At 36.8% G+C, this 142,108-nt stretch overlaps 1 protein-coding gene across 1 annotated transcript; it reads left to right on the top strand.

Annotated features, from left to right (window-relative positions):
• Nucleotides 1–61,648: 61,648 nt before the first annotated feature.
• LOC131052834 (2-oxoadipate dioxygenase/decarboxylase, chloroplastic/amyloplastic) lies at nt 61,649–135,341 on the top strand. The gene is made up of 7 exons (XM_057987460.2): nt 61,649–62,022; nt 92,479–92,628; nt 92,770–92,985; nt 93,390–93,511; nt 132,207–132,370; nt 132,590–132,744; nt 134,849–135,341. The coding sequence occupies exons 1-7, from the start codon at nt 61,780–61,782 to the stop codon at nt 134,945–134,947; spliced, it is 1,149 nt and encodes a 382-aa protein (XP_057843443.2). The 5' UTR covers nt 61,649–61,779; the 3' UTR covers nt 134,948–135,341.
• Nucleotides 135,342–142,108: the final 6,767 nt, after the last annotated feature.

Below are 142,108 nucleotides of genomic sequence, written 5' to 3'. Positions count from 1 at the left end.
CTAGGGAGAGATTAGATGAAGAACAAGGGTAAAGTAGATTATGTTGACTTTCACACTATATCTCTTAAATTAGAGATTAAGATGACATTGAAGTGAGGGTAAGACAAGATGGAGAAGTGCTAAGCATGTGCTTTTTCATTCAAATAATTATATGCCACAATTTGTAGTAAATTGAAGTATCTTGAAACCCAAAATAGTTATAGTTCATATAAGAAAACTCTTCTTCAAGGAATTATGCATATGTAGGACAGACAAGGTTCAATCTTAGACATATCACTTATGAAGACAATCTATATTTTTAAATAGTTAGAAAACAAATGAAATAAAAATATATATTGGCTTCATTAAAACTTCACTGTTCTTGTATAGAACCATGTTGTTACTAGAACTTATTGATTGAGGACTTTTTTGCTATATATATATATTGAACATTAATTGTGTGATGATGTCTTGTAATTGTATGTTAATGATGTTACAAATTATTTCATGAAGTCCACCTTATTGACCTATTGGCATTTTTTCCATAATCTAAAGTATCTTTTGATTACATAGAGGTGACCTAATTTGGTTGAATCATAATATGGTACCCTAGCGACGTGCCTTTACAATATAAAGATAGGCTCAACTTTGGCCCATATTTTGGGTGTCTTACACACTTTCATGACACATCATTATAGTTACCTTAGAACAACTACAATACGAAATTGAATATCACACATGCACATGTGTATAATAAGTTATAATATCATCATTATAGGGTAGTCTAACATTTTTTTGTATTTTTTAGATATTATCTCTCATACCAATAGACATGTGACAATTTACCTAGCATGACTCATTCTTTTAGCACTATATATGGATCTGCTCAAAAACTATTTTCCCTACCAAGACATGATCTATTACATTCTTTATAGCTTAATCTCACATGTTATCCCCAAACACTTGAATTACCATTTGGTTATACCATCAAGGATTTAGATCATCATTTTCAATATTTACATTGACATCCAAGGCTTGCATCCTTCTATCAAAGCAATTCCCTTTCTTTTTTTATACCATAGTACTATCCTTTCACTTACACTAGTTAGGGTTTTGGTCAAGGCACTACAAGTCACTCTTATACAGGTCATTGACTCTTTTAAAACCTTACATGTTTTCACATGGTATTTGGATTCTAAGATTCAATTTATTAGTATTAGTATATTAATATTGTTGGGACTAGTTTTTAACATTGTTTACATTTAACTATCGTCTATTTATTTTACTTTTCTTAGGGTGTTTTATATTTGATTCCGTTAGATTTTAGATGATGTCTAAGATTTCTACTAGTTCCTTTCATCCATTTGAATGACTGTTCAAAAATAAAAAAAATCATAAATTACATTCTTGGACCTTATTGATATACATTTAAAAAGTAAAAAAAGTAAAATATCAAATAGGTTGGCTTAGATTAAGTTTCATTGATATATGTGCTATTATAACATGTTATAACTTTTAATATTATAACCATCGATGATAGTATACATTTTCTTAGTTAGAACCTACCATATACAAAATTTTAATATGTACTCTGGCCTTTATTTTAAGTTATACTTGAAGCCATGTGTTATGGTATATGCATGAAAATGAGGGACTAAAAGGGGGTTGAAAGTGGCCACTTTTTTTTTAAAACAAATTAGTAAAATCTAATCTTGGATGAAAAATTGAAGATAGCCACAATCAAAATTTGAAGATGTGACAAGAACAAGAGCTATGATGCCCAAAATCTACTTACTAAACTATTATTTTTTTAAATAGTGGATATTAAGAGGTTCAAATAGGGAAGTACATAAAGTGCTCCTATTTTTGTTAGAAAATACAACATAGCACTAGTGTGCTCCCACTAAAATGTTGAACTTCTTTTAAGCATTTTAAAAATCACTTCAATGGGAAATTAGGTAACGTCATGTAATTTGTGCCTAATTTTTCTAATATTATGTTAATCAATACATCATTTTTTTATTATTAATTTTCAAAGTGGAAACGTCCTAAAAAATAGAAAATTGAGCTTGCTCCCACCTTTTTTTTAGAAACTCATTGAAAATTATTATTTTTTAAATATGTACATAATAGAGTGCCTAATGTAAAAATATAATTTCTTTCAAATTTGGATGAATGGATAAAAATGACACTAAAAATATTATGCATAGATTCTTGGAAAAAAATTGACAAAATAAATTCAAGATAAAAAACTTAATATATTCAAATGTAGAAAAAATTATATGGTTAGAGGGGTAAGAGAGAGCTTGATGTTTTTGTGGTATTTTTTAGGTTAACATTAATGATTTTTTATCTTCTTATTGTGACTGTGATGGAGGCAATTTTGATATTCATGAAGATGATTTAAGGTGTTGAAGCGCCTCTCAACTAGTAGTTCTAGCTCTTGTAAGTGTGCAACTCAATATTCTTCTTCATAAATGACATGCAGTGATATCTTAGTGAGGGGATTTTGACCTTGATTGGTAAGATAGTTTAAGAGCTAGAGACTATTGAATATGGAGTCATATTGATGGGCTGTGTGGATACTAGTAATAGAGAGATGTTGCAATGAATGTAATGATAGGCTCTTCCTTGGTGTCCAAATCGACCTTTTCTATTTATTCCACTAGGAGTGTATATTTTTCTTGGTGATGTGCAAGTCAACTTCCTTATCATTTGATGCTTTATGAAGGTTTTCACTAGAGGATGTGTTCTAATTTGTTTTTAATTTTTCCTTGTCCAATGTACCTCATTGAGGTTTTCACTTGGAGACTTCTTATTATTTCTTAATTTTTCACTTTTATGACTAAGGGAGTTGACTTGTTCTCCAAACTATGCAATATCATTTAATTTGATGTCAAATTTTGATTTATGGTTTCCGAGTAGTATATGCTCTTGTATCTCCATTAATTCCATGTTTGCCTCATTATTTTTACATATGTTAGGTGTTTAGGTCTTTGTTGGTCCCAATCTATTAGCTTAGGATAGACAAGAGGGAGATCAATGGGAGTGGATTGTGTGATTTTGCATTTATTTTGGAAGAGTGTAGTGATGTGGGCAAAGAAATCGTCATGGGTGCCCTTGTTGGTGCTTTTAAAAAGAAAAATATTTTTGTACTTTTGTAAGGAGAATATCAATTTTGGGGGTTATACTCTCAAGTGAACCATATCAGAGTCGTTGACTCTTAATGTTATTTTGAGGAAATACGAGTTTCATAATTTTACTTGCACAATTAGGCCAAGACCTTTTCCTTTATATCCAATATTTTAATAGATGTATAGACCTTTAGGATATATTTTGTTGGTAGATCAAGTGTATCTTCATCTTCTTTTAAGGGCGTGATATGGTGTCTTCTACATTATTTTCCCTGTCTAAAAGTCCCCAATTTTGAAATATTCTTCCCCAATTTTGAAATGTTCTTTCTTGACATTGAAGGGTAACTAGAGGTCCAAACTTGAAGTGCTTAGGTTGACTATGGGCCTTTGGAGAAGGTGGAAATTGTCCTAAATAAAGTGAATCACGTAGTTCATATTATCCACATCCTTTTCCGATAATCTTAGCCTTGATCCCAGTAATGGTGGTTTTTGAGGTGGATGTTGATATGCATGTTGAAGGATTGATGTAAGAAAATGGAGGTGAAACCACATCATTTCTTAGGTGATGTTGGGAGAGTTTCTATGTTCCTTCCAAAAGTTTATAATATTGGAAGGGTTGGGGATCAACACGAATAGTAATTTTGATGTCATTGTATGGGAAATTTATGCATTGGTGGTATATGGAGGGGATAGTTTTCATGGTGTAAATTAATGGTATACTAAGAAGGATGTTATAAGGGAGATCAAGGTCTAAGACATGACATGTAGTATCCATTGTAATGAGGCCAACATGGAGTGGTAACTTGATAATCCCTTTTGATTCACTTTCAATGCCATCATAGGATTTAATAGTAATATTCTTCTCTGGGTCTATGACTCCATCAATATATCCAAATTGATTTATTAATTTTAATGTGCATATGTTTAAGTTGTATCCACCATATATATAAGGACATGCTTGACTTTATATTTATGGATGGAGTCAATGTGAAATGCTTTATTATGTGATGGATTGGGAGATGAGAAAACTTTATTTGTGAAAACATGTTGGTGTTGTGAATATAAGAGCCTTACCATAGCTTGGAATTGTTCTACATTTATGGAATTAGGGACACACGACTCTTGCAAAGCTCGTTCAAGGATTTCCTTAAGGATGAGTGAAGTTTTTAAAAGGTATAAGATGGATATCTATGTGGGGTTTTTTCTAAGGTGATCTAGAATACTAAATTGGGTGGATGGTTTGTTGGATGAAGATGACATTGCTTCAATAGTGACTCTACCTTTGCATGTAGTTATGACACAATTGGGGCTTTTAATTGTTATAGTAGTGACATGACTAGTGTTGGTGTTTTCTCCTGCAACCCTCAATCCTAAGAATTTCATTACATCTCGGGTCGAGGATAAAACCTTCAATGTGGTCTATATACTATCAACAGACTAAGGAGAGGGAATTCCAATAGTAACAAGGCTCTTACAACCTTCTTCACTTCGAGCTCCATCATGCTCAGGAGGGTGTTCCTACTTTGGGCCTACGTAAAAAATGAACTTGCAACACTTCTACCTACAAGCCTACGAAAGATGGAATGTTCATAAATACATAAGGACATTACATGCGTTGCTCTAGACTTGAGCTTAAATACCATTTGCTCTGCCTCTGAGAATATCTGAGAACACACAAAACAAAAAACTTTAAGAGAAAAAAGAAAGGATTAGAGGGAAGATTGCTTAAAGAGACGTTTCTAAAACAAATCCTAGACCATAACAAGCCAGTGTCTATCCAGGGCACAAAGTCAATTCTTAGGTCACAAATGTAAATCCTAACAGTAAGTGGCTTCAAATTTGGGATCTCTTTAAACATCAATGCCTTACATTAATGTAGCTCCTTCTGTTATTACATAAACCATTCTTGTTAATCCATAAACTATTTCCTAGATTCACAGTGATTTGCATATAGACTTTAGTTCCTTCCTTGAAGGAAACCCATATACACAGTCACACATTGACATAAAATTATATCATGATAAATCAAAAAATCCTTAATATTTCAATTCATATGAAATCCAAAAATACAAATGGAGACAGTTTTGTAATAATTCAACAGTCTACTCATATACTAATTGAAATTACTGAAAATTTTGTACATTCATTCCCTCAGGAATTTTCCTCCAGCGAAATTCCAACCTCAATTCTATTACATTATCACCTTAATAAAGGTGAGAGTCCAGTGAAATTTTGTGCATTCATTCCCTCAAGAATTTTGTATAGCATTGGTATTCCTTTTATAACATAAGGAATGCACAAGCTACAAGTTGTTTACATGTGTCCAACTTATTCATCTAATCAACCTTTTTCTTTTCGAGAGCTACCAAATGGATCCGATCATCTATATTTTTTCCTAATGTGCAACGGTCTGGATGGCCATGTGTGGTAGCCTTCATGACCAGTATCAGAGAGCATCAAAGGGGACTTACCACCATACAACAATGTCACCACCGACCATGGGTGGTTATAGATGCAAAAGATACCAACTCGAGCAACTTCTACTACTCGTCCTAGTAGGGAGAACTTTGAGAGTGTGGGTTTGCGGTGCTACCAATCCAATTCCTTAGTGTTTGCATCGCCCATTGTCACCCCACACTTTTGCATCCAAAGGGAAAATTTTGCCACCAGAGGAAATCTAGTCACATGCAAACTGTAAAATAGTATTGCATTTGCACATTAATCACCTTGTTCCTTTTTGGTAGTCTAGTGCATTTTCAAGCCCCCTTTGTTGTATGTTGGATTTATTATAGGTCTCCTTTCAGGACTTCAACATCTTTTCTGTGATACGATCCATTTCTTACAAGGCCTTAACATAACTATAGACATCTATGAATTTATAAATCTCCATCCCATTCACTCATATACACTAATGACTTATTCATCCTCATGTTGATATGTATATAACAACATTCCCATCGTCCTTACAAGCATAGCTATATAAAACCCATCACAACTCTAGCTTCACACAAATGATCACGATGACAAAAATCATCTTTCCGTGATTTTATTCCTTCGAAAGCGTGTGAACAATCCTGTGCATCTCTGCGATTCTGACATCTATTTGAGTGAAAAACTCAAACGCCAACATTTTTGGCATGCTGACTAACTCGGGCCATACTAATGGTCATGATAAATTCATATGATAGGTTTTCCAACCAGTAGATCATCAACCTCACCACTTTTGAACACAACTCGGGTTTCGCTGAAGATATCCTGAATATCTCGCTAGGTTGACAATTCTCATTCCTTTTCAGTCATTACTTAACACATTTCTTCCTCTTACTTGGGAATCGGTGAAGCCAAGTATGGGCATCTCACCTAGTGCCGCACTGCCAACTAAACCTTTACTTAGCATACAACACATGTCTTTTCTCCTTTTACTCAGGGGCTCGGTGAGATTAATTAGGGCACTTCACCGAGTACCGAGTTGCTAACTCAGACATCACACAACACACATTCTCTCATCTGCTGGGACTCGCTGAAGTGGAAAAGGCATTCCCACTGAGACCCGAGTGGTCCCACACATCCACAACTGCATAACACAGAGCTTGCCCAATCAACAAAGCAAGACCCAATGAAGGTGAAATATTCAATTTTTGCCATATGACTCGGGACTCGACCAAAATGGAAAACATATTCAGCCAAGTGTGGAGTTCCTTCCCAAGGGACACCATGGAAAAGTCAAGTATGCTTAATGGGATTAGAAGACTCGATACCCACCTCTGGCACCAGTTGTCAAGGATTTATTTTCTCACTAGTTTGATTTTTAAAAAGATTCTATTGGAGTTTTATGAGTTTTAAGGGGGCCAAAATTTGAGGTTTAACAACTAGGACATTATTGAATTCTCCTTATAACAAAATCATATGATGGAGTGCTATGGATGTTGGTGTATGTATATGGTATCACTTTGTTGGATATGGAGGCTTTACCTCCACTACGTTTAGGCAAAGTTCCCTATATATACCTAGTTGATTATCATATAAATCAAGGGTTTTAGATAATTGATTTCTATCTTGCCTCAATTAATGACATCCTAGATGTGTTTGAGTTTCATGCATTTAGAGGTGTTATGCCCTTTGGCCCTATGATATTCACAAAGGTCATTGTCTTTATACTATGAAAGTTTGGGTTGATTTTAATTTAATTTATCTCATCATTGGATATTTAGCAAGTTTAGCTTGGATGAGTTATTGTAAAATGACCTCTATAGGCTCCCTATGGAGTGTATTTTTATTTTGGATTTGTAATGGTGGGAAAATTAGACTAGGGTTTCACAAGTTATACTTTGTAAACTATGAAATAACCTAACTTTCACCTTTATTACATTAAAAGGAGGATAAATACAATAGATCCAACCTCATTTCTATTAAGAATATGTTTGAATGCTAACTGTAGTCCTTATTCCCCTTTTTTCGAGTTGAAAATGTAATTAGAATTGTATAGTTTGAATTTAGGGCAAATACTTGAGAATTTAAAGCAAATTGATGAAAACAGACTGCTACAGATACCCAACAGAGCTAAAGTCAAATATCTTAGTAAAAGAATAGAGTCAAAACCTGTTCCCAAAAGTTTGGACTAACTTTTTAGGACTAGGTAGTATAGATTTGCCCCAGTACTTTGAATTTCACTCCATCAAAAGCTGAAACTGTTCGTCATTGTCAACTTTGTTGATATCCTTGAGTACAACTCCTAAGTCAATTTATTGCACGCAAAAAGAGAGGGAAAATGTTATGGATATGGCTTTGCCTTAGGTCAAACCCTAGTTTAGGAATTAACCTTGAAATTGAAATAGTATTTGAAATGAAAATTAAAGCAAGATGCTTTCCTTTTGAGGGAAAGGCTAGATCTGAAATGAAATGTTTGTAATTGAAATTTATACCTTGATGAAGTTTTGTTTGGATCATCATGGAAGGGTTTTAGGATGTCGTGTAGGATGTCTTCACAAAAGGTTGATCATGGATGCCATCTTGAATGGTTTAACTTGAATTCACTTCTTCTCCAGTACTCAATAAATGTTTAGTTGCTTTCTCACTTGAATTTGTTAGAGTGCAATTGAGATCTTGATTGAGGTTAGGTTTCAAATGAGAGGGGCATACCTTCTTTTATACTTGACCGCAATTAATTGAATTTTCAAAGTAGGCCAACATGAGATTAAATTTATTGCTCATATGAGATGACCATTATGAGGACCAAAAATGGATCCTCATTGAGAGGACCAAAAATGGGTCCTCACTGAGAGGACGAGGGTGCCCAATGCCCCGATCCTGACAATTAGGACTCAAACCTGGGGGGAAGGCGGGGAAGAAGGTGGAAATGTAGGATTGTAGGTGGTGTGAGAAAAATCTGAATAGACATCAAGCATTAGAAGCCGAAGCACCAAGCTGAGGTCTAGGAAAGGATGAAATTGAATGAAAATACAATTATGTTGCTATATTTAGCCCTCGCTTTAGCGGGAGTATGAGAGTAAGCATACTCAGGGTAAATTACAAAGTTGCATTGAAAACATTTCACCAAGATATCAAAGAGACAAGATGCACCAAGCCCCTAAGGACTTTAGGATCTTACTACTCTAATATCAAGATACAAGGGAGAACACATGAAAGGGAAATAGAGAGCAATCATGACTATAATTGCCTAGTAATATTTGCTTACTATGAGTCATGAAAAATAAAAATACCAAATTACAAAGCAATAGTATCAGTTTACAAAGTAACTTGAGTATCAAAACATGTCATGGTGTGTGCATAAAGTGTAACATAAATTGGAGTGTATGCTTCCATGTTAAAGCGATTGCATACACTTTATCTAGGGCAACTGCTTTAAGGTAGCATGCATCCAAAAGATAAGCACATTACCACAATGTGATGCCCCAAAAAAGGAAAAATCAAAGAATAATGGTTAAAAAAATATATAGGAAAAAGAACATAAGGGATCCACTAACTCCGGGGTCAATATGAGCTTAAGATAAATAATTTATATCAAGAATATTTGTATTGAATTGACCTCATCCTCCAAAGGTAGTGTAACTACGAATACAATGGAAGTAGAGAACAAAAGAGAACAAACAAAATCTTTTCAAGTCAACATGGAAGAGGCCAAAAAGATATCTCAATGCTTTGCATCATCCCCAAGTAGACAACACAAGGTACATTGATGAACAATAGCACATGTATGACATAACATAGATACAACATATAGAATAATTGAGATACAAATAGAGGAACACCACAATAGATTTGGCCTCTTTATTACCTTTCTTTAACAAAGTAACAAGGGTCATCTAAAGAGAACCAAGCATAACACAAAACATGTCAAGCAATACATCACAAGGGAAGCACATTACAGACAAACAAACACACAAAAAATAAAATCTATGGCATGAATGAAGATAGGCAAGCAAATCATCGGCTTCCCAATCTTGCTTAACATCATCTAGGGATGGTGGGCAAGATGCAAGAGGAGCCACTTCAAGCACAACATATGGAGCTACTGTGAATTTCAAACAAGGACCATGCTCTAATGATGAATCACTTTGTTTGTCACTAGGAGCTAGGGTTAATTCTTTTGAAAAATGTGAAGGTAATTCATGATTAATATAGAGAAGCTCATACATATCATCAGAATCATTAGAATCAACATTTTTAGAATGAATAATGTTATCATCATTTAGAGTAATAAAAATAGGTTCTCTAACATGAAAAGAAGCCAACCATGATTTTTCTTAAGCATTTTTTATTTAGGTGATTTAAGTTGAACTTTCTCCCTAGGGTTAGGCAAGGGTTGGAAAAATGGGACCAAGTCAACATTTGGTGACTTTAGGGAGGAAATGGTTTGGAAAGAAAGCTCATGAGCCTTGACACAATTTCTTCGTCGATGTTCTCTTGCACAATGATTCCTTTTAGTATTAGTCAAGACTTTTGAAGATTGAGGATCAATGGACGTAGGCTTCTTTTATTCCCTTATAGGGGGATGAATGGAAGAGACCCCAATAGGTTGAGAGAGACTTGATGCTAAGCGCTTTCCTTTATAAAAAGTAGGAGGCAAGACTGAGGCATATATAGGAGAAATAGGAGTAAGAAGAATACTGGGTCCATTATGAGGAGGAGGAATATCCATGGGTGTAGGGTCTCTAGGTTTACTTAAGGCCATGATCATCTCATTTTTCCTTTTTTGATAAGATAAGAAAAGGATATCATTTCAAGGCTTAAGAGGTTCAAGTTGTTTAGGCCAAAACTAATCAAGAGTGAAATTTTCACTCTTTGTAGTGGTTTGGTAAAGGCTATGATTAATTGTTATAATAGTGCCATTATGAGGGAATTTCAAACATTTATGAAATGTAGAAGGGATTAGCTTTCATGGAAGAGAGACAAGGATGTTCCAAATTTAGACGAAATTGATCTGATGTAAGAATAATAGCAAAGGTGACATCTAAGCCCTTAGTACCAACTTGAATAGGAAGGGTGATGGAACCAATAATAGGGCAAGAGAAACCATCATACACATCAACCATAACATCAGATTTATCATATGTTTTTAATTAAGAAAGAAACAAGAACTAGGGTGTTGACCCTTAAAACAACAACCGTCAGCCTTCAGGCAATAAGAGAACTACAAACCAAGGGAGCAAGCCCCGAAAGAATAAAGTCAGAAGGGCAAAAAAGAAAAAAATTTCAAACCACCAACAACCCAAACCCAACTCAAGGAGGGGGAGAGACACTTGATCCTTGACAAGAAGGGGTTTGGGAGAGGGGGGAGGACTTCCCCTTTCACCTACGACAAACCATAGGCCAAGTGATACTGTCATTAAGACTGTCAGGAGAAATATCAAGCGGGAAGGGCCTTGTAGGATTACAATCACTAGCACCAGTAGAGTGTTGTTGCAAGACAAGAACAGATTGTTGTACAACAACAACAAGAAGCTACTGCAGAGGAACAACATCGGGAGCGGGATGCATAGGAGAAGAATGGAGTTTTAAAAAAGGGGAAATAGGAGTTGAATCCTTGGGGATGAAAGAAGTCACTGTAGTAGCATCTGCAGTAGCATGAACAATAGTAAGATGCACATCATCCTGAAAGTAAGAGATTTATCATATGTTACTTGATGCAATTGTTTAATATACAGACGTTCTTCTAATCACATTCGCCATACACACTGGATCAATGAGAATCCCTTGTGAGAGTTTGTCTTTTATCTTTGCAATAATATATAATGGGCCATTAGGTGGAATACTAGTCTCACTAGGATCAAAAGTAATACAAAATTCCTTTGGAGGTGTAGGTTTATCAGCAAGATACACAAAATTATTAGATTCTATACCAAGGTCATTAGGAGAAAAATTAAGAGATTCATACTAAAGAACGTTGGTAGAATGAGAAGGCAACAAATTGGTAAAAATTTGGAGGTTTTGATTAGGAGGAGATATAGATTTATTCATTTTGTCATTGCCACTAGCTATAAATATAGTATTGTTATCAATAAAGTATTGGATCTTATTTCTCAACTGGTAACATTTCTCAGTATCATGGCTAGGTTGACAGTGATATTGACAAAAAAGCTTTAGGATCATGGTAAGATGGCAATGGTTTAGAAATGCTAATTGGTTTGATAGGAGGAATTTACAACACATTAGCATTTATCAACCTCAACATTATATTATGGAAAGATTCAAAAGGAGCAATTAATTGTTTTCTAAAGTATTTGGATAAAGGGGACACACTTGATGTTGTGGATGCCACTTGAGTGTTGATGTTGTCACTTATCTTGATGAAACCTTTGTTGGGTTTGAACTTCATAAACGTTTGTGGAGCACTCTCGTTCTTATCAACCAAAGCCATTGAGGGTATGATTCAAATTGATGCACTTGACCTTGATAATTATGAATCATTTCACACAATTGTGCAAAAGAAGTAAACTCAAAAAATAGAAGCTTATCTCTAATGTCTTTTTGTAAATTAGTGATAAAAGGTCTTTTAACACCATGATTAGACACTGCATAAACATTTGTGAATGCAAATATTTATATCTACCAATAAAATTAGTCAGTTTTTGTTTAACTCCTTGCTTACAATGAATCAAATCAGTCAGAGTAATCTTAGGACCAATGTTATTTTGAAATTATTGAATGAAAGCATTAGTCAGTTGTTGAAATGAAGTAATAGAATAAGGAGACAAATAATAATACCATAGTAAGACTTTATCTCTAAAGGTTATAGTAAAAAATTTAGCCATAAGTCTTTGGCCATGAGAAAAATCACTCCACAAAGTTTGAAATGTCTTCACATGAGTCAAGGGGTCACCTTTTCCATTGTACAATGCCAATTGAGGAACTTCCATATGATTAGGGGTAACCACATGAAAAATGTAATCAAATAGTGGGCTCACTACATCAAATGTGTGAACATTGAACTCAGATTGAGTTATGGAAGCCAATTGGTGTTGTAAGGATGTAAGAAATTGGGCTAGGTTATTGATGGTTGCTTTAGTGGATGGATTGAAATTGGACATATTAGATTGTGATGGAGGAGCAATATTGTTGTATGTAGGTGGAGGTTAAGAATAAGGAGGGGGAACATTATGGTATGTTGGTATGGGAGATGGTTGTGAAATAAATGGAAGATTCACAGTAGGAGGTATGTAAGATTATTGAAAGTCAACACTCAAAAGGGCCCCACAAAGTGACATAGCAACTTAGAAACATAACTCTTGGGATATAATGAATAAAATTTATAACATGGAATTAAATAAATAAATTAAATAGTTGCTAGAACTTTCATGATTTTTCTAATCATTTCTTGGTTATATGGGTCTTGTGAAAATGCTTGTAGTCTTGGTGAATGTTTGGGTTGTTCTCCATTTTTTGAATTTGGTGATGTGGGTTGATTTGTGATGTTATCTATTTGAAGCATTCCCCAAACTTTATTCTTTGACTCCTTTAATTTCTTAGATTGATACCTTGTAAGTGACATGCAAAGGTAAACTTGTGCTTGATTTTGTTGATTTTGGATATTGTTTCATGTTCAAAATGGGATTTTTGATTTTGATGTTGGACTAAGGGGTGAAAATGTTTGATAATTTATATGAACAGTCTAATTTTCTAAATTTTAGACTTAGAAGAGATTGGATAGATGTGTGAAGATGATGGTTGATTTAGATTTGGGAGATTGTTTCAATGTTAAGAGAGATTAGATTTGAGATTTTAAATAAAGATCAAAATAAGTCAAATAAATCTATATCCTTGATGATTAGGTATGATTTTGGATTTATCATTTATTAATTGGGGTAGACAAATTTCCAAGCGAAATTGGATGAGGATTTTTGAGTATGCTAACTTAGAAATCATCAATGTCCTAGGCTAGTTTGTCCAAACTTGATAAGACTAACTTAATATACTAATTAAGATAGGAAAGTTTTTTATTACGAAAAAAGAAGGTTTTGAAGGGACCCAAAACCCTTTACATCAAAATTACATAAGACAAATCATTTAAATCTCAAACAGAATAAAACCTTCAAATAAAACCCCACAGGACGGAGAGACAACAGATACAAACAAAAAAGACCACCCAGCCCGCCAAGACAATAAAAGGCCAACAAACAACCAACACCGACACAACAACATAAACATAAAATCAACCCAAATTTTTAAGATTCTCAGCAACATCAACACTCAGTTGATGCATCTTCTTGGCAACATTCTTCAATTCTAGAATATCTTGGGGCACTTTAGTGACTCTCTTTTTCAGGCTAGCACGAGTACGTTTACCTAGAGGACCTGACTCTTTAGCACCAACAACCACTTCCTTATCCATATCCACAACAGTCCTTTCCATAGGAGATTTCTCTAACTTGCTAACCATTATAGACATAGTTTCAGCAGATACCTTAATAATATTATGACTGCTCTCCATGATGCCCCAGAGGGTAGCCTCACATTTGGAAATTCTAGCCTGAACATCCACAAATTTCTTATCACAGATCTCCTTCACTTTCTGGGTGGCTTCCATGTTTTTAGCAATACAATCAGTCATAACTTGATGTTCGCTTTCAATCCATAGAGCACCCGTCGAAGCTCCCTCAACCACCTCCTTACCAGTACTAACATGATGAGCACAAAAAACAACATGCCACTTGTCCCCATCAGTCACATTAGCCTGCATAACTTCCATCTTGGAAGATAAATACTGCTACTTGAGATTAATGTTCTTAATCTCATAAAACACCCACCTGAAATGATAGAAAAACCTCTAGAGATTCGTTCAATATTCAGCACATCAAATGGGATCTTTTATTTAGGATGAAAGCCTTGTGTAAAATCCACCAACTCATGGGAATTGTGTTTCGAGCCATGGAAGGAAGAAGACACCTCAACATTCTGAGTCTGATCCTAGGAGTCCTGATCACCAAAGTTGTCTGAAACCCTCAAAGTGGTGTTTCAAGATTTCCCCTTAGGTCGTTTACTTGAACCCTCTCCACCGACATTAGGGGACCCCTTACTAACACCCAAAGCAACCAACTTAAGTCCAGTTTTAGCCTTTTTGTTGGTGTGGGGGAGGAAATCCCCATCATTGCTATCAATATCCCAACCCTCTGACTCTGAATCCTCACTATCATCAGTCTCTTTAGTAGTAATGGGAGAGGGATTTCTAGGGTTTTCAGAAGCCCTAACCTTCAAATGCTTGTAGATAAGAGAAATTAATCCTTGGTGCAAAACCAGATTAACATGGGGATTTTCCTTAAAATTAGAAATACTAGCATTCAACGAAGACAACAAATAAAACGGAAAAGAAATATTCTCATTGTGGCAAAAATGGTTAAGGAGCACAAAATGATACCCGTAGATTTTGGTGAACCTACCATCCAAAGTGAAAAACTCCATAACCGCCCTCAAGAGCCCCCTCCAAATGGCCTTAATCTGATGTGAATTAAGATAGGAAAGTTATTAAGAACTATAAAATATAAATATAAGAGGATGATGGATATATATACTTTTAATAGAATTGATTTTTGTTAATGGTTTGGATTTTTTGATTGAAATTTGGATGGAAGATTATCGCTAAAATGTCGTGAGTTTGTTTATACTTTAAATCCAAAATGAAGGTTATTCTTGATGGACATTTTAGAAAAAAATGGTCGAAGATTAAAAATATTGTTTATGGTTGAAAAATAGAGGTTTGAGAAGAAAAATGGGTGTTTATGAAAGTTGATGGAGTTTTGATCTAAGTCCAATTTAAATGGTATTTGGTGGAAAATTTAAGTGAGGTAGATGAATTTTTTTTTGATCGAAAATATTGGATTTTATTATGAAAATAAAAGGAAATTTACATCTTCAAAAAAGAAATATCTTTCAAAAACCTGCCCACCAACCTCCCAGAACATTCCCAAATACAAAAACCGCCCTCCCAAAACCACTATATGAACTAGTCCAAAATTCCTAACAGTAGCACATTATTATAGACAGACAAAATAGTATGAAGCCAAAATAGAACAGTTTGAACAGAGAAACGAGAATGAACTCCCAAAGACCAACAACAACAAAAAATCAAACACTACTCGAAGGGGCAACTAAAGTTAGTCTTCTACCTACCAATGTCATCTTCATGCGCCTGGGCCTCGGCCTCAACCTTCGGCCAATCTCTACCTCGTCCCCTACTTCCGCTCGTGCCCTCCGAATTACCTCTTCCAACTCCATAATCTAAGTGAACACTTTTAGCGCTTCCCACCCTCTCCTCACTTCCTCTCTGTATAAAGCCTTCACCTCCTCCCGTCGCCTAAGAAATGGGATAAGCCTGCCCCTCAAAGCTTGATGATCCTCTAGCCTCTCAAAGACATTGGAGCCTATGCTTAGAACTTCCTACTCAAACAATGATTCCATGTTTATCATATACTCCTTTGGTACGATTACCTTCATGACCGTTCAAACCTATGCACACGAGGATTCAAACTCCAAACCCCATGCCATGATAAGTGAATAAATGTTAGCTTGGGTCCGATAGCAGTGACCAATTACACCCAAATATTCTCACAGGACCAGCTGCACACTCCGAATCAACAAAGGGTCCCTCGAACAAAATATATTCTTTAGCCTCCGCTCCGAAACTGGACCTCGAAAGGCAGTAAGAAGTTTTGAAGTCTTCAGAGTAAAATTTGCCTCCATTGCAAACAATGCAAGTTGTCAAACTCAAAAATCATCGAAAAAACATTGCTTGCAGACCAAGACACTTCATGAGTACGCAAAGAACTGACTCCCTCTTTCCCACTCTTTACATAAATGCAATACTTACAGGCACCGCCACCACTGCAAAAGTTATCGACATTAATTGCCAACTTCAAACGAGCTAGCCTAACTCTCGGGAGGAGAACAAGATGTCCACATCACACATAATTATGATTATAGTTGATTGAATTTTGATTTATTGTTTTGGAGATGAGTTGTTTGTAAGATGTTTGGGTTAGTTTTATGGTTAAACTAGATTTGTCTAAAGTTACCACAATGAAAATTTTGGTCTACGATGTGTAAAAGTTTAGATTCTGGAATTTAATTTTTAAATTTTTGTAAAAAAATGCAAGTACTGAACCATAGGTTGAAAGCGATAAAAAAGTGTACACACTAAAGTTACTGGTGAAATTGCTAAAACAACATATGGATTGAGGTGATAAAAAATTGAAGATGTTGAATGACTAAGAAAAAGTTCTCATTGATAGTTCAAAGGTGATAAACTAAGAAGCCTAATTGTGCTTTTTGATTTTGCAAAATATTTTTACACATAAAGACAAAATGGCCGACTTGAACTTTCATGATTATAAGGTTGAGTGAATTTTACCGATATAATACAATAAAATATGCCAAGCGTTGTAGAAAATTTCCTAAATTATTCATGATAATTATTGTGGGTTCATGAGCCAAGGATAATACTTTCCACTAGTAAATGGATATCTAGAGATCACTTCCCCATAGAAAAGTGTGATATCTCCTACCAATGGTTGCCAAAAGCCTTTACTTTGGTTAAATCGATATCATCACATTAAAGTACATTGTAACTTTGGGTATGATATGCATGCCTTGCACTGCAATAATTAAAGGCTTAAAGGTATTATCAAGGATTTACAAGCTAAAAAGGGACTCCTCAATATAGCACAAGAGTATGTGAGGTTCAATCTATGATCTCTAGCTTATTTATAAGTGAGAATTAAGAGCTAGACAAAATCTTAGATTAGTGCTTCACCCATCCTAAATCACTAGGGGCTTCAAGGATTTTCCAAACACAATGTAGCTAGATTAAGATGTATGTTTCATTCTCTTCCTTTTGATACCTTGCTACAAAATGTATGGTTGGTGTCATCCCTTGGGGTGATGATATCTCCAAGAATGCCTCCTAACTGGAGAGGTTGTAAGTATAACGTGTGTTTGATCACCAAAGATCAAATAAAGTGGAATGAGAGAGCATTACACAAACTAGTATGCCTTATACTTTACTTTAAAACAAAAAAGAAAAATTAGTATTTTTTGATCCCCAAGATTGCACTAGGTATAAGGTCCGAGAGTATACACCAACACACTTTCACAAACATGACAAATAAGTATCATATCCACTACTCTACTTTAAAGCCTAAATTAGTGCAAAAAAATAGTTTTCAACAATTGAACTTGCACCAAATATGTTAGTAGTTTCATTTCTCATCTTCAATAGTTGTAGTACAATTGCATAACTAGTTAGTGATAAAAAAGGGTTACCTAAAATAAAAATAAAAAAAACAAAAACATAAATTACAAGAATAATGAAAACATTAAATGACAAAGAGCAAGAGCTAAAATGATTAAATAAAAAATAGAGAAATATAATTAGATTGATACTAGATAAATAGAGGTACTAATTTGCAAGGCGGAAGAAGTGGTTTGTGAAGATGCTAATACACATGACATAGGTGTTGATCCAAAGATCCTACAAAACATAGTAATTTTTTTTTGCAAAAAACAACAATCCAAGAAATGCAAAAGAGTAGTTAAACACGTGTTAGTTATAAATCAAATAAAAATAGATCATAAACATAAAATAAAACACAAAAAATGAAAAACAATTTTAAAAGATTGGCTAAATGCATAGAGTTGGAAGTGCTAATCCACAAAGTGGAAGCACTAAGATACAAAGTGTTGGATATTGTTGGAAGCATAAAGTTGTATGGTTGTCATTGATGTCAAACTTGATTATCCGAATGGATGTTGGTCTGGATATGCTCTTGGTTGTTGCAGATTGTGTTTTGTGTTGTGGTTAATGTTTTTGGTGTTGGTTGTGGCAAATTGTATTCAAGATGGTCCGTAAAGCTTTTGATGCCCTCCAGATATGTTGTTGATTATGTTGCGGTTTAGTGGATCATATTCTTTTAGTCCGGATATGTGTTGGAAGACATGTTGAGATGTTGTCTTGGGTCTCACCATGGCATGTGGAGATCCGCATTGAGTATTTTGCATCGAAAGAGGTTATGTGGTCGACTGGTTGTTATTTCTACAAGTTACAACTTTGGAGAATGTCTTAGCGTGTGCAGATCATTGTATCAATCATGAAATGATGTATTGCAATATATTTTTCTTTCCCCTTTCTCCCAGAGTGGAACGATTTGAGTATTTTAGGTTTGGGTGGCTTATTTTGTTTTGGCTGACCCTTAATTAGGATTTCAATGTTGTATCTCATATTTAAGATGTACAGCAGGATGAATTGTTGTGTGATGAAAAGTAGACTATGTGAGAAGTGTATGTGAATGGTTTGCAAGTACATTTGAGTTTGTAGTTGTGTGAAAGTCAGTTTGTGATGAGCTTTGAAGGTGATGTATTCTGCAAGACAATGTGATGTGATAGTAAAGATTATCAAAGATGTTTGCCATGATGTTGGTCGCTTGATCTAATTGTTCAAGGACATTTTCATGTTCAGGAGAATCCTTCTCAATTTTAATTCAATTATTTCATTCATTGCTAACTGATAGTGGGTCCTTTGGCAACAATTTGTATCTTGTCCTAAAGAAGTGATCTTTAGTTGAGCAAGTCTTCTTTGTATCGTGCCTAAGGTTATGCGCTTTATCTTTGCAAGTCATTCAAGTGTTGGTGCTCCTTGGTAGTAAGCCTAAAAGGTTGTAATCATTGTTATTCATATTGTGAGTTAGATTCTCGGTGTGGTTTTTTCCTGTTTGGGTTTTCCATGTAAATTTGGTGTTCATGTGTTGATAGGTGATGCTTATGTGCTGGTGATTAATGTGTTATTGATAAGTAAGTTAATGTTGTTTATTAATAATCTATTTTGAAGTTTCAAACTGATTCAACTCCCCTTTCAGTCCTACCGAGTGTTCAATAATTGGTATTAGAGTGTTGGTTCCTCTTTGGAAAGCTTAATTGTTTGAGGTAGGTCTAGATATGGCACAAGTCCTTTATTTTAAAGCACTGATGTTTGATGGAACAAAATTTACTTATTAGAAGGAAAGAATGGGGTCTTACTTGGAAGCATTGCATATTGGTATTCAAACATGCTATAAATGACCCTAGAGTGGACTATCAACTCTGGATGAAATTAAGGCTCACGATATAAATGCAAAAGCTAGAACAATACTTATTAGTTATCTAAGTGATGAAGTATTTGACAAGGTTAAAGGATTGAAAGAAGGTAAGGAAATCTAGAACAAGTTGTGTTATGCATATGAAGGTGATTTGAAGACCCAATAAGCAAGAATTTTGAACTTGAAGTAGAAATTTGAAGGTTTTAGAATGGGTGATGATGAAAGTGTTGAGAGATATATACATGGAGCAAATGATACCGTGGAGGCTATCCAAGTTGTTGGTGGAGTGCTAGAAGAAAGTGATGTCATTAGAAAGATCTGTTTACATTGATCAAACCCTACAAACCAAAGAAGTGTGATATTGAAGAATGTCATGATCTGAATAACTACTCAATTGATCAACTTATTAGAACATTGTCTGCCTATGAAATTGGAGAGATGGAAGATATTAAATCTTATCAGAGAGAAGCTGCAGTTAAAGTTTCAAGGATATCAGGAGATGAACTGGAAACAAGTGAGAACTTGGATGAGATTGAGGCAAACTTTTTAAGAAGACTAAAGAGAGGAACTAGAGAGTACAAAAGTAAGCTGCCCTTGAAATGCTTTAATTATGGAAGAATTGGTCTTTATGCTTCTAAATCTAGATATATAGAAAACTACAAAAAAAATGATGATGATGAAAAGAAAAGTAGATATAGAAGATTTGATTTTAAGAAAAGAACAAAAGATAATAAAAAAGGGAAAAAGATTTTTTTTTCCTATGGAGGCACATTTATTAGAAGAACAAAATTGTGAAGAATTGAATGAAGAATCTTAGTTCCTGGCTATAGAAGAGAATAATCATGATAGGTTTGAAAGACTGGAAGAGAAGATTGCATTGTATGCTGAAGTTAAACCAAGATTGTGGATTATTGATTATGTTCAAATCACATGATCAGAGACAAAGACAAGTTTATAAATCTCAAGAAGTATGATGGTAGATCAGTGAAATTTGTAGGAGATGAAGAAGATTCACCAATTGATGGAATATGAAGTATCTCAATTGATGGTAAGCATAAAAGTGATGATATTTATTATGTAGAAGGTTTGAGACATGGTTTGTTGAGTGTTAGTCAGATGTGCAATAGAGGTTATGAAGTTGTGTTCACCAATACTGGATGTATGATTAGAAAAGGAAAACTTGAAAAGTTGGTAGTGAAAGGTATTAAGACAAGTGGAAATTTTTATTACATAAAGAACATAAGTGGAAACAAATGTTATCAAGTCAGAGCAATGAATGCCACTTATGGAACAAAAGGATGAGACATGTTAACTTTGATAACATGATGAATATCAATAACTCTAAGGTAGTGAGAGATTTACCAAATATTATCAACCCTATTGACATTGTGTGTAGGGAATGTCAATTAGGGAAGTAGACAAATAGAAGTTTCAGGAAAATGAGTATTCTACATCATATCCGTTGGAGAATTCATACAGATTTGTGTGGCCCTATAAGGACAAGAAGACTTAGTGGAGAAATGTGTTTTATGTTACTCATTGATGATTATTCTAGGATGACATGGATTACATTTTTTAGATAAAAATATGAATTTTTTGAAAGATTTAAAGTTTTCAAGTCAATGGTAGCAAATCAAGTTGATGCTAGAATCAAGTGCTTGAAATTTTATAGAGGTGGATAATTTACTTCAAATGAATTTGACAATTTTTGTGAGAAATATGGCATTGGGAGACATCTTTCTGCTCCGACAACTCTTTAGCAAAATGGTGTGGTAGAAAGGAAGAATAAGATTGTTATTGAAATGGCTAGAACTATGATGAAGGATGCTAACTTGGCTAATGTGTATTGAAAAGGAGATGTGCATAATGTTGTTTACATTCTTAACAACATTCATATACGAGTAAATCATACTAAGACACCTTATGAGTTATGGAATAGAATACCATCTCTTGTAAAATATTTTAAATACTTTGGGAGTAAGTTCTATATTAGGATAGATGAGAATGACCTTAGAAAGTTTGATGCCAAAGAAGATGAAGGAATATTCTTAGGATATGCTATGAATAGAAAATCTTAACAATGTTACAATAAGAGATTAAACAAGATAGTGGAGAGTACAAATGTGAAAGTATGTGAGGTATGGGATCCGATTGTCCCTGAACTTCTTCAAGGGACCAAATTTTAGATCATTCTTGTTGCTATAGAGGAAAAGAAAGATCCAGAAGGAAACAATGAGGAAAATTTAGATGAAACGAAAGAAGATAAAGAAGAACTAGAGCAAGCAATCAAGACCTTGAAATATGTGCAGATGAATCATTTAGAAGATTAGATAATTGGAGACAAGAACAAAGGTGTTCAAACAAGGAGTGTTATAGATGTAAATGAACAAACTAATTGTTGATTTATTTCACTCATTGAGCCTAAATCATATTAAGAAGCGATTAGAGAAGAAAGTTGGGTAAAAGCAATGGAAGAAGAATTGAATCAAATACAGAAGAATTAGAGTTGGGAGCTAGCACCTAGACCAGTGGACAAAAATGTGATAGGAACTAAGTTGGTGTTCTAGAACAAATTGAATGAACAAGGACAAATCACAAGGAACAAGACAAATTTGGTATGTAAAAGCTATTCTCAAGTATAAGGTACTGATTTTGAAGAAAAAAATTGCTCCAATTTCTAGGATGAAAGCTATTAGAATGTTTCTTGCTTTTTCTACATACAAGAACTTTAGAGTATATCAAATGGATGTAAAGTAAGCATTTATGAATGGAGAAGTGGAAGAAGAATTATACATTGAGAAATTAGATGGATTTAGATTTTCAAAAGATTCGAACATGGTTTGCAGAATAAAGAAGGCATTGTATGGAGTCAAACAAGCACCTAGAGCGTGTTATGCGAGATTGGACATATATTTATTACATCAAAATTTCAAGAAAGGAATTGCAAACAACAATCTTTATTATAAGGTTGAAGCATTAAGTTGTCGATTGTCGTGGTTTATGTTGATCAAATTATTTTTGGAGCAAGCGATGACTTGTGTAAAGAATTTGAAGAAGAGATGCAGAAAGAATTTGAGATGTCTATGTTTGGAGAGATGTCATTTTTTCTTGGTCTTCAAGTTTCTTAGTTGGATGATGGAATCTTTATTTCTTAAGCTAAGTATATTAAATAGATGTTAAAGAAGTTTGATATGGAAAATGGTAAACCTGTTACTACCCCTTTAGCTGTTGGATGCAAATTAGGCAAAAATGACACATCACTGGTGTTATAGTTATCTTGTATTAGCTAATAATTATTTATTTAATTATTAGTCTATTATACTCTACGCTTAAGCTAAACTTAGGCATTTAATAATATTGTAGGTATTTAATAATTATTCTAATTATTAAATACTCTTTATCTCTTCAGGGTTGCACATCTTTAGGGTTTCTAATTCTCCTGTCATAAGGATTGTATTGGAACTTTATTTTTCATTCCTTCTCTGAATGATAATTTTTTTTTTCAGAGCCTTTATTGTGTTTTTGTCTCCAATCGTCTCTTGTGACAGGTATTTTGCTAACAGGTGTTCTTGGGATCTCTGAAGTTGTATTTTATCAACTTCTTCATGGTATCAGAGCCTAAATTTGCTGCTGCTTGTTCCTGATTTTTCAGAAGATTTTTTGGAGGAGGGTTTCAAGCTTTTTCAGAGTTTTTTTTATTGGATTTGGGGTAGCTATTTTGTTTTTGATCATTTTGGGCTCAAATGAACCTCACTGTTGAACTCAAAATGCCTAGAAAACCCCATTTCCACATAAAATTTGTCAAATTTTGACAAATTTGGGTTCTGGACATTTTTGGCACAAATTTCGAGAAATTCATTTGAAAAATCATTAAAAAAAATTTGGAGCAATTTGGGCCAAAAAAGACCTCATTGTTGGCTTCTGAAGGGAATTTCCAGTCATTTTGATATATAATTTGACCTATTTCGATGACAAGGGCATCTGGGCCATGATTTTTTCATTGGCATGTTTTACAAGGCAGAAAAATCCATACGGCTGTACCTGCAAATGCATCACAAAATTTTCTTAAAAAATAAAAAATAATTTTTTTTAACCTTCTTTATGCTCTACAAGAGGGTCTTTTTTTCTTTTGGCTATAACTTGGGCAAACAGAGTCGATTTTTTGAAAACGAATAGGCGCCGAAAAGCTCTTTTCAACCTCTACTCGGATCTGGAGGTTTAAACTTTTGATTTTTCTTTTTTGATGACGTTTTTTGCTGTCCAAGCCTGAGGTTCTTTTTTGCACTCTAGGAGACATAACTTGAGCATTCGAACTCCGTTTTTCAAAAAAATTATATTGTTGGAAAGTTTGTTCTGTGTACTTTCCAGTCATATGAGTTTTATTTCAAGATTTTGCTCCAGGTATATTTTATTTAGTTTTTTGCTTTTCAACACTCTGGTAAATATCTTGGATTTTTCAGGTCCTGGGATCTCTTTCTCTGAGTAGGATGTCTCATTTTTTGTTGTTCTTTCTGTTTCCAGTCTTCTGTGTCTTCTTATCATTGTAGCATTTTATTTATGCAAACACACTGAGATAAAGTGCCATCATACAATGTTTACTTGGGATCTTGCACATCTTGTGCCTTATAATACATGCACTACTTATAAAGTGCCATGGGGGGGGGGGGTTGATGTTTGCCTTTTGTTTGCCATCTACCTTTGTTCAGTGAGTGTTCCTTCCATGACATTCGCCTCATGATGTGTCAAGTGAGTGTTCCTTCCATGACACTATGTATTTTTTCTCTGCACCTTCGATGTTTCTGGTTCTTCGTCATGCAGTTCTTGTTGGCCGTTCTTTTTAGTGTACCTGTCCCTCTCCCTTTTCCACTTTATGGGGAGGTTTGTCCTATTGTTTTAATGCTTCCTTGGTTCTATTGATCAGCTCTTCAAACTTTGGTGTCTCATGCCATCTATATCTTCGAGTTTAGTTGTTTGCCTTTGTTTGCCATATGATTCGAGTAGTGTCATTTGAGGGCACTCATGCAGATTACAGTCTTCTCTACCTGGTCATGTTCTATTCCAGTGGAGGTTCTTCAGATCAGCAGTTACTCTTCGACAATGTTTTCAGTTATTTCATGCTTCAATGGTGTTCTTCATGATCTTCTCTTGTTCCTATCTTTTTGGAACATTCTTGTTTGGAGGCTTCTTCGGTCATTCACTTGCTTTTTCCATCTCTTTTTGCAGTAGAGTTTTTTCCCCACGTGGTTTTCTCTATTTTTCCAATTCATAGAGATTTGGTTATGATTGGGTACCTCATTAGGCCTTGTTTTCGGGACCCAATCTTTTTTTTGCTTCATGCATTTAGTTTTTTAGCTACTCCCTAAGTTCATCTTAAGGGGGGGTGTTAGAGTTATGTTGTATTAGCTAATAATTATTTATTTAATTATTAGTCTATTATACTCCACACTTAAGCTAAACTTAGGCATTTAATAATATTGTAGGTATTTAATAATTATTCTAATTATTAAATACTCTTTATCTCTTTAGGGTTGCACATCTTTAGGGTTTCTAATTCTCTTGTCATAAGGATTGTATTGTAACTTTATTTTTTATTCCCTCTCTGAATGCTAATTTTTTTTTTCAGAGCCTTTGTTGTGGTTTTGTCTCCAATCTTCTCTTGTGATAGGTATTTTGCTAACAGGTGTTCTTGGGATCTCTGAAGTTGTATTTTCTCAACTTTTTCAACTGGATGTTGAACATAAGAAGTAAATATCTATGATTGGAAGACTGTTATATCTTACTGCTTCTAGACTATATATTATGTAGCTTGTATGTTTGGTTTCAATTTTTCAAGCTAGTATGAAGCAAACTCGTGATCAAGCAGTGAAGAGGAATTTTAGATATCTGAAAGGAACTTAGGACTTTAGCCTATGGTACAAGAAATATGGATATTTCATGTTGAAATAATATGTAGATGTTGTTTGGGTTGGAAGTATTGATGACAAAAAAGTAATAGTGGTGGCGCATTCTTTTTGGGAGATAGACTGGCCTCATTGATAAGAAACAAGAATCAATGCCATTATCCATTGTAGAGGTTGAATAAATTGTTGCAACATCTTGTTGTACTAAAGTTATGTTGATGAAGCAAACTCTTAAGGATATCAAAGTGGTATACGATGAAGCTATTCCTATTATGTGTGATAATACCAGTGCTATAAACATTTGAAAAAATCTGGTTATGCATTTAAGAAGTAAACATATCTCAATCCGTTATCATTTCTTTAGAGACAAGGTTGTAGAGAAAGAAGTTAGACTAGAATACATTTCTACAACAAAGTAGGTAGAATTTTTTTTTTACTAAAGGTATAAGTTAGGGTTTATTGCCCCTCCTTTTTCTAACTAGATGCATTTTTAGTGGTGCATATTTACAAGGGGAGACTTAGTGCTTATCCTTGTATCCTAGATTGATGTTGTTGTTGCTCTTAGGGGGAGTAGTGGTGTGAGTTGGTCAGTATGTTTTACAATGCCCTTTGTCATTATTGTCAAAGTGGGAGAGAGTTGGTATGATATTGGAGAGATTTGTTGTGAGATTGGAGAGATAGTTGTTGTGAGATTATTATGATCAAATGTCGTATTGGTATTTCCATCAATGACAAAGGGGCATATTCTTGAAAGCATAAGCTTGTATGGTTGTTATTGATGTCAAAATTGGTTATCTTAATGGATTTTGGTTTGGATATACTCTTGGTTGTTGCAGATTTTGTTTTGTGTCGCAGTTAATATTTTTGGTGTTGGTTGTGGTATCTTGTATTCAGGATGGTTTGGAAAGCTTTTGGTGCCCTCTGAATATGTTGTTGATTGTGTTGTAGTTTAGTGGATCATATTATTTTGGTTTAGATATGTGCTGGAAGATGTGTTGAGATGTTGTCTTGTGTCTCACCATGCGTGTCGAGATCCACATTGAGTATTTTGCATCGAAAGAGGTTATGTGGTCGACTGGTTCTTATTTCTAAATGTTATGACTTTGGATAATGTGTTAGTGTGTGTGAATCATTATATCAATCATGGAAGGATGTATTGCAATATATTTTGGCTCCCTCTTTCTCCCAGAGTGGACCGATTTGAGTATTTTAGGTTTGGGTGGCTTATTTTGTGTAATATTATTTTTTCTATTTTGGCTGACCCTTAAATAGGATTTCAATGTTGTATCTCATATTTAAGATGTGTGGATGGGTGAATTGTTGTGTGATGAAAAGTGGACTATGTGAGAAGTGTATGCAAATGATTTGCAAGCAGATTTGAGTTTGTAGCTGTGTGAAAGTCAATTTGAGATGGACTTTGAAGGTGATGTATTTTGCAAGACAGTGTGTTGTGACAATGAAGATGATCAAAGATGTTTCTTATAATGTTGGTCAGTTGATCTAGTATTTCAAGGATAATTTCATGTTTAGGAGAATCCTTCTCAATTTTAATTCAGCTATTTCTTTTATTGTTGACTAAGAGTGAGTCCTTCGGTAGTAGTTTGTATCTTGTCTGGAAGAAGTGATCTTTAGTTGAGCAAGTCTTCTTTGTATCTTGCCTAAGGTTGTGCGCCTTAGCTTTTCAAGTCCTTCAAGTGTTGGTGCTCCTTGGTAGTAAGCCAAAAATATTGTAATCATTGTTATTCATATGTGAGTTAGATTCTCACCATGGTTTTTCCCTATTTGGGTTTTCCACGTAAATTTGGTGTTCATGTATTGATGGTTGATGCTTATGTGCTGGTGATTAATATGTTGTTGTTAAGTAATTTAATATTGTTTATTAATAATATATTTTTAAGTTTCGAATTGATTCACCCCCCTCTCAGTCGTGTCGGGTGTTCAAAACAAAGATGCTAAACTGGTCACATAATCATCGATCTTGTAATGTAGGCACTAAAAGAAAAGTTGTATAGGAACTTTTTGTTGTGACATAAAATATCAAGACAAAATCTTAAACAAGGGTTAGTTATAGGGATACAAGCCAATTGGGATGCCAAAATAAAGATGATGAAAATGGGAAAGACATAAGATAGAAGATAAAATACAATGAAAATAATATTTCTTCGATCCTTTACATTTTCTTAACTCAATATTGACTTGAAGTAGATGCACCCATGTCTACATTATTTTCTCTTTAAGTTATACAATGTGGATTTCTCTTTCAATAATATAACCTTCGCAAGATGAGGAGATTAAGATGTTTTCAACAACATAAGTATACCATGAAAGGATTGTTGAAATGAATAGGCAAAGACCCCAATTTATAGAATTTGGATGGTTAAATGGAGGGCCAATATGCACTATGAAATGGAGGGTAAAAATTGAGTGGGTAGATGGAGGATTATCTTTATGAAAAGTGTCACAAGGTAGAGGCTTAAGAAAAGGAACTTGTCATGGGGAAGAGGGCTCGGTGTGCTCACACATGTGTGAGTATACATTGATAAGAACAATGAATTGTCAAGTGGAAACATAGGTGGGAAATGTAAGAGGGAGTAGACTTCAAAATGTGACAAATGAAGAAAAAGGAAAAGTGTAGGGTGACCACATGGGGAAGAGGACCTCACACATGTATGAGCATCCAATAGAAAAGGATGCCAAAGGATAATTCGAAAGATGACAATGGCAAGTGCATGGAAGAATTAAAGAGGAAATGAAGGAAACATGTCTTATGACTACAAGTTTGAGGATTTAGGGGACTTATTGGAAAAAATGTTAATGGGGATTAAGATAGGTTTAGTTAATTAATCAGTCAAGGATTAACTAATTAATTGGGTTTAAGAGAACTTAGAAATGGGGGTTAAGGTTACGTTGAATAAATTATTTAACCATAGAAAAAGAAAATATAATAAATTAAATAAAATTTAATTAACAATGAGAATTTAATATATTATGATAACAATAATTAATTAATTAAATATTAATTTGATTAATTATATAAGGTGGTCAAATTTGGGTTATCTCAACATCGTACAATCATATTTCAAACTTGTCTTATTGTGTGGGTTCTTAGATAAGATGATTCAATTGTTTTTTTGTCACTATCATCTTTTTCTCTTGCACGATACTCTTCCTCAACATGTGGGAGGGTGGAAAACTAACCTACATTGATCTCATCTCAATAAATAGGAGTTATTTTGTGTCAATAGTGAAAATCATAACAAAAAAAAAAGAAAGATATCAACTAATTTTGATTTTAGAAATGTCAACTATTCCTTAATGATAAGCATGTGCATATATTGTGTACATGAAGCTACCATATTAGATCAAGAATATTTTGAAGAGACAATATGATAGAGCCACCAATGAAATTCAATCCTCTATAATTACATGCAAAACTAAAAATAAGCCTTCCGCAAGAGAGTAGCAAGAGAAAAATAATGTATGATTATAGGCATATTAAATTATTTTGATATTGGGCATACACTGCAATATTTACATATGGTGTTTTGGTTATATAAGCAAAGTTCATAGGTAGGACTAGACAAGATTGTGTCATGTACCTTAATCAAGTTACCAATGGACTCAATCTTGTAGGATCACATGTGTTAGAGTTATCTTTTATTAGCTAATAATTATTTATTTAATTATTAGTCTATTATACTCTATGCTTAAGCTAAACTTAGGAATCTTATTATTCTTTAGGGTTTTCTCCTTTAGGGTTTCGAGTATCCTTTTATAAGGATTCTCTCTTTGTATTTGCATAGCAACTGTAATGATTGAATTGCATTCTTGTTGCATAATCAATATGACTCCTCTTTTTTGGATCTCTGAATTCTGGCCTCCATAGCTTTTTTGCTTCCCTCCTTCTGTGATAGGTTTGCATGTAGGTGATCATTGGGAGCTATAGAGTTGATTTTTCCTCAACTCCAATATGGTATCAAAGCTCCAGATCTGCATGCCCATGTTCTCTTCATGAGAGATTTTGGGCCTTGTTCTTCAGATTTGTGTATTTGGGGGTTTGTGCAATTGCTTTTTTTTTTCCATTTTGGGAGGTAGCTGATTTTTTGGTACATTTTGGTGCCAAAAGGACCTCATAGTTGGATTTAGAAGACTGATTCCATGAATTTTGATATATAATTTGCCTATTTTTGGTGATAGGGGCATCTAGGGCATGTTTTTGTATTGGCATGTTTTTCGAGGCATAGAAATCCGTATGGCTGTACCTGCAAATGCGTTAGAAATTTTTTTCATTTTTTTTTAACCCTCTTTATGCCCTAAAAGAAGGGTTTTTTTTAATTTTGGCCGTAAATGGGGGCATAGAGAAGCATTTCTCGACAAATTTTATATCATCGGAAAACTCTTTCCGAGCTCTATCCAAATCTGGAGGTTTGAACTTTTGATTTTTCTTTTTTGATGGTGTTTTTTGTTGTCAAAGCCAGAGGTTCATTTTTGCACTCAGGGAGACATAACTTGAGCATCCAAACTCTATTTTTTGAAAACTTTATATCATTGGAAAGCTTGTTCTATTTACTTTCCAGTCCTATGAGTTTTGTTTACAGATTCTGCTTCAGGTATATTTTATTTAGTTTTTTGCTTTTCAACACTCTGGTGAATATCTTGGATGTTTCAAGTCCTGGGATCTCTTTTTTTGAGTAGGATGTCTCATGTTTGACTGTTTATTTCTATTTCCAGTCTTTTGTCTCTTCTGATCATTGCAGCATTTTATTTATGCAAACACACTGAGATAAAGTGCCATCATACATTGTATACTTGGGATCTTGCACATCTTGTGCCTTATTGTACATGCACTACTTATAAAGTGTCATGGGCGGTTGATGTTTGCCTTTTGTTTGTCATCTACCTTTGTCAAGTGAGTGTTCCTTCCACGACATTAGCCTCATGATGTGTGTTAAGTGAGTGTTCCTTCCACGATACTATGTACTTTCTTTGCACCTTCGATGTTCCTGATTCTTCATCATGCAGTTCTTATTGGCCATTCTTTCAGTGTACCTATCCCTCTCCCTTTTCAACATTATGGGGAGGTTTGTTCTATTGTTCTAATGCTTCTTTGGTTCGATTGATCAAATCTTTAGGCTTTGGTATTTCATGCCATCCGTGTCTTTGAGTTTAGTCGTTTGCCTGTGTTTGCCATCTGATTCGAGTAGTGTCATTTGAGGGAACTCATGTAGAATACAGTCTTCTCTACCTGGTCATGTTCTATTTCAGTGGAGGTTCTTCAGATCAGCAGTTACTCTTCGACAATGTTCACAGCTATTTCATGTTTCAGTGGTGTTCTTCATGCTTTTTTTGTTCCTATCTTCTGGAACACTCTTGTTTGGAGGCTTCTTCATCCTTTACTTGAGCTTTCATCTCTTCTTGGAGAGGAGTTTTGTTCCACAGGGTTTTCTCCTTTTTCTCCACCTTACAGAGATTTTGTTGTACTTGGGTACCTCATCAGGCCTAGTTGTCGGGACCCATTGTTGGTTTCATGCATTTTTTACATGTTTTTTTAGTCTTTAGTTGTTTTTTAGCTACTCCCTAAGTTCATCTTAAGGAGGGGTGTTAGAGTTATCTTTTATTAGTTAATAATTATTTATGTAATTATTAGTCTATTATACTCTATGCTTAAGCTAAACTTAGGAATCTTATAATTCTTTAGGGTTTTCTCCTTTAGGGTTTCGAGTATCCTTTTATAAGGATTCTCTCTTTGTATTTTCATAACAAGTGTAATTATTGAATTTAATTATTGTTGCACTATCAATAGGACTCCTCTTTTCTGGATCTCTGAATTCTGGCCTCCATAGATTTTTTGCTTCTCTCCTTCTATGACAGGTTTGCATGCAGGTGATCTTTGGGAGCTATAGAGTTGATTTTTCCTCAACTCCAATAGCATGCAACATTGAAAAGATGTCATCCACGAGAAAGTAAAAGAGAAAAATCATTTATAATTATGGGCACAATGGATTAGATAGATATTTGACATTACATCATAAAATATACATATGATGTATTGCCTATATAAGAAAAGTTGATGGGTAGGAATAGACAAGATTGTGAGATTTGTCTTAGTCCTATAAAATGAGAAAACTAACATGATACATATTAAATGACCTAGGATTGAATAATTAAATTCCAAGAGAAGACATGATAAGATTACATGACACCTAAGACTTCTAGAAATATTCCTAGGACCTAGGTAAACTGAACATGTGAATACAACCTACTAGTAGCTCACTAGCTAGAAAAAATATCTTATTCAAACCAAAACCCCTTAAGTGCAACTTAGGGAGTAATAGATAAATGAAAATGGTGCAAACATGATGATTATGATTATTGGTCCCAACTATTAGGCTAATATGTTTAGTTACCCATTTACAATAGAATCTCTCACAAATGGAGAAAGGGAGAAAACCTAGTGGATCAAACCTCATCTCCAAAATAGAATATATACAAACATAAACAAGTGATTAAAGAGTGATTAATGAAGGAACCAATGATACGCCAAGGAATACAACCATCACAAATATATAACCAATTATCCTTCCATAGGAAAGAAAGGAGAGACTATGTAGCCCCCCAATAATGTGTGACCATTTCCTGTAGAAATGGTAAATGCTTGAAGATAAAAAATGATACAATGCCTACAAACAATATTTATCCCTTTGGCAAGAAGATAGAACAAGTATAAATGTATGAATTCTTCCCATTATGGATGGGAATTATGGAGAATAGAAATGGAACCAAGTAACTAAGATCTAATCCCACTCTCATGTACACATAGTGGACTACGAATGAGCCTAGCGAGATATCTCACTTTGAATACTTCTTGTAGGGAAGAGAGTGTCAAGGAATATGTCTTAGGGTTTCTATTCCTTTGATGTAATGAAGAGTAGATATATAAAATATGATGTCACAATCAACTATGCGAGGAGATGAGAAATAAAGCACACACAAACTGAAAATGCAGATTCTATCTAAACTGAAATTGAGATATTGAAAGAAGGACTGAAAAATAGACTCAGAGGTGCACTTGCTGCTGATATTTGATGCAGATTGGGCAGGACCAGGGTGCTGGGCGTCCCGGTCCCTATCTTGATAGGAATCTGAAACTTTGGATCTAGGGTCTTGAGGGCTTGAGATGTAGATCTGGCATAGAAAGTTGTAAAACCCTGAGGACCAAGGCGCCACACCTTGGTCCTATCCCAAGGCGTCACTCCCTGGTTTTTGTATTCTAAGATCAAATTCTGGCATCAAGACTGTATCTGTGTCTTTCGTCGGTCCCAAAAATCATGCGTCTGCTGAATTCCTGTACTTACACCTACAAGTTGAAAAAGAGTGCCTAGGTGGCTATATAGGGTTTTGCCTTAGTCAAACTCCTTTTTTTGGTGGTTTCCACCTCCACAAATAGCTGATATTGTACTAAAAATGTGTGTGCAAGTATCTTGTGTGTATGCAAGATCCTAAATGAGAGTGATAAAGAATCTAGAGCTCTACCCTACGCTTTGGAGAGAAAACCCTAAATACTTGTAAATGTAAATGCAAATACTTCAAATCACAAATGAACTAAGAGATCTAAAGTATGAAGGAAAATCTGAAAATGAAGCTCATGCAAAGACATGAAAATAACATGAAACCATACCAAATCCTAAGGGAGAGGTACAAGCCAATCAACAGTCGATGATCTCCTATTATTCTTCAATACCTTGAAATATCCTAAAGGATGTTGAAAATGTTTGATGTAGACTCGATGAATGAATGATTTGCTATTGTATACTTCATATAACCTGCACTTTCACTTCATAAGAGGCTCCTTCAATCGCTAGATCTTAGATCCTTCAAGTGAGGAAAGAAAGGCTTTATGTAGGAGACCCTAACTTTGTTTTGAGTCATAGGCCGACCTAGAAATAACATTTCTTTCCAATCTCTTGGATTTGAATATTAAAATACCACCAAAACATGCTCCCAAAATTCGAGGAGAAAAAGTCGAGACTAGGTAGGTAGCTACTTGGTCCAAACACACATTCCGATCAACTTTTCTCCAAATTTTCGGGGAAGCAAGATATTGTGATTTTAGAGAAAATTCCAAGAGTATATGGGAATTTGAGATGTCTAGATATGCAAAATCAGGCCTTGAAGGTTGAAATAGGAGACAATTAGGGTATTTGATGAAATGATTTATTGGAAGAATAAAATAAAAGGCACACTTAATGTAAAAAGGGCCCAATTTTATGATGTGTAGAGATATGAAAGAAGGCCTTAAATTTAATTAAATTAATGCTTAAGGAGGAATTAAAATGCAAGATGAAAACACACTAAGGTGGGTGCTAGCCTAGGCATGGAATTGTACCACCCAATTAAGGGTGTACAATTTATGACGCTACATGAATTAGTAGGAAGAAGAATCCATCTGTATGAAGATTGTGTCTCTGAAATCTGCTCATGTGTCGTCATGTCCTTGGTAGATGATGGTGTCACAATCCAATCAAGTACATGACCAATCATAATGGTGAAAAAATAGGAGATCTCAAGTGTTAAATGACATTGAACAAGATCCAAAGATAACGATGATTGGATAACAATTGTGTAATGACTATCATCAAAGAGGAGAGATAACCCCTCAAACTTGTCCTCCAAAGTTGAAATGCTAGACTCCACAAAAACCTATGAAATACTTTTCAAGTAATAATCCCACTAAAATAATATAAAAGAATGTGATTTATCTCCAGCAAGGAATTACTAAAAGCTCTCAAGGAATCAACAACAAAATATGGATGTTTGATCTCAATTGGATAAGTGAGAGCAATAACAATAAATAGGTTTCTTTATTATCATGACAATCAAGTGTTTTATTATATTCAACCTCCACTAATGTATCATCATCAAAGGGTAGGTTATCAACATCATCAAGTGGAATGATGCAATTTGATGTAGAGTCATTTGAGAATGAATGAATATATGGATCTCCATATATCTCCCAAATCTTGGTCCAAATTGGGCATGGGCACTTAATTCTTGAAATTTAATTATAGGTCTTTCTGAAGATGCTTGCATTGGTATTTGTACCAATTAGTCCTACAATGTGACCATTTTTATTACCTAAATCTAATTTATTCCACCAAGTTTCTCTGAAGATGAGGAAAAAGATTGAGCCACCTACAATGTGTTAGGATGCCTCTTTGCCAAGAATCATAATTGTTCTTAGTCATAACAATTACAAAAGGATAAGTTGTGGAATCCATTATTACAATAATGATACACTCAAATGATCAATTTAGAGATTAATTCATGAAATAAGGTTGAAATGAAGTAATTTGATCAAAACAACACCTTCCCAAGAACCGACATGTCCAAGTAATCCTCTAGAATACAAATATGATAAAAATTGAACAACATGTACTTGGAGTTGAATCCATTAAAAGTGCATGGATGGCTTGAAAGAGATCCTGAATAACTTTCCAACAATGTAAAAATAACAAAGTTGAAGATTGTGGGAAAAAGTTATGAGTTTGGGAGCCAAAAAATAAGATTTGAATTCAATTAACAATTTAATTGCACCTATACAAAAATCAACAAAAATGGCCTAAAACACTATGAAGTGCTTAGAACCAACTTTTCATTGATATATCATTTTTGAAAAGTGGACTTTTTGGCTAAAATTTATCACAATTTTCTCAATCTTGGTAAAATAACTAAAATAGAAAAAAATAGGCCCCTAGATGCTAAGCCCTAGGTGGAGCATATGACCTTGGTGCAAAAATTTCAAGAATAAAAGTTCATTTAGGGAAATAGTGGCAATGCTTGGGCAGTGGATACTACACATCACCATTGACTAGGCACAAGACTACAAATTTAAGCCTTGAGTGTTATAGTCATAAAGGGTTCCGACCAAGGTTTGATCATGAGATAATTAAAAGTATATTTTTTAATCAATTATAAGGATGGTGACGCAGGTTGATGAAATGATTATTTAGAGTTTGTATGCTGAGTGTGCAAGAGAATATGCCACCTAAGTAGAGAATATTTTTTAATTTTATACTAATTGTATTGTTGATGCTAATGACAAGTTTGTATGGTATCGATTCACACAACAATGAAATTGCAAAAACAACTTTGATGGCCATGGACAAAAATCTTATATTTTGATGATTTGACAATCGATCTTAGGGTTTTGGGCCTTTTAAACATGATGGCAAGGTTTGTTTTGGCTTAAAGTGCTTTCAAATTCTAGCCACTTGTTGGATTTGGTGACCACCCAGCTTGAAACACTTTTAGGTCTGGCCCCATATGACAGATTTGGATGAAACATAAACCAAAACTCACTTTTTTAGATACCCTAAATTTATCAACGAGGTCTGATTAACACCAAGTTACACTAAAACAATCAAGATTGATTACCTCCCAAATTTGAGAAGAGGCTTGTAAATATGAAGTTTTGACACCATGATAGAGTCACCATTGGACTTGATTCTTCAGGATCACCTACAAAGCCAAAAAGATGCCTTCAACAAGAGAGAAATAATTTCTGAATATGGGCACAATGGATTATATTAATATTGGATATTACATGAAAAAAATGTGCATATGATGTCTTGCTTGTACATGCAAAGTTGATAGATAGGAATAGACAAGATTATGACACGTACCTTAATCCTATACAATGAGAAAACTAACATGATTTAGATATAAAATGACCTAGGACTTGAGAATTAAATGCCAAGAGAAGACATGATAAGATCAAATGACACCTATGAACTCTAGAAATATTCCTAGGACCTAAGTAGACTTCGTATGTGAAAGGACCTACTAGTGAGCTAGTTAGGTAAAATACATTATTAACAACAACATAATGAAAAATTAACTTGGTGTAGTATCGTACAAAATATAATGCCATCACTTGAAGTGCATTACTTGAAAAATTGAATACACACCTTAATCAACCTATTATTGATTAAAAATATGTCCATAATAAGTGATTAAAAATGGGATGTGAATCCCAGAGTCATAACTTTTTCATTTTTTTGATCTCTTGTTACGTATATCAACAAGGGGATCGACTTAGTTTTACCTATTTTCGCTACAAGCTCAATCTGGTAGAGCTTTTATGTTTTTACAAACAAAAAGGTACATTTTTGTTTTATTGTGTTACATTCATGAACATTTAAAAGGAAAGAGAAAAAATATTACACTATCATATTTCATTATGAAGATGCATATGAAATAGACAGAGAACAATTCTAAGAAAAGTAATCTTAATTAATATGAATGTACGATGTCTCACACAAATCGTGAGACTAGCTGGTATGACGCGGATAAGAAAAACACTATACATTTGTGGATGCAAAATATTGAAGTAAATGTAGATAAAGAAGGGTGACTCGTCATTGCCTAAATGATGAGCCCTCTTTGAGTTGCCCTGTAGCATATGTAGTCTATTGCCTAGCTTGCATCCGGTTTGTTGCCACCTTGCTGCCCCTGAGTATCTGCATTTGAGAAAATGTGTTAGAGCAATGAAGAGTCATCATTCTTTATATGCACATGCATCTAAAAACATACAATCTATCCCTCATGTGCATCACAACAACTAGTATGTTGTATAGGTCCCAAAAAACAAATATCATATCAAATCATCAAGGAGAAATCATATATGCATTGTTTTTGTCTAGCTTGTTTGCTTCATGTGCAGATACAGGAAAAGTAAATAATAACATGTGGAGTAAAATGTGGCTCCCACTAGGGTTGAGCCCAACATGCTCTTATGAAAAGATATTGAATAAAGTAAAGTTACAGTATTGTCAAAGCCATTCAAAGATCCATCCATGAAGCAATGTGCATAAGAGAACAAGAGGGAGAGATCAATGCCCTTTCAGTCATCATAGAACAATGAGTATGATGACAAGAGTTACTCACACATGCATAGTACAATAATTCAAAAGTGGCGATAGGGTATGAGATTAGGTATCACAGTGTACCAAATTACAAGGTCGACAATAATGATTATCTAAAATAACACTACAAGAAAGAATAGAACACAATATAATCAACATTGTAAAGTCAACATGGCCTACAGTGGGCTCAATGAAGGCTATCAACACCATATAATAGTGAGAAGGTAGTGACCAAACTCAACATCAAATGCAAAGAGAGGAGTCTAGGCAAATAATTTGACAAGTATGACAATTATACTATCAAGTTGCTACAAGATATCAAAGCATGGGCATTACCAAATACACCATGAACTTTAGAGAAACATTTAGAGCAGTCATCAATAGACATATAAGGTCAAGGATAGTCAAAATTAACACAAGATATCCTTCAAAGATGTCAAATGTGTGACCTTTAAGAGTAATACCCAGTCATAGTCATGACAAACACTGTCACAATTAGAGCAACATCAAATATGTCACAAAATCATGCAAAGACAGAAACAATAATGTATTACAATACTTTTTGTGAAATAAATGTTGTTGCAATATAAACCAATGAAAGCAACCTTACATTGCATGGGTTAGATCTCTCAAATGATGCAATAACAATGCTAGGAAACAATGATATGGAGTAGCCATAACTCTCCACACAAATAATCCTCATCAAAGATACACCCCTTTATTTGGAAGTCATATTCAAATTTGCAAGCCCTAGAGACAACTCAGTCTTTAATGCATGAATAGCTAAGAAGATTGATGGTGATACAAAAGTACAAATCTTGTAATGAAGATCTATAAAAACATACGAGAATATGACAAATATAGTCCTTAACAAAGCTATAGTACTGTCAAAGGCATTCCTCACCACAAAAGGCTTAACAAAGATAAAAGGTTTAAGTGTTCATATTGCAGCTCTAGACAAAGGCAAAGCAAATGACATGTGTGTAGTCTTAAATGAGAGTGAATCTCAATGTATAGTCGAAAGGTAGAGATACAAAGTAATATCCCTCTCAAGTAAAGCTAGAGGATCTCATAAATAGCCTAATGTTTATAGTGTTATGTATATAAAATGAACATAATAACTATTACTGTTCCAAAGGCACATTGTGCAGTCACATGAAGAAATGACAATAATCTCAAAGCAGTTGAGGTTTCACAATGTTGCAATAGTCTACTCACACAGAAAGGCACAAGGATAATATTAAAGCATCCACTAAAGCTATAATCCCTAATTATAAAGAAGACATAAGTAGCAATGAGTGACTAACCACATTAAAAGGTTTACCAAACACAAAGATAGATACTTAATAAGCCTATAACATTGTGGAAACATAGATAGTGAAACAACATTGAAGAGATCATTATGAATAAAGACTCCATGACAAAGGTCTTCTGCAAAAGGACTACACACAATAGTATGCCCTAACACAATAAAGTGGTCTAAGTGCATGATATACAGTCCACTGTCGAGGACCACTGTCAAGACACAATTCTAACTATCAAAAAGACAAACCTTAAAGACAACCATGTCAATTCCATGAGGATAGCCCTCATTTGCTACCAAGATCTTAAAATACAATCCTTTTATGGGACATTGATTCATAGAAACTCTTCACAATTATATAGCAGTAATAAGGAGAAATAGATACAATCACATTCTAAAGTTGCATGTCCCAGGGCAACTTTCAGAAAATGCAATAATAGTGGCAGTGAAAGGAAGGTTATTACAGTAATATTTGCACTCAAACAAGAGAAACTAAAAGAGCAGTCTAGTTTCATTATTTGTTATTCACAATCTTCAATAACAGTTCTCTATCATAGGAAAATCCTTAGTATACTTTGGCAGAGCACCAAGGATACTTATTAATTGTAGCCATGGAGCTATCAAAAGGTCAAGGAGCACTTTCATTACAGTCTAGCAACCATTCTCAGGGTTCATGAAGCAGTCCTTCAAAGTCTAGCATAGCTCTAAAAAAGATCAAGGATCATTGACATAGCACAGTAAACAAAGGCATCCATAATTAAATGCATACAAAAGAACATCATGACTATAGCCATACCAATGAAGTCACAACTATTAAGCTAAGCCTGTATGCAATGATAGGCAATAAGAACATCTAGAACAAATAATAATGATGTTCACAAAAACACAGTCATTAGGAAATTACACTTCCCTTAAAGGTTATAACATTATTAAAAGCTTTTGCAGTCCCAGCCATGAAGTATTAACTTCAAAACAATCATCAAGGAATAATATGCCAAAATGAAGACATTTTGTAGTGATGCTAGAAAATGTAGTCATTATAATAGCCTCAGATACCAAAATGGAAGCATCTTGAAGGGTTGGGGTAGGTTTGAGAATCAACCAACTTTGGTACAAGGTCATACCAACATATAGAGTAGAAATTCATGCATCTCAGGACAACTATTTCCAAGAAATATGGTGCAAACCCTCAAAGATGCGTGGATAAATATAGAAAAAAAACACCTAGAATGTGTAAAGAATAGTAACAGATTTACAAGAAATGGATGCACTATCTCAACATGAAGAAAGTACAGCACACATGAATAATATTTTGTGCAATCACAGAGAGATAATCTTACCTCATGCTTTTATCTGTAAAAATCTTCATCAAATATCCAGAAACTACAACAAATGGAGTGCTTCTCAAGCTGAAACCCCAGTCCTCATGGCGATAGTATGCTCAGAGAAGTCACATAAGATACAAATGATGAAAAGATGAAGTATTTTCATCTGTTATCTTTTGTTAGGGTTTGAAACCCTAAAGATATCTGATAGGGTAAAAGGATTTTGCCTTTATTTTTGCAAAAAATTGATATTACTTATGAAGGCTGTGGTTTTCTTTTATTTATTTAAGTGTTTTGAACACTTTTAGGTTCATAAGTTTCTTTTAGATTTTTGTAATCACTCTTATTTTGTATTCTTAACAAATTGTAAAACTTTGTTAAAGTGATAGTATAAATCACTTTAATAAAGGTTATTCACTAGATGCAAAATAAGATGCATCGAGTCAAGGAGATAGGCAAAAATAAGGGTTGGTTAAGTCTTAGTGTTTAGCTTGCATCTAGGGCCCCATTGGAGTTCTTTACAAACATGTGGAGGTAAATTAGGTGATTTGGCCACCTAATTGGCAGCTTGACTTCAATTAGAGAGTCCAAGTGGGTGAAGGATGGGTTAAGGAGTATTTTGAGGAGGTTAAATACTTGATTCTTGCAGTTTTATCCCCTTTTTGGAGGGATTTTCAGTTACATTCGACCTCTTGGAGTGTTTACAAAATCACAACTCCTTATGCAAAGTTAAGGGAGTTCTCTTTCAAATAGGTGCATGATTTGAGGAAGGGCTTGGAGAACTGACAACTCATCCCTTTTGGAGCCAAAATTTGAATTTGAATTTCAGAAAGACATTTTGCATAAGTCATTCTTTCTCACTCATTTTTCTCTAGTTATGAGTTTGTACCTGTGTAGCAACAGATATTCATGCTCTTGTAACACATTTCTTATGTTTTTTCTAGATTTGTAATGCATAAAACTCCTTATTTTCTGTAAAAGAAGCTAAGTTCCTTCTTGGTACTTTGGTCTAAGTGTTATGTTTGTAAGCATTTTGATTAAAATTTTGTGATTCTTTTATAGAATCCTTCATTTTGTCTAAGTTTCTTTAGATGCATAGTACAAAGTACATGTTATAGTGCAGGTCTTTGATTGTGTATGTGATCCTACTGCATCAAAATTGTGAGAACATCATTGTTCTCCTTTTTGTGAACATCAGAAAGCTAACCTTTTATGAGAATAAATTTTACAAACATGTGTTTGAGTTGTGAGTCAAAAAAACTTCATTATCTGAATTTCTTGTGAGTTTCTAAGCAGTTTGCAGGTTTTATCTATTGGTGTATCACCTTAGCTTTAGCAATAATTTTTCAGTTTATGCATATATCCTTCCATCTCTTTTCCTAAGTTAGTAAATCAGTTACATTTAGGTGATAAAAAAGGAATCTGGTCTATAATTTGAAGGTTTACTCTCACAATAGGATACCCACAATCTGAGAGTAGTCCCATGTTTCACGGGATTGCAGGTATTTCATATTTGCATCCGGTGCAAACCCTGGTGACAACACTTAGTTAGTACTCTTTGACAACCCCACATAATGTATTAATTTTTTTGTCTCATGATTATATAGATTGAGGGGACCAAGTCAATTACTACTCCTCAATAACCCTAACTTAATATAATGCATTCTTTCTGCTCACATTTTCTTCTTGGTTCATGAGGGCCAATTTGGTCACAACTCAATGAATCCTTCCCTTGTGAATTATTTTCACTTGAAAGTTGATACAAAAAGGTAAGCAATGCTAAAATAATTATGATGCAAGTTTGTAATTATATTTTTGAATAAAATATGTGTATACACATAAAATTGGCTATGAGCAATTAAATAAATATTTTATATTTATTTAATGTTTATTCTTCTATCAAATATTTAATTTGAAAAGATTAATTTATTTAATTCATTTCCGTGTCTTTCTATTAATTAATTTAATTGAAATATTTTATTAATTAAATCATCTATTCTATTCCTCTAAATAATTAAATATCTAATATTTAATTATTCTTCTAATCAATTAATTGAATATCTAAATATTTAATTATCTCCTCCAAACAATTAAATATCTAATATTTAATGGTTATTCTCCTATCCTATAGTCTCAAATATTAAATAATTTCTTAAATTATTTAATCTTTCTTATTTAACTCACCCTCCATCTCCACTTCATCTTCCCTTTGCCAACTCATCCATCATGTGGCTAAGGAAATTAATATTTCTTAAATATTAATTCATCATTTATTTTCAACCTCCAATTTTTATGAAATATTGTGTACATACACATATTTCATAACCTCCTTCTATATTCTCTCCAACACCCCCCCTACATCTTAGGAAGGACTTGAGTCCACTTGTCCTTTCATACCTAAATTTTCTCCAGCCATCCCTAGATTCCCTCAGTCAGCAACCCAATCAAGGTGAGATGAGTGACACCTGTCTTCTCCTTCCCCCTTTCTATCAACCTTCACCTTTGCTCACAACCATCTGAATTTGTAGATCTGATCATGACTGTTGATCTGAGCCACATCATCTTATCCTCTCAAGGTCTATAAAATCAAGAGCTTCAGTTGAGAGGGAGTTAGTCTTCAAGTTAGACTTCAAGTGAATTTGCAAGCCAAATCATTTGTAAGACATGCATCCGTGAGTTTTAATCTTGAAGCAAATAGCAATTAGCATTTTAGTATAATCATTTTAGCATAATCATGTAGTATTGCATAGCATAACATTTGTGAACTATTAGTTATCAGTCCATTCTTCATAAGCCATCTTGGAAGCTATCAGTGCTTGCCTGAGAGCACACCATTTGCAACGAGGAACAATGGAGTTAGGAAACAATGAGACATAAACCATGAAGGTAATATTAGTATTTTTATTTCATATGTATTTCATGTAGTTTCATTGGTTGAGCTTGGATTTCCTGTAGCATTTCCATTGGTATTTTGTGAAACTAACTTGTTGTAGGTAGCATTCTGAGGATGGAATTCAAGTCGACACATTTTGGCGCCCACCATGGGGCTCATGGACCTCACATATACCTTTAAATATCTCACAAAAAGTAAAATTAACACATTTGTAATGCAGATTCACGCATGTGTGAATTCTGACAATGCTTTTATTCAATAGGTTAGTGCATTTACATCTCAGGTTAACACATTTGAATTGCAGGTTAACGCATATGCCATGTAGGTTAGTGCATTTGTCTGAAAAATCTATGCATTTGCATTACATATTAACGCTTTTGTCCTCTAGGTTAGCGCACTTGTTAAAGAAATCACGCTTTTGAGTCCATAGAGCAGCGCTTTTGTAGTGCATGTTAGCGCTTTTTTCTCTACAGATTAGGACTTTTGAGGTGAAAGATAGCGCATGTGTTAGAATAGCGCTTTTGTTTGTGACTAACAAAATTTTCTTGCAGGTCCGAATGTCCAAGAACTTAAATTTTTCAAACTACTGACATGTATGTGCAGGATTGTGTTTAAGGCAAATTTTATGCATTTCCTCACCTAGTTAATTAAGAGCCTTATTTTGGAAGTAATATATAATGTCTTGCTCATTTAGTCTAACTAAGGGGATAAATTGACAACATGCAACTTGCATTTTGAGTAACTTCTCTAAAATAGTTGCACATAGACTTTTAAAAAGGCTAAAATAAACACCATGCTTGTTGGAGCAACGTCTCCAAATAGAGGATAGATCACATTGCCATGAAAAGTTAAAAATAACACTTATATTCCGTGTCTCAAAAGTGGTAGGTATATGCTCTCCTCTTAATTGGGTGATCAAAAAGTCAAACCCACTCTTTTATGCTTTCTTTACTTTCAAAAAAATTGAATCCTTTAGAGGGCCTGCCTTCCCGAGTTTCCTTGAGGGGGCCAGTGAGTGGGGAATGACCTAAAGTGGAAACAGGCTAATACCAAGTCCTTCCAATCCACTCTAAATAAATTGTGTTTGTGACGAAAGTCCCAAACAACATGTGCTGATAAGTTCATACCGACACCATGTTTCCCCATAAACCCTATGGAGCGCAACCTCTGTAGGTTGGGAACCTTCTGTATTTACAGAGTTGAAAGTGCCGCATTTATGGCCACATGACCGGAAGCCTTTACTAAAAACCACTTGTACTAGTTGCCAAAATCCTTCTAGTTGTTGGCGCAGGAGGTCAGACCTTTGAAGCAGCTCACACACATACGGTTCTTGGTAGAGATATGAAGTTTTCCATGGGGAGTTTTCATGGAAATTGGTGCTTGGTTGCCCCAGAGAAGTGAGTGCCGAGGGTGGAGCTAGTGGGGTCAAGCATCTAAATATCTGCTTTGAATAGCGTAGCCTCGAGGGAAACCCCATGTGAGATTCAACAACTATTGTCTTAGCCTGCCATAAGATTTGTACTTGCTTGTGTATTTTGTTTATTAAACATTGTGTCTTCTATGTTTGTTACATGTTCCAAATGGTCAAAAATTGAAGAGAATTATCATCTACGCGTGAGCAAAAATCCAACAAATTGCTGAAAAAAAAAATGATCAAAAGGGCAATACAAAGGCTTTCTAACATTTGAACACCAGATCAAACTAAAGTGTCAAAATGTCAATATCGAAATACTTCTTGAGTAGATTTGTCTCTAAACCATCACGTATTTTCAAACTAGCTCAACAACTAGGTCACTAATCCAACAGGGTATTCCCAAAAGGTTTCTATAAGCATAAGCATTCAACAAGCTATTGATTCAAACATCTTAAGTGCAAAAAAATCAACATCATTGTCAAGTCTCTCATTAGGATAATCAAATCCTCTATCACGAAGCTTGATCAATCTATATTATGTTCATAATCTTGGATATATCTGTCCTATTTTGAACCTAGGTTATATCAAAATCAGAATTGCACCAACATTGAAATCAAACAAACTTGTAAACTATTAGATGCTTATATGACTTTTAAGTATCACCTTAAGAAAAGAAAACCCAGTTATAAAGCTACTCAGAAAAGAATAATATTCTTGTATATCAATTGCAAGATCTTATTAAAACATAGGACATTCCTACACCATTTTCGTCACCACTTAAGAGGCTGCAGTATAGAGTTTGACGGAGAAATTTTGCAAGGACGTGCTTTTCAACAAAGAGACGCTTTATCACAACGAACAAACAATAGCGGTAAAATCAACAAAGCATATCTTCCTAAACCAATAATCACCTATTGACTTTGTCCTTTGGAAATTTCATTTATTTTGAAATAATCACATGCCAGTTTGGACTAGAGCTCAATACGAACAACTGAGAAAACAACAAATGGAGGAAGAAGCCAATCCTACATTCCAAACTTTTGGGTATACCATTGTTGACAAAGAAGCAATCAATAGCACCATTAAAGACCTTGATCAAGATTTGAAATTTGATAGGCTAATGGAAAAATTATTGGCAAAGCAAAAAGAGAAATATCTCTTGATGTTGGCAAAATTTGGAGCTAAATTACCACAAGACTTTAACATATAAAGCTTGAAACAAGATGTGGAGGCAAGTAACACCCAAAACACAAATGATCCAAATAACGAAGATATGAACAAAGAAAGTCATGAAGAAACAAGAAAAGAAAGGGATGACACAAGAAAAGAGCGCAGTGATAAAATAACTTATGAAGAAACAAGGAGAAACTATGTGGATAATCCATTGTTAAACCTTACTCGGCAAATGCAAACTCTACAACAACAGATACAAGATATGCAAAATGGAACAAGCTCCAAAAAGTATTCATCGGAAGATATATGCCCATATCCTTTCGATAAAAAAATGAATATGGTACCATTTCCGCAACATTGCGAGATTCCTAAATATTACAAATACGATGGAAAATCTGATCCTCGGGATCACATTAGGGAGTTTTGTACTATGAGCATGGAATTTACCCACGATGAAACTTACCTTATGCGTCTTTTTCCCAGGAGTTTAAATGGACAATCAATGGAGTGGTTTTCAAGATTACCATCCAGAATCAAATCTTTTGAAGAACTTGTGAATGGATTTATTTCACAATACTCCTACAATATAAGGAATGAGATAACAATGTTGGATCTATGTAATGTTAAACAAAAGAATGGTGAATCTTTTATGATCTTCTTACAACGATGGAAACACATGTTTAATAGGTATCCCCGAGATGTACTTGATCAAGAAAAAATGGACATATTCATTGATAATCTTATCGGTGAAATTAGTTATCAACTAAGAATGCAATGTCCTCCCTCCTTTGCCAAAATGATCGAGAATGGTCTGAAAATAGAGAATGCAATGGTAAAGAAAGGAGAGCTAAAACTTTACAACAATTCCTACAACAACAACAACAACAACAATGACAAACCCAAGTTCTGGTCAAAGAATAGGAATGTCAGGAATGGAGGAAATGACGATAATAGTGCCACAAAACAACAACAACCAATTTTTAATCTATCAAGTCAAATCCCAAGCAATAACAATCCAGAAAACAATAAAACCAAGTCCTTCTTCTCCAATGCTTGAAGGAAATTCATAAACATTGGAGAACCATTGGAATCAGCTCTAAAAACTCTACTTGCCAACAAATTGATTGTTTTACCAGAAGCAAGAAGTTATGAACCACTAGTCAAGCCAAATTGGTGGAATGACAATCATTTTTTGCAATTACCATCGGAATAAAGGACACCAAACAAATGATTGTCAGATATTGAAACACCTTATCCAAGATCTAATCGATAATGGAACCATCACAGTGGATAGCCATAAGACAAATGAATCACATCTAGCTTTCAAAACTTCACTTCCGAATTATGACAAAGGTAAGCCATCCCAATTAAAAGATGACAAAGGAAAAGCCAAAGTGAATTACACTTATGCATATGATGATGTGGTAAATATTATCATTGTTAAAAATAATCCATCTTCAGAGCCAATCAACTTTATTACAAGAAGAAAAGCAAAGGTTACCTTTCTAGGTGTAACAAAAGACCCAACATCCACTTCACAACAATACAATTTAGTAGAGCAATTACAAAGAATACCCGCTCAAATATCAATTCTGAAACTTCTCAATGTTTCACCTATGCATAAGGAAATTTTGGAGAAAGCTTTAGTGGAAACAACAGTTTCAAAACATAGTAGGACACCTTATAGCCCCTCATTGCTTATCATTTTCTGAAAATGATGACGCATCCTTACAACATCCTCACAATGCTCCCTTACATGTTGAAGTCACCATTAATAAAACTCATGTCAAATGTGTACTCACAGATGGAGGAGCCGGCTTAAATATTTGTGCATTAAGTTTGATAAAAGATTGGGGATATTCAGAAAATGCAGTGGACCCGAAAAAGAAAATAACCATCAAAGCTTATGATGAAGCAGAAGGTTCTTTTAAAGGAACTATTGTGTTACCAATCAAAATATGACCTCTAGAAAGGAATACATTATGTCAGGTTTTAGATTTGAACCTCTCTTACAACATTATTCTAGGAAGACCATGGATTCACAAGATGCAAGCAGTTCCTTCTACATATCATCAATGTGTACAATTTCCTTATGAAGGACAAGAGATCACTATAATTGTAGATTCTAGTCAATATTGCAATAATTTGAAGCCAACACAAGATACAAGAGTTCCACATAATAGAGAATTAGTATATCCTACCAAAGAAATTCAAGAAAAGTTATGGGAAACCTTTGAGGAAAAGCTCAAATTAAATGATGAAGGAATGGGAAAATATTCTTTGCATAATTTTCCACTTTCTCCTAAGTCATATGGGAAGCCTACAGATATTCATTCAAAGAAATCAGAAAGACCAAAACATATGTTTAAAGGAACATTTGTTAGTGCTAGAACTCTTGAAGAAGAAAATGACGACAAAGACATTCTTGGTTGGTTGTACAAGGATAAAGATAAAACTATAGCAACAACAATAGAAGTCAATATTCCCATTAAACAATATGACAAAGGTTATGAAATCATGCAAAAAATGGGATATGAAAGAAAATGACCAATTGGTAAGCAATATCAAGGTATTTAAGAACCTATTTGTCCACACTCGCAATCCAAAGAAGATAAATCCGGGCTTGGATATCTAAAATCCAATCAAAAGAAACATAATCATCAACAACAAAAGTGGAGAAAGAAATCAGTCTCTCTAAAGAAGAAAATTGGCAAGAAAAGCTACATCAAGCCGCATAAATAGTAACCAATAAACAAAAGAAGCAAGAAGAACATGAAAAGGAAGACGAGGAGATTACCATCCAGGGTAAAGAAGAATCTTGTCAACAAGTTCTGGGAATACAAAAAAATGCAAAATCTGAACAAGATATTCCAGAAGCATCGAAAATAGATATTGTAGAAATCAGGGAACTTTTTGCACCATATAACATTCCTGTATGGTATAGTGGAGTAGTTCTAGATCATGATTTAGAGATAGATTCAAATGAGTATGAATGGGGTTCAAATATCTTATCTACTACATCAAGTAAGGAAAATAATGGAGACCAAGCAGCTATCACAAAGGAAGACTTGTCTATTACAAAACAAAAGATGGAGTTAGAAAGAAGGCAAGAAAAACTCAGAATTCAAAGAAAAGAAGTGTAAGAAAAAAGGAAAGGGAATGACAAAGACAAAGAAGTAATGCCACAAAAATTACAAACATGGATAGATCAAGCATCTAGAAATATAATATTTTCATCAAAAGAGGAACAAGATGTATCCAGATGTGGCAGAATCATAGAAGAATTAAGAGATAGTCAAGTCGGATTAACTATTAGTCCAGAAGAAATTGAGTTTGAAAGGAGACAAACTCTAGCAAAAAAATCCTCTTTATCATGAACACAAGTATGTCAACTCCAAAATGTAAATGAGGTCAATCAAGAAGGAATTTGCAGTATTAAAAACATGTGTGTTGATATAATCCATTCGTTTAAGGGACAAACGTCAGTTGAAGAACCACTTAAGTGTGAACTACAAAAATACTAATACTGATTTTGTTAGAACTAATTGGGAGATGCTTGGGAAAGACAATTCTCAAAAATATTTAATCTATGACAATACCTACTCTATGCCAAATTATGATCATTATGTCATGAACTTTGAAGCACCTAATGATGGCAGTGATTATGATTTACCCCTTCTTCATCCTGAACTTATTGATTGGGATAATTTAGAGAACCCTGAACTAAATGTCTTTTCCAATGATCATAACTTAGCCGTGTACCTTAATGTTGTCGAACCCATCGCACCTAAGATATCTTCCATTGTAGAATCAAGTAATGTTTCTTGTAGTCAAGAGAATGCCAAACTTTCCACTCGCAAAAGAAAAATAAAACAAGGAAAGAGACCTACTATTGAAAACCATTTCATGGAAACACTAGATCAATCAAAAGGGAAAATAAACGACATATCTGATGGTGAAAACCTCTTTGAGGTGCCAAAAAGGTGGAAAGTTTGACATTCTTCTTGCATATTTTTCAGGAGATTTCTGCTATCCTGATAGAACCAACAGAAACAATAAACATTGGTACATCAAAGGATCCTAAAATACTTCATTATGTTGCCTCATTATCAGAAGAAGAGAGGAAAGAATACATGGAATTATTTAAGCAAAGATAAATAAATTTTGCTTGGTCCTATGCAGACATGCCATGACTTAATCTAGATCTTATCATGCATCATCTTAATGTGGATTTAAAAGAAAAACCAATTAAGCAGAAGCTAAAAAAGATGCATCCACACATTTCTCTTCTTGTAAAAACCGAGCTGAAGAAACTATTAGATGTGGGTTTTATAAGACTCGTTGCTTATCCGAAATGGGTTTCAAGTATTGTACCAGTGTCAAAACCAATTAAAAGCATAAGAGTTTGTACAGATTTCAGAGATCTGAATAAAGCATGTACAAAAGATGATTTCCGGCTACCAAACATTGATATAATTGTAGACTTATTAGCAGGGAATGAGATGTTTTCATTAATGGATGGCTTCTCAGAATATAATCAAATAAGGATTGCACCTGAAGATGAAGAAAAGACAACTTTCACCTGTGCATGGGGAACTTATTGCTGGAATGTTATGCCATTTGGGCTTAAGAATGCAAGAGCAACTTATCAAAGGGCTATGGAAACAATCTTCCATGATATGATGCATACATTTGTGGAAGATTATGTCGATGATATACTTGCAAAATCTCATACAAGACAAGAACATTTGAACATCTTAAGCAAGATTTTTGACAAGCTGGAAAGATATCAATTGAGATTAAATCCAAAGAAATGTGCATTTGGGGTAACCTCTGGAAAAATCCTTGGGTACATTATATCAGCTCGTGGAATTGAAGTAGACCCTAAAAAGGTCAAAGCCGTCATGGAGATGGAGTCACCTAGGAACATAAGTCAATTGTGATCTTTACAAGGAAGATTGCAATCAATCAGGAGATTTGTCTCTCAGTTAGCAGATAGATGTCTTCCATTCACCCATCTTTTACATAAAAATATTCCATTCAAATGGGATCTAAAATGTGAATACGTTTTTTTACAAATAAAAGAATATATTATGAGTCCTTCAGTACTGGTATCACCAACCAAAGGGAGACCACTATTGTTCTATATCTTAGCAACAAATGTATCATTAGGAGCTCTCCTAGCTCAACATGATGAAGAAGGAAAAAAAGAGCAGTGTATTATATCAATAGAATGCTTGTTGGCTATGAATTAAATTATTCCTCAATAGAAAAGTCATGTCTAGCAGTTGTATTTGCAACTCAGAAGCTATGACATTATATGTTGATTCATTATGTAAAATTAATAACAAAGATAGATCCCCTCAAATATTTGTTGAGCAAGTCAACCTTGACAGGAAGACTAGCCAAATGGGTTATGATACTGAGTGAATTTGATATAGAGTATGTTGACCAAAAAGCTATCAAGGGACAGGTCATCGCTGATCAATTGGCTGATGCACCTTTACAAAACGACATGCCTTTGCACATCGAATTTCCTAATGTAGATATTTTGACAATAAGTACAAACTTTTGGGAATCGTACTTTGATGGTTCTTATACACAATATGGATTAGGCATAGGAATATTTTTCATCACACCTCAAGGACACACAATTCTGAAATCATATAGACTGCGCTTTCCATGTACCAATAATACTGCAAAATATGAAGCATTGGCTATTGGGCTCAAGATGGCCATTGAATGGAATGTCAAAGAACTAGATGTCTATGGTGATTCATAGCTTATCATCAACCAAATAAATGATGAATATTAAACTAAGGATGATAAGCTCATGCCATACAAATAGTTGGTAGAGGAGTTTAAAAAACACTTTAAAGAAATATCATTCACCCAGATTCTAAGAAATGAGAATAAAGAAGTGGATGCAATGACTACAATAGCATCTCTCTTGCAAAATAAGGAGAATCAACACCATTACGAATTTCTCGCGGAAGATATCTTAACCCCTACCATTCAATCCCAGCATACTTACCGAATTTTCCATATATCAAGAACCAGTCAATCCTTATACAGTCAAACTTATCAGTATTTAAAAGAAAATATCATTCCTCTTGACTTTTCTCGCAATCAGAGAAGGAATTTTATCCGTCAGTCTTCTTGTTATACTATTATTGTCGATATCCTATATAGGCGTGGTCTAGATGGTACTTTGTTAAGATGTCTTGAACAAGATGAATCTGAGAAAGTTCTTAACGAAGTTCATGCAGACATTTGTGGCACACACTCAAGTGGTTTAACATTGGCTAAGAAAATTCTTCGTATGGGTTACTATTGGCCTACTATGGAGAGAGATTCATTCACATATTTTAGGAAATGCAAACAATGTCAGATCCATGCAAATCTCATTCATGCACCAACAAAAGAGTTATATCCTATGACAGGATCATCGCCATTTTCTCAATGGGGCCTTGATTTGGTAGGAAAGATAAATCCCTCACCTTCCAATGGACATAAGTTTATTCTGATTGCTACTGAATTTTTTGCTAAATGGATTGAAGCAGTGCCTTTAACAACAATGAGGAAAACAAATATCATCATTCATTTTGAATTATATAATCTATCACTATGGAGTTCCTATGACCATTATCACTGATAATGGAAGACCATTCAAAAATCAAGATGTGAAGGAGCTATGTGAACAATTTCATATCCAACATAGATTTTCTACTCCATATTATCCATAGGGAAATGATCAAGCTGAGGCCTCAAACAAAACTATCTTGAAATTTAAAAAAAAAGCAATCAATGAAGCTGGAAAAGATTGGCACATTCAACTAAATCTTGTTCTTTGGGGCTACCGAACTAGCATCCACACTCCAATAGGGGAAACTCCATATTGTTTGGTCTATGGATCAGAAGCCATATTACCTATAGAAGTATAGATACCTTCTCTACGAGTATCCTTGAAAGGTCTCATACCAGAAGAAGAACAAAGAGTCTCTTGACTCCAAGAACTTGAACTGATTCAGGAACGTCGGCAACATGCAATAGATCATTTGAAAGTATATAAACAAAGAATGGAAAGAAGTTATAACCACATGGTCAAGCCGCACATTTTTCAAATTGGAGATATAGTTCTAAGGGAGAATCCAAGAAATCAACAAGACCGAGACAAGAAGGGAAAATTTGAACCAAATTGGCTAGGACCTTTTGTCATAATAACAACATATGGATCAAGAGCATACAAGTTATCTACCCCTGAAGGTGATTGGTTTGATGAACCTATCAATTCTATCCATCTCAAGAAATTCTATGCTTGAGATATAAAGTCCTCGAAAAAAATCATAAAAAGCATATAAAGTCCTGAAGAAATCAATAAACATAAGAAAAGCAGAAAATCAATAAAAAATAAAAAACAAATAAAAAAATGCAATAAATTTAGATGGTGAAAACCTGGTAAACAAGCGTTATCTAAAAAGTAAGTTCCTCCATCTATGAGATCGCTTTGCACACCTATTCACTCTATCCTATCCCATATATGACTTCCATCTATCTTAGCTTATTCATTCCAACTTTCACATCCATTTCTTTAAACCATTTTAGAGGAAATATGCAACTTACCAGTAATTATCAATCTTTGACACACTTGTCGTAGTCACTATCTTAGATTTTATCAGAATCAATCAATCTGCATTTGTATACCACCATGGTTTGGATCTTGATCAATTCATATATCCATAATAAATTTTTGTTTCCACTAGGGGCAAAATCCTAATTCCTTTTGCTAAGGTGATCTCTTGAATCTTTGAAAATCCAAAACATTTGAAAAACTTAAAAAAACCAAAAATGCCTAGGGTTTTGAAATATATAACGAGCAACAAAGCAACAAAATCAAGGTATTTCATCAACAACTGAATCATGAAACTTAGAAACTGAAGAATCAATCAGCAAGTAATAAAGGATTATCAAAAATCATTCATCATGATGATTATATCAGTTAATGACCATAAGAACATGTGAATGACATACAAGATTCAATGATTATATCTTGATTTTATTGCTAATCATGTACTCTATGCGAATCAAGGATGTCCATGACTAGAGAAGCTACAATGGGGAATGATTATTTTCTTTGATTACTGTCTGTGGTTTATCTCTTACTATGATATGTACTTGTCTTAGGATATGATCGGCAAAAGATCAAGGAGGACATTCCGAGTCATGCATGAAAGGAGATAATCCTTGTCTGTTCTACAAGAAATACTCAGGTCAACTTGATCCATTATATTAAGTTGCTTGTATTAACTTGCTATATCAAAATCCATGTAAGAAATACTCAGGTCATCTTGAATCATTATGTCAAGTTGCTTGTATTTTCTTACAACATTTTAAAGCTCAATGATGAAATCAAGCATTGTTACAAGATAACATATGAAGAATGGCAGTATCATTTTTTAGTTAGATCATTTTAGATTAGCTCATTATTCATTTGCATTATAAGCATTCATTGTCAGTTGCATTATAAGCATATCATTTCATTAACAGATCAACGATCATAAATAAAGATTGAATATACTTGGACAAACAAAAACAATTTGCATTTGATCATTATAGGTACATTCATTTTAGAATCATTTTAATCATCATCCATTTCATTTAGTTGCATTTTAATCATTGCATTTATTTGCATTCATCATAAGTGCATTTCATTAATCATGTAGTGTATCATCATTATTATTTGCATTATCATTTTATTTCATTTAGTTGCATCTTTGCACTTAGACTCATAATCATATTATGCATAAACCCTAAAACAATCAATCATTGCATTTGCATTTTTCACATCATTTTCAAATTGCATAAAAAATTAAAAACATTTGAATAACATAGTGCATAATCATTCATTTGTATTTCCATATAGATCATTGCATTTTCATCATTTAAGTTAGTAATCCTTTTTAGTTGCATCCAAGGTCATCAAAATAAAAAAATTAACAACACTTATCATTGCATCATGTAGATCATTATCATAAAGCAAGGAAAGACAATCATCATCATATCATCATCCATCTAATCACTGCATCCATATAATCAAGGCATATAGATCATAAAATAGAGTAACATGCATAATAAAGATCATCATATAGAGTCCATGTCTGCATATAGATCATCATAAAACAATAAAAGTACAAGTATACAATGATATTAGATAAACAATACAAGTGCCTCCAAATCAAGTCACGGCTATCCTGTACCACTACCACCTGACTCTGTTCATCTCTATGGTTGTGGGCGAGAAGATCCTCTAGATGATTGTCTCCCATGATCACCACTCCTCTGAGGAGGTCCCATGACTCCACCACTGCTAGTATCCATCAACACGGTGGTATGATAGCTACCTTGTCTCTGGCTCTTTGCGACTACCTCATCATATAGTCATCGCCAACATGAAGTCTCCTTCCCGACCCGAACTAGTGCTCTAACGATGTCAGTTGAGAGAGTACCTGATCCAACTTGCTGAATATGATCAAGAAGGCCCTGAGTATCCTATTGTCTCCTAACAGCTATATCCCTCTTAGCCATGAAAGTCTGTACATGTGCTTGAAGCTGATCAATCTATGCTCTAAGACTATCAATGGTCTCATGCTCTGGCATATCATGCTTTGGTGCGTCCTACTCTGGCATATCCTGCTATGGTGCATGAATCCCAATCCCCTCCTCACCACCTCCATGTCCACCTGCTAGAATCTCAGTTCGAGTAGCTCTCAGAACCCATCGACTAATAAGTAACATGATCTCTGGATCCTCATCCTCTCCACCATGAGCTGCAGTAACCCTAGGGTCTGGCTGAATCTGACCAAAATCAATGCCTCTCCCGCAACCCCCATCCAGTCCAGTCATCCTACCTCCTCCTATCAATGGCAACCCTCTCGGTGATCTCATCCCTGCCTTGCCAATATCCCACCCAATCCGGCCAAAATCTCTCCCACCCATATGACGCGGTCTCCCAATCCTGCCCATTGGTCCAAACGGTCCTCCACGAACTCTCAATCGACCTCCTCTCCATCCAGGTCTCCTACCACCCCCACCTCCATCCCCACCCTCATCTCCATCTCCCTCGACATCCTAAGTAGCTCTAAGCTCTTGTCTCCGTCTCCTAATACTTGGATCATCTGAATCGTCATCCTCATCTCCTGAGCTAGGGGGAGGATCTGCTGGATAAGTAATACAAGGAAATGAATGTGCTAGTATATACTGAGCATACTCTACAGTAACACCAGGATCAAGAATGTGTAATCTCATATCATAAGCCACTCTCGACGTAGCAAGAAACTCTGCGTGAGAAATCTCAAATGACAAAGAAGGTCCCCAATCTCGTCTATATCTGTACCACCGATCATATATCGTCACACCAATAGGTATAGGCTGAATGGTACCAAACTATCTAAGAATGCGACTAATCAACCGTCGCTCAATAATGTAAGGAGTCCGACCAATTAGATATCTACTCTACATAATAAATGGTAATGTCTATGCATCATCCATCCATGGCTCATAATCAACATATGGTCTCCAAGTAATACTATCCAATGAATCAAGCACCCAACACCAATACTCCATCTTACCCAGCTTATGCTGAGTAAGAATACTTGCATATAGATACACATATGGTTGCCTCTCTCCACGAACTCTGTGATGGATAGGCTGAGTAATAGCAATGTACTCCCAACACCAGATCTGCAAAAGTGTGCATCCTGTCGACAAAATAGCACTCTCATCATACACCACCTGATGAAGATCATGATATAAATGTGCCAACATACAAACACCCCAAGCATATCGAGTCTGATGCTGCATCATACTCTGAAGAATCTCACCCCATCCAACAACAAAACCTCACGATCGCCTATCAAGACAAATGAATCCTCCAATCAAACCAACAAGAATCACAGGGAGAGTCTCGTAATACATAACCATATCCTCCCATTGGATATCTCCTCTAGAGATGCTCTCATCAACAAAAATGACTTTGCAAGCCTCTGTCCCAACATGATCCTAAAAATCATACTACACTAACTCGCCAATCACTGGGATGTGCAGAACCCTATAGACATCCTCGAGCGTCACACTAATCTCACCCATGGGCAAGTGGAAAGTGTTATGCTCACTATGCCATCTCTCAACTAATGCCGTCAACAATCCTCTATTATGCGTAATCTCAGGCATATATAATAGATAGCGTAAACCGCAGGCATCTATATGTCTCACCTCTGCATGTGTCAACTCTGGCACTAAATGACGTATTGCCGAGAATTTCTCCCGACACTGGAGGACACCAAGTTTCTCCTATTTACCAAGAGAATTAGATCAATCATCACTTATCAAATCAATCAAATCAAACTGAAGCAGCTTACGCTATCAAATCAATCAAATCAAACTGAAACAACTTATGCTATCAAATCAATCAAATCAAGCTGAAGCAACTTAAGCTATCAAATCATTTTAAAACTTATCAATCATGGTTTTCTATTAATCACTGAGTTAAATCAAAACTCTGCTAAGCTCTTACATCAGAAACTAAATCGGTTTCTTAGAGCTAATTTATCAAAACAAATCAAATCGATCAATCAATCAATTAATCAATCAATCAATCAAATCCCTATTCATCATACATGTGCATCAAACACGTTAAATCTAATCAACAAAGTGATTTTTGGCTTTTGCATCTATCAAAAACATTAATTTAGAGCATATGGGCTATCCTATTGAACATAAGCACTAAACACAACATATGTGCTAACTTTTTCAACAAACGCGCTAACCCTGAGCACATTTGCGTGAAACATGCAAAAGCGCTACCACACAATGCATATGTGCTAACACACGAAACATAAGCGTTAAACCTAATTGCACATGCGCTAACTTCCTTATCATATGCGCTAACAAAATGAGCATAAGCACTATCATGAGCAAAAGCGTTAAACCTAATTGCATATGTGCTAAATCTAAATGCAAAAGCGCTAACCTAATGCCGAAAATCACAAAAAATTTGAAAAATTCAAAAACGGCCTAAAAACATGAAAAGTTGCACGATAAGTTGAAAATAAAGCTCGGGATAAGATACATACCGACAACCCATACTCAGGAGGTCACTGATATTGTCGAACATGTTCAAATCGATGGTTCTCCACATGAATCACTATTTCGCCACCTCACCAAGACAATTTTCTTCACAAGCTGACAAGGATAATAATGAAATTAAAATTAACCTTGGTTAATTTTATATTTACTATTTGAAAGAGTAATCAATGCCATTCAATGAGGCAATTTAATTTGTTTTTTTTACAAATGAATTTAATTGACAAAACTTATCATTTACAATGAGATCAATCGTTCAAACCAAAGTTTTCAACAATTTCACGATCAATCTCCCTAGGGGGCACACAATCAGGATTTTCAATCTTCGTCAGGCGCACTATCGAGACTTGATTTAATCTTTGAAACAATGTTGACTTGACATTATTTCAAAGAGGGGCAAAATGTATACACATAAAATTGGCTATGAGCAATTAAATAAATATTTTATATTTATTTAATGTTTATTCTTTTATTAAATAGTTAATTTGAAAAGATTAATTTATTTAATTCATTTTCATGTCTTTCTATTAATTAATTTAATTGAAATATTTTATTAATTAATTCATCTATTCTATTCCTCTAAATAATTAAATATCTAATATTTAATTATTCTTCTAATCAATTAATTGAATATCTAAATGTTTAATTATCTGCTCCAAACAATTAAATATCTAATATTTGATGGTTATTCTCCTATCCTATAGTCTCAAATATTAAATAATTTCTTAAACTATTTAATCTTTTTTATCTAACTCACCCTCCATCTCCACTTCATCTTCCCTTTCCCAACTCATCCATCATGTGGCTAAGGAAATTAATATTTCTTAAATATTAATTCATCATTTATCTTCAACCTCCAAATTTAATGAAATATTGTGTATGTACACATATTTCATAACCTCCTTCTATATTCTCTCCAACACCCCCCTTACATCTTAGGAAGGACTTGAGTCCACTTGTCCTCTCATGCCTAAATTTTCTCCAACCATCCCTAGATTCCCTCAGTCAGCAACCCAGTCAAGGTGAGATGAGTGACACTTGTCTTCTCCTTCACCCTTTCTCTCAACCTTCACCTTTGCTCACAACCATCCAAATCTGTAGATCTGATCATGACCGTTGATTTGAGCCACATCATCTTATCTTCTCAAGGTCTATAAAATCAAGAGCTTCAGTTGAGAGGGAGTTAGTCTTCAAGTTAGACTTCAAGTGAATTTGCAAGCCAAATCATTTGTAAAACTTATGCATCCGTGAGTTTTAATCTTGAAGCAAATAACAATTAGCATTTTAGTATAATCATTTTAGCATAATCATGTAGTATTGCATATCATAGCATTTGTGAACTATCAGTTATCAATCCATTCTTCATATGCCATCTTGGAAGCTATCAGTGCTTGTCTGAGGGCACACCATCTGCAACCAAGAACAATGGAGTTAGGACACAATGAGACATAAACCATGAAGGTAATATTAGTATTTTTATCTCATATGTATTTCATGTAGTTTCATTGGTTGAGTTTGGATTTCCTGTAGCATTTCCATTGGTATTTTGTGAAACTAACTTGTTGTAGGTAGCATTCTGAGGATGGAATTCAAGTCGACACAATATGTACTACTAACATATTGTATGCACAGGTGTAGGTTTGAAGACACAAATAAACCTACACAAATAGAAACAAGGGCACATAATTCAAAAAAATATCCTTGATATATGGTTTCTATTTTATATTGTTATATTTACTTTAGCATGCACCACTCATGTTGATTTTTGCACATGCTAAAGTGAGAGCAAAACTTTTAGTATTAAAGTACACATTTCATATTTTCTCCTTTGGTTTTGTATAGTCATATAGATTATATGTTTTGATTTAACACTTAATTTGAACTGATTTGGCACAAAAGTTGGTAGAACCTCGGAGTCTCCCTAGATCTAATCATTTTAGCCTCCGCACACCTCCGAATCCATTCATTTCAACACCTGGATGTCATTATAGTTACAATCATGTTTATTGACACAATTGCATCCCCTTAATTTAAAATCACTTTCTAATAATTTTGAATTGACTAAATTTAATGTCATGGAAATTGTCCATTAGTGTGTGCACCAAAATTACTTGAATTTGGGTCCAGAGAGTCATATTTAAAGACATGCTTTAGGACTTGAGTTTCACATCGATAACTAATGCATTGTAAAGTCATTTGAGTAAAGGTAAAGGAATAAAATCATTATAGATGCTAAATCTGCATCTACATCAACAAACAAATATCATGTTTGTCTTTTACTAAGCATCCTACACCAATCATGTTTTTGATCTTGTGCACTACAATCAATATGGGTTTGACTTTAAGGCATAAAGAACTATTGAAATTCAATCCTTACACAATTGACTCCCAAGGTGTTCATCACTGCCATCTTTTTCTTCTAAAGGTATCTAGGAGACATGAACCACATTTTGTAGGTTTTAGGTGTGAAGGACATTGACACAAAATTTGGATTGAATCACAAGATGGTCACACTCACTAGCATTATTCTATCCATTGAGTAGATTAATTATAACAATCCTTACATTTTCATGGTCTCCGATTTGATATATTTTTTAACCTTTAATGTAGTACCATGCAGATAAAATTCAATTGAATAGAAACACACATTTTCATCCCTCCTTTTTATTATTTAGACTTTTCACTTTATATCATGTTTGTGACTCATCTCATTAATCTAAGATTTGTTTTATATTGTAATATCTTTTTATTCTTAAATAAGAATATATTTAAAAGACTTTGAACGCTAAATTTTTAACTTGATCAATCGTGAAATTACATTTCAAAACACAAATACTCATTCAAAATAAGATATTAAATAAATATAAACTATGCGATATTTTTTAAGTGATGTATATTTTATTCTTAAAGCATTAAAAACCAATCTACCAAAACACAAAATATACTATCTACTATGAAATGAATTGTAAACCAAATAACAAGCTATGTGGGTTTCATTTTTGGACAAAACTCATGGTTCAGTTATTGAGATGGGTGACCTCCCCTTAAAATTCCACACTTCACCTCTATGAACATGACCTAGGTGCAATGGGTGCAAAGTGAACTATTTCATAGCAAAACACAAGATATACAATTTTGCCATGAAATGAAATGTAAATGGAGTAGCAAGCTAAGTGGCTTTTATCTTTGGGCAAAACTCAAAGGTTAAGTTATTGAGACGAGTGAACTCCCCATGAAATTTGGATGGTTACATCTATGAACATCACCTAAGTGCAATGGATGCTAAGTGAACTATTTCATACCAAAATATAAGATATACAATCTTATACGAAATGAAATGTAAACAGAGTAGCAAGCTAAGTGGGTTTGATCTTTGGGCAAAACTCAATGGTTAAGTTATTGGAATGGGTGGCCTCCCCATGAAACTGCAATGCTTCAACTCTATGAACATCACCTAGATGCAATAGGTGCGAAGTGAATTATTCATAACATGAGAGATGAATCCTTGTAAATTATTACTCATAAAAAATGGAACAAAAAATTTGATTGCAAAACTACACAGTGAAATCTCTGATAAAATGACATAATTGGAAACCAAGTAAACAAAAATATGAATCCCTGAACTAGTCATGAAATTTCAATTTAAAAAAATTGAACAATTGCCACCAAACCCACATAATGTGGTTCCCATATTTAGACTATTTAAGTGGATAGTGGCTATAGAAACGGAATCCACTAAATGGCACACGTCAACGGTGTCCAATCTATTCCTAGAGATGTGGACAAACTCTCTGCCGTTGATAAGTCCACAAGGATTCGCTTCCGTTACGCAACGACAAATCTGACTATTATTATAGTTTCTTTTCAAGAATGACCTGTTATCGATAAATATAGAACGCCTTGCATACCCGTTTCCCATATTTTTGGGTCACGTCAAGGGATCGAACCTGCGATCGATAAGCTTGTATGTCTCATGATAATAATTTACGACAAAAATTGGAAGGGTTAGAAGAATGATGGGAGCGATGGATATTTGCAAAATTTGCAACGCTTCGAGGACGACGAAAACTCCACTTCCATTTCTTAACCAGTCTCGTCAACCACAGAAATCCTTTTCATCAGTCACCTCTTCTTTAAAATTAAATTGCTTACCTTTACAATTGAATGCACATCCCAATTTAAATAGAAGAAAAAATTGCGGGGTTTCGAACTCGTACCGATCAAGCATGGACGTCTCTCCGCTGCCTACATCAAAGGTGCCTGATTGTTTTGAAGTTGTTTTCCCAATTTGTTTTACTGACATGGCAAATATTTTACCATTTGCAATTTTTTTCTCTGTTTCAATGCTAGTGGGTATAATTAGAGAGTTTTTAAAGATCATATGGTAGGGATTCTACAGGGGCTCCGCCCTTGATGTAGTTCGAAGATTACATTCACTAATACTTTAATAAGGCATAAAGATGAACAAAATTCTGCAACAGCAGCCAGCAACAAACTACCAATCCAGCAGCCTACTTCCAAAGCACAAAAACCGATGAGGGCCTTACCAAAAATAGCTAACTAAAGAAGCATAAAAGGATTAGACCAAGGAGACAAACCCATGAAATCCAATTCTTCGTTTCATGCTGGAACCTGATGGCACTGGGATTGAAACACCGTAGCAGACCTCGTGCCATCTTCTGGATCAATGCATGGGAGGACCACGTAATTTGGAAGCATATGATTGCTTCCTACTTCAAGCCGGCCTCTATAATGATGCGCATGAAGGCCTGGTTGAACAACACGCTCTTAAAATTCTCAATTCCATTTGTAATTCCACCTCCAAAGACTCCGGAGCCAAGTGCAAATGAGGGGTTGAAGATGAGCAAAGATACCTGCTCTTTTCACCCCAGACATATCCGCAAACTGCTTTGGTAGAAACAATTGCAGGGACAATAGACGGAGAGACACATCTGGCAAATAATAAACAAGGTCAGTGACAAAATCTTCCTTATGGCTGTTGAAATCGGAGAGCTCAAATAGATTTTTCCAAAGATCTTGTAATAGATATCATATGTGGACAGAAGTCTCTGACCCGAGACATGATTCTATATGACAAATGTGCTGGGTTGTGTGATTAAATATAGTTCATTTTTTAATACACTCCCATAGATTTTATTTTATCCCACAACATAATTAGATGATGGGGACCACCCATAACAAATAGGTTTATTAGCTGCCCCATTTAACACCAATGCCTTTTTGAAAGTACACAAATTTATTCTTGCTTAAAGGTTAATGAAGACATTTGCAAGTGCTCATTGGTTGGTGTATAGAATACTTCAATTTCTTTTTTAAGAACATGCTTATGAATGGAGTGATTGTGTACTATAATGTGTTTTGTATGAGTATGGAATACTGGATTCTTCGATGGCTTTAATACACTTTGATTATCACAAATTACAATATTCAGGGTTCCATGTGCATAGAGATAAAGGTGGGTTAAGAGGGCTCCTTTGCACAAGATGAAGCTAGAGCACATTTTAGATGGTCATATGCACAAACAAGGGTGCATTTGAGGTTCATATATGCACAAAGATAAAGGCTCATAATACATATACACCTACACCATGCTGGTGCAGGAGCACCCAAGTCAAATTTGGTCAAATCATGCATATAGAGGTCTAGGATATGATTTTGGTTTATTCTATGTAATAAGGTCATGTCATGACCATTTTTGTGTGTTTTGTTGCATGTAGGGTCATTTTGAACAATAATGTAAAGTTGTCAACATTGTTGTCAAACTTGACAACTTTTAGAAGTTGAACGGTCATGTTTTGAAATTCAGTTTTGGCCATTGGTATTCAGGCCAAACACACTTAAATAGCCTCAAATGAGTCGAGGCAAGGTCGTTGAATCAGTTTGGAGACAAAACAAATAAAAAGACTCAAGGGAGAGGGTCAAATACCTTCTCAGGCAGATGCTTCAATTGCAATCAGTTTGGACACCCTGCATGGAAGTGCCTGGAAAAACAAGGATCAAGCTCCCAAGGTGGTGAAAGAAGGACTCAACTTGTACAAGAAGAAGATAATGAAAGTGTTAATTCACCTTCTCAGCATGCTGCCCTTGAGATAGGTGAGTCTTTGATGCTAAGAAGAACATTGATAAAGGTGCCAACAGTCCAAGAACCTCCACAAAGAAAACAATTGTTTAGGACTACTTGCAAATCACATGGGAAGGTATGTAAAGTGGTCATTGATTCAGGTTCAACTGATAACTTAGTGTCTTTGGAAATGGTAGAGAAATTGAATTTGAAAAGGATTCCTAACCCCACTCCATACAAGGTGTCATGGCTGACTAAAGGACATCAGGTCTTGGTAAATGAGCAAGCATGGGTGGAGTTCAACATAGGAGGTTACAAGGACAAGATATTATGTGACATCATCCCTATGGATGTATGCCACCTATTCCTAGGCAGACCTTGGCAATATGATCGGAAGGCCAAGCATGATGGGCACAAGAACATCTATGTGATAGAGAAAGATGGGACTTCATTCACATTGACTCCACTTCAAGAAGAAGGCAAGGATAAGCAGATTGGGTCTAGTGTAATGGTGGTTGGGGAAAAGGAGTTCTTGAAGACAATGAAGCAAGGAGAAGGAGAAGGATATGCTATCCTAATGAGGCCACAATCAGTCCTAACAGCAGCATACATTGATGATGTGCCTAAGGGAGTGCAAGGTTTGTTGGACAAGTACCAAGATATAGTGGTTGATGAACTTCCCAATGAACTGCCACCTATAAGGAGTGTGAGCCACCACATAGACCTTATACTGGGTGTAACTTTGCCCAATAAGGCTGCCTACAAGATGACACCTAAACAAAATGAAGAGATAGGTAAACAGATCCAAGAATTATTGGACAAGGGCCTCATAAGGGAAAGTTTGAGTCCATGTGCTGTCACTACTATATTAGCACCTAAAAAGGATGGAGGATGGAGAATGTGCACGAACTCAAGGGCAATCAACAAAATCACCATAAGGTACCAGTTTTCTATGCCTAGAATTGAAGATTTGATGGATTGTCTTGGAGGGGCTTGTTACTATTCAAAAATAGACCTAAAAGTGGCTATCATCAGATTAGGATCAGAGAGGGGGATGAATGGAAGACAGCATTTAAAACCAATGAGGGTTTATATGAGTGGAAAGTGATGCCCTTTGGGCTATCTAATGCCCCAGGTACTTTCATGAGGCTCATGAATGAAGTGTTGAAGTCTTTCATAGGAAGATTTGTGGTAGTGTATCTAGATGATATCCTTGTGTTCAGTAAGACAAAGGAAGAGCATTTGTAGCACCTTGACATGGTCTTGAGAAGGTTGCATGAGGAGAAGTTGCTGATAAATCTTAAGAAGTGTGAGTTCATGAAGGAGGAACTTGTTTATCTTGGTTTTGTGGTCTCTAAGGGCAATTTGAAGATGGATCCCACAAAGGTAGAAGCAATACTCAGTTGGCTAACTCCTAAATCAGTAGGAGAGGTAAGAAGCTTCCATGGCTTAGCTAGTTTCTATAGGAAGTTCATTAAGAATTTTAGTCATATTTGTGCTCCTATTATTGATACTATAAAAGGGGATGAGAGGAATAGGTTTGAATGGACTAATGAGGCAGAAAATAACTTTGAAATCTTGAAGACTAAGGTGGCCCAACAACCCATTCTTACCCTACCTGATTTCAATAAGATGTTTACTATTGAATGTGATGCAAGTGGGTTTGCTATAGGTGCAGTTTTAAGCTAGGAAGGGAGGCCAGTAGCATTTTTCAGTGAGAAGCTAAATGAGGCTAAAAGAAGGTACTCATATGATTTAGAGCTTTATGCTATGTTGCAGGCCCTCAAGAAATGGAGACATTATCTCCTTCCCAAAGAGTTTTTTGTCTTCACAGATAACCATCATTGATTTTCTTGAACAGCCCAGAGAAGTTGAATCATAGACACATGAAGTGGGTGGAATATTTGCATGCATATATCTTCACCATCAAGCATAAGAAGGGTCAAGCAAACAAGGTTGCTGATGCTTTGAGTAGGAGAGCCATGTTAGTGCAGGAGATACAACTTCAAAGTGTAGGAGTTGATGCATTGAAGGGAATGTATCAAGATGATGATGACTTCAAGGAGGTCTTTGCTGCTTGCAATCAATCACAAGGTAATTTTCACAGTGAGTACTCAGATTTTGTGTTGCAAGATGGTTTGTTATTCAGAGGAGCTCAGTTGTGTGTGCCAAAATGCTCTATGAGAGAAAATCTGATCAGAGAGAAGTATTGTGGGAGTCTAGGTGGACATTTTGGATATGATAAAACTTTGGAGCATGTTAAGAGGTTCTATCACTGGCCGAGGATGAGTGTTGATGTCAAGAGGTTTGTGGAGAGTTGTGGAGTGTGTCAAAGAGCTAAAGGAACAAGTTCTAATGCAGGTCTATATCAGCTTTTGCCAATACCTTACTGCCCATGGGAATCAATCAGCATGGATTTTGTTTTGGGGCTGCCTAAGACACAAAGAGGGTATGATAGTGTTTATGTTGTTGTTGATAGATTTAGTAAGATGGCACATTTCGTTCCTTGTAGGGCTACTAATGATGCATCTCATATAGCTGGTTTGTTTTTCAAAGAAATTGTAAGAATTCATGGACTCCCTTTGACTATTGTATCTGATAGAGATTCCAAGTTTATAGGTCATTTTTGGAGGACCTTATGAAAAAGTTGGGAACCAATTTAAATTTCAGTTTTGCCTATCATCCACAAACAGATGGGCAAACTGAGGTTGTGAATGGGTCTTTGGGGAACTTGTTGAGGTGTCTCACCAAGGAACATGGTCAGTCATGGGATCTCATACTTCCTCAAGCAGAATATGCCTACAATGACTCTATCAATTAGAGTATAGGAAGGAGCCCTTTTGAGGTTGTGTATGGCATGAGTCGAAGGGGTGTATATGAGTTGAGGGATCTAAAAGGAATGGCAAGGAGGAGTGCACAAGGAGAGGATTTTGTAGTTGCCATGCATGATATCCATCAGCAAGTGAAGGAAACTCTTCAAAAGAGTCTAGGAAGGTATAAGGAAAAGACATATTTGAGAAAGGGAGATGTTCAGGTCAAGGTTGGGGACTTGGTGTTTGCATATCTGAGAAAAGAGAGGTTGCCTAAGGGCAAGTACACTAAACTGATGATTAAGAAGATTGGACCTTGCAAGGTGGTCCATAAATCTGGCCAAAATGCCTATGAGACAGAGTTGCCTCCTGGGGTAGCCATCTCACCAATATTTAACATAACTGACCTTTATCCTTTTAAAGGATCTGTGGATGCAGGAGAAGAAGCAGGTGCAACAGGGATTGAAGATGAAGAGTGGGTTAAAGACCTACCTCCAAGTCAGCCAATGAATCTTAAATGCATATTGGACACAAGAGAGGTGAAGAGGACAAGAGATAGGGTCTACAATGAATACTTGGTCAAGTGGTATAATCTACCAAATGAGGATGCTACATGGATGATAGAGGATGATCTCAAACAACATGGTACCTCAGTCCAAGAGTTACTCTCAACAGGGGTTTGATTTCTTTTCTTCTCTGGGTGAATGGTGCAGGAGCACCCAAGTCAAATTTGGTCAAATCATGCATATAGAGGTCTAGGAATATGATTTTGGTTTATTCTATGTAATAAGGTCATGATATGACCATTTTTGTGTGTTTTGTTGCATGTAGGGTCATTTTGAACAATAATGTAAAGTTGTCAACATTGTTGTCAAAGTTGCTTAGCAACTTGACAACTTTTAGAAGTTGAACGGTCATGTGTTTTGAAATTCAGTTTTGGCCATTGGTATTCAGGACAAACACACTTAAATAGCCTCAAACGAGTCGAGGCAAGGTTGTTGAATCAGTTTGGAGACAAAACAAATAAAAAGACTCTGTTTTTCCTGCAATTTGGACTGTTTTTCTACACTTTCCGTACCTTGTATGGTTCTGTAGGGCATTTAAGTGTGGGAAATCACATGTGGATGAAAGAGATCTAAGTCCTCTTTGTTTTGCAACAAGTTTGAATTGATTTCATTCATAAATAAGCAAGATATAGTTGTTTTTCTGAAACTTGCCTCTAAACCCTAGGTTTCAAGGGTTTTGAGACAAAAATGTGAATAAATCACCATTCCACTGTATAAGATGGCCAAACTTGGTGGAATGGTAGATTTTAGGTTTCTTTTTGAGATTTTGTTGGTTTTTGTAGCAGAGGATGGAGTTGAAGAGGGTTTTGTTCAAACCCTTGTCTAACATCCCTATGTGTTAGACCAGACAAGTAGGAGAATTGTGAATATAACACCAAGAAAAGAAGTTCTGTGAGATGTAATGGTGGATTTGGGTTGTTGGTGATGTATGAGGACCCTACATGTTGGAGAGAAGATTAGGTGGAGTGATTTGAGGACACTTCCTTTGGAAAAGTGGGCTAATTAGGCCTAATTGCAGTGGTAGAAGCCTTGATTTGAGTGCCCTGTCCCAAAGGTCCTCATAGTGGTATTGAGATATTATTTAGGACCCCAAAAAGGGTATTTGAATCTGCTGTGGTTTTGTGGAGAACTGGTCTGAGTGCAGAGAACTTTTCACCAGTCCCTAAAAGGAGGGCCAGGAAGAGATAAGAGTCAAAACAGGGTATAGGCCATAAAGTGTGGTTTGAAACTTCTTGGGTGGCAAAATCTAGTTAAACACACCCTAATCATGTGGTAGAAGCCTTGGTAAGATTGTAGACTCATTGGGATTTCCTTTTTGTATTTGGTGTCCTTGGAAGGCTCAATTACTCAAGCACCGTGACTGCACATTTGACTAATGAGAAGACCCTAAGCATGGTTTGGGGTATTTTGGTTTGTTAGAAGGGTGAGGGCAGACTGTAACATTGAGTTCTCATCCTTATCTAACCTTGAACCAAGGTTGAATAGGTGAGTTGGGAGAAAGATCTCTCTTGATTATCAAAAGGTGACCATACAAGATTGAAGGTTGTATTAGGTTTGAATCTACTTTATCCTCTACTGCATCACATGCGCTAGGCAATTTACTTAGACGAATTTTCACCTCTTAACTTGAGTGCAAAATGCATACCTAGTTGCACAAAATCTCCAAGGAGGGCGCAAATTGAATGTAGAGCTGCACTTGCATGGGCACATTTTCCACCTCCAATTGCACAGCTAGGGCACAAAACTCATGTTTATTCGCACAGACTTGAGGGTGGGCAAAAAATGATGGCTCATTTGCACACGATTTCTTGATTGAGTGGATTTCATGCCTTTATTTTTACAAGTTCTTGGCTGAGCAGCTTTTCAAGGTCCATTTGTAGAACTTTTGTTTGCTAGGGTGGCTTTTCAAGGTCCATTTGCACAACTTTTGTTTGCTAGGGTGGCTTTTTAAGGGCCATTTGCACAACTTTTGTTTGCTAGGGCGGCTTTTCAAGGTCCATTTGTATAACTTTGGGCGCCAAATTGAGGTCGATTTCACAAGTTTATACTTACTTTTTAGCTTTGCCTTAGACAAATCATTCATTAAGATGATCTTTCCTTCAAATCATCTCATGCTTAGGCGCATTTCAAGGGTTCATTTGCACAAATTGTTTATGGTGAGCAAGCCAATACCAAGACCATGCCTTGAGCAAAATTATGACTTGTCAAAATTTTTGCCTAATGCCTTCATGAGTTCATCGCATCATTCTTTTCCATTTGGATGTCTGTTGTCATTGGAAAGTAATTCTTGACCACCATGCCTCAATCTTGACCTATGCTACCCTAAAAACCTAGGACCTAATCACGTTTACAATTGAGATCCTGGTGATTCGATCACTTAATACAACTTAATCATGCAAATCTCATTTAACTCTTACTCCAACACTTAAGCAAATCAACTCTAGCGACCAAGTACTTTGGGAAATATCTTGCAACGTGACAACATTTGACGATATTGACATCTTTGCAACAATCTTGCAATTTTGACGTCCTTATTAACTTCAGCCCTAACTCATCATAACCTAACCGAGTAGATTAACCTCCTCTTAGTAAAAGGCTAAAGATTGAGACACTTAGCAAAATGACGACCCTAAAAAGAAAAAAGTGGGGGTCCCCATGCAATGGGGCAATGTGTGAAATCGTCACAACATCTAGCGCCACCTCGAATAAATGTTCCTGAACATTTCAAAGATAAAGACCCAATCCACACTTACAACCTGTTGTGACCATTTCACACATCGCCCCATTAAAATGGGGACCCCCTCTTTTTGCTCGTTTTGCTTGTTCCTTTCGTTTTGCTTTTTAGGGTTTTGGTAGTTTGTCAGTTGTCTGGATTAAGGGTCAAGCCTTAGGGTTTCTGTTTTGTCGTTTTCAGGCCAAAGTCCAGTCAATCTTGAGAGTTTTTCGAGCTTCCTCTCGTAGGATGCAATTTTGAATAAAGTGAATTCGCCAGAAGCTAAGTGAGTTGGTCTATTTTCAATTGGAATTTTGAATGAAGAGTCTAAATTTGTCTAAGTGTGAATGATGAAATTGCGAATTTTGTCCAATTAAGTGATTTTGACCAAATTTTGAAAATTTTGATATTTGATCCTGGGCATTGGAAAGGTCTTGTTTTTGCCTTGTGAAGTGATTGTAATCCCGAAATCATGATATTTTGGCCTGTAGGAGCAAAATCGCTCCTGTCCCTCAGTGAAGGACCGGAGCTCGTTTTCAAAAATCTTACTGTCCCTGCAGGATCAAGATGATCTTTCGAGTGGAAGTGATAAAGGGAGGGATGATCTTTCCGTTGAATATAATTTGAAGAATTTCACAAGCATGGAAATGTGCCAGGAGTAAAAATCGCTCCTGTCCCTCAGTGAAGGACCGGAGCTCAAAATCAAACATTGCCTTGTCCTTGCAGGATTTGAACAACTTGACGATTTGAAGAGATCAAAGGAGATATGTTTTATCAGTTGAATATAATTTAGAAGTGCCTTCGTGAAGGAAAACGGACCAAAAATGCAAAGTTCGCTCCTGTCCCTCAGTCAGGGACCAGGGCGAAATTCAGTGTAGCTCCCGTCCCTCTCCCAGGGACTAGAGCGAAATTCCTCATAGGGCAAAATTTGGGTGAAGGTTGAGCAATTTTTGAGTTTGAAACAAGAAAGGAGGATGAAATGAACCCGTTGAAGACAAATTGAAGATTACAAGACATCAACAGGAGACTCAAATTGACCTAGGCGCTCCTGTCCCTCAGTCAGGGACCAGAGCGATTTTGCCTTAGGTCAATTTCTCACCAAGTTTGAATGAATTCCAAGCCATGGATGAATGAAGGGATGCACAACAAGATCATTGAAGATAAATTTTGGGGTTGGCAAAATGTAATTGAGCTTGCACATGAAAATTCGCTCCTGTCCCTCAGCCAGGGACCAGGGCGAAATGATGATTATCTTGCCTTCCACTCAAGTTCAAACCACTCCAAGTCAGGATACATGGAGGCAAGGACGTTTTGAAGCGTCTCGACGAAGAACAAAGTTACAAGGACCGCTAAAGTTGAAAGAATTGCACCAAATGCCCAAATTCGCTCCTGTCCCTCAGTCAGGGACCAGAGCGAAATTCCTATGAGGGCCTAGGTTTTGAAGGTTTATCAAGTTTCAAGTGTCCAAGAGGGATCAAAGGACCTCATTCTACATGGTGAAAGTGATTGCAAGTTGATACAAACAAGGTTGAGCCCAGGATGCCCAAATTCGCTCCTGTCCCTCAGTCAGGGACCAGGGCGATATTTACCATATTGGCCAAATCCTTCAAAAATCACGCCAAGTCAAGGTTGTACAAGGTTGCACAGGGTCTAAGGTGTCTTAAGAAGATGATATGCAAAGAAATCAAACGTCAAAAGGTGATCAATTGAGCCAAGGAGACAACATCGCTCCTGTCCCTCAGTCAGGGACCAGGGCGATTTTCACAAGATCATTCATTTTCCTTCAAAATCATGACAAGGCAAGAATACACAAGATCAAGGATATCGTTTGGAAGGCAATGAACAAGAAACAAAGGTTACAAAACGACAAATTTAGGCTAAGATACAAGGTTCGCTCCTGTCCCTCAGCCAGGGACCAGGGCGATAATCCTCCAAGCATCCAGGGCGATAATCCTCCAAGCATCAAAGTGCCTTGTTAACGACAAGTAGAACAAGCATGGAACGAAAGGATAACGTTGTTTCTTCCTCATGATGAAATTTGGTGATCATAGAAGCTAAGATCAAGGAGAAAACACCAAGATCGCTCCTGTCCCTCACCAAGGGACCAGGGCGATGATGGTCACAAGAGACATTCAGTTACGAAATCAAGTCACTCAAGTTCGAAATTCCTTGCAAATATGCCAGTTTCAACGTGAAGATGATGGTTTTGAACGTCAAAAGCACAAGAATCAAGGTCAAAAGGATAATTCGCTCCTGTCCCTCTCCCAGGGACCAGAGCGATGGGGTTTGTATCTTTCCCTTCTCCTAATTTTTGGCGCTAAAACGTTTTTTTTTTAAATTTTATTAAATGCTAGAAAAAAATCGATAAATCAATTGATAGCATTTAAAAATTGCGCTTGGATATTTAATTAATTAATTTTGCCTATTTTAAAAATCAAATTAATTAATTGCAAAGGCATTAAATGAATTAATTATTATTTTAAATAAAAATCAAATTGGAGTGCTTGGATTTAAATATTTTACAAAAGTCGGCCCTTGTTATTTATTTAAAAAATTGTTTTAAATTACCTCATATTGCAAAAGTCGGCCTAGAGGTAAATGAGAGGTGAGCGCTTATAAAAGGAGGGTGAAAATTTTCATTTTCACATTATCATTTTATCATCTTCCATATGCGATTTTGGAGAAGTGCGATTGGTATTCAAGTGGAGCGAATTTCCATTCCAAGGAAGGCGTAAACATCATCAAGGGAGTGCGAACTTGAAGTTAAAGTAAGGCGAACTTGCCAAGGACGTCAAAAGATCACATCAAAGACCCCAAGGGTGGCAAATTGATAAGGAGGACGTTCATTTGAAGAGAGATCACGTTGAAGTCACCAAATTTCGATTGTTGCCTAGGCGAATTTCTTGTTTTGCATTTTAGAGTTAAACTCTCAAGTGAGGTATGGCGAGGATCCCTTGAATTTTGAATGTTGATCGTCATAGCTTCAAATTTTGAATTTTGAAATTTTGAATTTCAGTAGCTCCATCGTTTTTTAGGAAATGATAACTCAAGGACTTATCATGAAGTTTCCTAAAATTAATTTCTAATCTAGTTATTCATTGCAAAATCTAGTTTCTTATTATGAAATGTTGTGTAGGTATGGCGACCCCGAAGGCGGGAGCATCCACCAGTCGTCCAGCTCTCATGAAGGAAGATCAAAAGACCGAAGAAGTGGAGACCAAGATCGTGTCTATATGGAGCAACATTGGAGATACCAACTTGGGTAACTTAAGTACGAAGAAGTTTCGAGAGGTCCCTTACATTGGCAAGCCATCACCTGTCGCCAGGAGGATAATCGAAAGTGGCATCATTAAGGCGGCCGGCTTCCCTCCAGCAGTACAGTGCCATGAGTTGATGATCGAGTGTGCTCGTCATTATGATCCTCAGTCCAGAACGATCGTGTCCAAGGAAGGAAACACTTTAGCATATCTTTCAGAGGAAGCTATAAGTGAGGCTTTCCATCTTCCAGAGCACAGGGATATGATATACAAGAGCATAGAAGGAGCCAGGTCCATGTACGAAGATGATCCAGATGCTTGCCTAAGCATCATCAACAAGAACTGGTTACTCAAGAGTCGTCCTCGCCTGAGCAAGATCCCGAACACACCACATAGGATTGATTTCCAGGAGGAGTACAGAGATTTGATAACAATGCTCAACCGAGTCACAGGAGCCCCTCAGGCCTTCTACTTTGAGAAGTGGATGTTCTACTTTATCCAGGTGATAGTTCAGGGAAAAGGGACGATTCATTGGGCTAGGATGATTAGCCATTGCTTGGATGTACAGTTGAGGAGACTCAAGGCTACCAAGTCCTTCCACATGAGTTCATACGTCATATATGCCTTGATTAGGAGCTTTGAGTACGCAAGACTACCTCACAGAGGAGTGATTGGAAGAGGACCCGGCGAGGTCAGAGTTTGTGATTCCTATGTCCACTTGCATCATCCGCCACGAAGCAACTACAAGTTAGTTAATGATACCTTCACGATGAACATCACGAGGACGTTGCAAGGTGGGATTCACAACAGATTATCTCAGGATGCACAGGAACTAGTAAAGAGGTACGGTGCTTGGTTTATCCAATTTCCGAAATTTACTTATATCAGAATCCATGGATGTCCTTCACCTCCATACATGTTGCTGAGATATCCGACAGACAGAATAGTGTTACTTGAGGTAACAAGACAGTTGGCAGCTTATGCGAAGGCATTCAGACACAGACATAGAAATGGAGTTCCTGTACCTATCATCTTAGGCAATTCAGTTGAGGTATGTCCTAATGCTTTAGCCATGGATGACGCAGAGAAGGAGTTAGCTTTGTATTCTTTTTCATCCTTTGCCTTGAGAGAAAGCTTTGATCCACATGGATATATAGAGGAGACAGTCGGTAGGAAGTTTAAGCATGAATTTCAGATAGAAGATTTTATGATGAATCTCCTAGACGATCTTGAAGTGAAAAGAAAGATGCATTCTAGATTGCCTTTGGATTTCATCAGGAAATGCAAGATTTACAGAGTGGCCGACCAAGCACAGGACAGTGGCAGACATCTCCAGTCATCCTATGATCGAGAAAGCAAATCAGTAAGGTTAGATTGGAATGAGCCCGAGGTCGTGGATCTAGATGCTTTGATGGCTCCAGTCTTGTCTTGTACTCGCAGATGGGTTGATGTGCAGCATCAGAAGTTGAGAGAGCAAGGTATAGCTATGACTTTCACTTTGGAAGAGAAACCAGCCGAAGGTGGAGCTAGTGTAAGCGAAGGTAATCCTAATCCTAGAAATGCAAATGAAGGCAACCTTCGAAGTGCAAGTGAAGGCGATTTCCATCCAAGAGGCTCGAAGAGGAAAGAGAGACCTGGAAAGAGAGAATCTTCCAAGAAGAAACAAGAGGCCAGCCGAGATCGTTCATCCGGTACATCTTCTCGACAAGAGAAAAGGACACTTGAAGTGGAAGATTCTATGGAGTCAATGGTACAGAATGATAAAGAAGGACAGGCACCAGGTGGATCTCTTCAAGACAATGAGTTGCATGAAGATGGGGAAGATAATGAAGTAACATCTCCTCCCAGAGAAGAAGAATTGCCCAAGGAAATACAGGTTAAAGAGACAAGATCTGCCATCCCAGATTGGTTGAAGGAAAGATTAACTAAGGTGATCGTGATTGAGGACGAAGACAATGTAATTGACTTGGAGAGCCTTGTCGGACATTCCCAGGAAGTGACAGAAAAGAGGAAGGCTACCAAGATGTCCAAGATGATTAGAGATGAGACTGGATCCAGAAAGTTGCAGATAGCTACACCGGCAGTGGACAAGTATGAAGGTGAGATCTTAGCAGAGGAATATAATATAGAGACATTTGAGCTAGGTCCATCCACAGCCGAGCAGACACTTGATGATGCCACCGATTCATTTGAGGCATTGAAGGACAAGCTTAGAGAAGAAATGGAGAAGAGTAGAAAGCTTGAGAGAGAGGTCGGTGCATGGAGAACATATTTCAGCCATCTCAATCAACCTTTAGGACATCAGGATCCAGCAAGATCACCCATACAGGCACTTCCCCTTCAATCAATTGGTGAGGTAGAGAGATTCAGGAGTATGGTCCAGCGTATGAGTACTTGGATGGACAAATCTCATACAGTTGCCGTAGAATTTACAACAAGGATGATGAAGACTATTCATAGGGCTATCCAGGTTCTTGAGATTATCCACAACTTGATGATAACAGTAGCTGCTTTTGCTCATACCAAAGAGGTTATCATTCCTGTCTTGAAAGTAATCAGACAAACATCGAGGAAGGTCTTAGCGCAGGAAAAGATCATGGATGGAGGACCTCACAGTTTACTTCAGTGGTCAACCTTACTCCAGATGAAGGAAGTTCTCTTCGAGGACATCAGTACTAGATGCAGTCATGTTGAGGAGGTGATCAACCCGATCCAGGACAGAGTATTTGAGGTACTACGTACCATTCTTGGCAGGAGGATCGAAGTTGAGACAGATGTGGATTTGCAGGAATTGGAAGATAGAATCAAGGTCATCTTTTGCAAGGACACTAATATCACAGATGAGCAACAGGACCAGATGTTTGCTACCATGCTCCTGATTGAAAAGACTAAAGAACTTGAACCTGGATGGGACGCAGCTCTTCTAGATGCATTTGATCAGGTCATCCACTTGGAAGAAAGAATGAAGAATCTTCCCGAGATTCCAATTGTTGAGATCGAAGGAATCGTGTCTAGATTCATTGCATATGCTAAAAAGGAGTATTGGAAAGGGAATAAGATTCTAGATGAGAGGTTATTATAGATGACATGGCACCTTAGTTGTCATTGGTTTATGTCTCCTAGATTTTCGTGCCAAATTTAATAATTGGCTATGCATTTAATGTTGTGCAATAAAAGGGGAACTTTTGTAATAAAACCCTAATTAGGGTTTAGGTGTCATAATCTTGGCCATTGATCTGCTTTTTGATCTGGACCATTCATTGTAATTGAGGATGCTATTTATACCCTCATTTCATTTCATTTTCATAATTAGATGTAAGAAGAAGATTAGATTATTGATGTATTAGAGAGATTAGAGTTTAGAAGCAATTTACTTTTGTAGCAAGATTGAGTTTTGAGGAAAGAATTCAAACAATTGTTGTACATGATGACTTTGAAATCAATGAAATATTGAAGTTATGGTGTTTTGTTGCAATTCTCTTGGTTATCTTCATGGTTGTTCAATTTTCTTGAATCATTCTCAATCAAAGTAGTGTGTTAATTCGAAGGACAAAGTGTTGGACTTGATCTTTGGTAGGATTCGCTTTCCAAACCACTAGCTTCTTGCTGATTGTAGGAACGCCTTGCGTGGTCAACTGGAGAATACTTGAATCACTTAACTTTCAATCATTGTTGTATCTTGGATATGTACCTTCGTGGCAGTGTCTTTGATCTTTGATGTATTGAAAAATCATTTGTTACCTTAGAAGATCGCATCAATTTCAATTGAGTTGTTATTTTATGGCAAAATTGAAATTGGTAGAATCTTGCCAAGTCTTGTCCACATTGAGTCATTCTTAGGGTTAGACTAGATTAGATCTCTTGCAAACCCTATCCTTTTGATATTTTTTGAAAAGCTTCTTTAGTTTAGCAAAATCTTCGGCAACGTAAGGCCCCTTGAGGACACAGCAAATCACAACGACCACTTGTGCTTATCCACACGTAGAGACCCTACTTACAAGAACATTGGAGTCATCCTAACTGATCCTTCTTGTGAAATCTTCAGCAGTTAGCGACTTTATTCAAGAGAGGATAAGATGCCTTTGGGTATTTTATTCTGTGTATGATTGTGTACAAAATACACGTCAACACAACCTTTGAAAAATTCAACCCATCCTATCAAGTGATTAGGAAACATACTAAAAAATGAAGAAGAGTCCCAAGTTGGATTAGGGCACACATTGTAACCTTTAGAATCCATCGTGACTAGCTATGTGGTTTATCCATACTCCATAAGCATCTTGGATATAGCCTCGTTGCCAGCGAGAATATTTAGCCCCAACGAGGTTATCGCTGTAATCTCACGAATATTGCTCCATTGCCAGCCGTGCTATTTCATTTTCATTCATTTTTTCCCTTTTCTTGATTGTTCTTTTCTTTTTCATTTCTCTCTTTCTTTTGATACCACCTTTCTTCTCACATACTTTCCACACTTTGGCTTGTAAGCAATGCATCTCACATGGGTTTGAGAATTTCAGTGGCGTTGAAGTAGGATTTTAAAATTTTCACTAACTACGACTTCACCTAAGAAACCACAACGACTTAGAGCAATTATTTAGTGTGTAAAATATAGTAATCGAAATAAGTCGATATCAAGACACAATATTTCTTCCAAGTCGAGTACAATTCCTAACCAAATAATAAATTTGAAGAGGAATAACCTTGGATTCTAAGGCACTTCATAAGGAGTTATCTAGGAGATGGATTGAACATAAGATCCAAAATGTGCCGGTGTGTGAGAAAACAACACAAAAAATGCCTTTCTCACAAATGAAGGCTCCCATTTAGAACACCTAAACTAAGCAATGACTAATCAAAGCAAACTAAAACCAAAGCAAACTAAGCTAAAGCAAACTAAACTACTCGAGCCGCCTAAGAACTTTGAGACGAATGACTCAAGGCAAATTAAGAACCTAGCTTGCTCAAGCAACTAAACTAAAACACACGAAAGGAAAACCTACTCTAATACTATATACAAAACTCCTAGAATGGACACGACTCAAAGAAGCAACATACATACATGACTTTACACGATTCCTCAAATTGTGTAAAAGGAGGATGGCAATAGTGACAGTTTGGAGAAGGGTAAACTCATCCTTAAACAATGGGAAGTAGGCTCTCATAATGCGTTCCTCATGTTCAATCAACTCCCCATGCAAGATGATCAATTGGGGCAACTCATCCGGACTGTGATCTATCCAAATGCAAGTTCTTTTCCCAAAACCCCCATAATCAAATTCATAACAATTTTCAAAACTAGGATAAGGAAAGAGACAACTTGATGCTATTCTTGCTCAAGTGGAGACTCTTGCGTGTTTTCTACCAGTGCATTGCAGGAAGAGAGATCATCAGCTGCTTCGGGAGGTTGCCGTTGGTGATGTATCATTCCACTCGCATCTTTGACATGCAAATTTTCACTTGCTGGTCCTCTTTGAATCCTTAGGAGTGGACTTAGCATAGCCTCAAATTTCTCTTCACCCTTTGCTTCCATGGTAACAATAGGCTCAATATCTTGCATAAACCATGCATCCTGGTGAAACTCCATAAGCATATCTTTAAAAATGAGGGTCTCCTTAAGTGATTGATCTTCAAAAATTTCTTCTAATTGTTGCTCAAATGCTGACATTGATGGACATCCCAAAAGAAGATCTTTCCTTGTACTACCGATTCCATTCTTGATAATGTCAAGCAATGTATTTCATCATGTTCGATGGTTTCGTGGATCCTACATTGTCCTAATATTGCAAATTCTAACAAGCTGCGTGGGTGAAGTTGTGCATTTTGTTTGCCCTCGGGGCAAATGGTTTAATACATGCAGACATAATACTTAACAAGAAACAGTAATGCCATAGATACTGGACAACAATATTAAGCCAACAGAAAAGATACCATTTCATTCATAATCGTGATACTGACAAGTTACATCACATGGTATATAAAGGTACTAAGGGGTAGCGCGGGACAACCGTCACACCCGTAACTACCAATCCTCAGTTACATTACTAAACAAAGTACTTCCTAATTAATTACTTCTTTTTATTTCCGTACGTACAATATTACCGCCAACATCATCCCCCCCCAAAAACAAAGTCGTCTTTTGACGACTGAAAATAAAATGGGATGATCAACAGAAAAAGAAATCAAGGCTGAGCATGGGGCTGAGGAAGCGTCCTTGGTGAGGAGGGTGTCGATGCGCGGGGTGCGGTTGCCAAGCGTGTCCGTAACTCATAGACCTTCTCAGTCCTCAGCTTCAGGTCCCGCTCTGCAACAACGCCAGATGTTTGTCCTCGAGGCGAACAGTTTAATACATGCAAACAAAATACTTAACAAGAAATAGTAATGCCATAGATACCAGACAACAATATTATTGCAAACACATTTAGTCGACACCAAAGTTGAGGAATATCAACTTGCTGATCATCTCGAAACTGCTCGATATAACTTCCACAAATATGAATTGATAAGATCTAGAGTTCAGTTGTTCACACACATGATGATCATGCTCTCCTTCTAGTGTCAATTCTATTATTTGTTTTTTATGCACTATGCAACACAGAATAAAATACCAAAGGTACTCTATCCTCTCTTGATCAAAATCTCCTCAGATGCTAAATTATATGATCAATTGAGATGATTCCGAGGTTTCTATTGTTAGGTTTGACTTTTTTCATGGATAGACTTAGTGTATATGATATGATATTGCTGGAATCATAAGGGGGGCTTACGTTGTACATGAACTTGCTTGAATGCAGCTGGAACATGAAGACTTTCATAACTTGGAGAACAAATAGCAAAAGTAATTAAGGGTTGAGAAAGTTAATCTAATCCTAAGAATGTAGGAACTAATTGTTGATTAGGTGTAACCAAGCCAAGCTTTGTTTCGCCATCAAGGAACAACTACACAAAACTAGTGCAATCTCCTGAGGATAAACGAATGATTTTCACATCACTAATGCACATTAACCACACGAACAATGAGCATGAAGTAATAGAAGTTAAGCTTTCACACAAGTTCAGTTGACTACGCACTACAATTTGCAATCAACAAATTACTAGTATGAACATTAGGTATACCATTCATCAACAATGATATCTTTCATTCATCTAATCAACTTTAAAGCAAATGAGAATTATTGACCAAATTAACATAGGGAATTCACCATAACTTCAATGAAAACAATATGTCTCTTACAACAAGATCTTGGCAACAATCTTTGCCTTCTCCTCCTACTCTAACTTCTACTCTTACTACTTGCTATCTAATGTCAATTAGTGTCTGGTTGCTAACTATTATTTACAAAACCTTTACAATGAGAGGTTTGAGCCTTTTATAGCGCTCTCAATACAATTCAATGGCCCAGATTGATTCTCCAATCAATGTAAGATTTACAAGGCAAAACCCTAATTAGGGTTTGTTACAACAAACTCTATTCTGGCCAATGAAAGTATTACAATATTTGGAACACATGTCCAACTTTTAATATGCTCCAATAAGAAATGAGGTTAGGTATCTTGAACTCTGTGCATTCATAGGGTGAGTCAAGTACATTGCATCTGGACATCTTGACTTGGAATCCTTTGATTGGTAGAATGATGACTAGGATGCCACCTCAACCTTGATTCGTAGACTTGATACCTCATCACATGTAAGTATTGATGCCTTGGGCAATATCCCTTGATACTCAACATCTCCAAGCTTGGGGTGGTGTGATGATGATCATTCTCCTAACTTGCAACATCCTTGGGGATCAAACCTTCTAACTTTGATTACTCTTCTGGAACTATCTCCTTGATCCTCTTGCATGATTTCGCCTCCTAACTTGGGAATCCCTTCTTTTTACATTGCATTTCACCCTTCATACTTGTAATGATCCTGGATCCTCCAATATCTATTATGTATCCTTGATCATCCTTGTTGAAATCTTCTTTCAAGCCCTTTTGATGTTGAAAATTCCTTGCCTTGGTGAAGTCTTTTGGAACTTGGCCCTTTGTCTTGGACATGTTGAATTTCTTGATGTCGTGATATCTCTCTTTCACATGTTGTTGACGAATCATTTGTCCACCTTCTTGTATTACTTGAACCTCAGCCCTAAGTGGTGAAGCCCCCTCTTGATGTAGCCCTGATCTATCATCGTCTTTGCTTGACTTGATTTTCTTGCATTGAAGACCTTGCACCTGAATGTCTTGATTCCCTAAGGTTATGATGTAATAAAGTGCATTTCTTTGTGTAATCTTGTGGAGTCTTCCCTTCAAGTTTCCTTCTCTTATTCTTTCAAGATGTTGCTTTGCAATTTGCATCATTTGCAAAACAAAACAAATATGGTATTAATATATGACATGTAACTTATACACACCAAACTAATCTGATATGATTTCTGATTTTCTGCTTATGTGCTGCAGGTCTGATTTTCCATCTTTCATTTCTTGCAGGCTGCTGGGTGCATTTGACATAGTCATACACAAATATAAGGGTGTGAATTAGGGTTCCATGTGCATAGAGATAAAGGCGGGTTAAGAGGGCTCCTTTGCACAAAATGAAGCTAGAGTGCATTTTATGTGGTCATATGCACAAACAAGGGTGCATTTGAGGTTCATACATGCACAAAGATAAAGGCTCATAATACATATATACCTACACAAGCATAACTTTGGGCGCATTTTCCACCTCCAATTGCACAACTAGGGCACAAAGGTCATGTTTATTCCCACAAACTTGAAGGTGGGCATGAATGATGGCTCATTTGCACATGATTTCTTGATTGAGCGGATTTCATGCCTTTAGATGTACAAGTTCTTGGCTGAGCAGCTTTTCAAGGTCCATTTGCAGAACTTTTGTTTTCTAGGGCAACTTTTCAAGGTCCATTTGCATAACTTTGGGTGCCAAATTGAGGTCGATTTGCACAAGTTTAGACTTACTTTTAAGATTTGCCTTAGACAAATCATTCATTAAGATGATCATCTTGATGTCTCTTTCCTTCAAATCATCTCATGCTTAGGTGCATTTCAAATGTTCATTTGCACAAATTGCTCATGGTGAGCAAGCCAATACCAAGACCATGCCTTGAGCAAAATTATGACTTAGTCAAAATTTTCGCCTCAAGCCTTCATGAGTTCATCACATTTATTCTTCGTCATTTGGATGTCTTTCATCATTGGAAATTAATTCTTGACCACCATGCTTCAATCTTGACCTATGCTACCCTAAAACCCTAGGACCTAATCACGTTTACAATTGAGATCCTAATGACTTAATCACTTAACACAACTTAATTATGCCAATCTCATCTAACTCCGACTCCAACACTTAAGAAAATCAACCCTGGTGACCAAGTACTTTGGGAAATATCTTGCACCTTGACAACATTTGACGATATTGACATCTGTGACAACAATCCTGCAATTTTGACATCCTTAGCAACTTCAACCCGAACTCATCATATCCTAACCAACTAGATTAACCTCCTGCTATTGAAAGGCTAAAGACCAAGACACTTAGCAGAAAGACTCCTAAAAAGCAAAAAGTGGGGGTCCCCATTTGCAACGAGGCGATGTGTGAAAATGTCACAACACGGAGGAAATTCAAGATAATCATATATTCCCCTTTTGATGTTGATCTTTACTCTTTGCCTTGTAGCATCTTTCTCTGATGCCTCCATGATGTGACGTCCCTCTCTTACATCCATCAATGTGAATATCTTTGACCCCTTCAAATTGTAATGTCTTCTCTCCATTCTTCCACATGTTTACTTCTTGCATCAGACCTTGATGTTGCTGGCAGCCAGTCCTTCGTTTGATCACCTGCAACAACAATCAAGATAGCATTTAAACACATATGATATAAATAGATTTCATACATTTTGTGAGTTTTTTAATCTGATATGTCTTTCTAAGGATATTCTGATTTCTGACCTCATGTCTGATTTTTATGTTTAGAGTCTGATTCACTGATATTTGAAGTCTGATTGCTCTTGTTCTCAGTCTGAGACTTCACACTTTGAGGTTTGATTCATGGATTTCACCAAATGGTGAAAAATTGCTGTTATTCACTACCCACCTAGGCTGTGGATTTGGGAGGCCACTAAATATATCTTAGATTATGCTGGGCTTTTCAACCTAAAGTGGAAGTAATACATGTATGGCTGTGCTATTGACCCCCAACTGGAAATCTTATATTCTTGGCTGGGATTTTCATGGCCAAATGGAAATAGCCTAGAACTGGTTGTGGATTCTACTAGCAATTGGAAGTCCTCATTAGTTGGTCGTGGTTTTTGTGGGTAAGTAGAAATCATGCTAGGGAGGTCGGACTTTTGGAGGGTCATTGGAAGTGACTCCAAGGTATCAATATAACTTGTTCAGTGAATTATTCAAGGTATTTCCACTCTTAATTATTGCTTAGTAGACTTTACCAGCCTTAATCAACTTTCTCCTTCAAAAACATTAAGTGTTCATCTCAACAAGCGTTGATCTCAGAAAATAGAAGGACATGCTCATCCTAGCTGGGCTTTTGATAGCCAACTGGAAGTCCTCCAAGGTGGTCGGGCTTTTTGGGTGTCATAGGAAGTAACTCCAAGAAGCTGGCTGGGGATTTAGGCATCAACTGAAAGTGGAGATGAAGCAATTTTGTGGATTTGGGGGGTCATTGGAAATGACCCGACTTGTTCCATTTTGCTGATTGTATCACTTACTTCATCCACTTCAAGAGTTCTCCATTCATCTCATAAAAGTAACCTCATCATCAACAAGGCTTCTTCATCGTTTCTAATATCCTGTTTGGCATTCATCAAGCATCTCACTTCCTTTGACTGTTTTCCACTCTTAAGCTCAACATTCCGGTCCTAGAACTTGAAAGTCACATGGTGACGATCAAATGAAATGATCATCCTAAATCACTCATCACCAAGGCATTGAGAGCTAAACTAACCCCATTCCAACTTAAAGAGAGAGACAGGACTTGATCACTTCCCGATAACCTAAGGCACTACACCTCCTACAAGTAAAAGGTTGAGAACACTAAAATTAATGCCAAACGACTAAACTAAGACAACTAACCTACTAAGCAAAAAGTAAAACATCACAACACATAGTATCATTCTCTTTGTGATTGGAAATGCTCATTCAATCCCATGTATTCTAGTGTATAGCCACTTACGAGGTGGTCATTAAGAAGAGATCCTATCTAATTGCGAGACACTTGAGACCATTGCAACCTTGCAATTATAACTCTTCCAGTTAACAAGATAAAACTTGACTATGTAATTGATGCAGGAGCATCCCCGGTCTATGAGCAATCTTGCATCAACCAAAAATATATTTGCTTTTCAGTTGTTCTTGTTTTGTGTTGTAGTTTCCGTGTTACTTCCGGAATTCTCCGGTAGTTGTTCATTTTTTGTTGTGGATCAGATTTTTGGCTTCCAGACGTGTTATTATTCCTTGTTCTAGATTTCCAGTTCATTTGGACTCTTTTCCGACAAGTTATTGCTTCCGGATTGGCTGTTTCTTGGTTCAGGAGCAGTTTTTTTGAGCGTAACTAGTTGGAGATTCCTTCTCTTGTGGAGTGATTTCTTGACTTGCGGATCTAATTGGCACCTTGTACGATGTTCCTTGGCCCTTGGCCGACCTTCCTTGGTGGTCTGCACTTCGTTATTGTCTTCAGTGGAGGTGATCTTCGTGCTTTGGGTCCGACCTATCTTACACGTTTCATTTTCCTCTTTGGAGAATGCAATCTTTTGTGGCCGACCCGGATGTGTTCCAAATGCTATATATATATTTTTAATTGATCCTTAGAGGGGGAGGAGAGATTGTAGGAGGATGAATTCATGTTATGTAATTTGGATACCTCTTGGAGGTCCGGATGGATTGTAATCTAGAATGTAAGTTGTTCTAGGTCTGTAAGCCTGTATGTACACTGGATGTGCCGACTGGTTTATGGTGAATCTATGATGTTGCGGATGTTTGAATTAACATTTTCTCTATGTTTTGTTGTTGCTTCCGTTGTGTTACTCTTGCAGCATGGTTTGGAATGTTCTCTTTGAGGACCCTCCTACCGTGACTGCATCAAGTGGTATCAGAGCTGGTTGCGAACCATAATGCATTCCTTTGGGTGAACAGATCGTCGATTTGAGGCAAGCTGCAAGTGTGTTCAATAGATCGCCGACGGAGAGGCAATTGAAACTTGTAGTCAGATTGTCGAGCTGAGGCAGTTGCATCGGGGCGAAGGTAGAGATGCCGCCAAGAAGGATGAACCCTCGAAGGGTAGAGCATATGATGGAGGATTTCAGAAATGAGATGAGGAATGAGATCTGAAACGTGTTGGCTGGTTTGTGGAGGAATCCGGAATCGAAGGATGAGTATGAAGAGGCTGGAGAGGAGTTGGAGGTCGAAGATGTTGAAGGATCGGAAGATGAAAGAGAAGAAAGATTCCTTAGAGTGGTGGCACAAGTGAGTAAGGTTCATAAAGTAGAGGTTTCTAACTTTTTAGGTACGTTAAATCCGGAAGACTTGATAGATTGGATTGGAGAATTGGAGGACTCTTTGAGTTTGAGGATATTAGAGATCTGTAGAGGGTTAGGTTAGCCCAAACTAAGTTGAAAGGGCATGCTGCTTTATGGTGGAGGAGTTGCAGAGGGATCGAATGGAGAATGGTGAGATGAAAATCACCTGGTGGAGGCAGATGGTTGCAAGATTGAAGGCTAAATTCATTTCGGGAGACTATGAGTTGTAATTGTTCAAGAAGTTGCAGAAGTTGAAGCAGAGGAACATGAGTGTGAAAGAGTATACTGAGGAGTTCTACAAGGTGATGATCAGATCTAGACATAGAAAGATGGATAGAGAGAAGGTGGTTAGGTACATAAATGGACTTGGGTTTAACATTCAAGATGAGATGAGTATGCTGAAGATCTCTATAGTCGAGGAGGCTTACCAATATGCTTTGAAGGCTGAAGATAAAGTGAAACGAAGACAATAGAATAACCCTAGGGGAAGAGAGAGATATGCAGTAAATAGAGGGTAGATGAGTGGCAGTATGGAGAAGCAGACTATTGAAGATGAATCAAGATCTAAATGGAGTAAAGAACCGGATCAAAAGACAAAGAAAAGGGAATGGCAGTAGCAACAGGGAGTTCTTGGGTAAATGTTTCAAGTGTGGAGAAACCAGACACAGATCTTATGAGTGTTCCTTGAGGACTGATAAGGGAATGACAAGGAATTTCATAGCATGTGAGGAACCGGATGCTAGAGATGCAGAGGAAAGCATGATAGCACTGGAGTAGGGAGAATCCCTTATGTTTAGAAGAGTCTTGGTGGAGAAGAGCAAAGAAGAAACCATACCTACACAAAGGAAGAATTTTTTCTGGACTATATGCAAATAAGGTGGTAAGTGCTATAAGGTTATTGTGGATACTGGTAGTATTGAAAATTTGGTATCAGAGGAAATGGTAGAGAAGCTTGGTTTGAAGAGGCTTGAGCATCCTTGTCCTTACAAGGTGAGTTGGTTGAAAGATTATCATGTGGTAGAGGTGAGAGAGGAGTGTTTGGTGAATTTTAATATTGGACCTTACAAAGATGAAGTCTTGTGTGATGTTGAGTCTATGAGTGCTTGTCATGTTTTGCTGGGTAGACCTTGGTAGTATGATAGAGGAGCTATCTATGATTGTAGAAGAAACCTGATCACTATTGAGAAGGATGGACAAAAGTTTACTTTGGCTTCTTTGAAGGAGAAGGAGAAGAAAGTGAAGAACTCGAGTCTTGTGAAGAGTTGCATTGCTGAGGAGTAGGTTGCAAAGGTTATACCAGATGATGGTATGAAGAAGGGGTCTTGTGGATGAGTTTGTTAGCAAGATGGTGCCAGATGACAGTAAGGTTAGAGTTGTGATGGCAGAAAAGACGAGTTCCCATGGAAGGAATAGATCATATTTGCGAAGGAAAGAGAGTGGTAATAAGAGACAGTGTGCAAGTATGAAGCAAGGAGAAAGGGGAGAAGGGGAAAAGAAGTTGGGGAATTCGGTTGAGTTATTGGAAGGGGTAAGGAGGAAGAACTTTTCAGATAAAGACGACAGTTGGATTAGAAATGTGCATGGGGTCTATATCCCGAATCCTTTTCGATGTTCATGAGTTGCCTCTCATGGAACATCTTTTTCTACTTGGGGTGTCTGATGCAGGAGCACCCCCGGTCGATGAGCAATCTTGCATCAACCAAAAATATATTTGCTTTTCAGTTGTTCTTGTTCCGTGTTGCAGTTTTTGTGTTACTTCCAGAATTCTCTGGTAGTTGTTCATTTTTCGTTGCGGATCAGATTTTTGGCTTCCAGACGTGTTCTTATTCCTTGTTCTAGATTTCAGTTCATTTGGACTCTTTTCCTGGCAAGTTATTGCTTCCGGATTGGGCAGTTTTTTGGTTCTGGAGCAGTCTTTTTGAGCTTAATGGCTAGTTGGAGATTTCTTCTCTTGCGGAGCGATTTCTTGACTTGCGGATCTAATTGGCACCTCGTACGATGTTCCTTGGCCCTTGGCCAACCTTCCTTGGTGGTCCACACTTCGTTATTGTCTTCGATGAAGGTGATCTTCACGCTTTGGGTCCGACCTATCTTGCATGTTTCGTTTTCTTCTTTGGAGAATGTGATCTTTTGTGGCCGACCCGGATGTGTTCTGGATGTTATATATATTGTTTTCATTGATCCTTAGAGGGGGAGGAGAGATTGTCGGAGGATAAATTCATGTTATGCAATTTGGATACCTCTTGGAGGTCCGGATGGATTGTAATCTAGAATGTAAGCTGTTCTAGGCCTGTAAGCCTGTATGTACACCGAATGTTGCCGGCTAGTTTATGGTGAATCTATGACGTTGTGGATGTTTGAATTAACATTTTTTCTATGTTTTGTTGTTTCTTCCGTTGTTTTACACTTGTTGCATGGTCTGGACTGTTCTCTTTGAGGATCGTCTTGCCATGATTGCATTAGTAATAAGGAATAAAGATGAGCTGAAACTATGAATTTAACCATATGTGAACTACTCCTAAAAGGTTCTTGTTAACCTACCTTAGGCTGAAAACCAAATGCAGTGTAAGGATGTTTGTATTGGCTAAGTTCACCATACCAAGTCAACTAGGAACTTGAGTGTTGTAAGTGAGAAGTCGAGTGAGGTGGCAAACAAAGACTGCACGTTCAACGTGCTTTGCAAATTATACAAAACCTTTGGCCAAGGTGGCACAAGAATTTACATGCACCTATCAATTTACTTGAACTAGATACATAGTCTAGTTAGTGGGTCATACTAGTTAGGAGGAACCTATTGTGTGTGATCGACTTAGGGTTGTGTAGGTTTCTAAACACTAGGTTTAGATGGCAGTTAGACCTAGTTTTGTGTTTGCACCCTCGTGAAGGGTAGGGCCACTTTTCTAAGAAGGTGTGCAAGGGACCGCTAGGTCTGTGGTTGGAGGTACAACACCCCAATGGTACTCAAATAAACTATGAGACATTGTAGCTTCTAAAACTCTTCTTACATTTTCTTTTCATGTTCAGTATGTTTACTTGTAGTGGAATAGATTATTTAGAAACTCTTGTTTTCAAGCTTTCTTTTCAATTAGTAATTAATGCTTACATGTTAGATTGTGGAAAGATGAAATTATTATGCAATTTTAGGTAGCATTCTTTTATGAAAGTTCCATCTTGTTCTTTTAATTTTCTTGTTAGATTAAAAAGTGTTGATACATATGGCAAAATTATAACCAATGGAGCGATGGCATCATTACTCATCTTAGAGGACTTCATCTATTATCATATTTGTATAATCTTGTTTCCCTCTTGGGCACCCCTTGTCAAAAAATTGTTTGGAAATGGAATAGGGATTTTGTCTTCAAAGTCAATGTTATGCATGTTGTTGATGACATTTTGGAGTCTCTTATTGATTTTGAGTGTCTTCATGCTCTTTGGACTCGCATTTGGGAGTTATATAGAGATCTTGATAATCAACCATTCCTAGATGATCCTCGTTTAGATTGCAATGTGCCTCTTCACTGTTTAGAGAAGAAACCCTATGATTGTGATACTTTATAGATTTTTGACAATTTAGTAGAGGTTTATTTAGAGGTTCTTGATTCTTCTTCTGAGATAGTTGATCCACTTTCACTTTCATGGATTTCTTATCCAGAGTCATTTGAGGCTTCCATCATTCTTGATCAAAGGACCATCATTGTCTTTCAAATTTGGTTGGAGGACACATTACAACATATTCGTCTTTGGAGCTTATTCTACGTTAGTTTACACATCGTTCCAGTTTGTCACCTTCTTCTTTGATTGGGCATGTACCTGATTAGATTGTGGCATCATCATATCAATTGGACAAGGAGACACATGAGTATTTTTCAGAGACATTGTCTTCATTCTTCATGCTTTCATCTTTCATAGCATTTCTTGAATGTGAAGAATACGTGCATATAGACATGGTTTTGCTTCTTCCTAAGGGGAGACAAGTGGTTTTTAAGATTTGGATTATGTTTTGCCTTCAAACATTTACCATTCTTGCAAGCAATTGTTCATTATGAGGGGGGGGGGGGGGGCTACATAGTCTCTCTCTTACCCTCCTGTGGGGGATTGATGGATGTAGTTCTTGGGAGGTATTGATGTTGAGACCTCCATACATCACTTCATCTTTCACTTGTACATGATTTGCATTATCTTTTGTCCCATAGGGTTCTCTCCTTTTCTTCGTTTGTGAGAGATTAGTTGCATAATTAGTTGTGCATGGGTACCTAACATGGCCTAGTTGCCAGGACCCATTTTGCATTCATTATATTAGTCTTGCATCATTTGCATAATAATTTCACTCCCTAAGTTGCATTTAATGGGAGGGGGGGTGTTGGTGTGAAAGTGGTTATTTCCTAACTAGTTCATAGTTAGAACCTATTCACATGTTAACTTATGACCTATCTTGCGTTTAAGTTGTTGTCATAAAGTTACTATATGTAACTTGTCGTTAATAATGTTCATAGGATCATGTTAGTTATCCTAGTTGGCATTTTAGAAGATATGGGCTGTGTTTCATTATTTAATATTTTCTTTAGGCATTTATTATATTTTATCCTGCATTTACTTTTGTATCAAAGCTAGTTGTCTTATCATATAGGATTAAGACACATGTCAAGATCTTGTGTACTTCTACCTCATGCTCTTGCCTATATAAGCAAGATTCATTTGTACATTGTATCATATCAATTGAATCATTTTCATATCATTTCAATCTCGTGTTCAAGCAAGCTCATGTTTGAACATTCTCTTGTGGAAGGCATGTTTCTTAGGTGATCCTCTGAAGTCCGTACAACTTCATTATGGGTTCTTTATCATTCCAACACCTCATACTTACCACTTCTTGTTCATAGCTCCCAGTGAATTCAAGAGCAGGAGACTCATATCTAAGGGGTCCTGTGTCCACACATTAGATTCCAATAGACACAATACAGACCAGTCCTTTTTCTAGACGAAGTTTTGCACTTCATTTTCTGCCCATTTACCTATTATCAACCCACAGGCAGTAACAAGTTTGAATGGTAATGATTCCTATCTCCCCTTGAACTTCAAATAAATTCCTTCAACTATTCATTTGCCATGCATGAACCAGCAGCTAATTTTTTTAAATAAGGTCTGATATTTTTGACAATCTTATCTCCTTTTTTAGGGTTTTCAATTAATTGGGAATTTCAGGTCAAGTCTGTGGCTTGTTTTATTTAAACTATAGTTCTTTTTAGTTTTTTTTTTTTAAATGCTGTTTTTTTTGCCTAAGATCAAAGTTTTATATTTGAAAAGGGGGGTATTTTTATTGTGCTTGCTAAAAGGGAAAATTTTAGTTAGTGGAGGAAAGTTGTAAACTTCATTTTAGGGCATATTTAGCATTATTTTACCCACTTTAGAGTATTTTTTTGGGGCATTTTTTTAGGCTTGATGAATATTGCAAGCTTATTTGGTGCATAAATTTCAAAATCCAAACAAATTTTGCAAACCTAAAACAAATCACAGTGTTTGGTATATGTGGTACCTCTGGTTCATGCTTATAGGTAATGTCATTGTGCTTGAACTACTCTATCCAATGCCTAATCTAATTGCAACAACTATGTTTGCTGCATCAACCCTATATAAATTGTCACTGAGAAAAAAACATCATTTTTTTTTGCGACTATCCCCTCCATTTACTACCCATTCATTTCTTTATTAGACATAAAACTTGATAGTAAGAAATTGTGAATATTTAGGGAAGTTATTCCTGCATACAAGGATTTCTTTCTAAGCAGGTGTCATTGAGAGGGCAAATCCTTTTCATGTGCTACTTAAGTGCCATGTACCATTCTGTGCTTACATGTTTGAAGGTCTCTTTTACATATCAATGAGTATATTGAAAGGAGCAGAAAGCCTAAATAAAGTTTCTATTCCTGTGAAAGAGCATCCTTAGCCTCGATGTGCATCATAAATATCCAAAAATTGCTGCTCTGTCAGTGAAAAGAAATTCTTTGTCTTTGATAGAAAAAATGATCTCACTACTCACATGGGGATAGTGTTGTGGGCTGAGCCTAATTCATAGAAAATAACTAAAAGCAGCAGGGTGGTGTCCGCAAGTTGCTCCTTTCTGGGAAAAGTTTGTGAAGAACCTCCTTAATTTGATGATTTCAAAACTCTACCTATTAATAACTGCTTCAACTTGATCTTTATAAAGTCTATGTTATTACCATCTACAAGAATCCTTGCATATACATTGATGGTGGCTGCTCCATCCTGATTGTCTTAGTATGATTAAAATTATGAAGCTTATTATACAATATAGCTGAGTCAACTTTTTGGATGTATTGCAGGTGGATACTTAGATAAAAATGATTCTCAAAATCCTTGTTCCGAGTTCTTAATCACCTATGTAATAGCAGGATAGTTTTCATTAAAATATCTGTTGTCCCCCTGTGGTGATGTTTACTGTTAATAATATGGTATAACTTTATACTATCAATGTGCTGTTTCACAGCTCTTGAATTTCCAAATATGATTTCTATTAGTGGAGAAGCAACTCATTTGTAAAATTCAGATCAGTTTTTGGTTCAAGATTTTTCCACTGCCTATTCTTTCTTTTTTTCAGAAATTACTTCTTTTGCAAGCAACTGTTTCTATTTTTGATCTGACCTGTAGGGTGTATGATTTATTAATGTCACGTTTTCCTGTTTGGTGTTAGTGAATATTTTGATATACACTAACAAACTTATTAACGCTTTACCAGATTCCAGAAACATTTTTCAGAAAGGCATTGGAATCAATGGAGAAAATATATCTCAACAAGAATCCAACAGCTAGCGCTATTCTGGACCTTGTCCACAGATGTGATGGTGGTCAACTTTGCTACGATCATTTCGCCTTCCGAACATTTAATGTATGCATAACAGTCACTTGATGTGAAGCTAAATTGACAGTTGAATATCTTTTGCTTATGGTCAAAAGTTTATTTTTGAATTGATGAACTGAATCCTTTATTTGATCTGTTTGTGCCATACTCTACCTTTTGCCCCTGGAGGTTGATGGTTTTGGAATCAGTGCAATGGCACAATTTTTCCTCGACTTTGGCTATGTTGAACGTGATGAGTTAAGATTTCCTCAAAAGAATTTGAGAGCATTGTGGTTTTCTCCTCCTGAGCATCTTTTGGATTGCGAAGGGGAAGGTGTTAGTGGACCATTGCCAAGAATTTTTATCTCAGAGCTCCTTGTTGACAAATTGAGCCCTGAAGCTCAGGTTTGTGATTTGAGGATTCTGTTTATTCCTTTCCTTCAATTTTTGTGATGGATTATATTTCTTTTTAGAAAATGAAATCTACATGGTTTAGTATCCAATCTCATCATCTTTTTTGTATCCTTTGGGTGTTTGATTGCCCTCTTTAGGTTTTCTCCAATTGAATTTAGCTACTTCGAAGAAAACAACTGCATGCTTGTGGGATTTTATAAGCATTATTATATTAGCCTTTTTTATTTGGATTAATAAAATCTATTTTTGAGTTATGCTCTGAATTTGTATTATTACCTGATCAGAAATCATTGGCTTTAGGTGAAATCTATCAGAGATCTAATAGCTTTCTCTTCTATCATAATATCTTTATTCTTAAGAACAGGATCTTTATATGTTGCTGTTTTTGAGATCAGGCAATAATAAAGAAATATATAAATCTCTCTGCACATGGGAACAAATATGCTGCCCTTGCAAGCGTTACGGGTTCTTTGACATGGCCAACACCTCTGTTCTCTGATTATCAGTTACTGGTGAGGTAACATTTCTGATACTTCCCTGTTATAGACCTCGTAGCTTTAAGGGATTTTGGATGTTCTAAGTTCATTAACACTTTGTCAATTTAGGATGCCATCTTTTGTAACTTGACAAACACTTCACTATTTTATTTCAGAATTTGTGGAGAGTTAAGTGACTGAAACCATTCACATTTTTGATCCAGATGATTTTTTTTTTGTATTTGGGATATAATTAGTGGGGGTTTTAGTGGACCCTAGGCTTCAATCTGGGCATTAAACAAGCCTGCTAACGGTGGGACCACTAACAAGGGGCCCCATCTCCAATAGAGACAAGATCCAAACTTGTGAGAATGATGTCCCAACAGGAGCATAAAGCGTGACTGAATCAGGCCGGTGAGACAGCATCTCACCTCAACCATTGCACTATGCCCATAACAGCCAATCCAGTTGATTATTGTTTTAGCGAGGGTTTTGTGAATGAAGTTATTCTGCATTGCAATGGATAACTGTTGACAGCAGAGGCATATGTATTAATACTTATTTGTAGCATTTAGCTTGCACTGCTACTCTTGTGATGTTTAGCCTTGTTGAATGCTTTTGGTTAGGATTTTCTTCCAACTGCTTATCTGACTCTTTTCTTGAGATTTCTTATCTGACTCCCTCTTCAAACATATTTTAATATTTGACAATGAGTTCACGAAATGCACATAAAAAGTGGATTTTTCTTGGTATATATATATATATATATATATATAGAGAGAGAGAGAGAGAGAGAGAGAGAGAGAGAGAGAGAGAGAGAGAGAGAGAGAGAGAGAGAGAGAGAGAGAGAGAGAATTCTTCAGAAATGGATGATAACTTCAGAATCATTGTCATAATTTTTTTCTAATTACAACTCCATGATTCACCTCAAAAAGAGCTTTAATGGCAAAGGGGACGGCTATATAAAATAGAGGGAAAATTTAATATATATAGGGAAATTTTAAATATTCATATGAAAACATAGATAAAGCATGCATATATACATTACATTCATATGAAAACATGGATATAGCATGCATATGAAAACATTATAGAACCTTAATGTTGTGCCTTGCACACACTCCCCATTGTCGACAGGGTCCCACCTTTTTTCTCATTTTTGTCCCATCCTCGCTGAGGTGCCGAGTAGGGAAATTTTGGTAGATTCGCAGAGAGAAGATGCAACATTGAGGAAGTTGAAGCGTTAGGGAGGTGATCCTACCTAAGATTGAGCCAAGCCTGAGTCCTAAGTCCTAGAGAATTCACACCTTAAAAGATGACCGCGATTTTGTTCGCAAAGGGAAGATGAATAAAGAGCCTTAAAGTAAAATTGCAAATATTGTCAAGACGACGTTAAATGGGCAAGATTCAAGCCTGAAATCAATATGCCCAAGGCAAATCAAAAGTGCACCTTTCGACCGAATTGAAAAGTAACTAAAGAGTGCAAAGTGGAATAAGTGAACAAGACATTTCTTGCAAAATGACCAATTTAGCCGAGCGTATTCATTGAATAATTAACTTGAAGTCAAAATCTCTCAAAAACTTTAAGATGCGCGAAATTGGCAAGGCGTCATGACTTAAGAGCAAGTTATTTAAAACCAATCTCTCAAAATTCGGCCTAAAGGGTCAAAATGTAAGTAAAAGATTCAAAAGTCGGTCTAAACGCCAAAATCCAAGTCAAAATACAACTTAAAGGCTAAATTCGGCCTAAAAGGCCAAAATGAGAACCCAAGTTGGCTTATCGCCCTTTAAGGCCAAAATTTAAACAATAAAGGCACAAATCGGCCTAGAAGGCCAAAATGCGAGTTGCAAATACGTCTTTTAAAGTCGAAATGACACCTAAAGTTCACAAATCGGCCCCCAAGGCCAAAATTCAAAGAAAAATTAGAAAATCGGCTTCCTAGGCCGAAGTGAAAGATAAAGTTTGCAAAAAAAAGGCCCCTTGGGCCGAAAATCCATAGAGCTTGCAAAATAACCATAGAGGTTGGAAATAGGGAAACGCCGTCTAAAAATCTAACAACTTAAAATCACTCAAATTGCGCAAAGGTCTCCATTTGGTCGAAAACTCTTCTAAAGTCCAAAATCGTGCAAAAAGTCCTAACAGGCTGAAAAACAACAAAAGCTTGCAGAATGAGTTAAAAGGCTGAAAGCTTAGGCCGAAAATCACAAAGTTCACGTGAATAGTGTTTTTAGGCTGAAAACGAAATGAAAGTGTAAGTTTGCAAAAGAGTCCTCATTAGCCGAGATTACAAAGCAGCTGTGAATTCGCACAATTGGCCTCGATAAGCTGAAAATGAAGAAATACTTTAAATTGCGCGTTTCATCTCTGTGACCTGAAGTTTGGAGATAGGGGGCATACGACTTACACCTTCACACGAAGCTTATCCAAATTGCACATGACGGCTTTGTAACTTGAATTCATAGAGGGGTGTTTAGCTAAAAGGTAAAAGAGACCAAAATTGCTCAATCTGATGGTCAAAAGAATGAAAAGCCCCGAGCACTAGGATTGGCAAAAAGACCCGCAAAAGAGAGTTCAACAACGAATATGGGCACATGGTTACCTTGCTTAGCCGGGTCATGGGACTTCCCCACTCCAACCTATTTGAGGAGTGGATGTTCTATTTTACCGAGCAAGTCTTCAGTGGGAAGGTTAAATTTGGTTGGGCTCAAATCATCAGTGACAACAACATTCACACATAGCTGGTTGAGCTCGAGGAGAAAAAGTACTTCACCATGACGTCCTACTTAGTCTATATGTTTGCTCGACATCAGCTGCTACCAGGATTGTTAAAAAAGGGTGAGATTGGGAACAGGCCAAATCCAGTGAAAGTGTATGACTGCTACCCTCAGCTGCATTACTATAACATAGTTGAGAGAGAGAAAAACAACATTGTGTATGCAATTGGTCAGTATGATCGTGTAAATGATGCTTTTACAATGCGCATGGTTAGATTAATGCAAGGGGGGTTGCACATAAGATTATCAAAGTAGGCTACCACAATGATTCATAAGTACGGTACAGGGTTCATTCAGTTATCTCGATTCTCCTACATCAGAATATCATGCTTTGAGGGAACACCATATCGGCTTCCCCGTTACCCATTAGACAGATTGGTCCTCATGGAGGTTGCAAGACAAGCACACCCAGTAGGCAGCATATTTAGGGACAAAAAGCAGTCGGGATTCACATTCCCAATGATCATAGGCAACCTTGATGTGCACTTCAAGAATTCTGTGCAAGTTGAGGAGTCATTCGACGAGCTGGCATCATATTGCTTGCAGGAGCATTTCCCTAGGAAGTACTTCGATCTTGCTGGATTGGGAAAGAAGTCTTATGGTAGGCATTACATGGCTAAGGCATCCATAGAGGACTATTGGAGCAATTATCCAGATGACTTTGAGGTCTGCCGACAGGAATACTCAAGATTGAGTGTTCAGCAAATGCGACTTTATGAGTACCACCAGGTCCCAGATCAGGTAACAAATTATGGGGACTGCTTGCAAGTTCAAGAGTATGAGGCAGTCAAAGACCTCCCACCAGCCATTGATTGGGCTCAAGAACCAATCACGGACTTTGAGGCCGTCATGGAGGGCCCAAGAAGATACATAGACAACTGGCTAGCCCAACAGATAGAGAGGCTAACCCATGAGAGAACCCAATTTACCTATAATATGATGGGTAGTCTAGATTCCTAGTCTTCAGAAGACGAGGGAACTGTTGTCACTATATGACACACCTTTGGTCCATCAGTAAAAACCGATTAGAGAAACGATCCATGGACCAGCGCTGCCCTAGTTGATTGAAGAGAAAGCAGAAGAATCAAGAAGTGTGAAGTGTTGCCTTGTCCGGAGGAAGTTCCTTCCTTGGCCTTTTCTTCCTTCTCTGGAACCCCAGACCCTCGAGGTTCCGAGGTTCTTTCCCTTTGCCTTCACCTGTTCTCCTTCTCCGGAACTTCGTAACCCCGAGGTTTTTGAATTTCCTCTCTTTCTTTCCCTTTCTCTTCCGTTTCTCGGAACTCTCGAACCCCGAGGTTTTGAAGTTCCTTTCTTTTCTTCTTCCCCCCCCAGGAAGTCCGGAACCCGGAGGTTTTGAAGTTCCTTTGTGCAGTTCCGCCTTTTCTTTGCCTCCTTCTAGTTCCCTCGGACCTTCGGAACCTCGAGGTTCCTTTCCCTTGCTTCTCCGGAACTCCGGAACTTCGAGGTTTTGAAGTTCCCTCCTAGCCTTTCTTCCTTCTTCTCTCCGGAACTTTGGAGCCCCTTCCTTCCCTCCTTGCCTTTTCTCTCTAGTTTTCCCCGGAACTCCGGAACCTCGAGGTTCCGAAGTTCCTTCCTTAGCCTTTTTCTAGTTCTCCAGAACTCCGAAACCTCGAGGTTCCGAAGTTCCCTGTTGCGTCTCTTTCCTCTTCCCCTGAACTCTGGAACCCCGAGGTTCCGAAGTTTCTTCATCTTTCCCACTTGGGGAGCTCGAGTTTCTGAAGTCCCCAGACTTCTTTCGGACTGGTGACACTTTCGGATGGCGTGATTGACACTCAAGGCTTTAAATGCTTCGACAGTTTTGGTGACTTATGCACTTTCTTTTGTGGAGCCACAAGGGTGCATTTAATGTTTTTGGTAGGATTTCCATTAAGGGAGGTATGAGGCCATGCTTGTTGTGGTGACTTATGTCATGTCTGCATATTCTGACTTTGGAAGGTCAGTCAATCGACCTTCTCAAGGTTGCCTTTTGTGGGTATGGCTAGGTTGCTTGCAAGTACTGAAGTCAAGTGCATGCACTTCCCTACACTCCCAGACTGGCATACAGGGGTCATGATCACTCTTGTAACCATTTTTCTATATAAGGCTTTTAAGCCTTAGTGTAAAGGGTTCTCTCTTTGCTGCCTTGAGCTTTCCTATGCTCTTTCTCTTCTTTTGAAGACTTCTAATTATTTTTGCATTTTTGCAACTATAAGTTTGGCCTTTGGCCTTTGAATGAATTGAAATTACATTCTTGCCTTCCTTCAACTTATGCATGCTGTGTATGTTTCCTTACCTTCATCATAAGTGTATGGTTTGTAGCTCTTCTCTCCATATATGCCGTGTTAACTTGTTTTCCTGAGTGTGACTTGTGGGAAACCTTCTCCCCTCTTGGCATTCAGTGGATTCTAACATTCATACATGCATTGGGATCACTCATACAACTGAAGTTTGTGCATCTCCTGGGTGTTTCGGTTAATTCTTTGTGTCATTTGGGTAGGGAGAGGAACAATCTCTTCTTGGTGCATCACCTCCTTTTATTTCAAGCATTCTCCTTCCCTTTAGCTCTGCAATTTGTTAGGATAGACTTAGAAGTTAGTTTTGAAGTGTTGAGTTGGTTCAACACCTGCATCTGGATTGAGAAGGAAGCCGACCTTCTCTGAAGATTCAACCCCCTTGCGCAAGGTCCCACACTTCGGGGTTGTCTCCATGTTTCACAAGGTTGCTGAGTTCATAGCTCAGCAAGGGTGCGATCTTTTGTGATAATAGTTTTTGGCACACCCTGTTGGACTTAGTTCAACATACATGCTAAAGATTTGGTGATAATTGTTAGTATCTTGGCCTTTAGAGGCAGTCAACTTCAAGCACTTGGCGACTCTGCTCACAAGATCAGTCTCTTGTACACGACTTGTTCCTTACTCCGGAACTCCAGGGTCTCTAGGTTCCAAAGTCACTAAGCAATCTTGACCCCGAAACCCCCAGGTTCCGAAGTTCCTAGGTCCGCTACTTCGGAGGTCCAGAGTCTCCAGGTTTCAAAGTGCTTAAGATCCGAAATCCGAAAGCCCCAAGTTCCGAGGTCTCTGCTCACCAGTTCAGTCTCTCGCTCAAGCAGGTTGCTGATTTCATGCCCAGAATTCATACAAGGGCATCTTCTAGAGGTAGTTTCTAGTTCGAAGAACTCTCATCTTCAGGCTCTAGATGGCGGAGAGGTAGGCCTTCATTATCACAGTTAGGGAGGTCAGGGTTGTAAACACTCCATCTCCTAGGTCTCATTCTACCCCTCCAATCACAAGACCATTACTGTCAAGGGCTCCCACCACTCATATCAATAGACCATTGTTTCGCATGGCAAGAAATCAAGTTTTTGTTACCTTCAATGGGGGGAGTCCCCTTATTTTGACTCAATGGAATGACATACTAGTGGCTGCGTTGAAGGCTATACCATACTTCACTAGCGAAACAACTACTACGTCCATTGAGCACATTCAAGACATTGCAAACATCTGCTCCGTCCATAATATCAGTCAGGATGATGTTGCTGTCAGACTCTTAGCCACATCTTTGAAAGGCAAAGCTTTGTAGTGGTATAGAGGGTTGCCGTCTAGCTCCATTCACAATTGGGATGAATTGGGGGAGAGGTTGTGCAACCATTTCGAAGACAAAAGTGACCACCTATCACTTGTGGAGCATTTGACTACGATCAAGAGGGCACCCCATGAGTTCATGGGAGATTTCAATTTCAGATTCCATAAGACATGGAATAGAATTCCTACTTTAGTGAAGCCATCTCCAAATCATGCCTTCTTGTATTATCTTAGAGCTCTCAATAGCGATATAGCTGTCATGGTACAATCAATGGGTGTATCCTCTCTACCGGGTGCATATGACATAGCCATAAGAGCAGAAAATTGTTTGATTCAGGCTGAGAAGATAGCTCCAAGGCCTCTAATGCCTCTCTTCCCAGAAGCTCCTACTCAACAACCCACCTTGGCTCCTATCCCCATGGCACCCGCAAGTCAACCATCCACACCCTCTACATCCTCCAATGAGCTCCATGAGGTCAAGGCTCTACTGCAAAACTTTAGCAATGAGTTGGTGACACTAAAGAGGTAGAAAGCCCAACATAGTAGACCTTATTAGGCACAAAATCAGAACTATCAGCAGAATAGGCTACCCTTTCAAGGGCAAAACTAATGGAGCAACGCCAAGCCTTTGAATAGTGTGAACTTCACAACCGCAAGCAACTCAAAGGCGATAGTTCCTATACAAAATAACCTCGCCCAAGAGCAAGATTGGTGTCAACCATGCAATCGGCCACACAACCAAGGTGCATGTCAAAATGGAGGGTTTGTCCAAACCTTAGTGGTGCAGGATGAGCCGACCACTTCTGGCCAACAATATGACCAAAATCAGCCTAGTGTTGGCACTCAGGCTTACTTACAAGGGGATTCTACCTTTGTCAATTGGCAAGAGGCAAAATTCTGTGGTTTGAACCAAACAAATGGTGAGTCTATGCTGCAGTATACAAGGTCAAAGAAGAGAGCCATGGAGGCTGCCTCACCCTCAACATCAACCCAAGCCCCAACACCCAATGAAGCCGCCCATGATACAAGCCAGAGTACCATGCAAGGGAGCAAGAGGCAGGAAGAGGCCCAAGTTGTCCAAAGAGCAAAAGTAGACCTTGTAGCCTCAAAGGGTCCTCTAAAATCAGCTGGTGTCCCTTTCAACATAGTTGATTAGATGAAGAAGGCCAACCTCAACTTCACTGTGTGGGAGGCCCTTTCAATCCCATCTCAATGGGATTTGCTTAAGGAGGCATTGAAGCCAATTGATGAGGTAGCAATCAACAAAAAGGTAGTCTCCACCAGTTTGGTGCAACCCAAGGAGGAGGAAGATTCAAGCAAGATCAACAAGCCCGCCTCCTTCTATCTCTCCTTAATCATAGGAGATAACCTGGTTCACAACTGCATGATAGATTCAAGAGCTAGTAGCTCGGTCATGCCCAAGAAGGTAGCTGATCTTCTTGGCATAGAATACGAACTTGTGACCAAAGGGGTGGTCCAATTAGATGGCACTTCTATATAGATTGTAGGGGTGGTAAAAAATTTGAATTTAACCTTGCATGCATGCCCTAGTTGCACTGTCTTGCAAGACGTATCAATTATCGACCTCCCTGCCTTCTTTGCCATCTGCCTGTCTAGAGACTTCACTGCCAAGATAGATGGGTACTTGTCTTCTGATTGGTCCCACATGCTATTTCGAACAAGGTATGGTATCAAGGTATGCTAGGCAGAGCCCATTGCCCAAAACCACATTGAACCCTACACCCCCAACCCTATAAACATGAATTGCACTTTACATGAAGAAGGGGAGGAGTGTAATGTCCGTGAGCCTGCCACTCTTTTGCAAGAGGTCCTTGATTGCTTGCTGGACGAATGGGCCAATGCTTTTCAGTTTGATCCATTAGCTGAGACTGAAGAGACTGGGCTTGGTACTTGTTGTATCCATGAAGAGGATACTCCTATCCCTAACCTCATCAAGACACAAGGAGACTCAGAGGGGTTATGGAACATGTTTTTTGATGGTTCAAGAAACAAGAATGGTGCAGGTGCCGGTGTGATGCTTGTTTCTGCTAAGCAGGAGAAATATTTCTTCTCTTTTAGACTTCAATTTGGTTGCACCAACAATGTCGCTGAGTATGAAGCCTTGATCCAAGGTCTCCAACTTGCACAAAGCAAAAAGATCAGATCTTTGCAAGTATTTGGAGATAGTGATTTGGTTGTTAACCACATCCAAGCCCAAAGTGTAGCAAAAAACAACCTACTCAAATCATATACTCAAATCATACAAACATAGGGTTTGGGATTTGATTGAAGGATTTGAGGCCTTCAATATCCAAAACATTCCTAGAGGTCAGAACAAGCATGCTGATAGGCTTGCAGCGGTTGGTGCTCAATTCAACATACCAATGCATGTTGCAAGTGAGAAGGAGCAACGCATCAGGTTTGTTGTGAGGCCTGCTGTCCCAGACAATCAGGTAAATTGGCAAGTGTTCGAAAGCAATCAACAGATTGTCAACTTCTTGCAAACTGAAGCAGAATTTTCTGCTAAAAATCAGTCTAAGCTGCAAGACCAGTATGGAGATTAAATCATGCAGCTGAACTCCAACAAGCTTCCCAAAGGTCTAGTTACCTTGGAAGGCATTTTCAACTCGGATGATCAGTTGAAGAAGAGGATGAACTTGGCTGCAAAGAGGGGTGATTACAAGCCAGTTGTTGTTGCCGAGGGTAGGTCCTTGAACTTGGGCAAGGTGTGTTCCTCCACCGAGCAAGAGGTGTTTGTGGAGCTTTGCCAAAAATATGATGACATAGTTGCTTGGACCTATGAAGACTTGAAAGGTTTTGACCCTAGCTTAGCCCAACATACTATAGAGCTAAACTCGGATGCAAAGCCAGTTAGACAAAAGCAAAGGCCAATAAACTCCAAGATTGAGCCACTAATGGGGAAGGAGTTGACCAAGCTCATAGAAGCCAATATCATCTTCCCTATCAAGCACTCCTCCTGGGTGGCCAACCTTGTCCCTGTGAGGAAGAAGAATGGGGAAATCAGGCTATGTGTAGACTTTAGGGATCTCAATAGAGCCTCCCTTAAGATCACTATCCCCTTACCTCTATGGAGCAGATTCTCCAAAAGGTTAGTGGCTCGGAAAGATTTTCATTCTTGGATGGGTATTCAAGCTGCAATCAGATCTTGGTCCAAGAATTAGACCAATACAAGACTGCATTTACTACTAAGTGGGGTACCTATGCTTATTGTAAAATGCCCTTTGGGCTAACCAATGCAGGTGCCATGTTCCAAAGAGCAATGGACATGGCTTTCAAGGGTGTATTAGCAAAGTTTGTGCATGTATACCTTGATGACATAACTGTTTATTCGAAGCATGCAGCTGACCATCTTGGTCATCTTGAGCAGGTTTTCATGAAATGCAGGGAGTATGGTGTGTCCTTGAACCCTAGCAAGTGTCTTTGCTACTGATCAAGGAAGATTGCTAGGACACATCGTATCCAAGGAGGGTTTGACCATTGACCCAGAGCGAGTGGAGGCTATACTTTCTCTTCCACTCCCCAGTCACAAGAAAGGATTGCAAAGTTTCCTTGGTAGGATCAACTTTGTGAGGAGGTTCATTACCAACCTTGCCACCATGGTAAAACTCCTCACTTCCATGTTGAAGAAAAACTTGGCTTTCAGTTGGACCGAGGGGAGGGCTGGTTTCGAAGAGATCAAACAAGCAATTGCTCAGGCCCCTACCCTTGTCAATCCTAATTATGAAAGGGATTTTATCCTCTATACCTTCGGAGGAGAATCCAGCATCTCAGCTGTCCTAACACAGCTGAATGATGACAATTTGGAGCAACCTATTGCTTTCTTTAGTGAGGGGATAAAGGACTATGAGCTTAAATATAGCTATGTAGAGAAACAGGTCCTCATTGTAGTAAGGGCATTAAAAAAGTTTAGACAAATGTTGTCCAACAACATGATCTAGCTCTTAGTTCCACATGCAAGTGTCAAAGATTTCCTTCTAAACAAGGTTATCAGTGAGAAGCGGGTCGGGTGGATAACCAAGGTCATGGAGTATGACATCAACATCATCACCAAGCTTGTAAGAGTCAGGGGCCTATGTGAATAGCTTGTCTCATCTTCTGAGACTACTTTAGAGGTCGCCCTTGTGTTACAAGAGGATCAACCAACTGGCAGCAACACTCAATTCAGTTGGGTAGGTGACATGACCACCTTCTTAATGGAAGGTAGATACCCCCAAGGTTTGGACAGGACCAAAAGAAGGCATTTTAGGTTGCAGTCCATTTCCTATGTCTTAGTGAATGGCACTCTTTTCCGAAAAGACTCCAATGGAGTCTTACTAAGATGTATCGAGCAAAACCAAGTCAGCAGATTGTTAGAGGAATTTCATGATGGCTCTTCAGGGGGCCACTTCTCTACAAGGACTACGACTATCAAAATAATGAGGGCTGGTTATTACTGGCCATCCTTATTCAGTGACTCACATAGGTGGGTGAAGAATTGCAAGAAATGTGCTCTCTTCTCTGGGAAGCAAAGATAGCTGCCCTACTTCTTCATCCCATCCAAGCAGATCAACCGTTCGCCCAATGGCGTTTAGACTTCATTGGCATGATAAACCCACTTTCTAGTGCTGGCCATAAGTGGATCTTGGCCGCAACAGATTACTTCACTAGGTGGACAGAGGCAGTTGCATTGAGGGATGCCATTGAGGCCTCAGTGTTGGAATTCCTTGAGGGAATTGTGACAAGTTTCGGTGTCCCCTCCATCATATGAGACAATGCGAGGGCATTTGTTGGAACCCAAATCAGTTCTTGGGCAGTTAAGCATGGTGTATACTTGAAGACATCATCCAACTATTACCCTCAGGGTAACGAATTAGCTGAATCTTCCAACAAGAACCTCATCAGGATAATTAAAAGGACAATTGAAGACAATCAAAGGGCATGGCATACTAAGTTGAGGACAACCTTATGGGTTGACATGATCACACCCAAGAGGGCGATTGGTAACTCCCCTTTCATGCTAGTATATGGGAAGGAAGCAAGACTCCCAACTTCCCTAGGGTTACCCTCTCTTGAACTAGCACATCAATTGGAATTGACAGAGAATGATGCCATGACAGTAAGACTAGCTGAGCTGGAGGAGGTTAGAAGTCAGGCTATGCATACACTTGAGACTCATCAAGAGCAGGTCAATAAAGTTTTTGACAAAAAGGCGACTAATAGGGTCTTCAAAGAGGGAGATCTAGTCCTCAAGTGGGATGCAAACAAAGCCAAAGTTGGGCGACAATCTAAATTTGATGCTATCTAGAGTGGCCCATATGTCATCACTAGTTGCAAGGAGGCCAATGCATTTCATCTCTCCAGGCTAGATGGCGAAGTTCTTCCAATCCCAGTGAATGGGATTCATCTCAAGCCCTGCTTCTGAAGAGGGTGTTGAGGACTATGTAAATATTAGACTAGAAGTTGTTTTGCTTTCATAAGTGCTTGTGCACCTACCGCATTCTCCTTAAGAGGGTGTGCGCTCTAGTTTCTAGTTTTCCTCCAAGTGATGGCACACACATGTTTTGGGTCTTTTCAATGACTCAGTGCCCAATGGATGCTGAAGGCTTCTGGACTTCATGCTTAGAAGGCAAGCATCCCGTAGAAATTGCCAAAAATGTTGTCATTATATGACACCCTTGGTCCATCAGTAAGAACCGATCAGAGATACGATCCATGGACCAGTGCTGCCCTAGTTGATCAAAGAGAAAGTAGAAGAATCATGAAGTGTGAAGTGTTGCCATGTCCGGAGGAAGTTCCTCCCTTGTCCTTTTCTTCCTTCTTCGGAACCCCGAACCCCCGAGGTTTCGAGGTTCTTTCCCTTTGCCTTCTCCTATTCTCCTTCTCCAGAACTCCGAAACCCCGAGGTTTCTGAATTTCTTCTCTTTCTTTCCCTTTCTCTTCCGTTCCCCAGAACCCCGAGGTTTCGAAGTTCCTTTCTTTTCTTCTTCCCTCCCGCGAAGTTCCTTTGTGCAGTTCCGCCTTTTCCTTGCCTCCTTCTAGTTCCCCCGGAACTCCGAAACCCCAAGGTTCCAAAGTTCCTTTCCCTTGCTTCTTCGGAGCTCCGAAACCTCGATGTTCCGAAGTTCCTTCACTCCTTGCCTTTTCTCTCTAGTTTTCCTCGGAACTCCGAAACCTCGAGGTTCCGAAGTTCCTTCCCTAGCCTTTTTCTAGTTCTCCGGAACCCCAAGGTTTCGAAGTTCCTTCCTTGTCTTTCCCACTTCGGAAGCCCGAGCTTCCGAACTCCCCGGACTTCTTTCCAACTGGCGACACTTCCGGATGGCATGATCGACACTCAAGGCTTTAAATGCCCCAACAATTTTGGTGACTTATGCACTTTCTTTTGTGGAGCCATAGGGGTGCATTTAATGTTTTTGACAGGATTTCCATCAAGGGAGGTACGGGGCCATGCTTGTTGCGGTGACTTATGTCATGTTTGCATACTCTGACTTTGGAAGGTCAGTCAATCCACCTTCTCAGGGTTGCCTTTTGTGGGTATGGCTAGGTTGCTTGCAAGTACTGAAGTCAAGTACATGCACTTCCCTGCACTCCCAAACTGACATACAGGGGTCATGATCACTCTTGTAACCATTTTTTCTATATAAGGCTTTTAAGCCTCATTGTAAAGGGTTCTCTCCTTGCTGCCTTGAGCTTTCCTATGCTCTTTCTCTTTTCTTGAAGACTTGTAATTATTTTTGCATTTCTGCAACTGTAAGTTTGGCCTTTGGCCTTTGAATGAATTGAAATTACATTCTTGCCTTCCTTCAACTTATGCATGCTGTGTATGTTTCCTTACCTTCATCATAAGTGTATGTTTTGTGGCTCTTCTCTCCATATATGCTGTGTTAACTTGTTTTTCCGAGTGTGACTTGTGGGAAACCTTCTCCCCTCTTGGCATTCAGTGGATTCTGACCTTCATACATGCATTGGGATCACTCATACAACTGAAGATTTTGCATCTCCTGGGTGTTTCAGTTAATTCTTTGTGTCATTTGGGTAGGGAGAGGAACAATCTCTTCTTGGTGCATCACCTCCTTTTATTTCAAGCATTCTCCTTCCCTTTACCTCTGCAATTTGTTAGGATAGGCTTATGAGTTGGTTTTGAAGTGTTGAGTTGGTTCAACACTTGCAGCTAGATTGAGAAGGAAGCCGGTTTCTTCGGAGATTCAACCCCCTTGTGCAAGGTCCCACACTTCGGGGTTGTCTCCATATTTCACAAGGTTGCTGAGTTGATAGCTCAGCAAGGGTGTGAGCTTTTGTGATAACAGGAACATCAAGCGCGACAAGGGAGGAGGTTGAAAAAACTGAAAAGAAAAGAAAGAAGGCAAGGGCCAGTAGGGGAACCCGGACATCAAAAAGGACAAGAAGGGAAAAGATACCAATCGGGTGGCCAGAAGTTATTATCTCATTCAGGGATCCTAGTTCGGATGATGATGTAGTTGAGCTTGATCATCTACCAACTCCACCTTCACAAAATGATCCAATTACATTAGAGGCAAATGATCCGCAGATGCAAAGTGAGCATGAAATAGAAACACGGATCATTGGTTTGGAGAGACTTGGAATTCAGGTCGAAGATGGAGAGATTGTGGCAGATCAAGGGACTGACAAACAAGAGCCCACGCAAGGGAGCAAACATGAGTTGCAACAAGCGGAAGGTGGCAACAAGGATGACACCACGGTTGAGGGAGAAAAAAAAGAAGATAGAATCCAAGAACCCAGTAGAACTGAGGAGCAACCACTACTAGAAGCTACACATCAATTGCTCTGTGAGGTGGGAGAAAACTCAACGGTGAGTAAAGGACCGAATACTGCACCCAATCCTCCTTCTATGTCGGATTAGTTATGGATAGGTAGTGAATCAACTGAGGCATCTAAAGAGCAGAGTGGGGATTTGGTAGTCATGTCAAGACAAACCATCCGTCATGACTGGTTGATAGCTCAAGCACAACGGAAAGCGACTATCAAGTCACCAATTAACCGTGAGGACATCTTCTCTCAGATAGGAGAAGTAAAAGCTAATGGAAAGAAAAAGTCAAGAACTTACTCCAGGATCACCAAGGACGAGCAAAGGAATCAGATGATTCATATTGCTGCCCCACACACAGACAAACCAGCAGATCAGGTTGCATTAGCCGACTATGGCATCACATCCATCCCGATAGGGAGAGCAACCAAAGAACAGGAGAGAGAAGAATTCAAGGATTATGTGCAGAATGTGCTCAGGCAGTTAGATGAAATAACCGCTGAAAGGGATATGTATCGAGCTCGTGCTGAGCAAGCCGAGGGATACATAGATCACCTGTTAAGACAGTTGCAACACATTGTTGAGTCCCACATTCTTCCATTTGCGTTGGCACAAAAAATTACAGTTGAATTCGAAGGAGTGCATGACACTGCCAAAGCCGTCAAAGAGTGGATCCAAGACATTAAGAGAAAAGGAGAGAAGATCATCAGGGATATACGAGAAATGGCCGTCAACAGAGAGTCCACTCGTGTCAAAGTGTTTGAAGTAAAGAAAGAAGTTTTCAATGCCCAAGGGACGATTGGCATGGTTTTGCCCATCATGAGGGCTCTATTTTGGAGCCACACTCAAATTCCCACACTGCATACTATCTTGGATCCCCATGACATCAACACTTTCAAGGAGTGGTATTGGATTATCAACATGAAGAATGACATGATGGACACCATCAACAAAGTGCAGAAGGAGTGCGAAGAGGCTTTGGCTGGCATTGAGAGTATCGGTGAAAAGATCCTCAGCGAATTGGTCCCTAGTTGGAAAAGTGGCATGAAAGATAACGATGTAAGATCACGGTGGGAGGACAATTTGAGAACTGATAAAACCATCTACTCCACAGAGGACCTGGAATTTGCCAGTGGGCTGCATGCAGACATACTGATGTAAAGCGGAAAAATCGAACCCTAGTTGTTCTCCCCTCCCCAACTCCAAGGAGAGAGAAGGGAGAGTCACTAGGGTTGATGGTTTTCACTTAGGGGAGACTTTACATTCAAAAGAGGGGTTGAAACCCACAAGATCCAATCCCACGCAATGCAAGATTGGATACTAAATGAGTTTCAAGGGTGGAGACATCAAGGATACCCTTTTTTGTAAAGAATATAGATAGAAAGATTGAACTAGGAATGCATGTAAAGTAGGAAAGATTCGCTTATAAACAGAGATAGGGATATGGGATGAAGCTGCGGACCTGGAATTAGTAGTAAAATGTCGAGATGGTGCTGTTCTGCAAATTTGAGCGAAAGTTGACGGGACGATGGCGCCCTGCGTGCACACGGTCCTCCGAAAAATCCGCGAAATGAAGGGGGATCTGTTCGTCTCTGCACAAGGATTCCAGATCTTCAATTACAGCTGCGTACCTGCAACCTACACACAGAAAAGAGAGGACGTTTGGGGGGTTAGGGATGAGGGGTTTGCCTTTAGGTCAAACCCCGGTTTTGGAATTAACCAAGAAATGAGAATGCTGTAAATGTAAATGTTTGTAATGTAAACAAGTGCTGATACCTTGTTGTAAGAATGTTTGTATTCTTACATGCGAAGGTGTAATGTATGTAGTATGTTGTATGTTGTATGTGATCTCCTCTTCAATGGTTGAATCCTTGTCTTGAATGCAACACCTAACCTTGAATGGAGACTTAAAATGCTCAATTGCTTGAAGGAATGCTTGAATGCTTGAATGTTTGAATGTTTGAATATCGCTTCCGCGTCTTGCTCACATATATTTTCCTCCCTCCCTTTTTGGAAGAGGAAATGTAGTTTATATACTTGTCAATTAGGGTTGATAGACTGATTTTCCTGACCTTAGGCCGACTAGGAAACATTATTTCCCGAATTGCAAACTTAAAGACCCGATGCCCAAAAGAGACCGGGCCCAAAATAAGGCCAGGGACCAAGGCGCTGGGCGCCATGGTCCCACCTCCTGGGACAGCAGGGTGCAAGGAGGGATCAGGCCAAGGTGCAGAAAAAATGCAGTTTTTGATGTTATAAACAGGTTTCGGGGTCTCCATTCAAGTTCAACGTTGCGCCGCCATCGTGAAGACCCAAATGCAGTCGAAATTGCAAGTGTCGCAATTTTAGGACGCTACAACTGAGTTTTGAGGCTCGTTAATCAGTTCGGAGAAAAGAGCTGAAGAACGTGGACTACCACCGAAAGGGTATTCAGTACAAAATACGTAATCCTCCTATGCCTTCCAGCAAGGAATTGTTCCAATTGTGTGTAAGATTCCACGACTATGTTCAGGTAGAATGTGCAACAGTTCGAGATATCTAGAAAGACTACTTGGATGGAGAGGTTCTCTTTTTGGAGAGAGAATTTGCCTCGGGAAAGGAAAAAGTGCTTTCATAAAAATATTTGTTTCTTTTAAATTCCAAATGCACTTTCCCAAGCTAAAACTTCTTTTCAACTACCCAAAGTCATTGCAGATTTTGAGCTCCGTGCAAGTGCACTTTTTGGGGAGCAACTTTGTGCAGGGTAGTTATTAGTTAGTTGGTTGTTGGTAGGGGATATTTTGTTCCTTATTAATAGGTATGGGCAGCCATACTTTGTAGGATAAATCTGGGCCACTTGTAAGATTAAATCTTGGCCATTCATCCATTTTTGAAAATCTATATAAGGGATGGTCTCTCCCTCATTTTGTAAGAAGTCTAAGATTGTTGCTGAAACTTTGGTGAAATTTATGCAGAATTAATGGAAATTAAAGTTGTCTGGTTTCCTCGTGAGTGCATGGTCTCTTTCACCATTTAATTTTCCTGTTATGTATTTTGATTTCAGATAGTATTTTTAGGATAATATTTGATAGAAACCTTAGTGTTCATACCATTAAGGATTGGCTGATTGCCATTTCCTCCTGCATGGTTAGTTTGAACCAATTTATATGCTTAGTTCGGTTGTTAAACATCAAATGAATGGATGTCAGATTCTGCAATCCAACTCCCTTAGAAGATTGCACTATATTTTACAACATTGTGCTTTATTAGCTGATAATGTTAAATCTAGTTTTTAAGGTTTCTGTCTATTTTCTTGAATATGCTATCTATCTTAGATAGATTAATTAGATATTTTCTCTCTCTTTCCCTTTCCTTTTTCCTTTTTTTAATCAAAGTCGAAGCCTAAACAACATGATGTCAAAGATAAAATCTGATGGAATCAAGACCGTAGAGTCTTAGGGAACCCATATGAACAAAACTGATTCTACCTAACTGTAAGTCCCCTTTGTGTTTCCAGCAAAACACATTAGACCGTTGAGTTATCCTGCAGTCATGATCTGACAGTCGAAACATTGAGGTCATCCCCAGTGATCAATCTAAAAAGCATTAGGGATCTCCTTATTTCAAGAGAGGATAGGATACTCAACGAGTAAATTCTATTCTGTGTTGGCCGGATAGAGTTGTAGCGATACAATTTTAGCCACGTCAACACTTAAATTTTAACATACAACATATGTGTTTGAAATTTATTGTCAATAGTCAATAGTACAATATGTAGTCATTCATAATTCAAAAGTTATAATTCATTTTTAATATGCATGTGATATTAAAAGAATAACATACACAATGCTCAAAGGCTACACTGCTGCCATATAGTTTCATTTTCAAAATAGAAAAAAAACAAAGTACATTGCTACCCCTAATTTGCATCTCCTAACACTGCATCAAAATTAGAGTCCTCCTTTGAGTCTTTGCCACTTCTCACGGTCCATATCCACCTCATCCAATGGAATCCTAACCAATCCCCCTAGTGTCTCCTCATCAACTTGGGCTACGATTTCGGGATCAACATCCCACCATAAAGCTGGAGTTTGTCAATACTCTGGAGTTTGACAATCTTGAAGTCCAAGAGCACTAGGCATGGCCACTAGCTTCTCCACTTGTCTAGAGGTAAGTCTATTCCTCTTGATGGAGTGGATAAAGCCATATGTGGACCAATTCCTCTTTGCACTAGTGGAATTGGTAACATGTGAAAGGAGGTGAGTGGCAAGCAAATTGTTGTGTATCCCTCCCGTGCCATGTCCTCCATCCAATAGGGTCTCTTTGGGCTAATATAACTCTATCCAACCTCGCTTGTGGTTTAATCAATGTAGGACCACAAAGATTTGTAAAGTCAAGGAATTGTGTGCAAAATATGGAAGCCTCCTCCTCTGGATACATCTCATCAGTGGCTCGTGTGAACCCATCTAAAACCTCTTTGTCATCACATTGAGGCATCCTTCCATCTCTTGGTGCATACCATTTGGGGTTTAGAACATAGGCCGCCATATGGAGTGGGTCACAATGGGCTTAATATGTTGCTCATATAACCCCAAAGTAGGATCCTGTTGACGTGTATTTTGTACACAACCAAACACAGAATAAAATACCCAAATGGTACCTTATCCTCTCTTGATTAAAGCCTTTGAATGCTGAAGATATCGCGAAAAGGATCAATCAGGATGACTTCAAGGTTCTTCGTTGTAGGATCTCTACGTGTGGATAAGCACCAGTGGTCGTTGTATATGCTGTTTCTTCAAGGGGTCTTACGTACTTTCTGAGAAAGCTTGTCTGTGTTACTCTCTTTTGATTGCAGGAATAGGATTTTCCTAATACTAACAGATTTTCAAAAAATAGCAAAAGATAAAGGTTTCAAGGGATGAATACTAATCTAATCCTAAGAATGACTCAATGTAGGCTAGACTTGGTAAGATTCTACCAATTTCAGTATTGCCAAGCAATTACAACTCTACTGGAATTGATGCGATCTTCTGAGGTGATTCAGTAATTTTCAAATCATCAAGGATAAAGATACTATCATAGAGATACATATCAATATTTCAACAATAATTGAATGTTTAAGCAATCTCAATATCTCCAGTTGACCACACAAGGCATCCTTACAATCAGTAAGAAGCTAGTGGTTTGGAACATGAATCTCACCAAAGATCAAGCACAACACTTAGTCCTTCGAACTTAAACTTAAATACTACTTCGACTAAGAATGATTCAAGAAGATAAACAATCATGAAGATAGCCACAAGTATTGCAATAAAACACTATAACTTCAATATTTTATTGATCTCAAAGCCAAATAGACAACAATTGTTCAAAATTCTTTCTTCACTATTCAATCTTGCTACACAACAACAATTGTTCAAAATTCTTTCTTCACTACTCAATCTTGCTACACAGTAACTTTCTTCTCTAAGCTCTCTCTCTTCTCTAACTTCTAACTATTATCAAAATGAAAATGAGTGAGGGTATATATAGCATTCTCAAATACAATGAATGGCCCAGATCGAAAGAAGATCAATGGCTGAGATTTTGACACCTAAACCCTAATTAGGGTTTGTTACAAAAAAGGTCCCCATTTAGATAAACATCATTAAATGCATAGCCAATATTTAATTGGCACAAATATCGAGGAAACATAGACCAATAGGAATTAAGCTGCCACATCATCCTATAACAACTTCTCATCTAGAATTTTGTTCCCTTTCCTATGCTCTTTTTTAGCATATCCAACGAATCTGGACACAATTCCCTCAATCTCAGCAATGGGAATCTCAGGAAGATTCTTCATTCGTTCTTCCAAATGAAGGACTTGATCAAAAGCAGTGATGGGGGCTGTCTCCCATCCAGGTTCAAGTTCTTTGATCTTCTCAATCAAGAACATGGTAGTGAACATCAGATCTCGTTGCTCATCTGTGATGACGTTCTCCTCTTTGCAAAAGATGACCTTGACTCTCTCCTCCAACTCTTGGATGTCCACATCTGTCTCAATCTCGATTCGCCTGCCAAGAATGGTACACAACACTTCAAACACCTTATCTTGAATTGGATGGATGACACCCTCAACTTGACTGCATTTGGTGTTGATGTCTTCAAAAAGGACCTCTTTCATCTGGAGCAGAGTTGACCACTGTAGGAGGTTATGAGTTCCTCCATCCATTATCTTTTCTTGTGCTAGGATCCGTCTTGGTGTTTGTCTTATCACTTGTAGGATAGGAATGATAACATCTCTAGTGTGAGTGAAAGCGGCCACAGTTATCATTAGATTATGGATAACCTCAAGGACCTGGATAGCTCGATGAACTGTCTTCATCATTCTTGTTGCAAATTCAACGGCTACCGTGTGGGATTTATCAATCCAAGAGCTCATAAGCTGAACCAAGCTCTTGACCCTTTCTGCTTCGCCAACTGATTCAAGAGGAAGTGCTTGTAAAGGAGATACTGCTGGATCTTGACGTCTTAAGGGCTGATTGAGATGACTAAAATAGCCTCTCCAAGTACCTCTCTCTCTCTCAAGCTTCTTATTCTTTTCCATTTCTTCCGTAAGTTTGTCTTTAAGTGCTTCAAATGAATCGGTTGCCTCTTCCATCGCTTGTTCGGTAGTAAGTGGACCAAGTTCAAATGTTTCTAAGTCATACTCATCTGCTAGAATCTCACCCTCATACTTGTCCACTACTGGTGTAGCTATTTGCAATTTCCTGGATCCTGTCTCATCCCTTATTACCTTGGACATCTTTGTGGCCTTCTTCTTTTCCATTACCTCTTGAGAATTCCCTATAAGGCTTTCTAAATCAAATACATCTTCTTCCTCTTCAACCACAACTACCCTTGTCAGTCTCTCTTTTAACCAATCCGGAATGGCGGATCTTGTTTCTCTTACTTGTATTTGTTTAAGCAGTGGTCCATCCTCTCGGAGAGGAGATGTCGCTTCATCATCATTTTTCTCTTCATGGAGCTCATTAACATCAACTTGAGGAGATTGACTTGATGAATGTTGAGGTGTCTGTTCCTTTTCTGGCTTGTCATCTTGTACCATGGATTCCATAGATTCATCAATTTCATGTACCATCTTCCCTTGACCTTCCCCTTGGCTTGCCTTCTTTTCATGTCGAGAAGATGTGCTTGATGGGTGACCAAGATTGGCTTCTTGTTTCTTCTTGGAAGGTTCCCTTTTCTCAGGTCTTTCTTTCCTCTTTGCACCTCTAGGATGAGAAGTGTTCTCACTCACGCTTGCTTCTCCTTCTTTTGGTCTTGCCTCCAAAGTAAAAGTCATTGACACATTCTGCTCCCTCAACTTCTGATGCTGTACATCCACCCATCTGTGAGTACATGATAAGACAGGAGCCATCAAAACTCTCAAGTCTAAAACCTCGGGCTCATTCCAATCTATCTTCACTCCTTTGTCTTCTTTCTCATAGGATGACTGGAGGTGCCTACCATTATCCTGGGCTTGATCAGCTACTCTATAAACTTTGCATTTCCTGATGAAATCTAAGGGTAGCCTGGAATGCATCTTTCTCTTAACCTCTAAATCACTTGGGAGATTCATCCAAAAGTCTTCTACCTGAAACTCATGCTTGTAATTCCTACCGACTGTCTCCTCCATATAACCATGAGGATCAAAATTCTCCCGTGAGGAAAAGAATGAGAATGAGTATAAAGATAATTCCTTCTCTGCATCCTCCGAGGCTTGAGTGTTAGGACACACCTCAATTGAATTCCCCAATATGATGGGCACGGGAATTCCATTTCCATGTTTGCGTCTGGATGCCTTCGCACAAGCTGCCAACTGTCTAGTCACCTCAAGTAGCACTATCCTGTCTGTTGGATATCTTGGCAACATGTAAGGAGGTGAAGGACACCCATGAACTCTGATGTATGTAAACTTTGTAAATTGGATGAACCATGCACCATACTTCTTCACAAGCTCTTGTGCATCCAGAGATAGTCGATTATGAATCCCACCTTGCAATATCCTAGTAATGTTCATCGTGAAGGTGTCATTGACTAACTTGTAGTCACTTCTAGGCGGATGATGCAGATGATCATAAGAATCACAAACTCTCATTTCTCCGGGTCCTCTTCCGATCACTCCTCTGTGAGGTAGCCCTGCATACTCAAAACTCCTGATTAAGGCATACATAACATATGAGCTCATGTGGAACGATTTGGTGGGTCTTAGCCTTCTCAACTGCACATCCAGACAATTGCTAATAATTCTGGCCCAATGAAGCATTCCTTTTCCTTGGACTATCATTTGAATGAAGAAGAACATCCACTTTTCGAAAAAGAAGGCTTGAGGAGCCCCTGTAACTCGATTGAGCAAAGTTATCAAATCTCTGTATTGCTCCTGGAAGTCGATCCTATGCGGTGTATTGGGAATCTTGTTCAGGCGAGGCCGACTTTTGAGCAACCAATTCTTATTGATGAGATTCAGACAAGTATCGGGATCATCTTCATAGATCGACCTCGCTCCTTCTAGGCTTTTGTAAATCATATCCTTATGTTCTGGAAGATGAAGAGCTTCACTAATAGCTTCCTCTGAAAGGTAAGCTAAGATGTTTCCTTCCTTGGATACGATCGTCCTTGATTGTGAGTCATAATGGCTGGCACACTCGATCATCAGCGCATGACACTTGACTGTGGGAGGGAAACCTGCAGCCTTGATGATGCCACTTTCAATTATCTTCTTCGCAACAGGTGATGGCTTGCCAATGTAGGGGACCTCTCGAAACTTCTTCACATTGAAGTTTCCTAAGTTGGTATCTCCGATATTACTCCATTTGGACACGATCCTGGTCTCCGATTCGTCATTCTTCTGATCCTCTTTGATGAGAGCCGGGCGACTAGTAGATACTCCAGCCTTTGGAGTCGCCATCTTGACACCTACACAACATTTCAAAATTAGTCCTTGAACATTAACAGGTAGAAAATAAGACTCAAAAAGAGGATTTAAGATATTAATTAGGAAATTTCATGATAAATCTAGAATTATCATTTCCTAATTAATTAATCAACACTTCTCAAGTTTTAGACCCTTTCAAAAAAATGCTATTAAAACAAGCCTTGACAAGGAATATCAAAACGAGTCCATACCTTCTCTTGAGTACTAAACTCTTAAGACCTTTGAAAATGATGCAAGAAAAATGGATTTTGCTAGGCAAGGTTTAAATCATAGCCCTCTCTTGGATGAATCATGCCTCCCTTAGCCTCCAAAGAGCTTCACCCCACTTAGCCTTCAACACTTAGCAAAATTTCGTCTCCAATCTGCTGGATTTCGCTCCTCAATTTACTCTTCAATTTCGCACTTTAGAAGGAATAAATGAATGATTTGAAATGTGAAGCAACACTCCTCCATTATATAGAGCGCTCACCCTACTCCCTTCAAGGCCGACTTGGCAAAAAAGGGGTAAAAAATAAATAAAATCTCTAAAAAAGGGTGGCCGATTTGCCTATAAAGGCAAAACAATTCCCTTGAGCGCTCATTTTAAATTTAAAAAAAATTAATTTTAATCCTCCAAGGTAAAATTTTTATTATTTCAAGGCTTAAAATTAATTTATTAAATGCAAAATGCTTTTAAATTAATGCGAATTTAATTTTCCAAATGTCTCCAATTTAGCAATTTTGGTGATTTAGTGCAAACTGGAGAATATTAATTTTTTGATCAAGGTCTCAATGAAGCTTGCTAATGATTTCGCCCTGGACCCTCTCCAAGGGTCAGGAGTGATTTTCCAAATTTAACCTTGAATATTTCATACCTTGACTCTAAAATCTCTTGGAGGGTGAATTCATATCCAGTTAAGGTCTTGCATTTCAAATTTTGGTATTCTGCATGAGGAATTTAGGTGGAAATATGGATTTCGCCCTGGACCCTCTCCAAGGGTCAGGAGCGATTTTCTCATTTTAGGTTATAATCCACCTTAGCTTGATTGTTGAACTCTCAACGCAATTTCCAAGATCCATTTCCTTGCACCACTGAGTTACTTCATCAAAAATCTTGAAGGAAATAATGCTTTTTAGAGGAATTTCGCCCTAGACCCTCTGGAAGGGTCAGGAGCGACTTTCATAATTTGGCTCAAAATTGACATTTTTCAAAGTTCAAAATCTCCTCAAGGCATCTCAAATAGGTCTTCTCATTGAATTCCAGACTTAGTTCTATCCAACTTAGGAGAACAAGTGTGATTTTGGTGTTTTTCGCCCTGGACCCTCTCCAAGGGTCAGGAGCGACCTTTTCTCCTTAAGCTTACTCCTTCATCAACTTCTCTCGAATCTTTCATTCATTGCTAGGTAATGTCCTTCCTCATCCACTCATTCAAGCTTGTTTTGTTTCTGCAGGGCAAAGTGGAGGTTTTTTCAAATTTTCGCCCTGGGCCTTCTGCAAGGGTCAGGAGCGACTTTTCTTCTCTTGGCCTAGAATCATCAAGTTTTGAAGCAAACCACTACTCATCATGATCTTAAAGGGCATCTTTACCTTAGTGCATCCTTGCCTTAGCAAAATCTTCAAAGAAATAGGTAGTTTTTGTGATTTTCGCCTTGGGCCTTCTCCAAGGGTCAGGAGCGATTTTTAAATTTTGAACACATTCCTTCTTTCTTTTATCTTCAAATCACTTCTAAGGCATAACATATCACGTCCTCCTCCTATCCAAGGAAGATATAGCAAGATTTTGTCTTAATTCTACAAAAAAAGGAGAGAACCTTGGAAATTCGCTCTAGACCCTTAGCAAGGGTCAGGAGCGATTTTGATAATTGCCTTCAAAACTTTCATTCTCAACAATCCTTCTTCACTTCAAGGCAATTCAAGCGTCATTTCAAACTCATGCAGGCTTAGCTTTGCTCAAATTTTGGAGGAAAAAATAGGTTTTAGAATTTTCGCCCTGGACCCTCTCCAAGGTCAGGAGCGATTTTTCCTTTTTGGGCTTGGTTGCTTCTTGTTGGCCATCCAAATTATCTTCAAAGGGTAAAACATGCCTTTTCACATCCACTCCAACCATAAAAATCATTTTGACCTTGCAAGAAAAAGGTGCTTTTGAGAATTTCGCCTTGGACCCCCTGAGAGGGTCAGGAGCGAATTTTGTAATATTGACAAAAATGCTTCACTTTTCACCTTAAAACCTCTTTGCCAAGTAAGATTTCATCCTGTACTGTGCTATGAATAGGTTTTTATGTCCAAGAAAGGTAAAATAATGTGTTTATAAAGAATTTCGCCCTGGACCCTCAGCAAGGGTTAGGAGCGAAATTGCCTTTCCTGGGCAAAACTCCTTCATCTTTTGATCTCCAAGCAAGTTAGGGGGTTCTATTATGTTCACTTCACCATTCATCACGCCTCTGATATCTCAATTTGACCAAACAAGGCCAGAGATGACTCCAATGGAAATTTTCGCCCTGGATCCTCAGCAAGGGTCAGGAGCGAATTTTAGGTTTTCAACAAAGTTCATCATCTTTTCAAGTTAAAACTTTCTCAGGCGGGTAAAGGGAGTTGTTCATTTTCCATTCATGTTCAAAACTTGATCTTTTTTCACTGCAAAATAAGGAAAATTCAAAATTTTGCCCTGGGCCCTCAGCAAGGGTCAGGAGCGAATTTACCTTTGTTGCCCAAAATTCATCAATTTTCAAGCTTTCAAATCCTCAATTGCATCAAGTGACGTCCAATCTTCCTTCCGGGAGACCTTGCACAAAACAAGTTAGCCAAAATCAGTGACGAATAAACTTAGACAACATTTTCGCCTTGGACCCTCAGGAAGGGTCAGGAGCGAAATCCTCATTTTAGGCTAAACTGCTTAAAATTTAAGTCTCAAACCACTTCACAAGGCAAAGTTAGGTCATTTTCAAGGCCAGGAACCAGTTAGCAAATCCTCTCAAAACAAGAAATTGTGTTTAAAATGAAGTTCGCCTTGGACCCTCAGCAAGGGTCAGGAGCGAATTTGACATTATCAGACTCTTGATCCATTTCATTCCCTATTTAACTTGGCCGATTAGATTCCCTTTCTTCACTGACCATGCTTAGCTAACTCAGACTTAGAAACAAACTGGACCCTATCCCAAAAACCCCTATTCAATCTAGACTTGACTTGAGACCTGTCCTATCCCTAACCTAACCAACTTGATTCTCTTGAAAGGTATACCTCATTCTGACAATCTTGAATCCTCAGGTGCACTAACAATTTTGCAAAATTTGGTTAGACTCAACTTGAATGAAACCCTAAAACTGAGCCTCCAAGGTTCAACCCTAATCCAGCTAGCTCAGACAGACCACTCACTCACTCAAAATCCTAAAAGCAGAGAGCAAAACAAGCAAAGAGAAGGCAAAACCAAAAACAAAAGAGGGGGTCCCCATTCTAATGGGGCGATGTGTGAAATGGTCACAACAGATCCTTAGCCAAAATTGTTTGCTTTATCTTTCCATGAATAGGAGAGTTTGTATCAGCATATCTAATGACATGTACAATAGGTCAGATGAAAAATCAAACATATCTACAAAATCAAAATGCAAACAAAATGTTCAAAATATTAAAATCAGAAATTTAATATGAAAATCAGCAATTTAATATTTAATTTTTATTATAATCATAAATTTAATAATAAAATCAGCAGTGTCTTACGTCACAGTGGACCACCAATTGTCATCAAGGATCTTAGTTTGATGGATCTTCCTTCAGTAGATCTTGAATTAAGCCATATAGTCCACTCAGGATTCACCACCATCAACCTGTAGAGGCTCATGCACCTCAAATAGGCATACTTATATTCATTAAAAAATTAAAAGCAATATAAGGCTCAATGTAATTGGAGTACAAATGTTTGAAGTTTCAAAACTTTGATTTTACAAAATGAAGTGGCATACCTTGTCTCAACAGGTTTGAGGAAGTCCTTATTTGAAAATGACCTAAAGAGAGCAAGTAAGGTGTAGTGGTTGCAAATGAACATTTGAATGTCTCCAGCTTCTGCCACCACTTGCTTCACCTGATCTATTTTCCCAATGGCTTTCAATTCATTGTTCAATGAATGAACACAACATGGAGTCTAAAAGATGTGCCTGTAAGCACACCCTCAACTGTCAAACCAACTGATTTGCACACACGTGCTAAATTAGTGACCATTTGTACAACATTAGCAGCCCCAACATCCTCTATGACATCTTTTAAAATGCTAAATTGGAAGTCTGCATCCTTATGCTTCCTTGAACATTCCATGACTTTGAGAAAATAAGAACCAGTAGGGCATGTGTCAATGATATTGATGAGTGGCCGATGTCTAACATCAATCCACCCATCCATCACAATAGAGCAACCAAACCTCATCTAAGTTAACCTCATATCCTCCATTAGCACATTAACCTTAGAATACTCTTTGTCTAGGAGGGTAGTCCTTAGCTTATGATCTCCAGGGGTGTGAATGAGGGACTGATAGTGGTTATATGTTTGACCATTTGTTTGCAGAAAGAGGAATGTGCCACATGAAATGGGATGGCATTAGCAAAAAAGAATCTAGCAATGGATGACTCTGTAGCTTCATGTGCTTGTGCATTAAACATAGCTTTAACTCACTTCTCACTACCACTCATCTTCCTCTTTCCTCTTGTGTGGACTACTACCCATAGTGATGCCATAGGCAAAGATGATTGTGAACATGCAAAAGAAGGTGCCAACATTGCCACACCTTATTTCCCCATTTCCGCTTCCATGTGCAATCTGACACTCTATCCTCTCTTTTTCTTTTGTGCTGGACAAGCTTTGACTCCATGGCTTGTAACACCCAAAAAATGAGATTTTACCCTTGTGTAGCTGCCTCTAAAATCTGATTTTTTTTTCTTTCACCCTTAGGTGTTACATATTGGAGGAGAGGTTTGTTTTTATTGAAAGAGCCCTTTGCATATATTTCTATGATTTTTGAAGGGCATTTAAATTTATTAGGTTGCTGCCCACTACTCTCAACACTTCCACCTATATATCCACCACCCATTTCCACTTCATTCTCACTGTACTATCACCCTCATTGCTGCTCTTTTTTTTTTGATTGAATGAAATTTTAAAATAAAAAAATCCAAAAATCAGACATTTTTGTTATTTCATGTTTCAGATTTTGAAAAAAATTAGGAAAAAGAAAATTGAATGAATGAAACTTACCTCTTTCAAGCATGAAGGAATCTTGCCCTAAATTGAACCCTTTTCGTTCTATTCCCTGATGGCTTCCATCAAACCCTCTTGCTGCTCCAAGTTTTTTCTACTCATGCAAATGACCAAATGAATAAAATGAATCAACTATAGACCTTTAGAGTGAGCTGGAAGGTAGGGGCCCTCAAAGGGAAAAAAAATATTAAAATTTGCAAGTTTTTTGTGTTTTTTTAAGACAAAAAGTGTCTCAGATCCCCAAAACTTCCCGGGGACTGGGACGTGGGATTTAAAAAACAATTTGAAGTTTAGAAAATAGAGCATTCATAGCTCACAACAAAGCATGCGCAACACACATAATCGCTGGAAAAAAATAAGCAAAGTTTATACAGGAGTTAGCTACAGCTAAGCCAAACAGAAAACTCTTCTTGAAAACTCGGAATAGGCTGAGAAAAAATTGCGATGTGCATTCACGTGTTATTCGGATGCAAGGAAAAAATGCAAAGAACAACTGTTGTTTAAAAAATATTGATGCTATTATTTGTTCTACGATAGATTTGCATGATGGATCTATCGATGACAACTCAAAATTGAAAGTCCAGCATCAGTTATCTAGATACTCCCCCTTGATGCCAATAGGGCTCACGATCTGATCTCGAAGTGCCAAAAATTGAACTTTTGCTACTGCTTTGGTGAAGATATCTGTTAGTTCTTGAGTGTTAATGTGATTCAATTCAAATTCCTTCTTTTGCACCAAATCTCGGATGAAGTGATACTTCATATCAAAATGCTTTGTCCTACTATGATGGACCAGATTCTTTGCTAAGTTGATGACACTTACATTGTTACAAAAAATCACTATAGGCTGAATTTTCTTTTCTCCAATTTTTTCTAAATTTTTTCTTAGACAGAGCTTGTGTACCTGCTAAGGTGACTGCACCATACTCTTCTTCTATGGATGAGAGGGAAACACCATACTCTTCTTCTATGGATGAGAGGGAAACAATGCTTTGCTTCTTTGAGATCCAAGTAATCAAACTAGAACCAAAAGAAAAACAATTTCCAAATGTAGACTTATGGTCATCCAAACTATCTTCTCAATCTAAATCACTAAAACCAACAAGATTGAACCTTTTAGAAGAGTAGTAATGAATACCAAAATTTAGAGTGCCTTTCACATACCTCGAGATTGTCTTGGTTGCCTTCATGTGTGTTTCTAATGGATTTGTCATGAAACAAGTGAAACTGAATATGCAATATCAGACTTTGTGTGGGTTAGAAACATCAAACTCCCAACAATACTTCTATAAGTTGTCTCATTTTTTATTTCAGCACCATCATTTCTACAAAACACAACTCCATGAGCACTTGGAGTGGAAGATGAGTTACAATGAACCATATCAAATTTCTTCAGCATATGCTTTGCATACTTCATTTGACAAATGAAAATGTCATCTTTTGATAAATTTCCATTCCTGAAAAATATTTCGTGAGACCTAGATCTTTCATCTCAAATTCACTCATCATGGCAATTTGGAACTCATCTTTTATCTTACAACTGCTACCTATATACAACAAATCATCAACATACAAACTTATAATAAGAATATTGTTACATGCCATGCTCTTGGTACTTGCTTGAGGCCATACAAAGCCTTCTTCAACCGGTAGACATGATGTTCTTTTTCTTCCACTTCAAAATCTTGTGGCTGTTTCACATATACTTCCTCTTCTAAGTATCCATTCAAGAACCAATTCTTTTGAGCTCCAAATGAAATCAGCATTCTAATAGTCTCTTTTCTTGCTGTTGGTGCAAATATTTTTTCATAATCAATGCCATACTTTTGTGTGAAGCCTTGAGCAACTAATCTTGCCTTATGGCTTTCAACACTCTCATCACTATTAAATTTAGTCTTTTAGGCCCATTTGGTGACAATCTTCTTCTTGTCATGTGGACGCTGTGAAAGCTCTCAAGTGTCATTTTTGTGAATGGAATTCATCCGTTCTTGCATTTCTTGCATTCAATCTTCATTAGTACATGAATCTTTAAAACATGATAGTTCAAAATCAGCCTTGCCAAGTAAAGGAAAATTCACTATCTCACCTATTGGAACTTTTTCATGTGTTTGATTTGCACTCCTTTGATAAATATTATTCAATCTTCTTACCTTGTAGAACTTGGAGTTGAAGCTAGACTTGCACTTGGAATTTTGAAGCTAGACTTGCACTTGGAATTGAAGAACTAGATGAGGGGCTGCTTGGTGGGCTGCTCATGGCAATATCATCAATACTAACTTCATTCAAAACAGATTTTGTTGTCTCAACACAACCTTTTTGATGACCATAAACTCCCATTTCATAAAAAATTACATCTCTTGACACAATAATGTTATTAGTGAGGGGATTATACAACCTATAAGCCTTACATCACCATAGAAAACAAAAATACATGACTCATTTTTTGGATCTAACTTTTGTCTTTTTTGATCAAGTACATGAACATGGGCTAAACAACCAAAAGTTTTGAAATGATTAACATTAGGTTTTTTTTCATACCAGACTTCAAAAAGAGTCATCTTGTAAGTGCACTAGTGGGACTTCGATTGAGAATGTACACTGTTGTAGCAACTACATCCCCCAACAGAATTGTTTAATCTCTTGGTTTATAACATGTTCCTTGCCATTTCTACCACTATATAATTTTTCCTTTCAACTACCCTATTTTGTTGAGGTTTGTATGGAGTGGTGAATTGCATCCTGATGTCATTCATATCACAATAACTTTGAAAAGTTTCTTAACAAATTTTTTCTCCATGATCAATACTTAAGCATTTGATTTTGCACTCTTTTTCACTTTCCACAAGGGATTCAAACCTCTTGAATGTATGAAGGGCTTCATCCTTGACCTTCAAAAAATACACCCAACATTTTCTTGAGTAATCATTAGTAAAAATGACTACCCAAACTCTTTATTTGCATAAGATCGCAAATATCTGAATGAGCAAGCTGAAGTGGGTGATGGGCCCTTTATGCATTGCCCTTTGAAAATTTCTCCCCTGCATGCTTTCTTTTAACACATACTTCACAAAACTCTCTGTGCTCTTCAACCTTGGGTAAACTAGAAACTATTGCATTAATTGTGAAAATTTAAATGCCCATAGTTGAGATGCCACAACCAACTTATCTTCTCATATGTCATATTGGCAAGGCTGTTGTTATGTTTAGCAAACTTCAGCGAGAACATTCTATAATTTGTCATAGGCACAACTTTAACCACCCTATTCTCCTTATTCTTATCATAAATTGTACATTTCTTATTTTGAAAGACAATTCTATAGTTCTTGTCACATAATTGTCCAACACTTAAAAAATTATGCTTTAATTGTGGAGTTTAATACATGTCTTTAACACTCTTCATACATTCTTTTGTGTGGACCCCCATAAGTCCTTTTGCAACAACCTCCAATGATTTGTCATCACCAAGTTGGGTCTTGGATTTGAATATTTCATCCTTTGTTTAAAACAAATTCTCATTTGTTGACATGTAGTTAGAGTATTCAGAATCTAAATACCAAACATCTTTATTAATATTTTCAGCTTTGGTCTAAGATAAAAATAAACGACCGGGACAATTCTCATATCCTTCTTGAGCATAATGAACACTTTTACCTTCTTTTAACCTACAATCTCTTTCAAAGTGTCCATCCATATTGCAATGCTAACACTGGATATTTCTCTTATCAAATTATCCTCAATCTCTTACTCTGGAGCCTCCTCTTCTTCTTGAACCACCTCTACCTCTATTTCTTTTTGAATTATTTTGATTTTGACCTTTACCTTGGCCTTGATTGCTTTTGGTGTTGCCGTTAGCATCTTCATTCTTTGTGATTTGTAATTTGGAGGAGAAAACTTTTTCATTAGTTTCTTTAAATAAATCTCTCAATATCTCTTCATGAGACATAAGAGATCCAATTAGGTGATCAAATTGAAGGGTTGTCAAATCTTTGCTTTCTTCTATGATTATGACAACATGATTCCATCTTGGTGTGAGAGTCCTAAGCACCTTTTTGATCAAAATCTCATTGTTCACAATTTTTCCAATTGTAGTCATCTTATTAACCACATCTTTAACTTTGACACAACAATCACACTTTCAACTTCTTGCATCTTCAAATTCTCGATTTCTCGTTTCAATGTTTATAACTTGACAACTTTGACTTGATCACTACTTTGGTAAGCTTATTTTAGAGTATTCCAGGCATCTTTAGCAATGTTTGTATCTGAGATTCTCGAAAATAAACTCTTATCATTGGCTATTTGAATGTGAAACAATGTTTGAGCATACTTCTTCTTGACCTCCTTGGCTATTTTATCATTGGCTATGAGGGCATTCCAATTGACTGGCTTTTGGTAACCTGATTCGACAATCTCCCACATCTTTTCCTATCAAAAAAGTCATCATTTTTATGCACTAATAATCATACTCATTTTTGGGTTAAAGGTTTTTGTTGTTGGAGTTTCACCAAAGTTTATCACGTCGAATTCTAACAACTTGCTTGTTCTAGAATTTGATGGAAATGAGTAATGATTATTGGTGCATAAACATGATGCCTTTTCTGATAGGAAAAAAAATGTGGGATATTGTTGAATCAGGTTACTAGTAGCTAGCTGATTGGAATGCCCTTGCAGCTAATGATAAAATAGCCACGGAGGCCAGCAAGAAGAATGCTCAAGTCTTGTTTAACATTCAAATAGCTCTTGGTAAGAGTTTATTTACAAGAATTGCAGATGCAATGACAACTAAGGATTTCAGGAATACTTTAAAGAAGCTTATCAAGGCAGTGATCAGGTCAAAGTTGTAAAGCTACAGACATTGAAGAGAGAATTAGAGAATTTGAAGATGCAAGAAGCTGAAAGTGTAAGTGAACATTGTGTCAAAGTTAACGATGTGGGCAATAAGATGGCTACACTTGGGGAAATTGTAAATAGTGAGATTTTGATCAAAAAGATATTGAGTCCTCTCACACCAAGATGGAATCCTGTTGCCATAGTCATAGAAGGAAGTAAAGATTTGACAATCCTTCGGTTTGATCACCTAGTTGGATCTCTTATGTCTTATGAAGAGAGATTGAGAGATTCATTTGAAGATAGTGATGAAAAAACTTTTTCCTCCAAATTACAAATTACAAAGAATGATGATGCCAACAGTAGCACCAAAAACAGTCAAGGCCAAGGTAGATGTCAAAATCAGAATCTTTCAAGAGGAAATAAAGGTAGAGGTGGTTCTAGAGGAAGAGGTAGAGGCTGATTTGATAAAAAAAATGTCTATATAGCTACTTTGAAAGAGATTACAGATTAAAAGATGGTAAAAGTGTTCTTTATGCTCAAGAAGGTGATAAGAATCCTCCAAATCATTTATTTTTATCTTATGCTAAAGATGAAAATACTAGTAAAGATGTTTTCAACATAGGAAAGTTTCAAATCCAAGACCCAGTTTGGTGATGATAAATCATTGGAGGTTACTGCAAAAGGAGCTATGCAAGCCCACACAAATAGAAGGTATGAAGAGTGTTAAAGACATTTATTATACTCTATAGTTAAAAGCATAATTTGTCGAGTGGACAATTGTGTGAGAAGAACAATAAAGTTGTCTTTGAAATTAAGAAACGTACAATTTATGATAAAAATAAGGGCAATAGGGTGGTTACAGTTATGTCTATGACAAAGAATAAGATTTTTCCACTGAAGTTTGGTGAACATAGCAACAGCCTTGCCAATATGGCATACGAGGATACAAGTTGGTTGTGGCATCTTAGGTATGAACATTTAAATTTTCACAATTTGAAGAGTCTAACATCACAAGCATTAGTTTTTGGTTTGCCCAAGGTTGAAGAGCACAAGGAGGTTTGTGAAGGTTGTGTTAAAGGCAAGCATACAAAGGAGAAATTTTCGAAGGGAAATGCATGGAGGGCCCATCACCCACTTCAGCTTATTCATTCATATATTTGTGGTCTTATGCAAATAAAGAGTTTGCACAAGTCTATCATATTTTATCACTTTTATTGATGATTACTCATGAAAATGTTGGGTGTATTTTTTGAAGGCTAACGATAAAGCTCTTGATAAATTCAAGAGGTTTAAAGCCTTTGTAGAAAATGAGAAAGAGTGCAAAAGCAAATGCTAAAAGACTGATTGTGGACGAGAAATTTGTTCAAAAGTTTTTCAGAGTTATTGTGATATGAATGGCATTAGGAGGCAACTCACCAATGCATATACACCTCAACAAAATGGAGTAGTTGAAAGGAAAAATCGTATGGTGGTTGAAATGGCAAGGAGCATGTTACAAACTAAGAGATTAAGTAATTTGTTTTGGGGAGATGTAGTTGCTACAACAGTGTACATCCTCAATCGAAATCCCACCAGTGCACTCCATAAGATGACTTCTTATGAAGCCTCTAGGTATGAGAAAAAACCTAATATTAATCATTTCAAAGTTTTTTGTTCTTTGGCCTATGTTCATGTACCTAATCAGAAGAGACAAAAGTTAGATAAAAAAAGTGAATCATACATTTTTACTAGATATAGTGAGGATAGTAAGGTGTATAGATTGTATAATCCTCTCACTAATAGGTCTATTGGGTCAAGAGATGTGATTTTTGATGAAGAGGGAGTTTATGGTCATAAAAAAAGACCATGTTGAGAAGCCAAAATCTGTTTTGAATGGTGTTATTATTGATGATATTAATCATTGAGCAACCCACTAATGTTTCTATTTCAAGTGCTACAAATGCACCAAGCCATCCCATCTAGTTCTTCAATTCCAAGTGCAAATCCATCTTCAACTCCAAGTTCTACAAGGAAAGTACGAAGATTAAGTGATATATATCAAAGAAGTGCAAATTAAGTACATGAAGAAAATTCAAGAGGTGAGACAGTTAATTTTGCTTTATTTACCAATGTTGATTTTGAACCATCATGTTTTGAAGAGGCATGTACTAATGAGGTTTGCATGTAAGCAATGCAAGAAGAGTTGGATTCCATTCATAGCAATGACACTTGGGAGCTTACAAAGCTTCCACATAACAAAAAGAAGATTGTCACCAAATGGGTCTACAAGACTATGTTTAACAGTGATGAGTGTGTGGAAAGGCATAAGGCAAGACTAGTTACTAAAGGTTTCACATAGAATTATGGCATTGATTATGAAGAGACATTAACACCAGTAGCAAGACAAAAGACTATTAGAATGCTGATTTCATTAGCAGCCCAAAAGAATTGCCACAAGGTTTTGAAGTGGAAGGAAAAAAGTATCATGTGTACTGGTTGAAGAAGGCTTTGTATGGTCTCAAGCAAGCATCAAGAGTATGGTATGCTAGGATTGATGGATACTTTCAGGTGAATGGCTTCAAGAGAAGTAAGAGTGGACCTACCCTTTACTACAAATAAGAAGGTAATGATATTTTTATTATAAGTTTGTATGTTAATGATTTGTTGTATATGGGTAGCAATTCTAAGATGAAAGATGAGTTCAAAATTTCTATGATGAAGGAATTTGAGATGAAAGATGTAGGTTTCATGAAATATTTTCTAGGAATAGAGGTTTATCAAAATAAGGATGAAATTTTCTTTTATCAAGTAAAGTATGCAAAGGATATGTTGAAGAAACTTGCTACAGTTGATTGTAATCCATTTTTCACTACAAGTGCTCATAGAGTTGTGTTGTGTAGAGATGATGGTGTTGAAATAGTTGATGAGACAACTTGTAGAAGTATTGTTGGGAGTTTGATGTTTCTAACCCACACAAGACCTAATGTTGCATATTCAATTTCACTTGTTTCAAAGTACGTGAAAAATCTATTAGAAACACACATGAAGGCAACCAAGAGAATTTTTAGGTATGTGAAAGGCACTCTAAATTTTGGTATTCATTACTACTCTTCTAAAAGGTTCAATTTTGTCGGCTTTAGTGATTAAGATTGGGGAGGTAGCTTGGATGACCGTAAGTCTACATTTGGAAATTGTGTCTCTTTTGGTCCTGGTTTTATTACTTGGAGCTCAAAAAAATGTATTGTTGTCCTCTCATCCATAGAAGCAGAGTATGTTGTAGTCACCTCAGCGGGTACACCAGCTCTTTGGCTTAGCAAAGTTTTAGAAGAAATTGGAGAGAAGCAAATTCAGTCTACAGTGATTTTTTGTGACAATGTGAGTGCCATCTAGTTAGCAAAAAAGCCAGTCCATCATAGTAGGACAAAGCATTTTGATTTGATGTATCACTTCATTCAAGATTTGATGCAAAAGAAGGAAGTAGAATTGAAGCACATAAACACTCAAGACCAACTAGCAGATATCTTCATCAAGGCGGTTGCAAAAATTCAGTTTTTGACACTCCGAGATAGGATTGTGAGCCCTCTCAACATCAAGGGGGAGTATGAAGATAACTAATGTTTCATCTCTTAGCTTTGACATGCCATTGATCAATCCAACTTCCTATTCTACAATGCAATCCGTTGGCATGAAAATCATCTTCAGTTAGCTTTTTCATACAGCAGTTGTAATTTGTAGAAGTTTAGTTTTAGTTCTTTGCATTCTAATAATGCATGTCCATTCACATGCGTAGGATTATTTGTTAGCCTATTTTTAGTTTGCAAGTTTGCAAGTGTAGTTTGCTTTTTGTTTAGTTGTAGTTTACTATTTTAGAAACTGTGCTTAATTTTTCCAGTGATAAAGTATGCTGTGCATGCTTTGTTTTGAGTTAAGAATGCTCTATTTTCTGATGCTTTGAACTGTTCTCATAGAGAGGTGCAGAAAACTATATTTATAGACAACTCTGTATTTTTCTCTCTACAAGCTGCAATAGAAAATAGAGCCTGCAATAAAACAGGCTACTCTGCCTCCATCGAAGTTAATGTGTGATTGATTTAATTTTTTATGCTTGTTGATATTCATTGCAGTTGTAAGTATTTGCTGTTATTTTCTTTATAGTTATCATTTTATGGTAGATTTGCAATATGGATCTATCAATTATGTTGTTGGAATTTTGACAAAGTTTATCATGTCAAATTCTAACAACTTGTTTGTTCTAGAATTTGATGGAAATGAGTATGATTATTGGTGCATAAAAATGATGACTTTTTTGATAGGAAAAGATTTGTGGGAGATTGTTGAATCAGGTTACTAGGAGCCAGCCGATTGTCTAATGCCCTCATGGCCAATGATAAAACATCCAAGGAGGCCAAGAAGAAGAATGCTCAAGCATTGTTTCACACACAAATAGACCTTGATAAAAGCTTATTTTTGAAAATTTCAAATACAAAGATAGATAAAGATGCCTAGAAGACTCTAAAAAGAAGCTTACCAAGGTAGTGATCAAGTCAATGTTGTCAAGCTAGAAACATTGAAACAAGAATTCGGGAATTTGAGGATGCGAGAAGTTGAAAGTGTATGTGACTATTGTGTTAGAGTTAAAGATGTGGTCAATAAGATGGCTACACTTGGGGAAATTGCAAACAATGAGGTTTTGATAAAAAATGTGTTGAGGATTCTAACACCAAGATGGAAACATGTTGCCATAATCATAAAAGAAAGCAAGGATTTAACATTCCTTTAGTTTGATCACCTAGTTGGATCTCTTATGTTTCATGAAGAGAGATTGAGAGATTCATTTGGAGAAAGTGATGAGAAAACTTTTTCCCCCAATACAAATCAGAAAGAATGAAGATGCCAGTAGCAGCCAAAAGATATCAAGGCCAAGGTAAAGGTCAAAATCAGAATAATTCATGAGAAAATAGAGGCAGAGGTGGTTCAAGAGGAAGAGGTAGAGGTCAATTTGATAAAAGAAATGCCCAATGTTACCATTATAATAGTTATGGTCACTTTGAAAGAGATTGCAGATTAAAAGAAGGTAAAAGTGTTCATTATGCTCAAGAAGGTGATGAGAATCCTCCAGATCATTTATTTTAATCTTATGTTAAAGGTGCAATAAAAAAAAGAGTATGCAATAAAACATGGTATTTTGCCTCCACCAAAGTCAATGTATAATCGATTTAATTTTTTATACTTGTTGATATTCATTGCAGCTTGTAAGTATCTGCTGTTATTCTCTTTCCTGTTATCATTTAATCATCTAGCTAAGGGCTATATTACTCAAAAAACAACATATTATTGATGTGGTAGGGACAAAAATGAACATGGAATTTTTTCCAGGTTGGTGTGTTTTTTGCTACTATGATCAAAAGCAAATAGCCATTTTAGATTTGTTTCGGAACTGTGTGTTTTGGTGGTTTTCTTTGGCAACATCCTTCCAATTCTTAAATGACTCATAGTAAAAATACATTTTCCAGTTTTAATTTTGTTATCAGACTTCATATTGAATGACAGTCTTGTGCAGATATTTTAGTAGACTGACTTTTCTTCTTGTACCTATATTTTAAATTTTTAATTGCTGTATTTTTTCAGGGAAAGTGAATATGCAGCATGGACTCTTGTGAATGGGTATGCCTTGAACCATTTGACGATTTCTGTGCATAGGTTGAAATCTGATGTTCGAAAAATTGAAAAGCTCAATGAGCTTATACAATCCAATAAGTTTAAACTTAATTCAGAAGGAGGTATCTTAAAAGGTGAGTTATTTTCAATCCACCTTTTCAATTTCATTATCTATATAAGAAAAGATAGAGATACACTTTTCTGTAATTGAATCCATGTATTAAAAAATTGTACTTTTAATGGTTTACACTTTACAGTAGTCTTCTGATTACAATAGAAAACTATTCTGTTCATTGGTTTGTTCAATTCACGTGGTTTTACTATTTACTAACTTTATTTATATCTTTAAGCAGTCAGCCCTGATGGTCGATTGCTACAAAGCTCAACAGTGGCTGATTCTATGGTTTTTCATTTTTCTGAGGGAACCTCTGAGTCTGTACCTGCTTCATACATTGAATTTGCTGAAAGGCTGGTATCCCCTGAATATGAAAATTTACCGAATGATAAGGTATCCATGAGACATACAATATCTTTTAATTTCTTTTGATAGGGCTTATCTAGCTTTCAGTAATAGCTGTAATTGTAATAAGTTTTTATGATCTTTTTGAATTTCTTTCTTAATTATAATTTCTAGATAAATATTTGGGCACTAAACATTTTTTTAACCCTAGCTAGCTCTTTAGATCATTTACCATGACCCACACCTACCATCTTATATTAACACAATAAAGACTGATGCTTTCCATTACATAGATTGAATATTTATTATCCTTTGAATGTTACATTTACTCATCTAAATTTATAATTGTTAAGCATTAAATACATTGGATCCATTACAGTTTATATTGTGGGGGCATAGCTATCTCTCTGGAGATTTTTCTGTTTAAATCTCTGGATGAAATTATAGTATTGTTTACTAATGGCATTAAATTAGTGATTGCCAATGTAATATGAACCTCAATTTTTTAACAGTTATGTTTCATGAACCAATCTCATCTTTCTTCCACATGATTTTTCAATCGTCATGAATATAATTTCCAACTAATTTTGTCAAATGTTGATTCACAATCTTTTCTGAACATAAGCTAAAAGAATCACTCATTAGATAATAGACATTCCACCATGCAAAAAGCATTAGGATGACCATGGCCTCTTTTTATGGCAAGATCTATTCTCTAAACTCTCATAGAAACATCTGAGCATCATATTAAGGACATTTTATTAATCATTATTAGTTGTTTTACGGTTTACCTAAAGTACTATTGCCATGGCTTATTATGCAAAGTAACTGACTCAGGGAAGATGATATTATTGAGCTTTGATCATTTATTGTACTGCCATTTTTGGAGCTTTTTGGGTATCAAGTTTATCTAAGTGGGCCTTGAAACTGTGTTTTTATGCAAAATTTGAGAATACATAATGCTTTTTAATTTTCAGACCTTTTTGGGCATCAAGTTTATCTAAGTGGGCCTTGAAACTGTGTTTTTATGTATGGTTTGCTCTGCAAATCATGGAAATTTGAGAATACATAATGCTTTTTAGTAATATGACTAATTTACATATATTGGGCCCCAGGTCCCCAACAATAATGTTATAGGCATAGCCATTAAAATGTTAATGTTGTGTAGCTCCGGTCAGATAATTCTGATCGTCGAAATCAAATGCGTAAGTGGCCAATTGGCCTTAAGCATTTGATAGTTGCTTTATCCTTGGAAGTTATGTTAAATTAGCTTATATGTATTGTCACCGAAGTATTTGTAATTGATGATTGGATTTAATACTCACATATTAATATATATTACAAATGTATATATGTATCTATATATCTATATATACAATAATGTTTGTGATTTACATTATTGATATATATGTATATATAATATATACATGCATTTTTGTAATAAAGAAAAAGTTGATTATTAAATATGTTTACTAAAACCAATAGTCGATATAATCGACTTGTTACATTTAATCGCTTGACAAACATTAGTCGACTTAAAGTCGAATTGGTTAATTATACCATCTTGCATCTTAGCGTATTGTCTTTAATGTTTATCGGTCTAACCCTCACGGGTTCGTGGAGACATGTCTCTACGTGGATGCTATTCCACGTAGAGGCATGCCTCTACGTAGGCATGCCTCCACACCATTGTATATATGGTGTATAGCTGCTTTTAAGGGACAATATAGAAATCGGAAATATTGAACCAGCCGGCCTGCACAAAAAACGAACATTGCTGTTACATATTCATTGAAATGCAAATCATAAATTCTGATTGCTGTTTCTTACTAGCTTATATTCAAAAGAGATCAAATCAATATATGATAAAAGAAGTACCTTGATAAATAAAATAACCCATAGCATTCTCAAATCTGATAAAATTAACATAAAAGAGTGTCAACTCTCCTGTATGTACAAGGTGAAGCCTCTGTTTCTGAATATGATGTCCAACTTGCTCACAAAGGAATAGGTTAAACTTTTTTATATTGAATATATTGGCACCTCAACATGCTGGAACACTACTTTCCAATTGTGTTCATTTGTTATGATTAATGTTTTGTTCAGTAGGCTTTTTCTCTTTCAGATCATTGACTCTTGTTTTACTCTGCAGATCTTGGAGTGCCATAGGCGGGATGGATTTGAAGTTGGCAATGCTGACAAGATATTTGAGAGTACATCAGCAGATCAGATATGTCAGAAAGTTGCTTGAATGGCATATGCCTCAAAGGGTGTGAGCTTTGTGAATACACGTACCTTGTCTTTGACAGATTCTGATATCTATTATCTACATATTGTTATTATATCTTTATAGCATATTTATAAATGGATCCCAGGAATAGGAAATCATGTGATGCAACTAAATATCACTCTAAATGGTGAATCGTGTTTGACAATAAAAGAATTTGGGATAGATTTGTTTTGTTGTGCTATTTTATATTTCAACCTCCACTGACAAAGGAGATATAACTTTGGACTTAAATGTTTCATTTGCAATGATGTCACATCAACAAAACAATGGCCAATGTGATATGCAGCTTGTGCCAACTTGCTATCAGTTTGTGCGGTTCAATTCAAGCAAATAATTATGTGTTGGATTCATGTTATGCTATGGTTTCCTTTCCAACAGTTGTAAATGTTCTGTAAGTTTGTAACGAGATAATTGTGCTACATAAAGAATCATAAAGTTTTTACTTTTTTGTTAGTGTTGATGAATCTATTCACGATGAATACATACATGCTGCTTTGTTTTATTGTTTTCACCATTATATTATGTTTTGAAGGTAAATTGCCATGCCATGGTGTGCAAAATACACTTAGTGAAATAAATCAGTGAAGCATACTAATTGATGCACACATCAGACTGAACTCAACATGTCATTGGGGTCTATGTGGTTTATCTTAAGAAGGAATTGTGCTGTGATGCTATGGAAACTGAAATTTGTTTGGAGAGTCCATTTGTATGCATAAATTGTAACAAAAGTCATCTCCTTCCTAACATGGACATGATGGCTTTTAAGAAACTTGCAAAATGGGCTTGAAGAGTGGGGGCAAAAATATAAATTATAACAAAATGTTGTTTTCTTCAATGTTCAAGAAAGAAACGTTGAATCTTAGCATAGGTAAAATGTCTCTATTGACAAATTAAGATGTTGATGAGAATTTATTGATGTTTTTCAAGTGGTGGAACATGTTATACAAGCTCTCATTTATTTGGGTCTCAATCAATTCCTCTTTGGTACCCTTGAATAAACAATTAGGTGGCACAAAAACTTATTTGGGTCTCAATCAATTCCTCTTTGGTACCCTTGAATAAACAATTAGGTGGCACAAAAACTTACTTTAATGCCCTTATCCATAGCTAGAGGACTTTTCTTAGGCCCTCCAAAGAGTATACTTTTAACAAGACTATTTTCTCCTACTTTTCAAGCCCAGCATTAATTTTTGTCAACATGGTAGTAATATTGTTATGTTACTTTCTTCACCAAAGTTCCGTTCCTTGGAGGTATTAGTTGAGGCCAGGTATAGCCTTCATTTTGGACTTGTCATGGAGGGTTGGTTGTGTTCAACGTAGTTGACTTGCGGCTGCCACTTAAAAGATGTCATGTTTGATGCTTATAGTGAGGTGTTGATAGATATTCTCTTTTGTACACTTGGATGAGAGGGAAGAGATTTGTTGGCATGTCCCGGAAATGGCTTGATTGATATTATTATTATTTCATTAAGATTTTGAATAGACGCCAAATAACAAGGCACAAGAAATATAGTGATATTGTTATGTTACATCCTTCATGTCATGCCCAAACTTTTGGACAAAACACAAACAACAAATTTAAAAAAAAAAACAAAAAAAAAACACTTAATTACATGCAACCATTGCTTAAATAGTTGTGACAACTTAACAAGTTGTTCCAAATGAATTCTTAAATGATATTAAATACTACCATAACAAATACGATAACTCCTATAATCAAGCGGAATGAATAAATTTTATAAGAGTAATAATAAATTCACTCAAAAGTTCCTTTTATTTCAGTTGCGCTTATTAGTACTTAATTGGATCCAATTTTACTAAATAGACATTGATATAATTACTTGGTTTGATATCAATTATTTACTAAATATCAAGTTTCCTCCATCCTGTTAGTACATCAAATAAAATAAGGTGCCAAACCTCATTATGATAATACTATTTCATTGCGTTAATATTATCAAATTGAGCACTTACAATTAAGGTGCCAAACCTTATTATGATAATTTAATTATCTGATAAAAGAACCCACTTGGGTTAACAAGGTTTGCAAGACTTAGTACATAAGTTTTATTATGGAGAATTTATATTACTCCACTACAATATCCTCTTAAATTAATTATTTATTTAACTATATTAAGTCATTCCATTTAATTATAAAAGAAAACATTTAGATCTCTAAAATGTAATTATATAATTTAAATCATGTTGTTATATATTACTTCATCCAAACATCAACTATTCAATATTTTGTTTCCGATATTCACATTCCCTCTTGCTTTAAATTCAACCAATTAATCTTCTCAAATACATTTACCCAATTATGGTAATAATAATGTTGTAGAAAATTTCATTATACTTTCCTTTAAAATTATCTAAAAGATTAAACTCTAAAAATAATTAGAATTTAAACATCTTTTTTAAATATGCCCATTTGATTATTAAAACATATATAAAATATAAACACTTAATAAAATAAATAACTCTACAATTCATCCTATACATTATATTTGAATGTTTATTTAACATTGATAAAAATAAGAATGTTTTAAATAAACCAATACATGCATTCATGTTTAAAACTACATATTTTTCTTTTTATTCAAACACATAAATATGGAAATATATATTTTCTAAAATACACAAGTTCCCTATAACTTAACCTAAAAATTAAATAAAAATGAAACCCTAATTTCTTTATTAAAAAAAAAACCCCTTTATTTCTTCTTTTATGTTTTGAAATTCACCCTAACTTAAATATTATAAATAAAACCCCTTATCTTAGCCTCACCTTTTTTTTTTTTTTTTTTTCCATTTCTTATTTCTTATATTATTTTTCGAACACCCTAACCCAAACTGGGTTAGGGTTTCAAATCTTTTTTTTTTAAGAGTGTTGGAGGGCGGTCGAGATTTTAAGGAGGCAGAGGCCTTAGGGGAAGCTCCCCGTAGGGGTGGCCATAGCCAAGCCCTGCGGGTCGCGTCCCACAGTGGCGGCCAGCAGCCTCGGCGACACCGTTGCTGTGGGGCGCCGCCCACAGTACCAGAGGGGGAGAGGGCCGAGCCCCCCCATGGTATATATATATATATATATTTTTAAGTTTAAATATATATATATATATATATATATATATATATATATATATATATATATATATATATATATATATATATATATATATATATATATATATATATATATATATATATATTGGATAAATTTGGTATCTAGGGCCATTTTTTTTTGCAAACATATATATATATATATATATTTTCAAAATCCTGGAACATATTATTAATAATTCTCAGATTTAAAACAAGGCATTATTTTTTTTTCTTTATTTTGAATTCCATGTGTTAAAATCTGAGATAAACTATTGGACTTTAGATCTATTTTCTACAATTAAATGATTGACAAAATTCATTAGAAATAAAATAGAATCTATATGAATATGATATTATTTAAATTAAATAGACTAATCAACTCTAGATTTTTATTCTACGCAAATTAGTAAAATGACAGAATTAAATAAAATGATATAACAACTATATTTAGACTAGATAACATTGAAATAATACTTAGTTAGACATATTATTATTATTATTTTTATTTATTTTCCGTGAATAAATAAAAATGACAGAGTTTAATAAAGTATATACAACAACTTCATTAACCTAGATTATTTTAATTAAACTTAGAGATATGCATAAAGAAATAAACTGATCATTTATTTTCAAAGTAACATGCATGCAATCATTAAAATTTCAAGAACAATACAAAACGTAAACTCTACCTAAATAATTCATTTTGCAACCAAATGATACTTTAATAAAAAACAATGTATTTCCTTAAAGTATATTTATAATACATTATAGACAACCTTACAAATGGATCTCTCATTTCTATTAAATGAGGATTTTAAAAATAATAGATACATTTCCTTTCAAAAAATAGATACCACATAATTTTCCATTCACGCTGCTGCAACTTAAAATATAAACTATTCTATTTCCCATTTCTTTTTCTGCAAAACATAAGTCCAGCAACTTCTACTTGTCCTTTTCTTTTCTTTCAACAACCTGCAAATAAATCATAGGCTATGACCATAGAGTGCTCACCTCCCAGCTTAGGCTAACTAGTAGCCACCCCCGAGCTTGGAGAACCAAGCCCTAGACAGGTTACACACATGCAAACACAACAAGTAGGGGAAAACAATCACAAACATACTTCCATCCTAGGGCTAAACTGTACCTCACAATGTGATGTCTTTTCAAGGGTGGTAGTGGACCAAGTACCCTGAGGAGACTGCAAGTATGGTAAAACACAAAGCCACCTCATGGCAACAAAAATATATCCTAAGTATAATAGCCCCACATCCTTATGCCCCCAAGGCATTCAAGCCTTATTTCCCTCCTTATGACCCCCAAATGCATAAACATGCCATGGAGCAAGGGTCACATAAATATCCCTTGAGATCACTCACACAACGAGAGCCTCTCACTCGAGGGCTGTCAAACTTCTACCACCCACAAGACCATCCTCTCTCCCAAAAGTAGGAGGCCTTGGTTACTCCCAAAACACAGATTACATACAAGAAATAAAATACATAACACATAATAATTTTCCAAAAGAATATGCAAGAGAACAACTTTTTTCACACAAACGATCTTTCAACATAAACATGCAACATGAAATAATATAGGGAGAAGATAAACCCACCTTCAAACTGCCCAAATGTATGCTAGTCTAGTTGAGGATGAGCAGTCCAAATCCACAAACCTTGTTTCTCTACACTTAGCCAAATTTACTACACCAATCTTTTCTTTTCAAAATTGCATTGTCTCCAACAATAGAGAGTGGGTGATTACCCGCAAAATCTCACATTCTTGCCTAAGAAGACCTCAGTGAGAGTTCTCACAGGTTTCTAAAATTGAAAAAGGAAAAAGTCCAAAAAAGATCAAAAGGGATCTCTCACCAAAAAGGAAAGTTAACTAACCTAGATGAAGCCTTCTAAATTCAATTTTCTCACATCTTAGAAAACTCACTTTTTAGGGTGACTAAACAGTCACATGGGAGTTGTCACATGCCTAAAATTACTCCTAACCCTTAGGTATATCTTATGGGCTTTAGGAAACATCTTTAGACTACCCCTAGGAGTCCATTTAACCCCTTTTAAACCCATCTAAAGTTAACTTTCGGGTCAAACCTAATTTGACCACCCCAAAGATTCTCTACCCAAGGAAAATATAGAACCACATTAAATTATTTGAAAAAGCTATGGTTAAAACAACTCCCTCCAAGAGACAATTCAAAAATCAAGACATAAATCAACACGTGTCAAGTGACACAATAAAAATACTTTTACAAAATTACACATGAAATTTTGTGTCTAGTTGGATTTATACAATTTAATAAATTCAATTCAACAGACATGCCACATTCACTTTCACAAATAAAATACGATACAAACGGGGTGTTGTCTCTCCAAATAGACAACCCCTGGTTTTACGAATGTACATAGGTCTAGGTTTGGTTCTCCATAATGTTTCCATGAGCACATGGATAATTTTTCTGCGCATCTCAATTATACATTAGTACTTCCAAATATCCTCATAAAATATTAAACACATGAATAAGAATATACATCAAACACTCTGCATATAATTGATATTAACAAATCAATATCTCATATATCCCAATTTATCCACATAAGCCATTATCATAATCCTCATAATTTTGATCCATACATAAGACATGCATCCTATTTCTATCATCATCGTAAAGTCTTGCAAATCCATTAATGACATACATCATCTCAAAGTTATCCTATTCTAGAATCATATAAAGTTATGCATCCATAACACATCAAAATGTATACCTCAAGGTGAAATGATTCTGTATCCTGGTTCAATTACTTTTCTCACCAATCTATCTGTCTAACATTGTCCATCGTATTGAATTATAGCATTTATTAATAGGTTCAAACAGGGTTAACTAAGTTAATCAAAGCTTGGTTTGGGGAGGGCCTTACATCCTCCTCCCCTAGAGTTCGACTTACTCTTGGAAGTCGCATGAGTAGAATTACGAAGTAGGGACATAACATTTCCCACAATTTCAATAAGTTACTCAAAATCTTATCTTGCCTACTAGAAAGATGAAATACCAAAATCAACTTATTATTGTAATTAACTTACTATCTTCACAAGGTTAAATTCTTAGTATTTTTATTACATTTCCCTTCGATCTCAGGTAGGTGTTTACAAAGTTCTATCTTTCAACAACTTACATTAATGCGCCATCCAAATCATATCAATAACACACATCAACTTCCACAATCAAGGTTACACATATTGAATTTTCTAGGAGTCCTACTTTGTTTAGGTTTCATTTTAAAGCATGTTTATCCTACTGTATTCTCATCCATGCATGTTACTTAAGAAAGTTGACATCAAACTTAACCAAAACGAATCTACTTATTCTATATCAAGGCACCTCATTAGTGTGTTAATAAACTATTTGCTAAACCGTCCTTGGTGCATAATTTCTTCCAACTTCCTTAGGTAACAAGGTATAATCAGATTTAGGTTCTTCAAATCCGCCTCTATATAGGGTAGTTTTCTACCACTATGGATTAAAATGTTTATATTTCTAGGCACCAAGGTTTAAGTTTTCATAGGGTACATTATTCACAATTCCCAAACATTAAGGTACATAACAATCCCATTCCAAGGGAACGATGGAAGTTATTAATACTTATTTTAGATATCATCCATGCAATCATCTCCATACACATGCTAAATTTACCAGCCAACAATCATTACTTTCGCAATTCATAAGGTCTAGATTACACTATTGTTATAAATTTTTTTTTTTCTCTTTCAGGTTCTTGCAATTCAATTTTATTTAGGAGGATCTTCCTTCCTTTATCTTGATTTGATATAGCACATTCTTTGTTAATTCCTTGTGCCTAATTTCACTCCTTACGGTATCCTCCCTTGACACACTATAGTGGTTCAACGAACATGATAGATATTACACACATCACATCACTAGGGCTAGTTATATTCAACCATCAAAATGACCACTTGACACTTTACAAGATCAAAAAATACAAGTTACTTCTA

Source organism: Cryptomeria japonica, chromosome 6 (genome assembly GCF_030272615.1).
Source record: "Cryptomeria japonica chromosome 6, Sugi_1.0, whole genome shotgun sequence".
NCBI lineage: Eukaryota > Viridiplantae > Streptophyta > Pinopsida > Cupressales > Cupressaceae > Cryptomeria > Cryptomeria japonica.
Note: the sequence above shows the minus strand (reverse complement) of the source record. Positions and strands in the feature narration are given on the sequence as shown.

Coding starts and splice junctions, on each gene's coding strand:
- LOC131052834 (XM_057987460.2), top strand. CDS start 61,780: ATGATGGGAGCGATGGATATTTGCAAAATTTGCAACGCTTCGAGGACG. Junction 93,512..132,206: donor GATTATCAGTTACTGGTGAG/GTAACATTTCTG, acceptor GTATTTTTTCAG/GGAAAGTGAATATGCAGCAT. Junction 132,745..134,848: donor AAAATTTACCGAATGATAAG/GTATCCATGAGA, acceptor TTTACTCTGCAG/ATCTTGGAGTGCCATAGGCG.